A 132583-nucleotide genomic window follows, 5' to 3' on the forward strand; every position below is an offset into this window, starting at 1 on the left:
ACTCAAGAATTTGAGGGTCAAAACAAGTCCATCAAATCTAGAGTACGTTCAACCTTGATGATATGGGATACTTTTGCTGTTGACGGAATAATGAATGTGGTATGGAAAGGTGTCGTGCTGTAGTGATCTGTTTCAGCTCACTGTTGAACCTTCTGCTTCAATCTTTTACATGGCAGAAGTGGTGTGCAACCTTTGCATTTAAATGGTCCTTCAGAACATTCCTTCATAGTGACTCATCAACGCTTGGCAGCTTCAGTGTAAAGAGCCAATATCTGATCAACTGTCATGAGGTATGTGCCGGTGGAATTCATGACCTTGACAGCAGTTGAGGATGAGTTCTCGAGAGCAATGCTAAGTAAGCAACCAGGAAAAGGTCTCAGGCAGTCAGTTCCAGATTGGAGGTTTGATTTCAGGTTCCGACTGACTGCTCTCTTTCTCTTTGTCCTGCAGGTGTGGACAAGGACGAAGACAAGGACAGGGAGAAAGCATGATATGGGATACTCTTGCTTTCGACCCTGATGATATGAGATACTCTTGTTCTTGGTGTGGCTTATTTGCTGAGGTATTATCGGGGGGAAATAAAGCTGAGTATTTCGAGAGGTTATGTTGAGGGTGCATTCTCGAATGCGAGAAAGGGTTGAGCATTTTTGCAGGTTTGCCTGTCCGTTAAGGAGGGAGGTCGATGTATATAGGGATTTCCCAATAACAAGTAGTAATGCTATTCCTTTACCATTCTTGATCACAGCAATGTAGTGGGAGCTGCCAGCTTCACGTGTTTTAACTTTGTCAAAGCACTTTGAAAAAGTGGTATGTGGTATCTGGAAAGCTAATGTTGCGTGTGAAGATTACAGACAAGCTTTATTTAAGGAAATCTGGCTCTCAAAGTTCTGAGAGCTATGCCTCTTCGGTTTTCAAACAAGCAATCCCGTCGGGGATCTGGCTCTCGAGATTCGGAAAGCGGTGCCGCTTCGGTTTTTGAGAAAGTAATTATGTTGGGAGTCTTTTCTCGAATGTGAGTAAAGGTTGGACGTTCTTGCCAGCCTGTCTTGCCACAGAACACGGAGGTCGACACACATAGGGACTTTCCAGTTGTCAAGCAGTGGTGATGTTCCTTTACCCTTGTGGGTAATAGTAGGGTAGCTGGAACTTCGAAATTCTCGCGCCTAAACTTTGTCAGAGATCTTTGGCAAAGTTATATGTGGTACCCGAGGAGTTGATGGTGCGTGTGGAGAGTGGTGATTGAACAGCAAGATTCGCGTGCTTTCTATTTCACCAGAAATCTTCGACAGATTGCCCGTAATTTTCGCAAAGCTGAGTGTGCATGTGATAGGTGCTGACGAGGCTGAAAAAACAGGTGCTTCTTCGATTTCTGAGATCGGCCCTCGTGGTCTCTGAGTAGCCCAGCTTTTGAGAAAGGAAACGCCTCTTCGATTTCTGAAGCTCCGTCGAGTGCGGATTTTTATAGAGGCTGGTATTAAGTTCCACAGCACATTTGAATCTCCACTAGTAGAAGCTCCCTTCTTGCACTTCTAAAATCTTGATTTGTCTGACTTCTTCCTTCTTCAACACCCTTGAAAATGTCTGGCCCCTCCGATCGTCGTTTTGACTTGAACCTTGAAGAAGAGACAGCCACGCCTTCTTCAGACAACATATGGCGCCCATCTTTCATATCCCCTACTGGTCCTCTTACCGTTGGGATTCTGTGATGAAGAATGATATGACCGCTGCGGTGGTGGCCAGGAACATTCTCACTCCCAAAGATAACAGACTACTTTCCAAACGATCTGATGAGTTGGCTGTTAAGGACTCTCTGGCTCTTAGTGTTTAGTGTGCAGGTTCTGTGTCTAATATGGCCCAACGCCTATTTGCTAGAACCCGCCAAGTTGAATCATTGGCTGCTGAAGTGATGAGTCTCAAATAGGAGATTAGAGGGCTCAAGCATGAGAATAAACAGTTGCACCGGCTCGCCCATGACTATGCTACAAACATGAAGAGGAAGCTTGACCAGATGAAGGAATCTGATGGTAAGGTTTTACTTGATCATCAGCGGTTTGTGGGTTTGTTCCAAAGGCATTTATTGCCTTCGTCTTCTGGGGCTGTACCTGGTAACGACGCTTCAAATGATGAACCTCCAATGCCTCATCCTTCTGGGGTTTTGTCAAGTACTGAGGCTCCGGATAACCACCCTCCGGTGCTTTCTCTTTCTGGGGCTCTACCGACTACTGAGACTTCCCCTAAGCAATTTTTATGAAGGCTCCCTCTTGTTTGTTTATTTTGACTCATGTACATGTACATATTTATAGCTTATCGGAAGTATTAATAAATAAGCTTTGCTTCATTTCAACATATTGTGTTAAATACACCAAAGGCTTCTTCAGAAAGTTCTTTGAATTTTTTCTTTTGTTGAAATTTGTATTGTTGAAGCTTTGTGAGTGAAGCATGTAGTTTGAGGTAGTGTTCCCTTAATTTCCTGAGTGAGGAAAACTTCTCGGTTGGAGACTTGAAAAATCCAAGTCACTGAGTGGTTGTGAGACTTCCGAGTATCAAGGTGCAGTAGCATATGGTGGGAGTCCCCCAAGTCTCTGGTCGAGGGAGTTGCCGAATGAGGTGTCTTGCTTGCTACTAATTTGTCAAAGTAACGAAGCCTTGTTTTGATGTCACACCTTCATATATGCCTTATCTAAAAATATTTCAAGCTGGTTTTAGCTTTGCGAGGGCCCAAAATGGCAAGCCCAAAGGGAGTCAGAGTAGAGGAAGCGGTAGCTCTTCAATATAACACCATCCTCTGTAGCTCAAATCGAAAATTTGTCTTCATGAAAATTGTTCCTTAGCGTGTGAACTACAACATACTCAAATTTGAGATCCATCGGAGTAGTACAACTCCAGACATTCAGGTATGATGAGTAACTATTCATCATTTTTCTGTTAACCCGTCAGACTTGTTGTGAGCTTTGAAACTCCATTTTCTCTTATTCAGATCAACATACTTTCTTCATCGAAGTTGTTCCTCATCATCTCTTCCATAACATATCAAAAATTCAGAACAAACTATCGGTTGAATATTTCCAGATCTTCGAAACACCGCAGCAGCTTTGAAGCTTTGCAGAAATCTGACCGTCATGTTTGGAGCTTCAACACTCTAACTTCCGTCGCTCAAATAGAAAAATTTCATTCGTGAAAGTTGTTCATCTGCTCAAGAACTATAAGATGTCCAAAATTCAGCTCCACTGGAATTAGCTTCGCACTATCTTGATGAAGAGTGTGTGAAGCTTTTATATGTTTTGGTGTTGAAATTTTGTATTGTAGGTGAAGCTTTGGGGTTGAAGCTTGATAGGTGAAGCTTTGGTGTTGAAGCTTTATAGGTGAAGCTTTTGTTGGCACCATAAATTAATTTTGCTTCACACTATCTTGATGAAGATAGTGCAAAGCTTTTGAGATTGATATTTGTCCTCCATTGATGAAGCTTTTGTTGGCACCATAAATTGATTTTGCTTCACACTATCTTGATGAAGATAGTGCAAAGCTTTTGAGATTGATATTTGTCCTCCATTGATGAAGCTTTTGTTGGCACCATAAATTGATTTTGCTTCACACTATCTTGATGAAGATAGTGCAAAGCTTTTGAGGATTGTAGTTGTGTTCCATTGATGAAGCTTTGTTGAATTTCCCAATTTCCAATTTCCTTTTTTTTTTTTTTTTTTTTTTGGGAAAACTAGAAATTTGAAAATGTGGGAGAGACAACGTATACAAATTTTGCTTCCATACTGTTAAGCGAGAGATTGTGATGCAAGCCACATCTTGTAGTAGTCGAAGGTTTGGATGAACCATATAAATTGAATTTGCTTCGAACAGTCTTGATCAAGAGCGTGTGAAGCTTTCTATGAGTTGTAGTGTTTGCCTTGTTACAGAGGAGAAATGTCTGAAGCAGATGCAAGAGGGCTGAAGAGCTTGATCTTCGTATACCATGCACTGAAGCCATTGTTGGCTTGCAATAAGACTTTGTTGGTGACTATAGCTCTTGTTAGGCATAAGTGCTCCCCTAGTTGAGTTGTAAAGCTTGATGGTTTTTGATTATTTGTGAATGCTAGGAGTTCACATGTACAAGTTGTACCACTCGTCTTCTGGTTAGTGGAATGAATGGTGGGTTGCTTTCATCACTTGGTTGGTGGTACGAATGTGAATTCCTTAATCACCTTTCATCACATTTCATCACCTGGTTGGTGACATGAAGGAGAGTCCGCGTTGTACATTTCATCACCTGGTTGGTGGCATGAAGGAAAGTACGCGTTGTACATTTCATCACCTGGTTGGTGGCATGAAGATGAATTCCTTCTTCACCTGATTGGTGATAAGGGTGGCAAGTTTCCAAATAATATTAGAGTACGGGTTGTACATTTCATCACCTAGTTGGTGGTACGAAGGTGAGTTCCTTCATCACCTAGTTGGTGAGAATAAGGGCAAGGTGTCGAGGCACATTGTGGCAAATGTCGAATGACACAAAGTGTGTTGAACCCTTTCGAAGCACAGTTGGCTTATGTATGGATGTGTTGGAATGTATGATGTTTATGCATGAATGTGTAGGAATGTATGATGTTTATGTATGAATGTATTGGAATGTATGATGTTTATGTATGAATGTGTTGGAATGTATGATGTTTATGTATGAATGTGTTGGAATGTATGATGTAGATCCTTTGTATAGTCTTGTTGACACATACTTAGATTTTGTTTTGTATTGGAAACATTTGTGTTGAAGCTTCAACACTTGAGTGTTTCATTGCTCAGAATGTAAAAGAGTTTAGGGCCGAGTTGGCTAAATCACCTCTTTATTGAATTCATACCAAATGGTCTTTGTTACATAAGATGCCGAACGACTGTAGCTTAACACTTATACAATGTGAGTCTATTTGTAATAGTACTTCAAGTGGTCAGCATTCCATAGATGGCCAAGGGTCTTGCCGTCGGAGCTTCTGAGCTTGTAGGAGCCAGGGTGGCTGATGCCGACGACCTCGAACGATCTGTCCCAGTTAGGACTGAGTGTTCCTTCACTCGGGACCTTATCACAGAGTAATCTTTTATTCAGTACCCAGTCTCCCACTTTGAAAGAGCGAGGTTTGACCCTTGAGTCGTAGTAGTTGGAAATGCGCTGCTTGTAGGCGACATTCCTCAGGTGAGCCTGATTTCTGTGTTCCTCGACTAGATCCAGGTTGAGGGTGAGTTGCTTGTCGTTCTCACTCTGTATGTAGTTCTGGATTCGGTATGTTGCTTGCTCAAGCTCAACTGGGACAACTGCTTCTGTACCAAAAGCAAGTGAGAATGGAGTTTCTCCTGTGGAAGTCCGATATAAAGTGCGGTATGACCAAAGAACTTGGGGTACGAATTCTGGCCAACAACCTTTAGCTTTGTACAAGCTAGTTTTCAGAGTGCGCTTGATTATTTTGTTAACGGCCTCGACTTGTCCATTAGACTGGGGATGGGCTGGAGAGGCAAAACATAAGTTGATGTTGAACTTAGAGCAGAACATCTTGAACTTCTTGTTGTCGAACTGCCGCCCATTGTCCGTGACTATCGCATTGGGAATGCCGAATCTGCAGAGGATGTTCTTCCATACGAAGTCTTCTATTTTTCCCTCAGTAATGGTTGTCAAGGGTTCTACTTCAACCCACTTTGTGAAGTAGTCAACTGCAACGATTGCATAGCGGACCTTGTCTTTCCCTGCAGGCATTGGGCCGATCAAATCAAGTCCCCATTGGGCGAAGGGCCAAGGGCTGATCATAGGAGTGAGCGGCTCGGGAGGGGAGTGATGGATAGTTGCGTAACGTTGACACTTATCACATGAGCGAGATATTCTGATGGCATCTTAGTGGAGTGTTGGCCAATAGTATCCTTGGCGAAAAGTCTTGTGTGCTAGGGATCGAGACCCAGCATGATCTCCGCAGACTCCTTCATGTATTTCCCGAAGGACAATTTCCGCCTCCGCAGGTGTAAGGCATCTTAGGTATGGCAGGGTGAAACCGCGCTTGTAGAGTTGGTCATTAATGATCAGGTAGCGGGCAGACTTGTATCGAATCTGCTTAGCTTGGACTTTGTCAATTGGGAGGGTGCCATGAGCAAGGAATTTATAAATTGGGGTGATCCAACTATCTTCTTGTTGTAAATTGCACACCTCCGCGACCATGGTGCTTGGTTCTGCCAACAATTCGACATGAATTTTTCTCCCAATCTTGTCTTCCACTGCCGAGGCGAGGCGAGCCAAAGCGTTTGCATGACTGTTTGCCGCTCGAGGAACTTGGGTGATCTGGTAGTGGAAGTGCTTGAGCAAAAGTCGCGTTTGCGCAAGATATGCTGCCATGGAGCTATCCTTAGCATCAAAGTTGTTTGTGACTTGGTTGACCACTAATTGGGAATCACTGAAGATATCAATTCGTTTAACCCCAAGGTGTTTGGCCAAACGTAAACCTGCTAGAAGGGCTTCGTATTCGGCCTCGTTGTTCGATGCCTTGAATTTGAAACGAATAGCGTATTCCATCGCCACTTTATCGGGGGTAGTGAGGACTAATCCTGCTCCGCAACCCTGTTGGTTGGATGAGCCATCAACATACAGACTCCATGCTGGGGTCGTTGATTCTACTTTCTGAGCTTCCGATGGTAATGAAGCTACTGCTTCAGGTGTAGAAGCAATGTCAACATGATATGTGAAGTCGGCAATGAAATCTGCTACTGCTTGACCTTTTTCGGCTGGTTTTGGTTGGTAGGAGATGTCAAACTCACCCAATGCTATCGCCCATTTGATCATTCGTCCAGACGTGTCAGGACTCTGGAGTATCTGTCGAAGAGGGTGATTGGTAAGCACGATGATGGCGTGTGCTTGGAAATAAGGGCGAAGTTTTCGAGCAGACATGACCAATGCTAGAGCTAATTTCTCAATGTTGGAGTATCGTGTCTCCGCATCTTGTAGGGCCTTGCTAGCGTAGTAGACGGGTCGTTCGACACTACTGTCCATTCGAATAAGAACAGAACTGACTGCTGAAGCCGAAACCGATAGATAGATGATGAGAGTGTCACCAACTTCTGGTTTGGAGAGCAGAGGGGCTTTACTCATGTACTCTTTGAGGTTCCTGAATGCCTTGGCACATTCCTCCGTCCATGTAATGTACTTCTTATTTCCCTTGAGTGCTTTGAAGAAAGGAGCACATCTGTCTGTAGCCTTAAAGATGAATCTGGTTAAGGCTGCCACCTTGCCAGTAAGGCTTTGGATGTCTTTTGAAGTTATTGGCTCTTTCATGTCGAGGATTGCTTTGATCTTTTCGGGGTTAGCTTCAATGCCTTGTTGGCTAATCATGAAGCCTAAGAATTTGCCAGAGCCCACGCCGAAGGCACATTTGTTGGGGTTCAACCTCATTCGATACCTCTTTAGAATGGTGAAAGTTTCAGATAGGTTGGTGATGTGTTGGTCAGCATGTTTGCTCTTGACTAGCATATCATCAACGTAAACTTCCATGCTCTTCCTAATTTGTTCGGCGAACATTGAATTGACCAGTCTCTGATAAGTTGCTCCTGCATTCTTTAGGCCGAAAGGCATGACTTTATAGCAATATAGTCCCTTGTCAGTAGTGAAGGCCGTGTGTTCTTGGTCTGAGGGGTTCATGAGGATTTGGTTGTATCCTGAATAAGCGTCCATGAAGCTCAAGAGCTCACACCCTGCCGTAGAGTCTATAAGTCTATCAATGAGAGGAAGGGGGAAACTATCCTTCGGGCATCCTTTGTTTAGGTCAGTGTAGTCGACACACATTCTCCATAAGACCTTTTGAAGCAGGAGACTTTCCTTGGTCGGATTTTTCTTAACTAGGACAACATTTGCTACCCATGTTGGGTAATTGACTTCACGGACGAAGCCTATGTTCTTGAGTTTTTCAACTTCTGCTTTCATCGCCTCGTATCGCTCAACATCATAAGATCTTCGCTTCTGTTTTACTGGTTTGGTCTTGGGATCAATACTCAAGTGGTGACAGATAATATCGGGAGAGATGCCCGGCATATCTTTATATGACCAAGCGAAGACCTCGGCGTTCTCTTGCAAAAAAGAGATCAGCGACAACCGAAGGGGTGGTGACAAAGTGGTGCCAATCTTCACCATGCGATCTGGATGGTCTTTGGAGATAGAGACATTCTCTAACTCTTCAGCGGGTTGTGCTTGTTGGGTGAATGAGTCATCTCGAGGGTCGTCGGGTTGACTGTTGCCATCATGAAGATCCGAGTTGGCTTCATCTGGACTGGTCTTTACTACCTGGTTATGTATAGAGAGGGTCTCCTTGGGGACAGGCAGGTGTTGTTGCTTAACTGAAGTGTTGTAACATGATCGAGCACTAAGTTGATCTCCCCTGATGTATCCATTGCCAAAAGGGGTTGGAAACTTCATCAACAACATATGTGTGGATACCATGGCCTTGAGATCATTGATGCCTGTGCGCCCAAAGATGACATTGTATGCCGTCGGGCAATTGACCACTAGGAAGTTAATGGTAATAGTAGCTGTGTAGGGGCCTGTACCAATGGTGAAGGGTAAGTGTATACTCCTTAAAGGTTGCACGATATCGCCAGAAAAGCTTATCAGAGGAGAAATCGAGCGATCGAGCAAGTGTTCAGCTACATTAAGTGCCTTGAAAGCTTCAGCAAACATGATATTGACTGAAGCACCTGTGTCTATCAGGATTCGTTTCACATCAAAATTTGCTATGTGAGCCTCCACGATCAGCGGGTCGTTGTGAGGGTAGATGATACCTCTTTCTTCCTCAGGGTAGAAACATATTGGATCCCAGTTAGGCTTTTGATACTTGCCTCCTCTGATGTCTTCCACATGAAACACTTGATGGCCAGGTTTCAAAGTTCGTTCACTGCTTTTCATGGCCCTATTGGAAGATTCAGACATGGGTGTGCCGCCGCTTATGGAATATATCACATTCGCCTGGCGTTGGTTACGGTTATCCCTTGGAGGGTGAAGGAGGAACTGATCAATTTTTCCTTCACGTGCCAAAGCTTCAATATGGTCACGGAGGATAATGCACTTCTCACTATCATGGCCATTATACTCGTGGTAGCAGCAAAACATGCCCGTGTTCTTCGTGGACTTGTAATCTGGCTGTCTTGGCTTTGGCTTTGGTATCAGGTGAGCTATACTGGGGTAGATGGCAGCACATGTAGCATTCAAAGAGGTGTATGTCTCATACCTCGGGGTAGGGCCTGTCTTGACACGTGATTGGCCCACTGCGTTGACTGCCTGGGGGCGGGCATTATTGTGACGATATCCTGAGTTATCGCGATAGTGCCCCTTATTCTTTTTATTAAAATGAGATTGGTGAGGATGGAAGTCTTTCCTTTTGCCCTGAGATTGATATGTCTGCTGACTTGGCGAAGCATTAAATGAGGCAGGGGGTGTGCTGCTACCATTTGGAAGGTTGAGGTCTTTTCATTCGGTTGGATCTGGCCTCCACTCCCTACTTGCTGATAAGGGGTGACTGTAGGGGGTTTCCCTTGATATGTCCTTGCCTCGGCGGAGGCATGGTTGTAAGCTTGTGTCATCACCTCAGAGTAAGTCTTCCAAGTGTTGGCATTGATCATGTACTTGAAGAAACAGTCACGTAAGCCTGCCGTGAAAGCCTTGAGGGCGGTCTTGTCATCTGCCTCAGCGCAGCGAGAATACTCATGGCTGAAGCGGCCAACGTACTTTCGTAATGACTCGTCCGGCTTCTGGCGAATAGTGTACAAGTCATCTGCGGAATGCAAGCGATCGGTCTGGAAGATGTGTTGAGAGACAAACAGTTTTCTCAACTCTTCAAATGAGTCTACTGTCTCAGGTGGAAGACAGCAATACCAGTTTAAAGCTCCGCCAGAGAGGGTGGAGGGGAAGAGAAGGCACCGTTCTTCGTCGGTGTGTCCCCGGTATACCATGGTGGACTCAAAGAGGTTAAGGTGTTCAATCGGGTCTTCCCTTCCAGTATAGAGCTGTAAGTCAAGCTTCTACTTTGTCTTCGCTTGGAGGGGAGTGTTGAGGATCCTTCTTGTGAGAGGGCCAGGCTTGGGTTGGTTCCAGTCAAGTATCTCGGCTTGACGTTCAGCCTTCAGCTTGTTTACTTCCTCAAGGAGATGCAGGACAAGGGGGTCCTGAGCGGAGTCGTGCACCACCGAAGTTTTCTTCTTTAAGTCCCCATCGCCTCTTGGAAGTAGGAAAGTTTGATCAAGATAGCGTGATCTTTCTCTGGACTCGCCACACTGACTTCTAGAGTGAGTATGTCGGAATGTTTCCGAGTCCCCAGTACCTTCATATTCTTCTGGGACTTGTTGCCCATTCTCTAGATTGGCGGCTGGCCTGGGTCGTGGAAGAGGACCGAGTCTTTCAGAAACCCTTGGGTCATTGATCTTCGAGCTTATGTGGATGGGATTATCTCGACGTTGCTTTAGGAAGTCTCGACAATCGCGATAGACAGCTTTTGATCCTTCCACTCCCTCTGTGAGGAGGTGTTTTCCTCTACTTCTCCTGCTTCGGGTTGAAGCAGCTGGGTTGAGAGAAGTCTCATGTTGATTATCACATTGATGTGTAGCTCGATCCCTATCAGGGATGTCCGTGTCGGATATCGGCGACCCTCCGTGTTGGGGGGGCATTCAGTTGATTGTTGACCTCAACAGGGGCGACGAGCTTATGTGTTTGAGCCTGCCTAGCCTCGTGAAGCATCTCGAAAAGTTTTTCATATTGTTCCTGGAGGACTTCATTCTTCATCGCTATCTTGTTGTTCTGAACCTCTAGCTCATCGACTTTAGCTTGAAGAGTAACTCTATTTCCTTCCTGCTTTCGTTACTTCATACTAGGTCCAGCGGGGGTGTCATTCTGTGTGCTGTGGCTTCTTTCGCTCCCCATGTCGGAGAGAGATGTTTGGCCAAAAGAGAGTGTACGAGCGGTGGAAACCAGCTTGACAAAGCCGAAGAGAGTGGGAATAAGTGTCGTTTCCCACAGACAGCGCCAAATGTTGATGCACAAAATCAGCGAGGACTTTGGTACAACAGAAAGTGTCAGGTTTGTGACCTTCGCTTGGTTGTTTCGATCACTAGTGAAGATAAGTACGTAAATGAATAGGGACAGGGAAGTAAACACAAGATGTACGTGGTTCACCCAGATCGGCTACGTCCACGGAGTAGAGGAGCTCTCATTAATTGTGAAGGGTTTACACAAATACATAGGTTCAAGCTCTCATTTTGTGAGTTCTAGTGAATAGTTTAGTACAAAATGACATTAGAGATTATTGTGTGAGAATGATCCCTATTTATAGAAGAGAGTTTCTAGTTTTGTTCTAACATTGACACGTGTCGTGTTGTGATTGGCTTCTGATGTTGACACGTGTCGAGCTATGATTGGCTTCTGATGTCGACACGTGTCGCATTGTGATTGGCCTCCTGGTTGAAGGGAAGCTCTTCTGGGTCCTTGACAGTATAACGTTGACCGGTGCTCAGTAGTTTCGGGATTGGTCAAGTATGGTACAAACAGTACTCATGCTCCAAGCTAGGAAATCCTACCTATCACATATTCATTTTAGAATTTGTGTTTGGTAGCATTATTAATCCTTTGACATTACAATATAGTAATCAATATAGTCTAACAACATTAGAATTTGATTATGTAATTTCCTACACTACATGGACAAGTGGTGAACATCTGGAGCGCCAATTGTCGTATTCTTCTTTCAGCTATACCGAACCCTACCTTCTACAGAACAAACAAAAAAAATTAAAAAAAAAAGTAGAAGAAAAGAGATTGAAAAAAGGGAGACATCAATTATGTTGTCCCTTGCTTTGTGATGATGACAATTATGATGTTGGAGAAAATTTGTTTTTTTTTTATTTGGCCTATGAAAAGTCACGGCTCAGGGTTTTAATTAGATGCAATTGCTGCTTTTGATTAAGGGTTGTAAGGCAGCCATAGAGCAGAAAAATGCAGCAAAAAATAGAGAGCAAAAAACAGAGGTGTTGCAGCCCCATTTTGAAGAGAAGAAAGAAAAGTGATTTTCTTTCTTTGTTGGTACTCATTTAATCAAAGTTGTATTTGTGTATTAGCTTTGAACTTTGTATAGAGAGGAAATTATTCACTATATTTCCCTCTCTATTTGTTTCTTTGGTGAGTGAGAGTTATTGGGTGTATTGGGGGTTTTAGGTTGTGAGATTGCTAACACTTTGTAAACTCTCATTTGGTTGATAGTGGATTATTGGGTGAGCTCCTACTGCTCCGAGGACGTACTTCAGTTACACTGACTGTTGAGGAATCTCGTTAAAATCTTGGTGTCTTTTATATTTTGTTCTTGCATTCCATTTGATATATTTCCTATGGGTTAGCTTGAGTTGGTTCCAATTAGTTTGGTGCTGTTATAGCACAACAAGAGAAACCGAAGAAGGAAATAAATACGCCAAATTGCAAAGAAACCGATTGGCTTTTGCATACAGAACTAGGGTTTTCCTTTTTCCATACATGAATAGATGAATGAGCCAACCAGATCTTCAATCACACAGATCCAGCACTACCTCCTAAAAAATGATGAGGAATATTTCCAGAAATCTTCAATCAGATTTCGTAGAGAGGAGAGAGCTGCATGAGGAGACCAAAGGAATATTTCGAGGAATATTTCTAATTAAAATTACCAAGTGACTAATAGAACTTTTCCCATGAATATTATACAGAAAATATAAAGACGCATCAATCCTTGAAATGACAGTTTGAGAAGGAAAACGCAGAATGAAATCAAAGAAGGAAACCGAAGGACATACATAATCGAATTCCTTGGAATAGGAAGCTTAAACAAGTAAGAACAGAGGACGTTACACTATGTTTGGATGAAGGAAATAAACTTGGAATTTGGATAAAAGTCAGAATTTATAAATTGACATGCACCAATTCTTTTGTTTGGATTCATAAACATAGAAATTTAGAATTTCCGCGTGAAAAAAAACTTGTAATTTGGGACCTTCAATTCCCAAGTTTAAATTCCATGTAAATAGATGTCATTTCCCAATTTCTATGATTGAAAGTTCAAAAATAACAAATTCCGTATTCAATTGCATATTCTTTTAGGTTAACCAAACAAGAAAATTCACAAATTCTAGAAAATAAAATCCCGTCATTTCAATTACTGTCATTTTAAAATTATTTAGTAATCTTAAATTTCTTCATCCAAACATAATGTTACGTAATTCTTTATTTTCTTCTAACAAGCTCAATTAAAATCAGAGAAAACATAAAAACGAAAGTGTGAATAGAATTACTACGTTTGGATAAAGAAATTTAAGATTACTAAGGAATTTAAAAATGACGGAAATTAAAATGACGAGATTTTATTTTATAGAATTTGTAAATTTTTTTGTTTGGTTAGCCTAAAAGATCAATGGAATTGAATACAAAATTTGTTATTTTTAAACTTTCAATTATAGAAATTGAGAAATGACACCTATTTACATGAAATTTGAACTTGGGATTTGGAGGTCTCAAATTCCAAGTTTTTTTTTCCATGTGGAAATTCTAAATTTCTATGTTTATGAATCCAAACAAGAGAATTGGTATTTGTCAATTTATAAATTCTGACTTTTACCAAAATTCTATGTTTATTTTCCTCATCCAAATATAGTGTTATGGAGTAGGAATACAGGAAATCTGAAGGCGTAAGTAACCTTTTTTATGTTCTTGGAATAACATGCAGTTGAAAACATATCAGATGAACACACGCAGGCGGGAGGAGCTGTTATCTTTCTTTACAGTAGCTTCAAGCTTGGCTTGGAAATGTCAAGTCAAGTAGTGCTCTAAATAGTCTACTTGTTAAGCATGCAAATTAGAAACAAAGTTTTAATTATTAACACCCCACAAAATATTGAATATATTACATATTAAAATTTAATATTAAATTACTTACATACCCTAAAATGCTATGATAATTTTGACCTCATAGGTTTTAAAAATAAAACAAAATTCCAAATACACACCAATTCACTTTTTTTTTTTTAACAAACTTTCCCAAACCACTTTTAACCCAAAATTATTTATCAAAAGCTACTCAAGTCTTTCACGTCGTTGGAATATACAAAGTTGAACATAAATGAGTCTAACTCACTAGTTTAGGCAAGAAATTAGCAGAGAAAACAAAGCAAAGTAGTCCAGAATTAGAGGTTAAGGTCATATTTTCTTCCAATATGAGTTTCTAAATTTTCCCAGCAACCAAACAAGTCAATCTACGAAATCCTTGTCAAAGGAGCTCAAATTATCCTAATTTTCCACGAGACTAACATCCCAATACCCTAATGAAAATAAAACTCGAGTACAATTCAAAGACCATTGCTACTAGTTTTAACCAATATTTGTCTAAATCCAGACTGGAAATATATGCACTGGTTCTTCGATAGAAATTAAAGATGTGTTGGAGGTTTCTCTGCTAATATGAGTATTTGATCCACCAACAGAAGCTTTTCTCTAATATGGTGTAGAAGAAGAAAGTTGACTGTTAAGTGCATTTGTGCTGTCTAACTCAATTAGTGGAGGACCACACCTTTATTCTCTACAGCCTTGTAAATTAGTGTCGGTTGTTAATAATTCAATTCATATGGGGCCATTGACCCCATTGGTTTCAGTACATTTTTATGGAATGTCATATTCTTGAAGGACGTTTGCTGAAATTTTGAAATGTTGTGGCTTGTAAGAGTGTAAGAATGTGAACTTGAGATTGGATGTTTTGACAGTGAATGATTAAATCCAATTGGAATAGGAAAGCCCTTATGAGGAGTTGAATGCTAATCCTTGTTTATGAAGGATTCTGTTATAACATTTAAACTGATATGGATTGGAAAACATAAGTTGTTTTCTACAAGGATTTTAACAAGGAATCCTCATCAAGTTATAAGAAGGATATATATGTTGTAACCTCTGCTCTCACAGATGTATGTGCTCTATTCGGAACTAAGTCATATTCTTGGTTAGAGCTTGAAACTATCTGATAGAGAGGAGAAGAGTTGCAGTGCGTTGAGATCGGATAGCAGCATCCATGGCATCTTCCCGTTCATCAAGTCAGTGAAGTTGCAATGTTTTATATGAATAAGAACTTGTGCTTTACTTGATTGTGATTACTATAACTTAATCTTGTTCTTGGCTATAAAAGTTTAACAGGACCTGCATTAAGGTGACATGCAAAAATAAAACCTCTCACCAAACCTTATAACTTTTGAGTTCTACTTTTAGAATCCGACAATTTATAAATTCTTGTTTAATCTCTCCTTGCAACTCTCATTTAACTAGGAATTTTGATTCAAACGTCTTGAAATTGCACTGAGTTGCTAAGGAGATTAAAACATTGAAGATCATGTTTTGATCTTTCTTGCACTTGATTCAAACATTTGGGCACTGATTTTTATTTATCAACTTATAAGCCCGTACAAGGCATTCCTTCTTCCTCCTATCACTGTGAAATGCATTCTCAACACACCCCCTTATGTGTGACGAATTCTTAAGCCTAACACATGAACAACACAAATGGAGTGACAAATAAAAATCTTCTTGTATGAGCTTATAAGTTGATTAATAAATTTTTTGATTCAAACATTGAATTTGCAGGACACATTTTCAATACTTGTCCAACAAGTCTCCGATATGATGATGGATCATCAGTGCAACTCTCATCATATTTGCAAAGGGACAAGTTTTGTTCCATAGGAAATGACGTTGGTTTTGCACCAAGATAGCCTGCATCCACTAGGATCTCCAACGAATATTTGTGAAAGAACAACGCCCCTGATCTAGCCACCACATTAACCCCAAAGCCAAAAAGGTCCAAGCAATCATACACAAACATAATATGACTAACTGAGCCAACACAAATATATGGTATAATAACGACTCATCAAATACCTCCAAACTTAGCTCTTTGTTTGTCCTCAAGCAAAACAAAACTCAAAAACAAAAATAAAAACTAACAAACTAAAGACTTAAAACAAAACCTTACTAATACAAAACTTTCATATTCAAGTTGCAATCCATAGGAAACGTTAAAAATTAAAACACCTTTCCAAAAGTTCCAGTCAATTCCACTATAAAGTCTAAACCATTTAGAATCAATTAGAAAAGAATTCATGAATTTCCTTTGGCGTAAAGTGAATCAACATGGTTAAGGAAGCTTGACTAAACCTCTTACCTCTCGTCCTTTTTATTCAATACTTCACACATACTAACTTGAAACGTAACTATTATTTTTCTTTCGATTTCTTCTCCTCTTTTTTTTTCCTTCTTTTTTCATATTTTTTTTCAGTAATAGTAGTGGTCGGGCAATGTCAGTTCACTTACGCTTTCAATCCAACCCATGCAACAAGCTTTAAGTCAATGACTCTCAAACCACTAAGGCTTTAAGGCACTAGGTGTAGAACATCCCTAAGAACTTGGTAACTCAAGTTGAAAATATTATGAAACCAACTAACCATCCTGCCCCATAACAAAACTCTACCGTTTGACGCAAGAATCATTACTGATTAGGTAGGACTGGCCTAGTTATTAAGCAAAGCCTATGGTGGAACAATTATTACTTTATTTAGAACAAAATTGACTCTAATATAGGATTAACCTTCACTATGTCCATTTGTTCTAACGTTTAAAATAATCTATAGATATTAACTTAAAAACAAAAAATTTTAACTGACAGAAAAAAAATTCTAAAAAATTTTCTTATTTCCCACCCTCAAATTTATATCACACATTATCCTCAAGGTGTGGAGAATAAAACAAAGATAAAGATACGACAAAAAAAAATAAACTATAAGTTAAAAACAACCTGAACTAAGATAAATAAACTAAACTATGTAAAAACATGAAAAGAAAACTAAACAGAAAAGGAATTAACAGAAAAACAAAATAATTGAGAAAACAAATAGTAAGGAAAGATATAACCTGGGGGTTCGAACTGAGGACTAGGAAGAACAAGAGGTGCTGCTCACCTCATCTAGTAGCAGCTGCTCATCTTCGAAACCCTCAGCCGTTTTTGGCTCTCGCATTTTTCCTCTCTAAGTCTAAACATTGCACCTCGAGCCCAGCGCCAAATTGCTCTTCCTTTCATAAAAACTTTGGTTGCTGCAATCAAAACCAAAGCTTCCTCTCTAAAACTCTCAGATCCGAGCCACAACCCCCAAAATTAAACTCGACTCCTCCCCAGCCCCTCTTCTCTCATCTTCGTTCATCTCCTCAGCAGATTTCCCGTACCATTCCGACGCCACAGAGGTAGAATGCAGCCATCCTTTTCTCCATTTCTTCTCAATTTCTTCTTCTGGCTTAGAATCATAGTAAAATCGATACTAATCTCTCTTGCATGTTTGTGTCATGTGGTAGGAACCTCGTTTGGTAAATGAAGAGAGCGTGAAAATTGAAGGAATGACGGAAAATCATAGATCCAACGGTCAAAATTGGGAGCGGAGATATCAAAGACCTGCGGATCCATCCGAGATTATAAGGTATATATATATGCCTCTCTTTTGCTTTTTTTTTTCACATTCGAGCAGGAACCAGCTTGATCTGTGAATGTGCTATATGCGTATGTTGGTTTAAAATTGCTGAATATAATGAACTGTGTGATTTGGGCCTGTGTATCCGTGTACGAATATGATCTCTGCATGCTCATAATTGTCCTTTGTGTTTGTGCATGTCTCCTGATGATGAATGTTGAGCAAAATTTTGCATGAAACTTGATCTGCGATATGTGGGCCCTTCTGCACACTTGGATCCCGGATTGTAGAAGCTTCCAAGCAAACCCCACTGTAAGCAATCCTGAATCTCAATTCATTTTATTTTTCGTATCGGCACTGCCTAATCCCATGAATGTAGAAGAATGGATGATGAATGTGCTGGGGTGAATGAATGTTGATTGCAGCTGAATGCAAAATTTAGTCTAATGTGCGTGTGTACTGGATATTTATGGCCAATCAAATCCGAATGCAACCGGCAAAAACACACATTAAAAATCTAATTAGAATAAAACCCAAAATAAAATAATGATTAACCAAATTTTTTTTTATGTTTTTGTGTTTTTCAATTTTCTTTTTATTTTTCATATATGTATTTGTTTTTTTATTTATTTTGATGTGATTTTTGTAATTGAAATAAAAGCAAGAAAACTAAATTGAATGAAATTAAAAAGATAAGAGTTGGAAAAATTGGGTTGCGTTCCACTTAGTGCTTTAGTTCACGTCTATAGCTAGACGTAGAGGAAGTAATTGATGATCACGTCACTTGATTTTTTAGAGTCAACCACTCCTTAATAGCATCATTGGGCAAAAGTAGGTACGGAATGAGATGTTGTTTATCAATTATGCGTTTTAGGTGAGTGTTTGAATCCTCCATATTTGGCCTTCTATGTGAATGAAGCTTTATAATCAAATAGAATCCCTTCCCCGTATAGAATTTACCCTGCTTGGAGGATTTTCCATGAATTTCCTTAGGTTTAATGGGCTGTGCAGGTGCAGTGTTTGTGGAAACAGCTAAAACATTTTTATCAGTGGCTGTCTGTCGTGTATCCAAGTTTAGTCTCCAAGAACTGACCATGTCATTTTCCAGATTATGATTTGTTGTGAACAGCCCTGTCCAACTTGTCAGTTTCAATACATTAATGCAGCTCGGTGAGTTGCTGTGTAGTCTCGGGATTGTGTATGTAAGGAATATGGACTTGAGTTAAAACAGGTTCTGGGGAAATTTCAGGATCATCAAGGGGAGTTTCCTCCTTTGGGCGTGAATAAATGGCAGATTGCTCCTCAATATCTGCACTAATTTCCTCTTGATCATGAAAGCTTTTCTCATAGTTTAATGCTTGAATCTGAAATCCATGATTGGTTATTTCTATGTACAACTCAGTTGATTCCAACAATCTATAGAGTTTGTCCTCTCCCAAAAGCTCTTGTGGCACATTAGACTGCTCAAAATAGTGCTCAAGATGCTTTTGCAAGCTTGGGGTGTAGAACTTTGATAATGAGTTGTTCAAATTTCTTTTTGAGTCGTTTCTCATATTGATATGCTCTTGGACAGACCCTCTGGAAAATATTTCCTTTTGGGACACTGCAAAATATCATGGGTTTTCAAACAGCCAAGTGCACAAATTGTAGGTTTAAATCCTTAAAAACTCCATTATCCAGATTTGACCCATATAGGTGGTCCTCCGGGTTGTATATTGAATTTAGGAGGAACAAATTCCATTGTTGCACAAATTGTAATCTAAAAAAGATAAAAAATAAAATCTAGTAAATAAAAAGATATATACAAAAATAATTAAATAAGAGTTGATAAACACAAACTATTTAAAACAATCTTCGACAACGGTGCTAATTTCTTGTTAGGAATTTTTACCATCTGCAAAAGGATAAAAACACTTCAAATACTTGCAAGAGTACAAAGTAATTGTAGTATAGATGGCTCTAGTAAGGTCGTTATCTACAAGGATTAAATGAATAATTTGTATCAAACCAAATCTTAATTAATTACTTAAAACAAAGTTTTGGAAAGGAAAAAAAATGATTTTGTGATTTCAAATAATAAAAACGAATTTAATAGAAAATAATTAAATAAAGTGACAAAATAAAATAAACTAAAAGAAAACGGTTTTTGAAAATTAAAATGTAAAAGCTTAAGGTTCTGCTGTCATCTTAACAATCCTATATAGTTCTTCCAATTACTTAGGAATTAAACATGCATATTTGAATGTTAGGTTTTCTTAATATATGCCTACTTGGACTCCCAACATAAAACGTATATCAAACATGCAATCTGTGTATGGTATTCAGATCTAATCTAAAAATGCATGACTTATTAAGTTTTGTGAAACCTTTTGAAAAACCATACAATCTTTAAGACGTGATATTCATCTTAGGTGAGCTTGCACATATTAACCATATGAAGCCTTCATCAATTTCAAGAACCGACATTCGACCAAAATTGCATCAAATTAGTTTTCTAAATATCCTAATGGTAGCTTAAGCATTAAGATAATTAGATAGTTTAAATCGATGATTAATAATTCAAACCTACATGCATAATATCATAAGCAAATTGAAAATAAACTACATATTCTTGTTAAGGCTCATGACTTTGCCCTAGCAAACAGAAATTAGTTATGAACAATCATTAACAAAATATTATTAAAAAAAAGATAGCTTGAAAATAAACTTGAATCCAAAAGCTCTCTAAAGTCGTGGGTCATTTCTTCTCCTTTTTCCCCTCCTCCAAAAAAGCCTAATGGTTAAAAAGCCTTATTTATACTACTACATAATTAAAATCCTTACTAGAAAATGTCTTCTAAAAACTAGGAAATATAATAGAATAAGATTACTAGGAAATGCGTTCCTATTCTAACTTTGGCAAATCTGCCTAGCCACAAATCAGCCACGTTTTTGGACTTCCAGGCTTCAACATGACTTGTATTAAATCCAAAAGACATCATCTTGGATGCCAAAAAGCCCAAATAAACCCAAAACGTCACTAATAAACCCAAAACGTCACTTTAACAGCATTGCGCCGTGCTCTTTTATTTCATCGCCTTAAATAAACCTTGGGTAGAAAATTATGAAACTTTGACATGAACAGGTTGAGAGACACGTGAATGTTCTCCAATTTGAATCACTCCAAAATTCATTCGTTTCATCATGTTTTGCCCCGGAGGAAGTCGAATTTTCTACATTGAAAATACATAACAAAGTATCAACGTTCACACAAAATAACCAATAAAGATAAGGGTAAAATATATAGTATAATAACGACTCGTCACTTCCCCCTTAAGGTGGAAGCTTGCAAGCTTAAATCCGATAAGATGGTCGCTGACAATTATAGTGGTGCCCATCTTGTTCTTGGAACTATGACTAGTAATAGTCATAGCCCGACTCCAATTAGCATGGTTGTCTCCATCCAAAATTTTGGACGCACCAATGCGATTTCTAGGGAACGTGTTGGGTGGTCCAGCGGATCAGAGAGCCTTCCAGTCTGCTGTCCAAGCTGATATTTCTTCCTTTAAAAAGGAAAAACAAAAGGAAGAAGAAAATAACATAACACAGAAACACACAGTCGCGCACACAAAGAAAAACTTGCTGTCCAAGCTGATATTTCTTCCTTTAAAAAGGAAAAACAAAAGGAAGAAGAAAATAACACAGAGACACACAATCGCGCGCACACAGAAAAACTTAACACGTCAGACAAAAGATGACTGGATGACGATTCCTTTTTGGTAGAGATTCTTGCAGTTATAGCATCTACATTTGGCAATCATTAGTTGGTCCTGTAGAAATATATATTTAGTTGACGATTACAAATAAACACACAAGCTGTTCAATATGAAATCTGACTGAAGAACTGTGAATAAGATGAATAAATCAAACTTTTAAATTTGACGGTTCAAGACTGGAAAATTGGAGAGTGAAATTAATAGATTCTTAATTAGAGAATGAAGTACATACGGTTTGATCACGATCATTCTCCTTTGAATCACTTAGCATTAGCACATCACCAATTTCCTCTGCAATTTGTAGTGTTTCTAGTCTTGGATCACTTTGGAGTAACCCATCAGGAGAAATCTTTGACCCGATCAGCTGGCAGTCCTCAACAATCAAAGTTTCTAAGGATGGGACTTTGAAAATAAAATTTCCTGTGCAAAATCCTTGCAGACTTGGTAGACCAGAAAGTTTGAAAAGGTTGCAAGCAACTGAAAGTAATCTCATTTTCTGGATCATCTCTGTTGCACACTACTATTTCTACCATTCTTTCACAGGACTTCACTTCCAACTTCTTGAGTTGCAGCAAATTCTTAGCCACGGCATAGGGTATTAAGTATTGCAGTTCGTGACAACCCATATCTCCAAAGTGGTCAGATTCCTAAAGGATATTAAAGCTGAAGTTAGATTCTCTAGTCTATCACAAAGGTTCAGGGATAGAGCTCCCAAGTCTGGAAAAACAGAGACCCCTAGTTGGGAGTTTTCTATTCCTAGATGTATCAGCTCTGGCATATCGATGAGACCCAAAACCTTTACATGTGGGAGAGCCTCAACTTCATGTATTTGCCCGCTACTACTTCCTTGGTGGTCGTGGACAAATAAGTCTTTCCGAAGAGCAGAGAGTACACGGAGAATTTCAAGATTCTGTAAATTCTCAAGGAGTACATATGACTTGGGATGTGAAGTATTATATAATTTTTGCGTATCTTATATGTTGGTTGATTATTGGGAATGATGATTAAACTGTGACATAGGCTTCTGCTTCTGAATTATGTTTGCACGTTCATAAATCCCACTTCAATAGAAAAACGATTATTTGTATTTTTATGTAATTTGTTAATTACCTAAATTCGAGTCTCGTCTTCTTAGTTGTCTCAATGTCACTCACATTTAAATTTGATGTCAAGGGCTGGAGAATGAATTCTTCATCCTTATATCAAATTTAATGGTGAGTGAGCATCCATTTCTTGATGAATTGGTTGGCGGGAGACTTTATTGAATTTGCATAGGTTGTATAAATATGTTTGCAAATTCTTTCCTTTGAAAGGAAATTGATAATAAGATATTCAACTCAGGTAGTTTGTTCTTTAGCAAGGCTAAAAACGCTGTTTACGTTTGATTACAATCCAAATTAGATGCTGTCAATTTAACAAATTCAGATGAAGTGCGAATACTTTGTAAGAAGGTGCGATGAAAAAAATACATTTATCTGGTTTTTGCAGACAGAAACAGTCGTCATTCTATGACGGTTTAATATCTTGAATCTTGATTACTAATCCCTTGCATTCAGTGTTCTAAAATGCCCCGCCTAAGTGCTAGGCCTTTGGGATCATCACGATTAATTCTTAGGCATTTAAAAAATAATTAATAACACATACATATGCCTATGTGCCCACTTAGACCGCTTCGGTCTCGACTTGCACACAAAAAAAAAATTGCTAAAATTTGTTGCGTATTTGGATAAACACTCATTAATATGTTATATTACTTTATAATTTATAGATCATTTTATTTTACAATTTATGTATTTGTTTTAATTATAAGTAAATATGTATTTATATGTTATGTAATAAATTTAATTTAAATTAAAAAACACCTAGGCCCCGTTTGGATACCTAGTCACCAGGCTCTTACTCGCGGCTCACGTCTTATAGAACTTTGCTTGCATTGTTGCCTCAATGGGTCTCTACTATATATGCTTCAATTATCATCGCCAGAGATGCCAACTAGGGTGAGGGTGAAGGTGTTGGTGTTGGTGTTGGTGCACTAGGAGGAATCGCGGAAAATAGCCTCGAGAAGAGTTTGTCTGCGAGAACCTCATTGGCTGCGTCGGATGGGTGGAATGCATCCCAGAATACGTAGTCTTTCCGGTTGGGGCATAGCTTTGAATTAGGCAAGCATAGCCCCCCAATGCTTGTGTCCACATTGCAACACGAAGTGTTCGAAACCTTAAACCCTGAAAAATTGTTACATACATTGTAAATAAAACCTGTCTCAATCGAATTTGAATCTACAGTTGAATAATCGAGTTTGGTTACCATAAGCGGTAGGGTTTTGGATTAAGTCGTAGACGTCTCCATACGTGTCTGCAAATGAGAGATTTGCCTGTGGGAGTTGCCTGTTAAGAGAGGCAATGAGCTTTTGTACTTTGGAGTTGAATTCTAGCACCCACTCGTTCACTCTTTTCAAGCACTGGCCTGTCTTTGATTTCACCCTCTGAGAAGGAATGCAGCCAAGTGGCCCGAGACCATGGAACATCATCTTTCGGGCACCCAGTTGGTAGAGCCTCTAGCACAAACAATTCAAACATGCACTGTTAATTAACTAGGGTTTATGGCTGTAAATTGGCTAGAAAGAGCTTGATCAAGTTTGCACCGGTTTCGGATTGTGTTTGACTCGATGAAGCTCGTGAAAGAAACAAGCAAAACCTACGCTTGGCTCGATGAGAAACAAGCCATACTTGAAGATTGTTATGTTTGGCTTGTAAAGCTTGTATTTTTCACGAGTCTACTCGAACCAGTTTAGATTCAAGAAGTTTATTTGGAATGAAAGATCATGTTCCAGCTTCAATTCCCATCAGTTTAATGGTAATTCTCTTCTCAATACTAGAAGAGGTGTGAGAGGTTTTAAGATTGAATCCTTTATTATCGTTTTCGTTTTTTTATTTAACTAGTAGTGATTACTAACCTTAAGTTGTCCCTCTAAGGTGCCGATCAATAATTCCACAAATTCATCGTAAGTGTACTGCTGACTATCAGCTAAAAAGGGTTGCAGGTAATTGTTGACATAATCATTGCTGCCTGAAAAAGTGCAAAGAAAATGAATAAATACGATATTTATACAAGCAATTGTCTAAACTACTTTAATTACGGGACATGAGAATTTAGACATGGGCCCAAGGAAGTTAATCATTGACTTAACCTACGTTTACGAAAAATAATTAGTTCTTTTCATCTAAAATAAAATTTCATTTGTCTAATAAAAAAGTACCAATTCCAATGAAGTAGATGGCTTCACTGCAAAGCTTGGCTGCAGCCTCTGCCCCAATTTTAGCCTTGATGGCTTCCTTTGTCTTGTTGAATTTTTGTATTTGATCATCAAACGACATTCTCTGAATCTGTCACGAAGAAAAATAACAAAATAATTAAGATTATAAAGCATTTACTCTTGCATCTGAAGTCGTAGGTTCAACGATATGATCATAAACATAAGAGGGATTAGTATTATTGTGATTACAAAATAGAGCCCAGTGTCATTGAGTATTCCTGCTCCACCAGATGCATAATTAACCCCTTTAAGCAGTGCATCATCATTCTGTGCCAAGGATAGATAAGGTGGTGGTGATGGAATCCCAAGCTTTTTGGCTACAAAAGATAAAAAAAAATCAGTAAGTTCCTGAAGACACAAAGGAAAACAAAAATATGGACGTTGGATGAGTAGTATAAGAAGTAAGGGCACTACATATTATGTCGCCAATGGTTCTTCCATTAGTGAACCTCCCAGTAGCTCGACCACCGGCATAATCGACACCATACCAAGGATAATTTGATTTTGCAAGAGAATACGACAGATAGTTGTTGTTCCCTACTTCTGTCAAGGAGTCACCGAAAACGAAGGTCACGGTAGACGCTGCCAATGAAGCGACGGCTAACATGGTTGTGAAAATGGTGGTAGCTAAAGCCATCCACATTGTCACTTCCCTCTTTGAATCTCTCTCACTAGGAAATAAAGTGGCAGTTAGTGAGGCAAAAATTTATAGTAAATTGATCATGAAATTTTGGTCATGTCTAAATCCCAAAGTTTGGACAAATTAGGTGATTGATTAATGAGATAATCTTGAGGAGTTGGCCTACTCAGTTGCCTTAAAGTCAGCACAGTTTGATGTTATTGAAACCGATTACTAGTTGCTTGTATATTTCAGAAGTATGGTTGTAAAGCATAAGTCACAAGTATGGTTGTTAACATCACTCTAGCTAAGTCATGGGTTAAAGTGATTTTCTCAACCATACTCTTGTCTTCCATACCTTGTCACCCACTTAGGTCTTTTGTCGATATTTCTTCCTTGTTTCTAGGAACCACTTTACTTGTTATTAATATTTGTCTTGTCCACTTGTTAGGACTGATTTGGTAGTGAGGTATGGCTCCTTTTACTCTTGTAAAGGATACAATGTGAAATACAACACAAGATTTGAAACCAAACTCAACAGATGTGTTACTTGTTAGGTGGATATTTCTTCAGAGTGTAAAGATTACAAAATCTCGACATTAACAAAAAGCATGCACAATGGTGTTAAAATTCACTTGTTCTGCTCTGAGTTTTCTTATTTGGCTGCCTACTTTGGGTTTATTGGATGCAAACTAACTTAACATCCTTAATAATGACATCATTACGAACTAGGATCCTCTCCTGAGCAATTCCCTAGGGATCCTGCAATCATGTCCGTTCATCGTATATCGTGCGATCAGAAATCATTTAAAATTTAAATTTTAAAATTCAAATATGAATAGTACCTAACGAAAACTGACCGCACGATATAAAATGAAAGGACAAGATTGCGGGATCCCTAGGATCCTTAGGGAATTGCTCAGGAGAGGATCCTGGTTCCATCATTACCACTTAGTACTACAATCTTGTGGTAGGTTTTGGATTTAAATCTCGTAAATAGCGAGTTCCGTACCAAATTATTCCCCCACTATTTCGGTATAATTGACTACTCACAAGCTCAACTTTCAAAATCATACCTAACGTGTTGTCACTTGTTAATTTGCATTCCAAATTATACATCAAATTGTCACGCAGAAATAAAATGAAAACAATCAAAGGAGAAACTGCTCCAACCATATAGTTTAAAACTATGTGAATTTGGAGAAGTTTTGTTTCATATAATGGAGAATATTTGAAAGTTTTGGATTGTAATATTTGAAAGTAGCAGATTGCCCTAGTGATTAGAGTCTTCATTTTCAACCAACTCTATCTAGTCAAAGCTAACATCGCAACATGTAATGAAATGTTAAAAACAATAATCATAAAAGGAGCCATCAAGTTCTTGCACACCAAAACAAAATTCACATTGCATATATATAATGTCTAAAGGGCTACTTTCCGCCCATCTTGTTCTTGTTCTGTCTTCCCCTTGTTTCCGGTGCATTGGGAAGCAGAAGCCGCATCAGCCAACATATTTGACTCATCCCATATGCGATTCTCCTCGCCTATAGTTTGACCGTCCCTGGTCGCACTCGGTACAGAAGCAACATCAGTTTGCGGAGACTTTGGAGACTTGTTGGATTCACAATATAGTGCGACTTTCCCCAGTGTCGCGTGGCTTATCTAATGCAGCGCCAGTCTTCCCCTCCTCAGAATTGGTTGCACAAAGCACACGACTGCAAGATCCAGCTTGCAAAGCTTTTAGGACCGGTGGTTTAGGAAACAATTTTCTCAATATGTCATCCCTAGACTGGTTGGCCTTCATATCAACAAAGACAGCATCTGAACACAACAACCCCGAATTGGTCCCAAAACTTGCTATTACTAACGTGTTACCGACCTTCTTAAGAGCTGCCGCGAGCACATTCACATCTAACCAAACAGATTTGCGGCGGCTCCTGCTTTTGAGGGTGTCATAAAACTCCAGCGGCAGCAGTTCAGTGATATCTTCCCTCTCCACCAACTCACGGAGTAAATTTAGACCACTACCACGATTCACATAAACCAAGCATAACAAGACGACCAATCTCAACATGAGTAGTGAATAGCAGTTCTTCCAATCTTCGATGGACTTTGTAATCCATTCAACCATATCCCCCTTATTGAAAATGCACTCCCGAGCCACATCAATCACAAAACAACAGATGCCATCCAAAGATGGTCGAACATCAGCCCCCCTCAAACTTAAGCTGGTATCTTCCCCTTGGTATATAAGCCACTCGGTAAAACAAGAACTTGTAGTGATAGCATAACCCCGAAAGCAAGTTGCCCATAGCAGAAGGCGCTCTACAAGGTATAAAAAGCAACCAGGTGTTACATAATCCTTCACAGCCCTCCAGTTCACATAATAAGTTTCAGCTAAAGCTTCATGGAACCTCAACATTACATACACCTCTTTCGGTTCTTGACCGGTGTTTCCACGTTCAATATTCCCATAGAGATTCTTGATGAAAGCCTGCCATGGCAGGTTGCAGCTAAGTTTTCTCACAAGCTTCTCATACAGCTCATTAGTAAGCTTACCAGTCCCCAGAATGACCATTACAAGTTTCCCAATTTTCCCAAAAGATAACTCATTCTTCGATCTGGTTAACTCCTGAATTACTTGTTTCAGCATATTCTTTGAAGCATCAGTTCTTCGAAGAGAAATCATATTCTCCCTCAATGAATTCCTCCAATCCAAAGGAAATACCAAAGGAACAATAATTTCGATCGAAAATGTTATAAATTTGTGCAATCTCTTGGCATCATTTAAGTTCAAACATTTTGATTGCAAAAGATACACCGAGACATCATAGATATAGGTAACGCACCTGCTTTGACAGAACACTGACTCAGCATTATTGACGGGAAACTTGTAGAGCACTTTCAGCTTGTCCAAAACCTTCATGCCAACAGAGAGCAATTTTGAACTCCAATAATTTCTAGCGGCTGAAGCAAGCTGGCGAGCATCAACGGAGATCAATTTCCCTTGATTTCCAAAATATCTTTTGTTCAAACCACGAACCCAATCAGCATCAGGAATCAGTAAACCATAAACTGGACTCTGATTAAGATCCATTGTCCAAACTCCTAAGTAATTCAAGCAAAACTCTCCATAACTTTTGTATTTACTAACTTCCTGGGTTTCAAGGCATCTGAGATATTCAAATATGTGAGCAATTTTATCCTTCCAAAAATTCCAGAAGTAAATCAACGAGTCCATGGAAACTTGATTTTCAGGTATTCCACTTGCTGAACACTTTATCAGATCATCAACCAACATTTCTTCCCACACATACCGATCGGCACTTGAAGAAAGATGAGCATCCAGTATTTTTTTAGCTGATAAAATTTCACCTCCAACACTCTTGTGTCTCTGGCAAGCATTCATGTGATTTTTCATCACAACCAAGTCACTCTGCTCATTTAACAAAAACTCAACCTCAGTGCAAACAAACTCATAAAAACTTTCCGTCTCGTTCTTAGCACATGACTTGGCTTTTGATAAAAGCTCCTCCTTTTGTGAAAACTGCTCTACGGGCCATCCCTTGCTGCCATATGACCAAAGAGAGTTGGCAAGCACATAGATTAGAATATGCAACGATGCCTCTCTGAACTTGCCAGCCTTTTCAAGGAAATCAACTTCAAGTATAATATCGCCTTTTAGTTTTGCGATTTCTGCAGCCTCAAGATAGTTTTCAAATCCTTCTTCCAACAATAGAAGCTCATCAAGAATACCGTGCTCCTTCAAAAAGTTTCGCTTTGAAATTATAGAATGAAAAGCTCTAACAAAATTCATCATGGATCTGTTATCTTTCAACTCGTAATAGTGAAGTGCGCAGCTCTCGAGAAATGCCTGCTCAATTTCATCTATTCCTTCCCCACTTCGAGCCGCAGCAGTGTCCTTTATTGGATGCTGCTTCCAATATTTGATGTATCCCAGACCCATTTCAATTAGCTTTCCTTTGGCACATTCAGTAAGACACTTGGAGAAAAATTTGCCCTTAGCATACACTTCCGCAGCATCTTGATAGCATCCTGCTCGAGAAAAACATTCCCCAGCTCTTTCCAGGTCACCACATTTATCCAAATAAATCCTAGCTGCATCAGTAAAAGCTGTACTATGAGAAACTAACTTTATCAACTAGATTAAGTCAAGCAATAAATACGAAGATTCACGTCCAACAAATAGTAAACCCAAAATAGGAAAAATTGATATAGATCCAATTTTGTGAGGCACTGTTAGGAATAATCCAGTTGTATGAAATAGATCCAATGACTAGGATTGCACATCAACATATTTTTATTTTCATACCAATATATCCCTAAAATTATAAATTGTTATAAATATGTAAATGCACATAATCCCTCATGGGATTAATAGTTGAACGAATTCCTTAATGGTAGGATTTAAACAAATCCATTATATGATAACTTCAACTCTCCCGTAAGAATTATAGGTTTATGGCGACTGTTGCTGGGCATCAAGTGGGAGTATCATCCCTTCCCCTTTACAAAAGTTATTGCAGCAAAGATGGCAACCTGTTGTTCCATGAGTTGCAGGTGGCTGCGCTTCGGCTATTATTCAGGGAAACTCAATTGCATTTCAGTCCTCATGTCCGTTTTAGTATGGTTAAAGGGATTGCGACTCATAGGCAAGGTGTGGTGTGGGAAAGTTATCTGGATGCCACACTTGATTTCATTGGTGTTTATCTACCTGTATCATAGATTTTTCTATTTATCTACCTTATATATATACATATACATTACCTCTATTATATATTAATGGTGTTTTATCTACTTCTATCACATTCTTTTTTATAATCTATCTTAGATTAATTGTTAATCCACATATACTATAGGTTTTTGTTCACAGGTATAAAGTATTTGTCTTCGTATATAGTAGATATATCTGGAAGTAGATAATATTTTTGTTTATCTACCTGTACCATAGGTATTTGTTCATAGTCTACCTCACATGTTTTTGTTCTTTATAATCTACCTCTATTACAGATTAATTATAGTAATAACATCACAGGTTTTTACCCTTCACAATTATTTAGTTTTTGATAAACTTATCATATTTATTGTATACGAAATTTAAATTTTTTTTTTATTCGAAAGTGGGTAGATAAAGCATTCAAATATTAAAATTTAATAAATATGAATATATTGTTATTTTTACTCTAAGGGGCAAAATGGACATAATAAAAAATCAAATAAAACTGGACTTGATTTGAAAACAGTGGAATTTTTTGAACTTGGATCAAAATGCCCCATAGAAAAACTGGAAAGCTAAAATTAACAGTTGTTAAAGAGTCATACCTGCTCTTTCATACTCTCCCAAATCGGAAAAACATCTAGCTGCGGAATCTGCCTTGCCTATAGCATCAAATATCTCAGCAGCTTCCTTAAGAATGGTCTTGACCTCCGCAGGATTTGAAGTACGCATTCGATCGGCGTTAGCTTTAAGGCCAGCAGCTTTGGACCTCCTTTCCCAATAAGTATCACCAGCTCTTTCAAAGCACATTGTGGCCATTTCGTAGTTATGTTCATGATAGAGCTGCAAGAAAACAAAGATAAAGGATTCCGTAAATATTCCTGAAAAAAACGGTGTTACATCATAAATAAATTATTTTAGAGGTGGGAATTTATTTAACGATGAGGATGACGAATAACAAATCAAATAAATTCAGGAATATTACATGTCTAATACAACAATTCTCTGTTCCTCTTGAATATTATAGAGTAAATAATGCAAACCTTAATGCCTCGTGATTTCCACTCCTCAGGACTACTAGCAACTTGCATTGCCTGCGCAAGGGAATCGTCCAGTTGTCTAACCTGTACAAGACATTTCTTCTTCCAATAGTCAAACATGGGCTTGGAGAACTCTTCTCCATTCTCGCAAAACCATAATCTTTGTCTGGTCCGAGTAACAGCAACATATAATTGCTTCAGTTCAGAGCATAAGATGTTGTGCCCTTCACGGAAACTTGGAGGTCGAGGCAATGTTGAGTCAAGTAGATCTTTCTTCTTCATGTAATCATATATCACTCTCCATTGCTGTTTTAGTGGCGATGATCCAAAAAAGTTGTACAAGAGTACATCCTGCAGACACGAATCAAAAGCAAACATAAATTTAAAAAACATAAAAAAGATCCAATGCACTGAATATCGTAATTAATAAAAGCCCCTTGCTTTGTTAAGTGTAGCCACAAAAAAAAGAGATGAAAAGTGCTATCAGTCACCTTGAATTCAAGCCCCTTGCATTCCACTATGGTCAGGACAAGAGCATGCTTCCCAACGATTTTGAAAACTTCTTTTTGAGCACCAACATCACGAACCAAAATAACTTGCTCTGCTCCAAAGCCAACTATGTTAGAATTATCAGTTCCACTATTTCCAAAAATTTTTATGATTGCATTTTCATCTCTGGATTCAAGCAGTACTGGAGCTTCCCCATATATTAGACTGGTTTCAGGTTTCAAAACATCAATAGATTGAGGGAAAAAATGATAAAGTAGTTCAACAATGCTCTGTGATAATTTCAGAACGCCAGCATGCGTACGGAAGTTTTGAGTCAAGTGAAATATTTCTGAGATTTGTCCCTTTTCTTTTCTTTCCTGCTTATTACCTCTTGATTCCAATAAAAACTTCTCGTGGAACAGATGTCGCATATCTTCAAACCTAAAATCAATTCCCCTGGCAATGGTCTGTGCCGTATCACCAGAAAAAACAAAACCCTCTTCGACATTGTTGCACATATGCTTAAACAGAGCAATTTGGCTCATGGTGAGATCTTGAACTTCATCAATATAAACAAAATCCATTTGATCGCCTACAAATTTTTCATGCCTGATCCGACGGTGTAGATCAATGACAAAATCAGCCAAATCCAATTCACCTTTTTCCGACTTCATTTTTTCATAAGCCTGACATATTTCGTATATTACTTCTCTCTTTTGCCTGCTTAAATTGGAAACCCGGCCCTCTGACAGTTGAACATAATCCTCCCTACTGAGTCTGCCATCACCTGCTTCTATGGCTCCTAAACCACCTTTAATATGGGATATAATCTCGGTAAAGACTCTTGAAGCATCAAGCTTCTTTGTTAACTGCTTATTAAAATGGGGCCAGTAAGATGAACTGAACCTCTCATAATCAACCTCCTTTGTCCAGATGGTCTGCAATGCAACTGATCTTGAGCTTCTCAAATGACCATGAGGGAGTGTTGTTGCTTCAGGGAATCTTTCAAAGTATGAGTTAGTCAGTGTTCCATCAACCATCATCAAGAACTTATGAAATGTTATTACAAGAGGGTAAGAATCGGGGGGAATATCCTGAAATGAATCCTTGATATCCTTGAATTGAAATTCCTCCTCATCAAAATCAGCCATATCAATAAAAAATTTCTTGGTCGAATCACTTCCACCACATGCAAATCTGTAGACATACGTAAGTTAGTTTTGTAACTTTATAGGTTTTATTTTAATCCTATAATCCTATTTCATCTTAGCCAGAAATCCACACATAACGCCTAACAAAAACTCGAGCAGAAAAAAATTGCAGAACACTTGAAACAGAGGATCAGATATTATCAGCCACAGAAAGTACTAAACTTAATCAATCAGGCCAATCAGCTACAGCCAACAAAAACATGAACAAAAGTTACGTAAACACTAGCACCCGTTTTGACAAGTAAACATCATTTAGCTGATCAGAAAATGTGGCCCATACGACGTTTTACTCTTTTTTTTTTTATTCATATAGGATTTCTCTAAACATGTTGCAAGAGATAAAGAGTTCGATTTCTTGAAATGCCGTTGATATCACACATACGGACTTAAATCAACTCACGACACCTAGTAATCCGAAGACGCTGTTTCCAACACCAGTTTTGATGCTAACTGAACTAAATATTAGTAAGAAACCATTAGATCTGCACCCTAGCTAGAGAACCCTACTTTACAATTGTACCACACAAAGCATCGGTATGTTTGAAATTTACAAACATTTCAAGTAACGAATCAAGAACAAGAAAGAAACTTTTGTTTGAGAGAAAGAAATCAAGATTCCAAAATAAACCATAGCAGAAATTTCGTCGGAACATTGTATATGCGATCCATAGAGTTAACCATGAATAATGAATTAATGATGCATCCAAACAACAGTCTTAACCCTATCACTCCATCACTATTTCATGTTACGACTCAAGAATCAAGAATAATGAGGTCATTTGATTGACTTATAATGATAAACCAACACAAGGAAAAGAAAAAAGAAAAAAAACAGCGGTATCATTTTTTTTTGGTTCAATAATACACGCACCTTTTCAAGTGTAGAACATGTTGTTTTATGGCAAAACATAGCTTAGGACTCACGGTAACAAAAAGCTGGTGTAGAGTTCTCCCCCGAATAGCCGAAGCACTCGGCTCAACCATGCTATTTGGACTACTAACGCATCCTTGCTCTGCCAAATGGTAACATTGTTCATTTTGAAATAATTTCATGGTTAAAACTGTTGTCTTCCCCGTTCCTGACCGTCCAACTATAAAGGTACTCTTATGATAAAGAATAATCTCCATTTCCTGGTCAGTTACTTCAAATGGAAGATCCAACTCTTTACCCTCACGGTCAGACAGCAAGTGATTCACTACACCAGATGACAAGGCATAAAACTTCATGAGCAACAAACTCTCGCTGACCTGTGAATTCTCAACATAACTTCTACCATCAGAAGCATCACCAACAAAATCACTATCGGTTTCAGTGGCACTAAGATCTTTAAACCGAGGCACATCCAAAGACGTCGGCCAGCACTTCGGAACTTCCAAATCACTGTTCACAAATGACAGAGAAAAATAAAAATTACTTCAACAGTTCATAAGATTTAGAAAAGTTTGTATCTTCCATAAGGAAAGTAATAACAAGTAACAATTCAGGTCCGCAAAAAAAAAAAAAAAAAAAAAAAAAAAACTAGAAGAACATACCCCTCAAGACATTTCTCATTGCAGCGATTGATAAAATCATCTGTATATCTCTTGAAAATACTATCCAAACGATTTATCAATTTTGGGATGCCCTCTAGAGGCAATATGTTCCAAATCTTCAACACTTGAATGTATTTCAACTCCTTTGCAATGTCAATTGTGCAAACAATATATAGACCTCTAACTTTATATTGCCTCAAGATTGATGAGCCAGAACTAGTCGGAATATATTCCTTTTTAGGTCTCCATCCACAGGAAAGCTTCAGTAGAAGATTTAGCACGGACTTCTTCAACTGAATCGACCTAAGCTTTCTGAATGACTTCAGAAAATTATCACTGAAAAGCACCTAAAGATAATAGATTGGGGAAGAGAAGAACATAAAAATGAACATAGAAAATATTTAAGTAACCAGAAAGTCCAATATGAGAATACATATTTTTTACTATAGAGATATCTTGGAAATAAACAGGGGATGTTAGCCTTATAAGGTTATACAATTAAAACACAAACGAAGGAGTGACTGACCTGATTCCAATGGTAGTTATCGAAGATGCAACAGCCATGCAAGCAAGACGTGATCGATAAAACTCCAATACTTTATGTTTGCCGTGACAAACAGAAAACACCAACTCTTCTGTAAACTCCTAGCTTTATGACAATGCTCTATGGGAAGCCTTAGTTGTCGTGTCTAGGGTTAGCAGGGACCGGTGTTTATATACTAGCCAAAAAGTCTTAGATTCCGTCCATAAGGGAAAACTAAAACTCTCCTTTCTTGGCTCTCAAGTAAAATATCATAATCATATATTATTAAGGATTCCATCAATCCTATTTCCAATATAAGACACCTTATATAGAATTAATATCTTTAAGAGATTAAATCACAATTAACATTATTCTCCAATATTACATTCCTATTACATGTAGTAGACCACTTAAGGTTGATTTATATTGGATAAATCCAACATTCTCCCACTTGGTCTACAAAATGTAATATTCACGTTTATACTTGAGATTGGAGACTAATGTCACTTTAGTGGCCATGTAACAGTGATTACATCTCGTCCTTAATGCAGCTTCTGTCAAATGCATTTCTTAACATGGAACTAACAAGGTTGTAGGATTAACACAACCCAAAACCTTCATAATCACACATGCTAAGATCCTCATTCACATGAAACACAAATTATGATCAAGAGATGAAACTTTAAATTAACCAAAATGTCTTACTTTATATCATCTCAGGTCCACCTTATTGTAACTCACAAGTTACACTTTATGCTTCTTCGAAGCCTTAAATCTGCCAATGCAGATATCCTTCATCTAATGAAACCACCATAACCTGCAGGTCTGAATACATCTCCAAAACAATCATGCATCACTTTCATTAGATCAGTAATAATACAAACAATGTTTGTAGCCAACGGACACAACTGAAAATACCAAATAGGTACATGTCCAAGTAAAATATCCCAAAAACTTCATAAAACAAATTAATTCAACACTTGTGAGCAAGATGAATTAATATGTTTTTGACACTGATCTATGCACCATAGCAGTTACTTTCATAATGATTTCCAACACCTGCGGGCAAGATGGAAATCCTCACAACTGAGGTAGTGCACAAACCATGCCATGACATTTAATATGCAATTTGATAACAACTTGATATCTGATATATATTTCATCAGATGATTGGCTAGTACACAAAAAATGTGACTTAATGAATCCAACTGGAGATTAATATGAATACATAGATTCTATACATACTTTATAGGTCATCTGCAAATGTAAGGCATTACTAACACGAAATTCAAACTCCCACTGATTTGCAACATCGTTACTTAATTTGCAAATCAATACTTAAATCATACTTTTGAAAATATGCCTTTGGGAATAGCCTTACTTAGTCAATGAATGCATATTACCTCAATGAAAGGTACAACTAAGCATGAAAGCATTCACTGCTGTTTACACAAAAAACGTGCATCCACCAACCATCTTATATATATTAATAAGTCCACATTTATGCTAAGTCCTTATGAGCCCCAAAACAAATGATCAACCGAGAAATCCAAATGATTGCAAGTAATAGAAAATGTACGCATATACCAAGTATCCATTCGTGCAACTTAAACATATTATAGACATTCAAGTAACACAAATTCATGGAAGATAGAATAATGCTTTAATAGATTCATGCAAGGCCACTTAATGTTCACAATTCATGCAAGGCCACTTAATGCTCACAATTTTAGAATAACTCCCACTAAGTTTTCAGAGTTTATACTTGCAAATAAGTTAATGAGAGTGAAGCCCAATTTTCGTTCACTAATTCTCCCACTTGGGTAAACACTCTTTCAAAAATGTACCTAAATAAAATTGCTTTATATTTTAGACACAATAAAATAGACATTACAACCAACACAAAGTTGTCAACCAGGATTTCAGTAGCAAGGTACACTCACTTTATAATTAATCATAATTAATTTACAAACTTGATTGCTACCAAATTTATACTGATCAAAATAGACATACTAATCTTCATAAAATAAAAATATGGAGCTATTTTGGGTCAAAATAGTAGTCTAAAGTAACGTCTCAAAAAGACCAACACAATCTGTCAGTAAAAACTGTCTATACGAGTATGGGTTACTAGTAAATTCACCATAATTAATATAGATGGCAGAAAATTACGAAAATTTGCAGAAACATAGTAGACATCTATATGTTGAACATAGCCAAAATTCAGGTCATTTGGTGACCATTAGACGTGTCATTCACCCGATTTAATTCAAGACACGCAATCTGCCAGAAACAATTATGTGCATCTATCATGAATTTATGCATCCATAACAAATTCAATTTCATATCATTTCAATTTCGATGTCCAAAAGAAACTTTAGTAGTCAAAATTCATCCTCTAAACCGACATCATAGTTTCAATTGAAAAGATTTACAAGCATAAGACTTAAACAAATGCGTACCTTAGCAATCCTTGATTAACTTTCATGGGTCCAATACTTTGCATCAACAAGTCTCATGAAGAGACACAAAATACATCATGATGCAACCGATTTCCATGCCTTCAAACCACAACCTTTTATGGGGCTCATTGTGGAAATATTTGTCACTAATGGCATGAAACTTTATCCCAATAAACTTCATGAAACTAAATTAATTTACACCTGTAGGCAAGAAAATTAACTAGTTTCTAGTACTAGATTTTATGTCACAAAAGTTCCTTCATGAAAAACTTCAACACCTGTAGGCAAGATGAAGGTTTTCATAACTTCTGTGAAATAAAACTCATACTATGCCATCTTAATTAAACTAAAAGAAGTAATCCACACCTGTAGGCAAGAAGATTATCTCTTTTATTCTAATTAAGATGCAAAGTTGACCGAAGTAACTCAAAAACACAGTCTCATCGTCAACTAAGCCATTGCAGCTTGCTTAGTTGAAATGGCATTGATCAACTCCGCCCTGAAACGATACAAGATGTCACATGAATTAATTAACTGTAAGTGACAAAATTATGATAACCTGATTCGAGCTTCAAGTCTAGCCAACAAATGGCACTAATTCCTTCATGACTCCCTTTGACATTAAATTAATCTCAAAAACCTGACAACATACTTGAAGGAGATTAATCACATATAGAGCAAGTTTTCACCACAAGAATGTCAATACTTATCATTACAGAGTCAATTACTTAATAGAAATACTTTATGTAATGGGAAAGAACAATACATTCCTTTAATTTAAAAACTAAATTGCTCAAATGTTTTCTTAAGTCAAACGGGTTCCTTTTCTTTTGTACATTTCTTTCCGTAGTACAAAACTACTAAACATAGCATTAAAATCATGCATTAGCTTTGTAAATACCAAATTAAATAAAAGGAACAACCAAAATTCTTTTCTTCCATAGAAAACATCTCCAATATATGCCCTACATTAGCCTTGAAAAGTTTATTTTCTTCTTCCCTTATGACACATAAAAATTTACTAATCAAAGCACTGTTTAAATTCTTTAGGCATAGGAAAAACCACAAACAATAATACATGTTTGAAAATTCATGCTTATCAATTAAGCCACATACTTTGAATGGATTACATACCTCATGCCTTCATATGTTCACCACTTCTTTGTAAACATATGTATAATCACATGACCAATCAAAATTCTCATATAAGAATAGATAAAAATACAAATGAGAATTGTCACATAATTACTACAAACCTTATTCATTTGTATAATACCCTTGTTCTTGTCACTGGATGCTTTCTGTCATTCTCAGTCAATTCACAAATTATACATCAAGTTTTCACAAGTAACTAGTCATGTATAATTTAAATGACTTTTGAGATAAGAAAGCAAATTGTAGACAAACTTTATTGATTAATCATGCATATTTCTTGTGCTATTAATGGCATAAAGTTCATTCACATCTCGTGAAAATTAGTGAAAACGACACTACAATTCACTATAGTCCAAAACCCATGGCAATATTAAAAATATGTTATCTCATGCTTGAACCAAATTAGCAATACAAGCAACACTATACACGCCATTTGCTTAACAATATTAAAATTTGGTTCAAGCAAATTAGTTACAATTTATCATATGCTACGGTCATGGAAGAAATTGTGTCACCTTACACATCTTTAAAACATATCCGTGATGTTATAGATGCAATAACAAAAATTGCCAAAATTTATATTGACCTGCTTTCAAATATAGACATATATAAACTTAGCATATGCATTCATGCAACACAACTTTAACATATGTTATCACAATCATAGGCACAACATATCCTAATAGTATTGATAAATTATAGAATATGACTAATTTCGTCTCCTACAATTAGTAAGACGTCACGACATGGTTGGATTGTGGGAACAATATAACACTTTATGAATCCAACATAACCATTCCTTATATAATTTATCACGAAGACCAAAAGGAAAGATCATACCAGAATTTCATATACCGATGTATACGAACCTTTTCATTGAGCTTGTTCGACTGAGGGATACTTTTGCCGAGTTCAGTCACGTGAACTTGTGATCTTAGGCATTGACCCGTGTGTGGCCATTGTGATGTCCACCTTGGACGCACCTAACATAGGAGGTCTATCACGAGGTAAAATAATAGAGTCCACCTTGAAGCCCTTGAAGCGGCAGGCTGCAGCCGCTGAATGTGTAAAAAGGAACCCTAACCTTCATGGCTTCAACTTATACAATAGTAGTACATGGTCAACCAAAATATTAGCATTAAAATTGAAATAAAAACTCTTAAATATTCCATGGTTAGAGACTTGAAGCAATTGACATGAATATTCATGTAGAATAAAAAATGATATGGCAATCAAACCACCATGTAATCACAGGTACACAATGCAGGCTCAAATGGCATGAAACTTTATGCCCCATATACATAAAAACCAACTATTACAATAAATTTATTGCATACTTGCAATGGGCTGCAAACGTCTTTTAGTGCAAAAGAAATACGCATGAGCATAACCCACTTTCCTTCTTTAAAATTGAATGACTCAAACTGCATAATTTCTTAGAGTTGTCGCATGCACAAAAGATCCCAATTTCGTAGAATATTATAGGACTATAACTGATTTGGAGCATATATACAAGTCTGATTCCAATTATACAATTCCATAAAATAATGAATCAACTATATCAATCTTCCTTTATTATAGTTAATTTGATATCATCATTAGGTGCTTCAATTAGAAAAGCCTACGTTTGGAATAAGGTTACCGACCAATACACGGACGGTTCTCACGTGAACGTCCTTGAACCAATGCAGGGCGTAGATCTCGTCCATGACCGCAGATGTGTCTTCATGCAAGAAGTCCTCATCGACCCGGAACACAATTTGAATTTTAAGATCAAAACCGCAATCCAAAAAGGAAAATATTATATAATCAAACTTCAAACTTAATAGGTTTTAATCATATAACCAGTGGTTCTGATACCAATTGTTAGCCTTATAAGGTTATACAATTAAAACACAAACGAAGGAGTGACTGACCTGATTCCAATGGTAGTTATCGAAGATGCAACAGCCATGCAAGCAAGACGTGATCGATAAAACTCCAATACTTTATGTTTGCCGTGACAAACAGAAAACACCAACTCTTCTGTAAACTCCTAGCTTTATGACAATGCTCTATGGGAAGCCTTAGTTGTCGTGTCTAGGGTTAGCAGGGACCGGTGTTTATATACTAGCCAAAAAGTCTTAGATTCCGTCCATAAGGGAAAACTAAAACTCTCCTTTCTTGGCTCTCAAGTAAAATATCATAATCATATATTATTAAGGATTCCATCAATCCTATTTCCAATATAAGACACCTTATATAGAATTAATATCTTTAAGAGATTAAATCACAATTAACATTATTCTCCAATATTACATTCCTATTACATGTAGTAGACCACTTAAGGTTGATTTATATTGGATAAATCCAACAGGGGAAACTAGAAAGTAACCCAATAATAAATGAATGCCCAGAGCTTTACCTACCATCTAGAACTTCTGAAAAGTCCGCTGTTAGCATTAAGCAAATCATCAAACTGGTCTAACTCTTTCTTTGCCTTTAATATAGCCTTGGCCATATCCTTGTCTTCATCAGCTTTAAAGAAACACCGCCGATTCTTGGCATCAAGGACCAAATCCTCCCAAACAGATTCGCTACCACAAAGAGTTCTTTCATTTCCCAAAATCCAAAGGCAGTGCCTGAATTCATTAGACAACCAGTAGTTATTTTCACCCTGACCAACAAGTAAAAACGATGCAAAAGCGTACAAGTTTACATAGAACCATACCGAGCCCTAGTAAGAGCAACATTTACTCTTTGTGGATTCGATATAAAACCGAGTGAGTGATGTTGATTGGATCGCACAGTGGACATGATAATTATGTCCTCTTCCCCACCCTGGAACCCATCAACTGTCTTCACCTTCACTTTAAAGCCATCTAGCTTATTGTACTTCTGTCCAAGTTTGTCCTGAAGTGCAGCTACTTGAGCTGCATAAGGAGATATTACACCGATACTAAGCTTCTCTTTTGAAACAACCCATTCTGTATACAAAGAGAGACAAAAGAAAATTTTCAGTTTTATCCAAACCAAGAAGTATTTAGCCATTACACAAAGTAATAATAAAAAATAAGAACAAAAAAAATATTACAAGCATATAATAGAACATCTAGAAAATAACATAACCGAAAATATTGAATTTAGAACATGAGCATGGCTCCCTGGCTAGACATACTTTTGTGCAAATTCTGCAGTATTTTCAAAACAATTGCAACCTCTACCATATTCTTTAGACTATGTCCATCCTCGTCCTTCTCCTCTCTTCCATCAATTACATTAATAAAAGAATAAGGACCGAACATTGACCCTGGAAGATAGTGTTTCTCATGGCTTCTTCTTTTAACATTCGGAGCGTCCAGGATCTGGTTATAGTAGAAACTTGAATTTGGGAAGGAACTTATTGACGGATGCATTCTGTATTGCATGTTTAGAAGATGTTTAGAGTGACCCATCGAGCTCAACCTCTCAAACAAGCTTCTTCCAAAACCAGCTTCATAGGACACCTAAGGAAGAAAGAATAAGTCGAAAGGAAAATTGCAATGAGAGAAATGATTAAATAAATATAACCAAGTAAGCATCAACATACATTGCTTTTCACCATAGCTGGTAACTGACATTCATCACCAACAAGAACGGCATGCTTCACACCTGGAAGTTGCAGGGGTATCGCTGACTCACACTCTTTCAATTGTGCAGCCTCATCGATAAAAACAATAGTCAGTGGCTCCATTTTCACTCTATGCAGCTTAAACGAACTGGATGCAGTGCAAAATATTAAGGAAGCTCTTTGAAAACAAAACTTCATTACAGATTTTTTGTCCGTAACATCTGGAAGGTAAAGTCTTCTAATTGAATCCTGAAGAGTAAGTAATACTGAAAGGCACTCTCTTCTCTTCATGTACAGATAAAATGTGTTGTCTACTGGCTCAGGCACATCTTCAACTTCTGAACAAGAGAAAAGTTCTTCCAATGCTTCAGAATCAACATTACCTTGCAACAATTGTATTTCAATGGAATCAACTAACCTTAAAAGCGAAATCATGTCTTGGAAATTTTGTGCCGAAATGTAATCTTGGCTTATATGGGTACAGAAGGTAGAAATAAAACATTTTAAGGGTAATGCAGTAGAAACAAATCTCTCTCTGAAAAATTCAAGAAACGATTTGCACTTCCCCTTGCCAACTTCGGTCCCACTTCCGCATCCTTTCTCTATCATTTCACCATCACCATTTTGTTCTTCCTCTTTGGCTAACTCATTTTCCAAGAAAATATGGTAATGTGAAACACAATCCTCAAGAAGTCCAATCATGGAAGACGAGCAACTACTCCAACCTGTCACCGGCCCCAGGCACTCGAAAAGATTTTCAATACGGTGATCCAAAAATATATCTTCAATATCAGAACCAACTTTGAGTCCCTCTTTATTCCCAAATAAAAGAATTTTTCCCAGAGGACAAAACAAAGCATTGGACTCTGCTTCAGTCACCATCTCTACAAGATGAGAAGCTACTTCAGTTACTGCAACATTTGTTGGGGCACAAACAAGAGTCCTACAATTCATCCTTAACAGGGTCAATAGCAGAGTAGCAGTTGATTTAGTTTTCCCAGTCCCAGGTGGACCCCAAATGAGTTGCAATGTAGACTTGGAATCACAAAACAGCATTTCAAGACAGGCCAAAACTGCCCCAGTTTGTGACTCATTCAATCCAGAACATGAATTCTCAACTAACAATTTATCCCTAATGTCAGCATTCACTTCATACGAGGGAGGATAGTTTTTCTGAGCCTGTTACCAAGCATAAGATATTTAGCCAATCCCAACAATAAATAACAGTGTTGAATATAGTACCAGAAATTATTCAATCAAAGTGAATCGAATAGTTAGATTGGAGAAAGAGAGAGACTGTAGAATCCAGAGTACAGAATTGGAGTAGTACACGTAGAGATGACAGAAACTTTGATCTAAAGATAAAAATGAAAGAAAATCATCATGCTTGTATCAAAATTATTAGAGTACTATACACAGCGTAAGTAACGAAAAAGGTAATTCACTGAGTATTTTGTATAGAGTGTAGAGAGTATTACATTACACCTTGCATTATGTATTGTTGACATACCAAGAATGGGTCCTATTTCAGTGAATGCAATGCACAGAACTTAAGATCTTACCACAGAATCAGTGCACAGAACCTCTTTGATTATCTTCAGATTTCCGAACATGTGCAATGCTTTCCATATTCTGCCATTTGTGATCAAATTCACAAGGAAAACAACAAATTGTGATGCCGGAGTGCTCTTGTTATCTGTGACTTTAAACCTTTTTGATGCCTTGACTTCAAACTCTTTTATTTCAGTCTCTATTATCTCATCATTAAATTCATCTTCTCTCTTATTTTCTGAGATTTTATTTTCCGTGATGTTAGTGACCGATACAAAAGTCCATGACCTCCCTACCCTTTGTAAATCAGAAACAGTTTCGGGTTTCGCATCAGCTAAGACAAAAAGATCCCCAGGCAAAGTTTTGTATGGTTCCTTTCCACGTTCGCTGAACCTGTTTCGCCACTCATCAACCTTGATATTATATATCCATGTTTCATCTAACTTGGACTTGGATTCTTTAAAAGCAACTGCTACAGCAAATGGTGCTCTGTCAATAGTTTCCATACTCGACTGCACTTGTGCACGAGTTTCCTCTAATAAAGGAAATGAATAGGACCCAAAATAATGCCGAACTGAATTGAATGATTCAGGAATCTTCTCCACCTAGAAAAGTAAAAAGTTCAGAATAAGTTTGTTGATAAATCTACAGATGATATATATACAATGGTACTGGGGGAAGTGAGAACCGAACGTGGGAGGTGCAGATGATTGTTCTTAACCAATTGAGCTACAAATATAGACACGGAAGAATTAGAAGACTGAAATGGGGTTCCCTGTCTGAGTCAAGGCCTATAAAGAAAAAACTACTACCTTGAAAAAGCAATCCAGGCTTCAAAGATTTAAAACCAAAACCTTACTTACTGAATAGTTTATCAAGGTAGCAGAAAAGATTCTAAAAGAGTTTACAAATTCAAGGGTATTCAGATTTTGAATGAATCCATCGAACTCCACGGTATTCAAACAAAAATTTCAAAGGAGTTCATAAAACTCCATAGAATCTGGATGTATTAAATCATGATTTAAAAGTAGTCCTAAAAACTCCATGTGTATTCAATTAGGAATTGATTTTAAATTATTTTAAAAAGATTAAGGATTTAGAAAAAATTTATCATGTATTTTAGGCTTTAGGAATCAGGGTCTTCCCCTAAGTTTATGAAACTCCATTAGAACTCTATCAACTTCACAGATTTATAACTCTTTTAAAAACCTTCAAAATCTCAATTGAATACACCCCTAAAGTTTAAATTTTTTGGGTCTTAACATCTAAGCAGTCCCGAAAACACAAAACAAAACCAAAGTTGCAGCATCAATCTCATCAAAATTTGAAGAAAAACAAGATAAAGCTAAAAAAAAAACCAAGAGAGAATTTATTAGTAAAAGTAGAAGAAAAAAAACCTGGTTTTTGTACAGATTGTCATTGAAAATGTCTTCAAGTGACCAAGAAAACACAGTATCCATGAAACTGTCGGAAGCAGACATTGTCTCGCTCACTCATTCACTTCCAAAACCTACTTCAATGGAGAGAAAAGTATGAAATGATAAGTTTCAGAAAAAAGAGAAAAAGGAAGTAAGACTGCCATACATTACAAGAAAGAGATGGAAATTATATGGTAACGCACAAAAGTATTCCCTTTTAACCGGAAAAACAAGAGAAATTCGTATTCGTTGTCCACAGTTTTTTTTTTTTTAGCAAACCACTGTTCACAGTTTTGCTTACAGGGGAAGTTCCTTGAAGACTCGTGACCATATTCACCTTTAAAGGTTCCTTTACACGTCCAATTTATAAAATAATAAAAATAAAGAGCAAAGTATTCCCTTTTCTTTTATATAAAAAAATTATGGAAAATAGTAAACATGGTTGTAAAATGTGGTGTGAATACTACACATGTGTTTGTGTAAGAAAGCTAACCAAAGTGAATTTTGGTGAAAGTCATTAAATGCATCATATGAAAATGTCCTAGGGAGGTGAAATATTTTCTTCTTGTTTGTAAGATGTTGTCAGATCAAAATCCCATAAATAAAGATATGTCTGTAACCTCATTACAACACACAAAGAAAAGAGAAAAAGTAATAATATAAATATCTCTTCCTCCCTGATGCAGGAGGTAGACTTGGAGAAAACAATTTGAAACCATTAGTATGATTTGGAATAACAAAAGTTATGTATTTTAATTACTTAGGAATTTGTTAAGTTATTTTGGGAGTTGTAAGAGTGTCATGTGTGAAATCTCGTTCCTTTTATAATCTACGTATTTGTATTATTGAGATTTTATATTATTTTTTTGAGAATTTATATTACTTTATTTGAAATTAGATTTCAATTAAACTAGTTACAAAGAGTGAAGTCTGGAAAATTAGTATTTACTCGTTGACCTTTCAAGGTCACAAGTAACATTTTCGAATAGGTCTCGAAGCCACGAGCGCATAGGCAAAAACCGTTTGCGAGTCAAGGTTCTAACAGTATAGTTACGGACGTTTGAAGTTGTGAAACTTTAGATTGTGGAAATTATTTAATTTCCACTAGAGGGTAAAAGGCCCAAATATATAATTGGGTTAAGGGAACAGGCTATTAAGAGTGAAAAAGGGGGGGGAGGGGGGGGGCCAATGGATGGATGAGGAGGATTAGAAAGGACAACATTTTCTTTCCCCCATTTCTTGAAACCGTGTATTCCACTAGCCATTTTTCAAAACCGGCCAACTTCAGGCCAATTTCTACCATTTCTCAACTGATTTTCTTATCTCCTTTACCTGCAACCTACTCAACTACCTTCCTCCTTCCATCTCCACCAAAAAAATCAAGAGTTTTTAAGGTCTAATTCGGGTAGAACTCCACCGGAGAATCCGGGGGTTCTCAACGGCGATTTGTCATTCCGGTGAGTATCACCATTCACCATCACCCTTAATCAACTTCCCTTGAACTCAGGGACAAGACCCAACTGGTGGTTGGGGCGTTGGAACACCAAGGAAGCCGAATTGAAGAACACTCACCTTAGGGTTTCGAAGGGTGCGAGCCAATTTGAGGGCCTTCCCAGCCAAATTGGACTCGGCCACAGATATAAAGATTACTCTACTTGTTGAGATCTTCATTCTTGTAAAATTTGAGAATTTTTGGGAAAAATCGAATTTTCCGATGTGTGACGTTCGATTTATGAAATGTTGTTGGTTGAGTATATTTTCGATAAGGCCCGCCACTAGAATATTCTAACAATTGACGATCTTACCATTGAATTGACACCAAATTTTAGTATGCTATTGTAGTTATTGTTTATGGACCTTAGGGAATTACTAGTGAAAATCTAGTGGGCCTACATTGGTTAGATAGCGACTTGAATATATGAAATATGATTATTATCTTAATTTCTTATATTAGTATCATTTGTGAATATGAATTGGTCTTATAATTATGATTTCTATTGAAATGTGAATTTTATATATTTAGCCATAGACCTATGCTAATTATATATGATTTGGCTTGTGTATTGATGATGTTTGTGATATATATGTGTTTAATTAACTTTTTAATAATGTGAATAATAATTATGATGAATGTTATGACAATTATGGGATCTAAATATTGTTTGACAATTATTTGGATATGCTTGCCAACTAAATACCTATTTGAACTTTGTTTATATCATACTTAGGGCCTCCGTATTTAGATCTCTTATAAATACTCGGGGGACTCGAATGTAATTATGTAATAAAAGAATGGGCAAATATGTAATAAGTGAGGAGTCCTTAATCTATAAAAGGACTCATCACTCTCCTCATTAGGAAAGGCCAATTCTTAAGCCTGACCCCTCACCTTCTAAAAGCCTCTCATAATCTGAGATTCAGAGCTCTCATCCTCACAGAGAAGCTCTCTCTATCCTCTTCAACATCTCAGAGAAATACAATAATCAGTGTGGACGTAGCCCAAACATTGGGGTGAACCACAATACATCTTGTGTTATTTACTTTCTTGCAGATTCACGGTCGGATTTACGTTGTTCTAAGACCCCTCCGGTTTTGTGCATCAATATTTGGCGCCGTCTGTGGGAATCAACACAAAAAGCTATGTCAGTTCTCTTTCATTTTTTTCATCTCACCACCGTGAGACCTCACCACACTCCACCTTGAATCTGCAAAAACCGAAGAACCAAACACATGCACAGTCACTGCAAGACCCATGTCTCATACTCCAGCTTCTGGTCACGGTGGCAGCGATGGAAACACAATCACAACCTCTCTCTCTCTCTTACTCTATGCTTATGTAATGTAGGTGGTCTCTCATTGCAAGACGACTACCAGGAAGAACAGACAATGATGTCAAAAAACTAATGGAACATCAAGCTCAAAAAAAAGCTTTCCAAGATGGGAATTGACCCAGTCACCCACAAACCCTACTCTCAGATCCTCTCCGACTACGGAAACATCAGCGGCCTCCCAAGCACTGCCGGGAATCATCCGTTCTCGTCCCTTTTCAAGCAATCGAAAAGTGCATTCGCATCGAAATTAAACTCTTCCTGCATCAGAGATCGTGCAACCCACTCTCCTTCAGCTAGGCGTCGTGGTATACGATGGAGTCTACCAATAAAGGCGTTGACTCCGGCATTTGGCTAAAGCTTCACCCACTCCTCAAGTTTTACTCTAATTGATTCGCATACCCGAGCTTCAGCTACCACTACACCTCTCCATTTTTTCAACTCTAAATTGACCATGTGGGGGAAGGAAATCTCAGAATTATCACTGCAACCCCAATTGAACCTACGATCCAATGCTGCCGGTTTGGATGGTGAAAAAGGTGCAAGTACCCCAAATAACGGTCATCAAGGTCAGCATGCATCAACCAAAACTGTTCATAATGAGCAAGCTCTCTCTTTCTCTCTCTTTTTCTCTCCTCTTTCTCAGCCCTCGAACCCCAATCTGTTTCTTGGCTTTGTTTTTACTCATATCCCTTCTTTCCTACAATTCACGCTTTGAGTTCGTTCCTCCATCAGTTTTCACTCCCCAAGTTCTTTTTTTTTTCCTCTTCTGGGATAATCCAGAAATCTCTCATTTTTTTCAACTTTTTCTGTGAATTTTGACATCTGGGTTCTGCCTGATTTCATGCTTCCCTTTCTGGGTTGTTATCAACTAACTGGTTCAGCTTTTGGAAAGCCTGGTTTCTGCTTCTGGGTTCTTTGGAATTTGATATGTTTTAAGAAAGGTGAAGGCTTTTCAGCTATCTACCTGTAGATTTTTTCAGATCCTTTAACAAAAGAGCTTTTTTTTTCGAGTAATTTTCAAGTGGGTTTTTGAAACTGAATGTAAAAATCGGTTTTTCGCACTTGGGTTTGGAGTGTTGGTGTTGAAAAATGAAGAGAGAGAACGAGGAAAAGGTTATGGGACCTATGTTCCCAAGGCTCTATGTGAATGATGTAGATAAAAGAGGGCCGAGAGCTCATTCAAGGAACAAGATGACCTTCTATAAGCAGCTAAGCATCCCATCTCAGAGGTTCAATCCTGGGGTGCTGCCTCTTAATTCAAATAACCAGGGGAGTCGTTTATGGAATCAAGGCCAAGTGGAGGCCGGAGTTCTTCTAAGAGAAGCAGAGCTGCAGAAGTTCATAATTTGTCTGAAAATAGGATGAGGAGTAGGATCAATGAGAAAATAAAGGCATTGCAAAATCTCATCCCAAATTCTAACAAGACGGACAAGGCTTCGATGCTTGATGAAGCCATTGAGTACCTCAAGCAGTTTCAGCTTCAAGTTCAGATTCATACCAGGAAAGACGTTTCCAGTATGGGGGATCCCGCATGTAGGTGAAGTTTGGCAGGAATTTGGCAGGGATCTCTTAATGATAACACTATCAACTACTTGAAGCTACTTTTTCTTTTGTCGACCACGTGGAAAAAGTCATACTTATACTGCCAAGGTGCAGGCTTGTGGTGCTGCAATCAGGATGGGTTATCTTCAACAACCCACTTGGACGAAGGGAATAACGTTTCCCAACAAATGACTTAGCTTTACTAGATATTCACATGTGCTAGCATGCTTTGTCACACTTATCCACCAAAAGAAAAAGAAAGGCCCTCAGACAGCTCAACCACTCCCACAAAAGTGAAAAGAAAAAAGCAAAAGCAGAAAGCAAAAGAAGATAAAAAGAAGCAGACATAATTACGGTGGTGATGGCATGCAGAAAAGAGAATGACGGGCGTGACCCATTAAGCAGAGGGTCAAATTTATTTTTGAATGATGTAATTTATTTTTCTTATCTTTCGGAGACATTTGTATAAACATCGTCAGAGGGTAATTAAAAAAAACGGCAAGCCCAAAATAATGGGTTGCAATGTCATGTGGAGGGCCAAGGCCCATATGCCCAAAAAAGTCAGGCCATATGGCTCCAAAATTATTCGACAGCCTTCCGCTATTATCACCAACCAGGTGATCAAAAGTACACCCAGTACTTCAAAATTATTCAGCAAGCCTGCCGCTATTATCACCCACTAGGTGATTAAAAGTACGTCCAGTACTCCAAAATTATACATGAGCATCACTCATGTCATTCATACATAAACATTCATGAGCATCACTCATGACAATCATACATAAACATTCATGACCATCATTCATGTCAACATTCATGATCATCACTCATGTCAACATTCATGAGCATCACTCATGTCAACATCCATGAGCATCACTCATGTCAATCAACATAAACATTCATGAGCATCACTCATGTCAATCTAGCTTCAAAAGCTTCATTTACAGAGCTCTAGCTTCAAAGCTTCACTTGCAAAGCTTCACCTACAAAGCTTCAGTGCAGGGTATACAAATACCGCCTCCGAACAACCGCCACTTCGGCCCGTACATGGATTCAATTTGAAGTCTCCAGCCAACAGACTCTATTGACTGAAGACTTGGGAAACTACATTATGTACCATATATTGGGCCTCAACTGGGCCTCATGAAAAATACTTGGGGGACTTAGCCCATCACTTATGTATTGAGGAGCGAGCCCTTATTTTATAAAAGGGACTCCCTCACTTTCATTAGAGAGCATCGCCGCCTGCTGAGCAACCGCCTCACCGCGAACACCAACTCTAGCTCATCATTTATGTATTGAGGAACGAGCCCTTATTCTATAAAAGGGACTCCCTCACCATCATTAGAGAGCATCGCCGTCTGCTGATTAACCGCCTCGCCGCTAGCACCAACTCTAGCCCATCATTTATGTATTGAGGAGCGAGTCTTTATTCTATAAAAGGGGCTCCCTCACCATCATTAGAGAGCATCGCCGTCTACTGAGCAACCGCCTCGCCGGGAGCATCAACTCTAGCCCATATTTATGTATTGAGGAGCGAGCCCTTATTCTATAAAATGGACTCCCTCACCTTCAAACACCACAAGATGAGCCAACTAAGGCAACATAAGTCAAGCAGAGCAGCCTCGCAACATGTGCTACTTCGGGTTGAGCATCATTTCAGATTGGGCACCGCCTCATATTGAGTATCAATTCTAGACGACATCTAGTTACTTCGGCCCACACATGGACTGAATTTCAAGTCTCCAGCCAAAAGACTCTCTTGACTAAAGACTTGGGGGACTACTGTTTATACCATACTTAGGGCCTTCGTATTTAGATCTCGTATAAATACTCGGGGGACTCGAATGTAATTATGTAATAAAGGAATGGGCAAATATGTAATAAGTGAGGAGCCCTTATTCTATAAAAAGACTCTTCACTCTCCTCATTATGAGAAGCCAATTCTTAGGCCTGACCCCTCACCCTCTAAAAGCCTCTCATACTCTGAGATTCAAAGCTCTCATCCTCACAGAGAAGCTTTCTCTATCATCTTCAACATCTCAGAGAAATACAATAATCAGTGTGGACGTAGCCCAAACATTGGGGTGAACCACGATACATCTTGTGTTATTTACTTTCTTGTAGATTCACGGTCGGATTTACGTTGTTCCAAGACCCCTTCGGTTTTGTGCATCAACAAACTTGGCACTATTACCTAGCATAAGGTGGAGGTGAAAGTCAGGAGATGAGTTAGGTACATTATTAGATTTTTAGTAAATATAGTAATTGAGGGAATTCCTTGGGTTGTGCTCCATATGACTAGATGTTGGTTGATATGTGGAATCGATAGCATGCATACGTATAATTATGTATAATGTGTAATGATGAGACTGCACCATGTAACTGTGGTGCATGAGTGGTCCTGCTTGGTTAATTCGCATTGGGGGACCATACTATATATGGATCGTGCTTGGTTAATCTGCGTTGGGCGATCCTTATGGCCATTTATACTTAGGTGATTATGCTTGGTTAATCCGCGTTGGGTGATCACTGCCTGACAGTTCTATAGGTGTGACTCTGCTTGGTTAATCCGCATTATGGGGTCACTACCTACCTGATTATCTTAACCTTGCTTGGTTAATCTGCATTAGGGGGGTCACTAGTGGTCCTGCTTGGTTAATCAGCATTTGGGGACCATACTACATATGGATCGAGCTGGTTAATCCGCGTTGAACGATCCTTATGGCCATGTATGCTTAGGAGTGATCATGCTTGGTTAATCCGCATTGGGTGATCACTTCCTAATAGTTGTAGGAGTGACTCTGCTTGGTTAATCCACATTGGGGGGGTCACTGTCTACTTGGTTACTTTCTTAGGGGTGGCTCTACTTGGTTAGTCTGCTTTGGGGGGGCACTTCCTGTTTGATTACTTATGTAGACTTCGGCCGAACTGCGTCCCTCTAGCCCTAGTTTGTAATGCACATATGAACGATGGTTTTTTGAGAATCTTGGTGGTATGAATGGAAAAAGTCGTTGGATGTCTAAGTGACTCCTTTGGAGTTGTTAGAGATTAGGCTATGTTTTTATAATTACGAACTTATCTTTGAGGTTTATAAATTGTGATCAATGGTCTTTCTTTTTAATGAATATCACATACTTGTATTATTTTCACTCACCTGAGCCTCGCAGCTTATCTAAGTGCCTGATTTGCCTAGTGAACCATTCCCATAATGTGGGCATTGATTTTACATGTGACAAGTTTGGGTAGATTACGAGAAACCGCTTGATATTTTGGGTTCCGTTGAGTGGTTAGGAACCCGATGTTGTTGGATTCTGTTAAGTGGTCCAGAACCCTTGCTCTTGCTCATTTCCATAAGGTTATCTTAGAATCCTATATTTGAGTGAATGGAAATTTTCCACAATAGACCTTGTGAATATAAAATAGAGTTACCATGTTATTGCTCATAATCCAAGTAGGAATTTACATAGAGTTCCTTGGTTAAATTTGTGAAATGATATGGTACTGCGTTCATTGATTAACATAATTAAAGGCTAAGTTCATGTATCTTTGATTCATGAATTGATTGATTGACGGGATTGTAGAATGACCTTGGTTATAGTTGTTATTATTTTGATTGTTTTAGTTGATCAATGTGGCTTGAGAATAATATGAGCTTCATTAGTTATTTGATATGTTACATGATGTGGATGGAAGTATCGTGTTGAAAACATGGAATTTATATGAATGATGGAATGAGAATCTTAAACAGCATGTTGGTTTGTTTTGTAGCCCTGAACTTGGTAATGTCATGCATGTCAAGTTCTAATAATTGAGTATAGTATGCTATGTATTCATGTTAGAACGCACTGGAATAAATGTCTAGATTGGTGAAAGATGAACTACGAATGACTTGATCCCTAATAAGGGTACGTAGGCAGTCTGACGAGGAGACAGGGTAGATTGAGATACGGGTATTTGGTGACGCTAGATGGCGATCCGGGACGTAGGTCGGTATCGAGGCGTGGCATCATGGATACTTGAGGTCTATTAATCTGTAAACGCTTATAAATGTTGTACTAGAAAGCCTTGAATGGCATACTTGAATGAATTAAAATTGTATCTGCCTTGTGCATTTGAAGAGAGTGATTTCTCCTTCGTGTGAGCGAATCCACGATTAGCGACGTGAGCGATCTCCATTACCCTTGGTTGAGCGAATCCTAGGTTATCACCCCTGTCTCCCCGAGACTCCCTTGGCTTTTCTTGCGTCAAGTGGCATCAAAGCTGGTTTTTGGATTTTTATCTGAAATCCTGGTGGTAGTGCTGCGCACATCATCTGTGTTTGTCCTCAAAACCAACTCAGTTCCCTTGACTTTTATCTAGAAATTCATACATCATTGGAAAGTTGTGGAAGTCTAGTTTCCTACGCAACAAACCGTGCATCAAACCGAATTTTGTGTGTGCAGATATAGGCAAAACACCACAGAGCATCAGTGCTGTCGCGAAAACAAAATCAATTCATTTGCGGGTCCGTTTTCGATTTGGTTAAGTATTTCTCAATGCCATATATCATTTGAAAGCCCTTTCTAAATTCTCGAGCGATTCCTCAATTTGTTATTTCTACAAAACAATATCTTCAATTTACTAAAGCATGTTGCTGCCTCCAGTAAATGAGGTTAGATGGGTTCTAGAAATGGTTGTCTTTGATTTTTCAGGTGACGGTTTTCTAAATCTCAATCTTCCTCCAAATTTTGATCGTTGTCCAAATGGTTCATGTGAGATTTGTTGTGCATGTGATGAGGTTGAAAAACGTTCCAACATGGAGTTTGGCACGAAAGGGAAACATACAGAAAACAGTGATGTAATCGATAACTTTGCCGAATGGGATTCCACCCCAGTTTATGATCAATATGAAGGCGATGAAGATGTGGTTGAAGAGTTCCATGGACAATTATATAATGGAGTACAAGCTCTTAATATCTGTAGCAATGATTATCCTTTTTGGGACAGTTTTGTTGCTCAAGATATGAGAGGAGAGCTATTTGATAGAAGAACTTTTCAACACGATTTGAATTCTCTCGGCTCATTTGAAGAAGTGATTTGGAAGCACTATTCCAAGGTGATTATTTTCATGAAGAAAATATTAACATGTGCATGGTCTATAGAAACTTGGAAAATTTTGGTGCTAAATTGGGTATTGTGGAATATCTTGGTTGGACATCCAAAAGATCGAGGGGAAAAAAAAAAGAAAAAAGAGGTCAACTGAAACTCAAGGACGAGTTTTTTTTTTCGAGTAAAGGAGAATGATGTGGGAGGTAGACATGGAGAAAACAATTTGAAACCATTAATATGCTTTGGAATAACAAAGGTTCTGTATTTTAATTACTTAGGAATTTGTTAAGTTATTTTGGGAATTGTAAGGGTGTCATGGAAACTTAAAGTCTATTAATTTGTAAACGCTTATAAATATTGTACTAGAAAGCCTTAAATGGAGCGAATCCACGATTAGCGACTTGAGCGAGCTCCATTGCCCCTGGTTGAGCGAATCCCAAGTTATCATCCCCTGTCTCCCCGAGACTTCCTTGGCTTTTCATGCGTCACTCCCCCTTTTTACTTGCATTTTTTATGATACAATTACGAAAAACAAATAGTGTGATACATGATACCCATTTCGCTTGCCGAAAAATGCTTCCTTCTCTACCTCACCTGCTTGGTGTTTTCTCGCCAATAGCAATTAACACCATGTCTTTTCCTAGTCCTCAATTTAATAATTACTTATATTTTTATTTCTTGTTTAGTGTAGCTCCTGATTATTAACGCAGTGTTTATTTATGTTAATTTTATTGCAATTTTAGATGGTGTAGTACAATCGCCCATCTTGAACTGCATATTTAATTTTATTGCAATTATGCAATTTTAGGTGGTGCAGTATAATCGCCCATTATGCACTGCATATTTAGTTTCATGCTGCTTGAGTGGTGTCGTATAATCATCCATTCTACACTATATTATTTCAATAAGAGTGGTGCGGTACAATCGTCTTCCTCATTAATTTTCTTTCTTTTTGGTAGTAATACTTAATATTGATAGCAATGCTTGTGTATTGAGTATTAAAAACTACCTAATATTCTAAATTATGTAAATCTCGAGCCTAAAGTTTCGAGTGCTTATCATTTTGGCATGAAGTTCAAAAATGAAAAATTTGTAAGAACCAAAAGTTCTAACACTACATTTCTCTATAATCCATGTTAGTGCAAGTTCTTACACATCTCATTTTTCTTTTTGAAAAAGAAAATGGTGAACTTGACAAAACTTGATTTTGTTGACTTAAATATCACTAGAAAAAACTAACTTACCTGGTAGTGGATGCCAAGATCCAAATGGAGACAGGAAATCTTGAATATGGGTGGACATAAAAACCGAGAAACCGTGAAACCGAACATAATTAAATGAAAATAAATTGTAAAAAACCGGATTGATCAAAACCATTCAAACTTGGATTGGAACCAAATCGAATCAGTTTAAAACAGTTCCGGTTCTGATTTCTAATTCTCAAGAGTCGTTGGAATCGCACCGGACTGTCTACATTAATTTTCTTTTAAATCTAATTATTTAGCCCTTGTTTTATATAAATACTAAGCCGAAACTAAAAACCTATATAAAAAATTCTCAACCTCAAAAGCCGAACTCTTGGTAATTACTTCACCTCGTTCATTCAATTATAGCCGCAAGTTCACATTCCAACTTTCATCCCTCTCTTTCCTATCTTCTTTTCCTCATTTATCTTTATGGATTTTATATACTTTAGTTTGATTCCAAAACGTACACTTTGGCCTTGATATGAGGTTTTCTATCTTTTGATTTATATAGGTAAACTTTATATCTTCTGGTCACACATGTTGTAGATCTGAGGTTTTCTATCTTTTGAATTTGTGATGGAAATATCTGTTTGGTATTGGAAGTAGAAGATTCAAAAAAAAAAAAATATGTATAATTTTGGTTAGAACCATAAACCGGCATAAACCAAACCAGAATCAGCGTAAACCGAATTGTATGATTTTAGTAATAAATTTAAGTGAAACCTCACCTCACCGAAACGTTGATAATTTTGGGTTCCCCAGTTCTGATTTTAGGGTGAAACCGGGCTAAATTGGACTGTGCCCACTCTTAATCTTAGAGACACCATCAAGGAGGGAAACAATGTATCATCTCAAGATTAGGCGAAAGCCATGATCTTTATTCGTCGCCATCTCGATGAAGGATTAAAGAACGACTATTGAACGGTTGAAGATCCACTAGCTCTTTGCAATACATTAAGAAACTGATATAATCACCAAACAATGGTGATTCCCCCAAAAGATGAGTGGACACACTTGAAAATCTAGGATTTTAGGAAGGTTGCTAAGTATAACTCTGCAATGTTCAAAATTAGCTCCCAAATGAAACTTTGTGGGGGAGACTATCACTAAGGAAGATATGCTGGAAAAGACTTTCAGTATTTTTCATGGCTCCAACGTGCTCCTGCAGCATAGAGAGCAAGACTTTACTAAGTACAACCAGTTGATATCAGTGCTCTTGGTGGCAGAATAGAACAATGAGCTCTTGATGATGCTTCCCTTGAAGCAAACACCACCCCCTCAGTGAAATAGTTAACTTTAGACGTTTCAAGGGCGATATTTTACCATTACTTTTTTTTAACAGAGACAATATTGTATTTCATTCAACTTCTCAAATAGTTACAAAGGTTGCCAATTGGGTACATAATCTTCAGTGACCAAGAAATTGATTTGAAGTGAATTTGCGCAGTAAAACAAACAATAGTAAACCCCCTATACGGCAACCACAAACACTATCCTAGCCCCATAAACCGTCATCAATACAAAGCTGTTACAAAAACACGATAAACGCAACAAACTTATATCGACAACCGCATAAGTCATCACATAAATGTGAGGCCACCAAAAATCACCACCAAGCGAGACCACAAAAAGTTCATCTTTAAAAACGAGACCACAAACTCAACGCAAAAAGCGAAGACAACATCAACCATCGTAAGCACACGACCACCACATACATAAGGCGAATAAAATAAATCCGACATGTCCACATTGGAGAAACAGGTGTAGAATTGGCAAGAGACATTGGAGCAGAGTCGACAGAGGCGTGGGACGCCCGCTGAAGTTGGAGCGAAACCCAAGACACCAAAGACCGTCAGAAGTTCCGTCGCCCAGTGTGGGTCGTAACGGTAGGAAGGGTATCGATGATCGATAAGGATGGCAAAGGGAACCGTCCACGCCACCGCCTCACCAGCCTTACCACCATAACGAACCCAAATAGATTGAAATGATATTGCCAAAGGTAAACCCTCGAGGAGCCCAAAACACTGGGAACAACGGATCTGCACTTCAAACAGTGAGCAATCAGGAAGTCGTCGCCAGGAACACCTAAAATAGACTCCACCCAGGATAAAAACACTTTAGATTCAAAAACACACGGCACCAAAGTGAATGAGGGACCCTACGAAACCTATTTCTGGAACGCGTAACACCAAACCCTAAGCCACTAAAACCATCCAAAGCCATCCAATGGAACACCAGAGGAACCCTTGGGACAAAGCCCGTCCGTGGGACGATGGAAAACCATGGGGGAGAAGGAAAGGATAGGAGCTCGGGATGAGGGAGATGGAGAAGAGATACCCAGGGGGGACAACAGGGAGTGAGAAGATGAGAGGCTGAGAAAGGTAGAAATGGGGAAAGGGAAGAATGACGTAAGAAAAAAACAGAGAGGGTATGACGAGGCAATAGAAAGTGGGGTGGAAGGAGGGAGGTGGAGAGGAATGAAGGGACGAGAGAGAAGGGAAGGAGGTTAGGAGGATGATGAAGGGAGTCGGCCATCGACCCCCAGCCTTAGCCAGAGGCCGACGGCCATGGAGGAAGGGAAAGTTGTGCTCTGTGGTTTTTAAGGTTTCTGAGTCTATGACAAATAAAATTCATTGATTATTGTTGTTTGAACTCATAATTTTATGGCACAGGCAGGCATGCACGTAACTTTTGATCTCAAATTTTGATATGTGGCACTTGTTACCATTACTTTATTTTAGTCTAAAGTAATGTTTTCAATTGCATTATTTGCTCGGGCAAAGATTTCTCTTGGAGAAGGATCCTCGGACTTCAGCACAGCTCCTCAAGGGATTGACACTTTGGATGTGTAGTCGGGCTCTTGTTTGTTAATATGCTACAAGAAGATGACAAAATTAGTTCTGAAATGTGTCATTGTGGGGCCTTAGGTGTAGGCTTTAAGAATCGTAATCAAAACTAACTGAGTGCTAGGCTTGCCATTGCTATCTCAGTATAACAGATGTAGAACAAGTGTGTTTTAAGTTGATTATTTGCGCCCCAAGTTACTCAGACTTCTTGTTATCAAAGGATTGTCGTGGATGAGTTAAGTCTACATTGAATTCGTTTTCTTGCCTTGTGACCAAAGACTTTTAGTTCATAGTCTTGTATGTTCAAACGAAGGGAGTTCATAGCACTTTAAGTTATTTACTTGGTTCTTGATTGATTTTAATGATAACATATCCATTAAACTAACCAAATCCAACTACAAATGAGATTCTTAAGATAGGAAAAATGATGGAAATTATTTGAATACACATTGGAGAATGCATTAAGCAATAGATCTACTAATTTAGAAAACAAACAAAGAGTTTCAGGCAAGATTTCACCTTGTCTGTCAAGGTTGAACTTCTTGCAGTCACTTCTCTTTGTATTTACAAGGTTTGTATGCTGAAAATGATAGATGGTAAACAAGTTTACACAAGGAAATCAATACCACACCACTAAGGGAGGTAGTAGAGCTTTTAAACTAGACAAAAGATGTCTTCTGTAGGGAATTATCCTAAAATGATTGGGATCAGGGTTGATTACAGCTTTTAGATACAAATCTGGCTTGAGAGCAGAGTTTATATGTTGTTTGTTTGATTGGTTGAGTGTCCTTATCTCTGAGACTTCTTCCTCCTTTTATAGGCAAATTTTCCCGACTGCTGTAACCTTTATCCTTATCCGAAAGCACTTGGAGGGTAATGAGTCATCAGCTTTTTACTAGAACTGCCACTAGAAAGTGCTTTTTGGCTAGTAGTAGGTTAGTCTCCATCTTTTGTCACTTCAATGGTAAGCACATGACTTGTATTTGGCTGGAGACTTCAATTTGCCTCTGGGCTCGATGCTAAGCTTCGGGGAAGTCTTCTTTTAATTGGCATCTTTGGACTTTCCTTCATTTAAATTCAATGTTCAAATATTAACCCAAACACTATAGTGTTTTGGGATGAATTTTGAGTTATTTACAAAATTGCCACCGCATGTTCAGATTAAAAGTTAAGATTTATTTACAAAATTGCCACCGCTTTTTCACAGTAATGGGCGCCCTCGCGTCAATCATCGATTGCTCTGTTCCGCACGTTTCCATTCCCTTCTCTTTTCCTTTCTTCTCTTCCACTCTCTCTGTAACCATCCATCAAATCCCTCATCCCTCCCTTTTCTCACTCTGTAATTTCCCTCAAAGCCCTCACCGATTCTCTTTAGCCATTCTCAGTCTCGCCAGCCGTGAGGCGTTGGAGGTCGATGAGGCGATTGATATGGAGTCGCAGACCATCAAGCAGATATTGGAGTTTTTGTTTGCTTGCGTAGCCGTCACCGTCACCGTCACGGGGGGCTTTGAGTTTTCTTTAAGTGGTTGCAGTGGGTTCGGGTAATCAAGTAGATGACACAAATGGCAAAACACGAAGAACTCCCGATCCCAATTCACAACACCCTCGACGCCGTCTACGGCGACTCCTCCCAACTCGACGAGGCCCAGCTCCGATTCCACCGGCTGAAGTCCAAGTTCCAGCAGGTGGGTCACCCTCCCCATCTCTTTGCTCGCTCTTCAGGTGGGTCCCTCTTTCTCTCTCTCTCGTGGATTTTTCAGTTTTCGGTTTTGTGCACGTGTTTGAATTTGTGATCGGACGGTGAATTCAGGGAGAGTAAACTTGATCGGAGAGCACATAGACTACGAGCGCTACTCGATGCTGCCGATGGCCATACGACAGGACACCGTTGTCGCAATCCGGAAGCACGAGGACGGAGATGCCGCGAAAGTTCTCAGAATCGCCAACGTCAACGACAAGTACCAAATTTGTACTTATCCCGCCGACCCGACCCAGGTACCAAATTGTTTGACTTGATCATCCCCGTTGATATCGGTGTGCAATTTTAGTCAAAGTTTTTGACTTTTAACTTTTTTTGGTGGTTGAAGGAAATTGACTTGAAGAATCACATATAGGGGCACTATTTCATTTGTGGGTAAGACATAAAGATCCATGCTTTGATCTGTGTGTTTGGATAATTTAGTTTTTTTTCCTTTTTCTTTTGTTTGACGATGAAAACATTTGGATGGTCAAACGTTAAAACTATCAATTTCTGAATGTACGGCAGAAAGTGATGGTTTATGTTGTTGTTCATGTACAAATGTTTTTACGAATTTGCCAAATCGAAGGGAGAAAATGTTGGACCAGTACTATTGAAATTCTGTTGGAGTTTGGGTTGCGTATATATCGGTATTTACTTGACTTCAATCTTTTTCCTGGTTACTCCTTTTTATGTTCTTTTGAAACTCCAATTGTTGTTTTTGAGACTGAGACCTGTGAGTCGTTATAATGCTACTCTGTTCTTTCTGTCTCAGCTTGCTAAGCCATATGCAGCTGATTCAACACCTGGGCAAGATGACTGTGCAGATGAGAAACCTTCCGTTAAAATCCCGGAAATTGCGGGGAAGGTAGAGAGTGGTATAAGAAGTCCGGGCTTGCGGTGTATGTCGCCTGATTATGACACAAAGGAAATAAAAAACATATATGTGGATTGTAAGCTTTCTTCTTTTCCTATTTTGTTATCGTTTTATTTAAGTTTGGGGTTCTCCTTCCATCCTTACTTTTGAATTTTTTTGTTCCCAATGCTTGTCATATGGCTTCTACTTTTGATAAAGTTGTGTAAATGAATTTATTCACATTGTTTTTACCTTGATAAAAAAAATTGATTTTGTTTTTATTGCTGTTAATACTATTGAACATTGGCCTGGTCTTGCTTAAGCCACGTCGAGACTGGAGATGAGTACTTTGTGATATTTAGTCGAGCATAAACTTTGCCAAAACCATTTTGTCCCTGCACTCATGATAATGCACTGTTGTGGGGCATGAACCAATGAGGGGATCTCAGTTCTCCCACCACCAGACTCTAGAAACATATATATTTGCTAGATATGTAACTTTTATTCAGCGTTATTGTTCCTTATAACTTCTGTTTGTCCTATAGTTACTCTTATTTTATGTTTTATAATCTTTGTAAAGGTAGTGGAGGAAAGCCAGTTGCCTCATGGAAAGTGGATTCTCCAAATCATCTTTTCACTATCATCTCTCTCAGTCATGACTCATGACTTAGGTACTACATAATAGGTTTTTGTGCATCTGTTTATTTGTAATTGTCCAAATAGCAATGTAGCTGTTGAATAGGTTTTTGTGTATCTTTGCTGCTCCGTATGAATTAGCTTGAGGTTGCTTGACAGTGACGGTGAATTTACCTTGAGGTTCTGTAGTACCTTACAAATAGACCTCTCTCAGTCATGACATATAATTTGATTTTTTTTTTCTTCTAACTGTTTCTTGATATAATCCTTTAGGTAAAGCATGTTATGATGTTTCCTATTTGATAAATAACGTTAAGTCATAATGAATTCAACCATTGTATGATTTGTATTTATTTAGGTTCATATATGTAGGAGAAGATACATAGGAACTTAAAAAATCTAGAACAATGAAAAACTATGCATATATTGTGTAGCTGCGTAGCTTTGTTCTAATAGGCAGCTACATCCAGCAGGGATCAAGCAAGCGTTTCACTTGCCAGGAGTGATTGTCACCATCTTTGTGACATAAGTCATTTCTCTAAGAAGCATCTTTTCCTTTGTGAAAGTCAATTCCAGAGGAGGAGCTGTTCTGATGTTGACGACTTCAATTAACAAGCCTGTGCTGTTGACATTTTCCCGTGTCCAATATAGAAGTCTTCAAACGTTTCTCAGGATCAATGCCACTTGGTACATGAGTTACAAATTACAATTTATATTTCCATTGACATTGGGTAAGTTCATTTACTTTCAGTTGTATTCTTAAATTCTTATTGTACTGAATGCATGAAGGTGAGAGTGCTTGATTGAGACCAAATTTGGGCGAGAACCGCCAAACTCTAATCCTAATTTTTTCCTCTTTTCTATACCCTTTCTGTTGTGAACCATGCAAATTAAGTGTCTTTGGAGATACTGTTTGTATTTTCTCTGAATTTCAGTATAGGGTTTATGATTTTTGTATTATTAAACTTGGTCGTCACTTCTTTTCCATTGTTGCTGTCATTTTAAAGTTCAGTGGCAAATTGACAAAGAAGTATTTTGAATTGATTAACCATCTACTTAGAGATGCATTAACAAACATCTACATGCACATGCATTTAGGTTGAAGCAAATTATGTTATCACATGATTGAAATCATCTATTTACATCGATAAACTTTTAATAGCACATGATTGATATGGGTAAAAATTGAATGTATCAGTTTTAAATCTTTCAACCATGTTATTCAACTGAGGCCATAAATTGCCATATTTTTCAAACTCTGTGGAAAGGAATTTACATGCAACGTGATCAAAATGACTCCATAAACTGCTATTAAAATATCTTTTCAAATACATAAGCAAAAAGAGAGATGGCTTGTCACCATGTCTTTACTGTTGTCCAATTTTTTGCTTTTATAAAAGCTATGAATTGCTAATGGGTTTACCTTTTTTTTTTTTTGGAGTTTTCAGAATTTTGGGTCGTTGGGGGAAGAATTTGGTTGCTTGACATTTTGAGGTATATAATTTGCTATGCTTTTGTTTTAATTTCTTCAGTTGGATGGTTAATTTACACCAAAGCTTTTGTTTCTATTGGTTTTTTGAAAGTTTAGGGATGTTGCTGAATCATGATAATATTATGCAAATAGAGGTTAAGTCACTTTGATAATATCATGATAATTGATGGTTATGAAACGTTAATATAATGAATTGATGTTTTGGTTGGTCTAGAATAGTGGATCACCTGAGACACTCATGGTAATATGTGGAAATGCGTTTGCATAAAGATAGAAAATTATATGAACGTTCAGATAGTTGCTTTATTCAATATGATTGCCCTTCATTTTCAAGTTTTTTGAAGTGAAAAAAAAAAACTACATTGACCAAGAAAAAGAATTTGTAAGACTATAATTGTTTGAAACCGATAAGTACATTAATTTATATTCTTATTTGAGCAATGGAGTTCTCAACTAAGTGATTCTTGACAAGGATCTTAGAAATATGATTAGTTTGTCAAGAGCTTCATAGAGAGCTCTTTTGTTTCTGTTTGCAAGATGATTGCATTATTAAATAAACTGCATATAATTTGGGTTGGGTTAGATCTATATGTTGGTTTAGAATGTAGACAGTTTTGATTACAGTGCTTGGAGAAATTGACACTATCCAACTTTCCTTGGGATAAGTTCTTACCCCTTCAGGCAAGTACTTAAGTTAATTAAACTAATTAGGGGAGTATGAAGTCGAGTTCGTTTTTCTGTTTCTTTAGTTCTTGCCATGATAATTTATTATTTTACTTTTTCACTCTATTTTACAGATTTGTTCGAAATCTTGCAGGAAGGAAGAATGAGGCTGTTGAAGCGCAAAATGAAAGTTTACTTTTATGCTGCTTGGCTGGATCACCATGTGAAATTTTCATTTCAAGATGTATATATATATGTTCGCAACTTTTTTATACTTAGGACAGAAATTTGAGTTTTAGCATTACAACTAAATGTCCATGGACACATGATACGAATTGGGCATGCAGGAATGTCAAATTTAAAATGGCATGAGTTAAGGTTCACTTATACAGTTGAATGTTCTCTTTGGGCGCGCACAATTTTTCTTAAACTTGGTTTGGTTTTCTACTTTTGTTTAGAGATGGAGTGACGGAGTCACAGTTCGACCGATTCTTAAACGATGAATTGAGCTAGATCATTGAGGTCTCTCTTAGTCAAGTTAAATTTTCTTTCTAATTCTTTTAAGGTCGTAGTGGAAGCTATCGGCCATGTTCACCGTAAGCAATATCTTTCATTGCTTTTCGATTAAGCCCACTGATTCACCTGAAATTCCCAAAATCATAGGCAGCGCTTCAACTTCCTTAGATTCTCCTCCAGTTCAAGTAAATTTACTATTCCTCAAATTTTTAGGCTAATTTTCAATCTTTCTGCTTTTGGATTAGGGAGTTTCTACTTCCTTATTTGTGCTAATTTGTAATCTCTTGGTAGATCTTTACCTCTATTTTTACTTCCTCTCTTGATTATTTTTTCTGGCTGTGTTTTTTATGAAATGTTCATGGTAAATAAGTTTCACTCCTGAAAGCTTATTAGTATTCGCTTTGCGGCAATATATTTTGTATCAAAAATTTGTTCTTTAAGCTAAAAAATTCAAGGATGTCCTGGATTAAATGCGTTTTCTTTGTTTGCTATCAGGGTTTTGTGTGATTGTTTATTTTTGGCTATGGAGTTGCGTAGTTTAAGTTTGCGTATCAAAAAGGCGATGTTTTAATCTTTCTTAATACTTCCCATTTGCATTTGTGGACAAGCACAATTGAGGGAGGTGACATTGCAGGAAGAGAATGTTGTATATGAAAGGGCAATATCGTGTGAAAACAAAATACATGAGAAAATTCAAGAGCAGATTTGCTGAAGAGGAAGCTTAATGGTGAGACTTGAGTATATCGTATTTTTGTTAATGGGAGACCAACACTCTTTCCGAAAATTTATGATTTTTGTTATTAGGAGATGGAAGAGAATGAAAGGAATTTGAGATGTGAACTCTGTTTGGATCAAATCTTGAACTTTGGGCTCAAGGAAGGAGCTGGCCCGAAAGGAGGTCCAAAGGGAAAAATAGCCAGAGCCCAGTCAAAGCCCAGAAGGCAGGAAAAGGCCTTTTTTGACTTGGTGCAGCTCATGAAGACCACTTGCTTACCTACCCAAAGGCCAAGTGGTGTAGACTGATCAGCTACACAGCCCATAAAGCACTTTATGGTGGCATTACATGTAAAATAGCTGATGAGTCATCACCCTCAAACCGCATTCGGGCAAAGCTGCTGCTACAGAAGGCCAAGCCGAGTTGTCTATATAAGAAGAAAGAAAATCCAGGAATAAGGACACTCAATCAAACAAACAAATGCAAGCACAAACTCTGCTCAAAGTCAAATTTGCCTTCAAAACAAAGCTGTAGTCAGCCTTCATCCCTCTCGGGACAAGCCTTCATCCCTCGCGGGATAACTCTCCCTCCAAACCTTTGTAATAGCTCTGCTACCCTGTTCAACCTTGCTGTAGTATCGATTCATCTTTTGTAATCTCTTTCTCTATCCCTCTAAAGCTTTCAGACCCTTGACAAAACTACAAAGATAGGAACTTACAAGACGAGCAGCCTTACCCGATAAGGTTTAACCTTGCCCGACCTTCTTTGCTTTGTTTTTGTCTTTTCAATATGTTGTATACATCCAGTTATATGCAAGTTATTTCTAGCAATATGACTATTAAAAGGCTTTCTCAATACTTGAATCCGATTTGAATATATCTTAAGTGTTCAAACCAGATCCAAGTCCTAAGCCCTCGGACATGTAAATCTGATCAGTGAAAAGTCCTTGGCCTCAAGGCATAAAAAAGAACTTTATGTGGACTTAACCCATCCACGACAGTCCTTGATAAACGAGAAGTCCGAAGTTACTTGGGGCGCAAGTAATCGACCTACCCTCTAGTTTTATTTCTATTATATTATGATTACCATAGAACGCTTTAGCATGGAATGGATTCTGATGGAAAGCCTCAAGGCCTACACCTAAGGCCCCACAAAGGCATCCATTTGGATTCATTCCGTTCTGCAATCTAGAGAGTTTAAGTATAAGAATGAACTCTGATGGGAAGCCTCAAGGCCTATACCTAAGGCCCCACAAAGGCACCTATTTGGGTTCATTCTACTTAGACTCGGGTAATCAGAGGTATAATAGTTAGAAAACTCCGGCAATCATGAGAACAAATATGATGTGTTCGGGCACTGGTTTAGTTATTTATGGGAAGCCTCAAGGCCTACACCTAAGGCCCCACGAAGGTACCTGTGATAACTAACACGGTTTCTCGAATATATACATATATACAACTAAAACTCGACATCCATTTCACATCTGTCATGCTGAAGATGGCAGTGGCACGCCTGAGCACCTAAAAGTTAACCTTGATTGTGAGCCTCAAGGCCTACACCTAAGGCCCTACAAAGGCACCTCTCAAAGTTAACTCTGTCATTCTTTTTCAGCCTTGCCCGACAATCTTTGCCCGAAGAGTCTTGCCCGACGAGACTTGCCCGACGAGGTTTGCCCGACAAAGCTCGACAGCGAAGCAGAAGCCCGACAGCAGCCCTCAACCGGCGCCAACCTCCAGGGGAGCTATGTGCTTGTCGGCCAGGAAACATCCCCGACGGAAATTCCTGACGCGAACAAACTCAAAAATGTACAAACCGCATTGGATGCCAGTCGATCTGGTCAATCAGATGAATCCATTTCTGATCCGAAGACGACAGTTGAAACCGAAAATGACGTAGAAGCTTTAAAGAAGGCTATACTTGAAAAATTAGAGGAGAGGAAAAATGAACTGGTCGGTTTCATTTTTGCTTTCGATCTTACAGTTGTTTCGTCTTCGTTCATTGCAAATGTGTTTGTATTTTGAATTTATTTTATCCCGATTACTGAAAAGATGTTGTGATCTCTTAGAGTTCAATGGAAGCACTCGAATCGATTGTGCGAATTTTATGATAAATTATGCATTTTTGGGTTTGAATCTTTGCTTGGTGAATGGAGATTGATTTCTCTGTTTCTTCGTTGCCGATTGAGGTGCTCTCATGGCTTCATCGGAGAAGGTTGTGCATGCTGCTGGTATGCTTGCTGTCGTTTCTCACACTGTTAATTGTTTTTTTTTTTTTGTTGATTTGATTAACTGTACAAGCATATATTTTCTGTGTTTATTATTTCTTTGGTGTTTAATTTTGTTTGAATTTCTTAATTTGTTCAAAGGATGCTTTGGTTAGTAGCCACTTTCTATGTTTTTTATTAACTGCTAAAATAGATGTCTGCCCTACAGGGCATATATTTTGCCATCTTAACTACAAGGGAAAAATATATGTGAACTGCATGTTGCTTCTGTTTCTTATGGAAACAAAACATTTTTGGTGACCACGTCTTTGTGATCAAGAATGTTTAGTTTCATTCTACTAATTGTACAATGTTTTTACATGTTAGCTCAGTTGAATGTATATAAAAGCCAAGCTGCTTATCTTATCGACCTCATTCACTCATGTGTCCCTATGTTCATTCATGATTGTGTTGAATTTATTCAAGTTAAATGTGTCTTATTCATGCAATTACGCCTGATGCATTCAGTTCCCGCAGCTACGCGCGGGCGTATTTTATAGTTTAAATCTATTTGAGAGGTGAGATGAAGTGATTTGAGTTGATTCTGATTTAGTCTTTTGGATGTGGGTGTAAGATGAAATTGAGTTAATTTAGGCAGTGTTTTTTGCTTTGGTAAAACAAGATATTAGGCTTATCAGTTCTTCATGAATATCCTTCCATTTGAAGGGGAATTTTGTATAATTATCTTGTACATTTATAAGGGAATAAGTGTATGCCAAAATATTTCACTCTCGCTTTATTTATTTACTATTTACATTTTTTTTTACAGGAAACGATAATGTATTTCATTAATCAACATGAACCATTACAAAGGTGTCATTGGGTACATAGCTTCAATGACCAATAAATTGATCTAACGTGAATTCCACAAATAGACAAATAAGAGGAAACCCCTAAACGATAACCACAAGAGCTAACATACAACCGCCAAGCGCATAAGAGCTACTAGTACAGATCTGTTACAATAAACGATAGCAGCAACAGAGAAATAGAGACAGCCACAACGGACATCGCTGAAAAGCAAGGCCATAAAAAATCATCGCGAAAAAGTGAGATCACATCAAGTCATTGTTTTGTTAGCTAACGAGAGTACCAAACCGCATCGCACAAAAGCGAAGACCAATTTGACCAAAACAAACAGCGACACCACGGTGCACAAAGGCGAATGGACAATGAGACAACACCGGAAAGGGGTTCGCTGTACACCTTAGTAGTTAACAAAATATTCCGAGAAGGAAGCCACAAGGCAGCACCTTCCGATGGAAGAATGCGCCATTCCTGATAAAGACCACTGCACAGATTTGGATAGCCCCATCAACAAGTCGAACCAAGGCAGCTGGCTGCACAACGAGAAGCCACATTTGGAAAAGCCCAGGTGATGCAACCCCAGCAAAAGCACGACCCAGACGGAGCAAACAGAGGGTAGGCGTAGGAAGCGGTGTGTCCAAATCAAGAGGAAGAAACATCACACCACCGGCAGAGGAGTGTCTTCGACCTACCAAACGACCTCAATCCAAACCCAAGCTCCGAATCAGACCTAAATCAAGAGAATAACTTGAAAATGGCAAAACCTAGATATCGGAAAGAGACCCAAAATCACGGTACAACCATGCAAAAGATAGGGAGAAGAACAAGGATGAAGCAAGCTAAAAAATGCGGAGGGGGAGGGTTGGCATAGTGAATGAAAGAAAAGAAATGGAAAAAACAGAGGCGCGGGGCAGGGGGGACACGGGGAGGGAGAGAGAATGAAACGCGGGGGAAGAGAGCGACACAAGGGAGGGGTGACGTGAGAAGAAAGGGAAAAAAATCGAAATTGGCAAGAGGTGGGGAAGATGGGGAAAAAGGAAGGGAGAAAGAGCTAGAGAAAGAAAGGGAGAGGGTGCCACCAGCCCCCAACCGTAGCCAGAGGCCAGCGACAAGGGGGGTTTGTTGACGGCTAGGGTTTGGTTGAGGGAGAAAGAGCTTTTAGGGAGAGAGAGAAGAGAGCTTTTGTTGTAGTTTGGATTTAGGTACTATTTTGCTGTTTACCTAAATCCATATTGCATACTTTATATCCTAGCGCCTTTTAGTTGCTTGCATTATTGCCTTAATGGGTTTCTACCATGTATCCTTCAATTATCATTGTAGAAATGCCAACTAGGGTGAAGGTGTTGGTGCACTAGAAGGAGTCGCAGAAAATACCCTCGAGAAGAGTTTGTCTGCGAGAACTGCATTTGCTGCGTCGGAAGGGTGGAATGCATCTCATAATACGCCGTCTTTCCGGCTGGGGCATATCTTTGAATTTGGCAAGCATAGCCCTCCAATGTTTCTGTCCACATTGCAACACGAAGTGTTCAAAACCTTAAACCCTGAAAAATTGGTACATTGTAAATAAAACCTATATTAATCGAATTTGAATATACAGTTAAATAATCGAGCTTGATTACCGTAAGTTGTAGGGTTTTGGATTAAGTCGTAGACGTATCTGTACGTGCCTGCAAATGAGAGCTTTACCTGTGAGAGTTGCATGTTAAGAAAGGCAATGAGCTTTTGTACTTTGGAGTTGAATTCTAGCACTCACTCATTCACTCTTTTTAAGCACTGGCCTGTCTTTGATTTCACCCTATGAGAAGGAATGCAGCCAAGTGGTCCGAGACCATAGAACATCATCTTTCGAGCACCCAGTTGGTAGAGCCTTTAGCACACACAGTTTGAACATGCATTGTTAATTAACCTAGGGTAAGGGATGTAAATTGGCTTTCACCGATTTCGGCTTGTGTTTGACTTGTTGAAGCTCGTGAAAGAAACAAGTGAAACCTACGTTTGGCTCGATGAGAAACAAGCCATACTTGAAGATTGTTATGTTCGGCTTGAAAATCTTGTATTTTTTCACAAGTCTACGAAAACCAGTTTGTATCAAGAAGTTTGTTTGGATGAAAGATTACGTTCAAGCTTCAGTTCCCATTAGTTTAATGGTGTTGACTTTGTATTTTAGGTAGGATTCCTAATTGATATCAATTTCGTGTGATCTCCTATAATTTCGTGTAATTAGTTTTCTTCCTATTACATTAGGGTTGTACACATTGTATAAATACCTCTCATTGAGAAGAATAAAATTATTCAAATCATTCTCTTTTTGGTATCAGAGCCAATCCCTGGCCAGAAGTGTGCCGACGAAGACATCGGGCCCCTAAGAGGGGGTGGATTGTAACATCCTACATCGCCCAGGGGAGTGGATCCTCTAAGCCTTATATGTATATTCCCATCTCTACCTAGCATGAGGCCTTTTGGGAGTTCATTGGCTTCGTGTTCCATCGGAACTCCGAAGTTAAGCGAGTTCGTGCGAGAGCAATCCCATGATAGGTGACCCACTGGGAAGTTCTCGTGTGAGTTCCCAGAAACAAAACCGTGAGGGCGTGGTCGGGGCCCAAAGTGGACAATATCGTGCTGCGGCAGAGTTGAACACGGGATGTGATGGGGGCCTAGGTCGGGATGTGACAGTTTGGTATCAGAGCCCAGGTTAAAAAAAATAAAAAGAGGAATCAAAAGGGGAAATCATGTTTGACTGAAGAAAAGAAAAAAAAAGGAAAAAAAGTTGTTGTTAAGGAAAGGAAAAAAGGAAGAAGGGTTACTTTATTTATTTATTTATTTTTGGCCAGTATTTGTTTTTTGGGCCTCATAGTTGCTGCTAAATTTGGTTCCTGTACACACGTTGCACCCAATTCACAATGGCTGCCCGTGCTCGTTCTTTTTCAAATGGATCTGACCTAATCGGACATGAGAGTTGGACTAATCGAGACCAATTCAAGACTTGTGATCCCCACTGTAACAAGTCGTGTACCTCGATTGTCAAATCGAAAATAGATTCTAATACAGGTAACAAAGGTAAGGCTTTAAAGGTTTCTACATCTGTTATAAATAATACATGGACAATTGATTCAGGTGCTACTGAACATATGACTTGTGATTCTAGACAGGTACAAACCCTAAAACCATCACCCAAAACTGTCGTGAATGTTGCCAATGGTAATGTTGCCCCCATTATCGGAGAAGGCGATGTCTCACTTTTTGAAACCCTGAATCTTGATTCTGTACTCGTTATTCATTCTCTTGACTATAATTTATTATATGTTGCTCAAATAAATGTCGCCCTACATTTTCTTGTGATTTTTTGTGTTTTTAAGACATTCGGACTCGCAAGACGATTGGTTATGGTATTAGGAAGGGGAAGCTCTACTACTTGGAGCTGACATCGAACAGTTCCCGCATGCTGACTCAAGCTCTTGCAGTGGAAGGAAATCACAGGGATAAGAATAAAGCTTCAGAGATTGTGGCATCGTTGACTTGGACATGCTTCTTTCGGCTATTTACGGAGGTTGTTTCCTAGCCTATTTGTTAAGCATGATGTTTCTGGCTTTAAATGTGGTGTTTGTGAACTAGCTAAAAGTCATCGTGCTTCGTTTCCATCCAGTTTGAATAAAAGTTATGTTCCATTTATGATAATTCATTCTGATGTTTGGGGTCCATCTAAAACTGCTACATTTGGTGGTGCTCATTGGTTCGTTACTTTTATTGATGACTGCACACGTATGACTTGGGTTTGTTTGATGAAATCCAAAAGTGAAGTTACTTCTTTATTTCAACAGTTTTACAAAATGGTACAAGTACAATATAAGTCACAAATACAGGTTCTCAGGAGTGATAATGGTGGTGAATATGTTAACTCTGAACTTCGTGCCTTTCTTGATCATCATGGGATTGTTCATCAAACTACATGTCCATATACTCCACAATAAAATGGAGTTGCCGAACGCAAGAACCGCCAGCTTCTGGAGGTTGTTCGTGTTTCTTTACTCAAGGCGCGTCTCCTGTTATCCTATTGGGGAGAAGCTCTCACCTCAGCTGCGTATCTCATTAATCGTGTTCCATCCCGATCGGTTGATTTTCAGACACCTCTTCAGGCACTTTCTTCCCATGTTGATGCTCCTGCAGTCACTAGTCTTCCACCTCATGTGTTTGGTTGTGTGGCCTTCGTTCATCTTCACAAACAACAACGAAATAAGCTTGAACCTCGGGCCTTACGATGTGTGTTTGTGGGGTATGCATCAAGGCAAAAAGGATACCGTTGTTATCATCCTCCGACGAATAAGTTGTTTGTCACTATGGATGTTGCGTTTCATGAGAATAATATGTACTTTGCCAATCCCGAGCCTTCACTTCAGGGGGAGAGTCAGAAAGAAGTTCAAACCCTTGATTATACTATTCCAAATATAGATAGAGTGAATGATTTGGATTTAAGTGGTGATGTCTTGGAAATAAGTGGTGATCATTCACATGAAAACAATGATGTGAATGAATTAGAATTAAGTGGTAATGTCTTGGAAACAAGTGGTGATCATTACATGGAAACAATGTTGAAAACCTTGAAATGGACGAGTCGACATTGCCAGATAACTCACTGCCAATTTCTTCACCAAAGGACAGCCCTATGTCGCCAGCTACCTCACAGTCGATCTTGAGTCCTAATAACCATAATTAATCGTCTTCGATCCCGGATGCACCACCACCACGTCGTCTCCCTGATCACGTCAACCGAGGTATTCCTAAACTTACTTATGAAGTCGACCCTAAATGCAAAACTAGGTATCCAGTGAGTAAGCCCAACCCTGAGTCTAATGTGTTATACCGGTTAAGTAATTATGTGTCTACCAGTCACCTGTCAGAATCAAATAAGTCGTTTGTGCATCAATTATCTACTGTATCTGTTCCTAACAGTGTGCATGAGGCTTTAGCTGATCCACGTTGGCAAGCAGCAATGAATGAAGAGTTGAAGTCTTTGAAGAAGAATGCTACCTAAAAGATCATAGATTTGTCAGCTGGCAAGAAACCTGTGGGATGCAAATGAGTTTATACTATGAAATACAAAACAGATGGGATGATGGATCGTTTCAAGGCAAGACTGGTAGCAAAAAGATACACTAAAAAATATGGAATCAACTACACATATACATTTGCACCTGTAGCCAAGATCAACACAGTTCGTGTTTTGTTGTCCTTGGTCGCAAATCTTAATTGGCCCTTACAACAGTTTGATGTGAAGAACGCCTTCTTGCATGGAGACTTGACATAAGAGATTTATATGGATCTTCCACCAGGATGTAATGCTCTAGATAAATACAAAAGAAAAGTGTGCAGGTTGAAGAAATCCTTATATGGTTTGAAGCAGTTCTCTCGGGCATGGTTTGGAAGATTCACAAAATCTATGAGAGCATTTGGATACAAACAAAGTAACTCCGATCATACTCTGTTCCTGAAAAGACTAAATGAGAAACTTACTGCACTTATTGTGTATGTAGATGATATGGTGGTAACCGGTAATGACCCAAAAGAACGTGCAGCCTTGCAAAGATATTTGTCTACAGAATTTGAGATGAAGGACCTTGGATCATTGAAATATTTTTTAGGGATTGAGGTATCGAGAAGCAGTTTGGGAATTTTCTTATCACAGAGGAAGTATATTATTGATTTGTTGCACGAAACCGACATGTTAGCTTGTCAACCAGTAGCTACACCATTAAAGGAAGGATTGAAGCTTAGTGTTGATCCTAATCAAGTACCAGTTGACAAAGGGAGATACCAAAGGTTAGTAAGTCGTTTAATGTACTTGGCACACACAAGACCGGACCTTGCTTATGCCTTAAGTGTAGTAAGTCAATACATGCATGATCCCGGAGAACAACATATGAATGCAGTGATGAGAATTTTGAGATGTTTGAAAGGAAGTCCCGGCAAAGGAATTTTGTTTAAAGGGAATAATCATCTTAGAGTTGAAGGTTATACTGATGCAGATTGGGCGGGTTCGATTGACGATAGGCACACAACATCAGGTTACTTTACATTCGTTGGGGGTAACTTGGTTACATGGAGAAGTAAGAAATAGAATGTGGTTGCCCGTTCTAGTGCAGAAGTTGAATATAGAGGTATGGCTTTGGGGATTTGTGAAATTCTGTGGCTTAGGCTCCTGCTTCACGATTTGGGTATACCACATGATCAACCTATGAAATTATTTTGTGATAATAAAGCTGCCCGTGACATTGCACATAATCCGGTACAACATGATAGAACAAAGCATGTTGAAGTTGATCGATTCTTCATCAAAGAAAAATTAGAAGAAAAAATAATTGAGCTACCGACAATAAGAACAGAGGATCAGTTGGCAGATATCCTCACGAAAGCTGTTTCAAGTCATAAGTTTTCATGTTTCTTACACAAGTTGGGCATGAGTAACATATATGCACCAACTTGAGGGAGAGTGTTGACTTTGTATTTTAGGTAGGATTCCTAATTGATATCAATTCCATGTAATCTCCTATAATTTCGTGTAATTAGTTTTCTTCCTATTACATTAGGGTTGTACACATTGTATAAATACCTCTCATTGAGAAGAATAAAATTATTCAAAGCATTCTCTTTTAATGGTACTTCTCTTCTCAATACTAGAAAAAGTGTGAGAGGTTTTAAGACGAATCCAAAATATCCGTTTTCCCTAATCTAACTAATAGTGTTTACTGCCACTAGTACTACGGTCTAGTGGTATTCCTCCTCACTGATTAGTGAGAGGTCTTAGGTTCAACTCTCGCCAAAGGCGACACCCCCTCCCCTTAGTATAGATAATATCGATTTGTTCAAAAAAAAAAAAAAAAAAAAAAAACTAATAGTGTTTACTAACCTTAAATTGTCTCTCTAATGTACCAATCAATAATTCCACAAATTCATCATAAGTGTACTGCTGACAATCAGCTGAAAAGGGTTGCAGGTAATTGTTGACATAATCATTGCTGCATGAAAATATGCAAAGGGATTCAATCAATAAATTGACTACTTCCTTTGTCCCAATCTTAGCCTTGATGGCTTCCTTTGTCTTGTTGAAATTTTGTATTTGATCATCAAACAACATTCTCTGAATCTGTCATGAAGAAAAATAACAAAATAATTTAATATTATAGAGCATTTATTCCTGCCTCCGATGTTGTAGGTTCAACGATGTGATCATAAACATAAGAGGGATTAATATTTTTGGAAGAAATGTGATTACAAAATAGAGTCCAGTGTCATTCAGTATTCCTGCACCACCAGATACATAATTAACCCCTTTAAGCAGTGCATCATCATTCTGTGCCAAGGATAGATAAGGTGGTGGTGATGTAATCCCAAGCTTTTGGGCTACAAAAGATCACAAAAAAAATTCAGTAAGTTCCTGGAGGTACAAAGGAAAAGAAAAATATCGACGTCGGATAAGTAGTATAAGAAGTAAGAACACTACATATAATGTCGCCAATGGTTCTTCCATTAGTGAACCTCCCAGTAGCTTGAGTTCCGGCATAATCGACACCATACCAAGGATAATTTTTACTTTGCAAGAGAATACGACAGATAGTTGTTGTTCCCTACTTCTGTCAAGGAGTCACCGAAGACAAAGGTCACGGTAGACACTGCCGATGAAGCGACTGCTACCATGGTTGTGAAAATGGTGGTAGCTAAAGCCATCCACATTGTCACTTCCATCTTTGAATCTCTCTCACATGGGAAATAAGTGGCAGTTAGTGAGACAAGAATTTATAACAAATTGATCATGAAAATTTTGATGATGTCTAAATCCCAAAGTCTGGACATATTAGGTGATTGATTAATTATATAATCTTGAGAAGTTGGCCAACTCAGCTGCCTTAAGTCAGCACAGTTTGATATGTTACTTGTTAGGTGGTTATTGCTTCAGAGTGTAAAGAATACAAAATTTTGAAATTAACAAAAAGCATGCACAATGGTGTCAAAATTCACTTGTTCTGCTCTAAGTTCTCTTATTTGGCTGCCTACTTTGGGTTAGTTGGATGCCTGCTAAACTTAACAACCTTTACAATGTCGTAATTACCACTTAGTACCAGTCTTGTAGTAGGTTTTCGGTTCAAATCTCGCAAATGGCAAGTTTGAAATCAAATTATTCCCTCACCCCTTTAGTGTAACATATTGTTCTGTCAAAAACAATGTTGTAATTGGTCATTAGTTCCCCACACACAAGCTCAAACGTTGTTCAAAATCATCCCTAACGTGCGGTCACTTGTTAATTTTTCATTTCCAAACTATATGCGAAATTGTCACGCAGAATTAAAATGGAAACAATTAAAAGAGAAACTGCTCCAACTATAAAGTAAAAAAGTACATGAATTTGAAGAAGTTTTATTACATCAAATGGAGAATATTTGCAAGTGACGGATTGCCCTTATGGTTAGGGTCTTCGTCTTCACAACCAACCAGTTAAAAACAATACTCATCAAAGGAACCATCAAGTTCTTGCACAGAAAAACAAAATTCACATAGCATATATAGAGTGTCTAGAGGGCTACTTTCTGCCCTTCTTGTTCTTGCCTCTCTTGTTCTTGTTCTTGTTCTTTGTCTTCCCCTTGTTTCCGGTACATTGGGAACCAGACGCAGCATCAGCCAACAGATCTGACTCATTGCGTATGCGATTCTCCTCGCCAATATTGTGACTGTCCCTGGTCTCACTCGGTACAGAAGCAACATCAGTTTGCTGAGACTTTGGAGACTTGTTGGATTCGCAATTTCCCTCACCTATAGTGTGACTTTCCCCGGCATCGCATGGCTTATCTAATGCGGCACCAGTCTTCCCCTCCTCAGAATTGGTTGCACAAAGCACACGACTGGAAGATCCAGCTTCCGAAGCTTTTAGGACGGGTGGTTTAGGAAACAATTTTCTAAATATGTCATCCCTAGACTGGTTGGGCATCATGTCAACAAAGACAGCATCTGAACACAACCACCTTGAACAATTGGTCCCAAAACTTGCTATTACCAAAGTATTACCGACCTTCTTAAGAGCTGCTGCGAGCACATTCACATCTAACCTAACAGATTTGCCGCTCCTGCTTTTGAGGGCGTTATAAAACTCTGACGGCAGCTGTTCAGTGATATAGTTCCTCCCCAGCAAATCATGGAGTAAATCTAGACCAATACCAAAATTCACATAAACCAAGCATAACACAACGACCAATCTCACCATAAGTAGTGAATAGTAGTTCATCCAATCTTTGATGGACTTTTTAATCCATTCAACCATATCCACCTTATTGAAAATGCAATCCCGAACCACATCAATCACAAAACGAAGAACGCCATCCAAAGATGGTCGAACATCAGCCCCCCTCAAACTTAAGCTGGTATCTTCCCCTTGGTATATAAGCCACTCAATAAAACAAGAACTTGTAGTGATAGCATAACCCTGAAAGCAAGTTGCCCATATCAGAAGGCGCTCTAGAAGGTATAGAAAGCAACCTGGTGTTATGTAATCCTTCACAGCCCTCCAGTTCACATTATAAGTTCCAGCTAAAGCTTCATGGAACCTCAACATTACAGACACCTCTTTTGGTTCTTGACCTGTGTTTCCACGTTCAATATTCCCACAGAGATTCTCGATGAACACCTGCCATGGCGGGTTGCAGTCGAGTTTTCTCACAAGCTTCTCATACAGTTGATTATTAAGCTTACCAGTCCCGAGAATGACCATTACAAGCTTACCAATTTGCCCCCAAGATAGCTCATTCTTCGATCTGGTAAACTCCTGTATTACTTGTTTCAGCACATTCTTTGAAGCATCAGTTCGTCGTAGAGAAATCAATTTCTCCCTCAATGAATTCCTCCAATCCAAAGGAAATACGAGAGGAACAATACTTTCGATCGAAAATGTTACACATTTGTGCAATCTCTCAGCATCATGATACCTTAAGGTCAAACATTTTGATTGCAAAAGATATACTGAGACCTCATAGATATAGGTAAGACACCTGCTTCGACAGAACACTGACTCAGCATTCTTGATGGGAAACTTGTAGAGCTTTTCGAGCTTGTCCAAAACCTTCATGCCAACAGAGAGCAATTCTGAACTCCAATAATTCCTGGCGGCTGAAGCAAGCTGGTGAGCATCAACGGAGACCAATTTCCCTTGATTTCTAAAATAACTTTTGTTCAAACCACGAACCCAATCAGCATCAGGAATCAGCAAAACATAGACTGGACTCAGATTATGATACATTCTCCAAACTCCCAAGTAATTCAAACAAAACTCTCCATAACTTTTGTATTCACTAACTTCCTGGGTTTCGAGGCATCTGAGATATTCAAATATGTGAGCAATTTTATCCTTCCAAAAATTCCAGAAGTAAATCAACGAGTCCATGGAAACTTGATTTTCAGATATTCCGTTTGCTGAACACTTTATCAGATCATCAACCAACATTTCTTCCCACACATACTTATCAGCGCTTGAAGAAAGATGAGCATCCAGTATTTTTTGAGAAGATAAAATTTCACCTCCAACACTACTGTGTCTCTGGCAAGCATTCATGTGATTTTTAAACACAAACAAGTTACTCTGCTCATTTAACAAAACTTCAACCTCAGTGCAAACAAACTCATAAAAGCTTTCTGTCTCGTTCTTAGCACATGACTTGGCTTTTGATAAAAGCTCTTCCTTTTGTGAAAACTGCTTTACGGGCCATCCCTTACCGCCATATGACCAAAGAGAGTTGGCAAGCACATAGAATAGAATATGCAATGATGCCTCTCTGAACTTGCCAGCCTTTTCAAGGAAATCAGCTTCGAGTATAATATCACCTTTTAGTTTTGCGATTTCAGCTGCCTCAAGATAGTTTCCAAATCCTTCTTCCAACAAAAGAAGCTCATCAAGACCAGCGTGCTCCTTCAAAAAGTTTCGCATTGAAATTATAGAATGAAAAGCTCTAACAAAATTCATCATGGATCTGTTATCCTTCAACTTGTGATAGTGAAGTGCACAGCTCTCGAGAAATGCCTGCTCAATTTCATCCATTCCTTCTCCCCTTCGAGCCACAGCAGAGTCTTTTATTGGATGCTGCTTCCAATATTTTATGTATTTCAGACCCATTTCAAATAGCTTTCCCTTGGCACAAACAGATAGACACTCGGAGAAAAAATTGCCCTTAGCATACACATCCGCAGCATCTTGATAGCATCCTGCTAGAGAAAAACATTCCCCAGCTCTTTCCAAATCACCACATTTATCCAAATAAATCCTAGCTGCATCAGTAAAAGCTATACTATGAGAAATTAACTTTATCAACTAGATTTGAGTCGGAGCAATAAACACGAAGATTCATGTCCAACAAATAACAAACCAAATTGTATCAGAGTGCTATCGCAATATCACTATAATATAAATGCTGGAAAGCTAAACTAACAGTTGTTAAAGAATCATACCTGCTCTTTCATACTCTCCCAAATCAGAAAAACATCTAGCTGCGGAATCTGCCTTGCCTATAGCATCAAATATCTCGGCAGCTTCCTTAAGAATGGTATTGGCCTCTGAAGGATTTGAAGTCCGCATTCGATCAGCGATAGCTTTAAGGCCAGCAGCTTTGGACCTCCTTTCCCAATAAGTATCACCAGCTCTTTCAAAGCACATTGTGGCCATTTCGTAGTTATGTTCATGATAGAGCTGCAAGAAAACAAAGATAAAGGATTTCGTAAATATTACTGAAAATAACGGTGTTACATCATAAATAAATTATTTTTGCGGTGGGAACTAACGATGAGGATGATGAATAAGAAATCAAATAAATTCAGGACTATTACATGTCTACTACAACAATTCTTTGTTACTATTGACTATTATAGAGTAAAGAATGCAAACCTTAATGCCTCGTGATTTCCACTCCTCAGGACTACTAGCAACTTGCATTGCCTGTGCAAGGGAATCGTCCAGTTGTCTAACCTGTACAAGACATTTCTTCTTCCAGTAGTCAAACATGGGCTTGGAGAGCTCTTCTACATTCTCGCAAAACCATAATCTTTGTCTCGTCCGAGTAACAGCAACATATAATTGCTTCAGTTCAGAGCATAAGATGTTGTGTTTAGCTTCGCTGAAACTTGGAAATCGTTGAGGCAATGTTGAGTCAAGTAAATCTTGCTCCTTCATGTAATCATATATCACCCTCCATTGATTTTTAAGTGGCGATGATCCAAAAAAGTTGTACAAGAGTACATCCTGCAGACAAGACATAAACGATACGAATCAAAAGCAAATATAAATTTAAAAACATATACAAGATTCAATGCACTAAAAATATCATAATTAATAAAAGCCCCTTACTTTGTTAAGCGTAGCTGCAAAAAATTTCGCAAGGAAAAAAAAAAAAAAAAAGAGTGATTAGAAGTGCTATCAATCACCTGGAATTCAAGCCCCTTGCATTCCACTATGGTCAGGACAAGAGCCTGCTTCCCAACGATTTTGAAAATTTCTTTCTGAGCACCAACATCACGGACCAAAATAACTTGCTCTGCTCCGAAGCCAACTATGTTAGAATTATCAATTCCACTATTTCCAAAAATTCTGATGATTGCATTTTCATCTTCTCCGGATTCAAGCAGTACCGGAGCTTCCCCATATATCAGACTGGTTTCAGGTTTTAAAATATCTATAGATAGAGGGAAAAAACGATAAAGTAGTTCGACAATGCTCTGTGATAATTTCAGAACGCCAGCATGCGTACGGAAGTTCTGAGTCAAGTGAAATATTTCTGAGATTTGCCCTTTTTCTTTTCTTTCCTGATGCTTATTGCCTCTTGATTCCAATACAAACTTCTTGTAGAACAGATGTCGTATATCTTGGAACCGAAAATCAATTCCCCTGGCAATGGTCTGTGCCGTATCACCAGAAAAAACAAAACCGTCTTCGACATTGTTGCACATATGCTTGAACAAAGCAATTTGGCTCATGGTGAGATCTTGAACTTCATCAATATAGACAAAATCCATTTGATCACCCACACATTTTTCGTGCCTGATCCGACGGTGTAGATCAATGACAAAATCAGCCAAATCAAATTCACGACTTTCCAGCTTCATTTTTTCGTAAGCCTGAAATATGTCGTAGATTACTTCTCTCTTTTGCTTGCTTAAATTGGAAACCCTGCCCTCTGACAGTTCAACATAATCCTCCCTCCCGAGTCGGCCATCACCTGCTTCTATGGCTCCTAAACCACCTTTAATATGAGATATAATCTCCGTAAAGACTCTTGAAGCATCAAGCTGCTTTGTTAACTGCATATTAAAATGGGGCCAGTAAGATGAACTGAACCTCTCATAATTAACCTCCTTTGTCCTGATGAAGGTCTGCAATGCAACTGATCTTGAGCTTCTCAATTGACCGTGAGTGAGTGTTGTTGGATCGAGGAATCTTTCAAAGTATGAGTTAGTCAGTGTTCCATCAAGCATCATCAAGAACTTATGAAATGTTATTACAAGAGGGTAAGAATCGGGAGGAATATCCTGAAATGAATCCTTGATATCCTTGAATTGAAATTCCTCCTCATCAAAATCAGCCATATCAATCAAAACTTTCTCGGTCGAATCACTTCCACCACATGCAAATCTGTAGACATACAAAAGTTAGTAACTTAAGGTGGCTGATGTGATGTTTGAAATTTACAAAACATTTCAAGTAACGAATCAAGAACAAGAAAGAAATTTTTGTTTGAGAGAAGGAAATCAAGATTCCAAATAAACCAAAGCAGAAATTTCTTCCGAACATTGTATATGCAATCCACAGAGTAAACTATGAATAATGAATTGATGATGCTTCAAGAATCAAGAATAATGAGGTCACATGATTGACTTATAATGATCTACAAAGAATGTCTCTTGGGACCCTATCCTGTATAGTCTTTGCTCCTTCATACATATCCTGTATAGCTTGGATATATGCTACTCGTACTCCTTTCTTCTCTAAAATCCTCCAAAGAATGTCTCTTGGGACCCTATCATACGCTTTTTCCAAATCTATAAAGACCATGTGTAAATCCTTTTTCCCATCTCTATATCTTTCCATCAATCTTCGTAAGAGATAGATTGCCTCCATGGTTGAGCGCCCTGACATGAACCCGAATTGGTTGTCCGAAACCCGTGTCTCTTGCCTCAATCTATGCTCAATGACTCTCTCCCAGAGCTTCATTGTATGACCCATTAGCTTAATACCCCTATAGTTCATGCAATTTTGTACATCGCCCTTATTCTTGTAGATAGGCACCAAAGTGCTCATTCGCCACTCATTTGGCATCTTCTTCGTTTTCAAAATCCTATTGAAAAGGTCAGTGAGCCATGTTATACCTGTCTCTCCCAAAACTTTCCACACTTCAATTGGTATATTGTCTGGGCCTACTGCTTTTCTATGTTTCATCTTCTTCAAAGCTACAACCACTTCTTCCTTCCGGATTCTACGATAAAAAGAGTAGTTTCTACACTCTTCTGAGTTTCTCAACTCCCCTAAAGAAGCACTCCTTTCATGTCCTTCATTGAAAAGATTATGAAAATAACTTTTCCATCTGTCTTTAACCGCGTTCTCTGTAGCAAGAACCTTTCCATCCTCATCCTTGATGCACCTCACTTGGTTTAGGTCCCTTGTCTTCTTTTCCCTTGCTCTAGCTAGTTTATAGATATCCAACTCTCCTTCTTTGGTATCTAGTCGCTTACATATCGTCATAAGCCACTAACTTAGCTTCTCTCACAGCTTTCTTCGCCTCTTGCTTCGCTTTTCTATACCTTTCACCATTTTCATCGGTCCTATCCTTGTATAAGGCTTTACAACATTCCTTCTTAGCCTTCACCTTTGTTTGTACCTCCTCATTCCACCACCAAGATTCCTTTTGGTGTGGGGCAAAGCCCTTGGACTCTCCTAATACCTCTTTTGCTACTTTTCGGATACAACTAGCCATGGAATCCCACATTTGGTTAGCTTCCCCCTCTCTATCCCACACACACTGGGTGATTACTTTCTCTTTGAAAATGGCTTGTTTTTCTTCTTTTTGATTCCACCATCTAGTCCTTGGGCACTTCCAAGTCTTGTTCTTTTTTCTCACTCTTTTGATATGTACATCCATCACCAACAAGCGATGTTGATTAGCCACGCTCTCTCCTGGTATAACTTTGCAATCCTTACAAGTTATACGATCCCCTTTCCTCATTAGAAGAAAATCTATTTGTGTTTTTGACGACCCACTCTTGTAGGTGATCACATGTTCTTCTCTCTTCTTAAAGAAGGTGTTGGCTAAGAAGAGATCATATGCCATTGCAAAATCCAAGATAGCTTCCCCATCCTCATTTCTCTCCCCAAAACCATGGCCACCATGAAAACCTCCATAGTTGCCTGTCTCCCTGCCCACGTGTCCATTTAAATCTCCTCCTATAAATAACTTCTCCGTCTGAGCAATTCCTTGCACCAAGTCTCCAAGGTCTTCCCAAAATTTCTCCTTCGAACTCGTATCCAACCATACTTGAGGTGCGTACGCACTAATCACATTGATAAGTTCTTGTCCTATTACAATCTTGATTGCCATGATTCTATCTCCTACCCTCTTGACATCTACAACATCTTGTGTCAAGGTCTTGTCCACGATGATGCCAACACCGTTTCTCGTTCTATTTGTGCCCGAATACCATAGTTTAAACCCTGAGTTTTCTAGATCCTTTGCCTTACGACCAACCCACTTAGTTTCTTGTAGGCACATAATATTTATCCTTCTCCTCACCATAACTTCTACTACTTCCATAGATTTTCCCGTCAAGGTTCCTATATTCCACGTTCCTAAACGCATTTTGCTCTCTTGAACTCTACCCTTCTGTCCTAGCTTCTTCACCCTTCCCCGTCTAATAGGATCAAAGTACTTCTTTTGTGTGTCCCGTGTAAAGTTGATAGGAGCATATGCTCCCAAACAACTTTGAGTGGAGTCGTTCGAAAAGAAGTTTCTATAGCCCCCTTGCTCATTTAACACTGCATCCGGGTGCCGATGGAGATACAGCGACCCTTGCTCACTTATCACTGTGCTCGGGCCACACAGCGCGCCACTTACGGGTGACGCCCTAGCTTTAGCGCAATTTCGTTCTGGATTCATTTTCATAAGGATTCGACGTGATCATGGAGTGCCGGCTGTCGACTACCTGACGCCCTCCCCCTCCTCCTTTATCCGGGCTTGGGACCGGCAATGTAAGATAAACTTACACGGCGGAGTTTATAATGATCTACAAACACGAGAAAAAAATAAAAAGAAGTATTAACTTTTTTTTGTTGAATAATACACGCACCTTTTCAAGTGTAGAACATGTTGTTTTATGGCAAAACATAGCTTAGGACTCACGGTAACAAAAAGCTGGTGTAGAGTTCTCCCCTGAGTAGCCGAAGAACTCGGCTCAACCATGCTATTTGAACTACTACCGCATCCTTTCTCTGCCAAATGGTGACATTGTTCATTTTGAAATAATTTCATGGTTAAAACTGTTGTCTTCCCTGTTCCTGACCGTCCAACTATAAAGGTACTTTTATGATAAAGGATAATCTCCATTTCCTGGTCAGTTACTTCAAAAGGAAGATCCAACTCTTTACCCTCACGGTCAGACAGCAAGTGATTCACTACACCAGATGACAAGGCATAAAACTTCATGAGCAACAAACTCTCGCTGACCTGTGAATTCTCAACATAACTTCTACCATCCGAAGCATCACCAACAAAATCACTATCAGTTTCAGTGGCACTAAGATCTTTAAACCGAGGCACATCCAAAGAGGTTGGCCAGCACTTCGGAACTTCCAAGTTACTGGTCACAAATGACAAAGAAAATTAAAAATTACTTCAGAAGTTCAAAAGATTTAGAAAAGTTCGTACCTTCCATAAAGAAAGCAATCATAATTAACAATTCAGGCACGTTAAGCCAAAAAATAAAAATAAAACTAGAATGCAGAAGAACATACCCCTCAAGACATTTCTCATTGCAGCGATTGATAAAATCATCTGTATATCTCTTGAAAATACTAGCCAAACGATTTACCAATTTTGGGATGTCCTCTAGGGGCAATATGTCCCAAACCTTTAATACTTGAATGTATTTCAACTCCTTTGCAATGTCAATTGTGCAAACAATATATAGACCTCCAACTTTATATTGCCTCAAGATTGATGATGAGCCAGAACTAGTCTGGACATTTTTCTTTTTAGGTCTCCATCCACCGGAAAGCTTCAGTAGAAGATTTAGCACGGACTTCTTCAACTGAATTGACTTAAGTTTTCTGAACGACTTCAGAAAATTATCACTGAAAAGTACCTGAAGATAATAGATTGGGGGAAGAGGAACATAAAAATGAACATAGAAAATATTTAAGAAACCAGAAAGTCCAATATGAGAAAACATAATTTCGACTATAGAGATTTCATGAAAATAGACAAGGGAAAACTAGAAAGTAACCCAATCATAAATAAAAGCCCAGAGCTTTACCTTCCATCTAGAACTTCTGAAAAGTAAGCTGTCAGCATTAAGCAAATCATCAAACTGGTCTAACTCTTTCTTCGCCTCTAATATGGCCCTGGCCATATCCTTGTCTTCATCAGCATTAAAGAAACACCGCCGATTCCTGGCATCATGGACCAAATCCTCCCAAACAGATTCGCTACCACAAAGAGTTCTTTCATTTCCCAAAATCCAAAGGCAGTGCCTGAATTCATTAGACGACCAGTAGTTATTTTCACCCTTACCAACAAGTAAAAACGATGCAAAAGCGTACAAGTTTACATAGAACCATACCGAGCCCTAGTAAGAGCAACATTAACTCTTTGTGGATTCGATATAAAACCAAGTGAGTGATGTTGATTGGATCGCACAGTAGACATGATAATTATGTCCTCTTCCCCACCCTGGAACCCATCAACTGTCTTCACCTTCACTTTAAAGCCATCAAGCTTATCGTACTTCTGTCCAAGTTTGTCCTGAAGTGCAGCTACTTGAGCTGCATAAGGAGAAATTACACCGATACTGAGCTTCTCTTTTGAAACATCCCATTCTGTATACAAAGAGAGAAAAAAGAAAACTATCAGTTTTATCCAAACTAAGAAGTATTTAGCCATTACAAAAAATAATAATAATAATAAATAAGAACAAATAAATATTACAAGCATATAATAGAAACGTAATGGAAAATATTGAATTTGGAACATGAGCATGGCACCCTGGCTAGACATACTTTTGTACAAATTCTGCAGTATTTTCAAAGCAATTGCAACCTCTACCATATTCTTTGGACTATGTCCATCCTCGTCCTTCTCCTCTCTTCCATCAATTACATTAATAAAAGAATAAGGACCGAACATTGACCCTGGAAGAAAGTGTTTCTCATGGCTTCTCCTTTTAACATTAGGAGCATCCAGGATCTGGTTATAGTAGAAACTTGAATTTGGGAAGGAACTTATTGATGGATGCATTCTGTATTGCATGTTTAGAAGGTGTTTAGAGTGACCCATTGAGCTCAGCCTCTCAAACAAGCTTCTACCAAAACCAGCTTCATAGGACACCTAAGGAAGAAAGAATAAGTCAGAAAGAAAAATTGCAATCAGACAAATGATTAAATAAATATAACCAAGTAAGCATCAACATACATTGCTTTTCACCGTAGCTGGTAACTGACATTCATCACCAACAAGAACGGCATGCTTCACACCTGGAAGTTGCAGTGGTATAGTTGACTCGCACTCCTTCAATTGTGCAGCCTCGTCGATAACAACAACGGTCAGTGGCTCCATTTTCACTCTATGCAGTTTAAACGAACTGGATGCAGTGCAAAATATTAAGGAAGCTCTTTGAAAACAGAACTCCATTACAGATTTTTCGTTCCTAACATCTGGAAGGTCAAGTCCTCTAATCGAATTCTGAAGAGTACGTAATACTGAAAGGCACTTTCGTCTCTTCATGTACAGATGAAATGTGTCGCCTACTGGCTCTGGCACATCTTCAACTTCTGAATGAGAGAAAAGCTCTTCCAATACTTCAGAATCAACATTACCTTGCAACAATAGTAGTCCAAAGGAATCAACTAACCCTAAAAGCGAAATCATGTCTTGGAAATTTTGTGCCGAAATGTAATCTTGGCTTATATGGGTACAGAAGGTAGCAATACAACATTTTAAGGGTAATGCAGTAGGAACAAATCTCTCTCTGAAAAATTCAAGAAACGATTTGCACTTCCCCTTGCTAACTTCGGTCTCACTTCCGCAACCTTTCCTCACCAGTTCACCATCACCGTTTTGTTTTTTCTCTTTGGCTAACTCATTTTCCAAGAAAATATGGTAATGTGAAACACAATCCTCAAGAAGCCCAATCATGGAAGAAGAGCAACTACTCCAACCTGTCACCGGCCCCAGGCATTCGAAAAGACTTTCAACACGGTGATCCAAATATATATCTTCAATATCAGAACCAACTTTGAGTCCCTCTTTTTTCCCAAATAAAATAATTTTTCCCAGAGGACAAAACAAAGCACTGGACTCTGCTTCAGTCACCATCTCTACAAGATGAGAAGCTACTTCAGTTACTGCAACATTTGTTGGGGCACAAACAAGAGTCCTACAATTCATCCTTAACAGGGTCAATAGCAGAGTAGCGGTGGATTTAGTTTTCCCTGTCCCAGGTGGACCCCATATAAGTTGCAAAGTAGACTTGGAATCACAAAACAGCATTTCAAGACAGGCCAAAACTGCCCCAGTTTGTGACTCATTCAATCCAGAAGATGAACACTCAAATAACAGCTTATCCCGAATGTCAGCATTCATTTCATACGAGGGAGGATAGTTTTCCTGAGCCTGTTACCAAGCATAACATATATAATCAACCCCAACGATAAATGACAGTGTTGAAATATAGTAACAGAAATTATTCGATCAAACTGAATGGAATAGTTAAATGGGAGAAAGAAAGAGACCGTAGAATCCAGAGTACACAATTGGAGTAGTACACATATACACACGACAGAAACTTTGATCGAAAGATAAAAATGAAAGAAAATCATCACGCTTGTATCAAAATTATTAGAGTACCATACACAGCGTAAACTAACAAAAAAGGTAATTTGCTGCGTATTTTGTATAGTGTGTACATTACATATTACATCATGTATTATTGTCCACATACCATGAATAGGCCCCATTTCAGTGAATGCAATGCACAGAACTTAAGGTCTTACCACAGAATGAGTGCACAAAACATCCTTGATAATCTTCAGGTTTCCAAACATGTGCAATGCTGCCCATATTCTGCTATTAGTGATCAAATTCACAAGGAAAACAACAAATACTGATGCCGGAGTGCTCTTGTTATCGTTGACTTGAAACCTTTTTGATGCCTCGACTTTAAACTCTTTTATTTCAGTCTCTATTATCTCATCATTAAATTCATCTTCTCTCTTATTTTCTGAGATTTTATTTTCCGTGATGTTAGTGACCGATACAAAAGTCCATGACCTCCCTACCCTTTGTAAATCAGAAACAGTTTCGGGTTTCGCATCAGCTAAGACAAAAAGATCCCCAGGCAAAGTTTTGTATGGTTCCTTTCCACGTTCGCTGAACCTGTTTCGCCACTCATCAACCTTGATATTATATATCCATGTTTCATCAAACTTGGACTTGGATTCATTAAAAGCAACCACTTCAGCAAATGGTGCTCTGTCAATGGTTTCCATACTCGACTGCACCTTTGCACGAGTTTCCTCTAATAAAGGAAATGAATAGGACCCAAAATAATGCAGAGCTGAATCGAATGATTCAGGAATCTTCTTCACCTAGAAAAGTAAAAGTTCAGACAAGTTAGTTGATAAATCTATAGATGATGACATTGCATGAAGAAATTATAGAAGCTCAAATATATTGCATTCACAGACGTTGAAAGCGAGTTCTCTAGCCACAGCATAAATCTTTACTTTAACCAACTCTAATGGTTGAGTATAACTAGCTTAAGACTGCACATTACAAGTAAACTTATAAGATAAATTAGGTTCTCATCCCTCATTTTTCATTTTCATTAATTAAAACCTTATTTCTTTTTCATTTTTGATCAAGGTCCCTTGACTAATCTCAGGTCCAATGCTGGCAGGGCGACCGTCCGGGGCCCAAAATAATTGGGGGCACCAAAATTATTAGGGTGGTATATTTATATATGTTTTCATAAGAGTATAAATTTATAAAATGCGGTTTAATGACAAAGAAATTTAATTTGAACTGCTGGTTTTGTTGTTTGAAATTAATGAGGAGGTATTGGGTTCAAAACACCATGTATGCTTATTTACCTTTCAATTTTTACAAATTTCTTTTCATAAGAGTATAAATATATAAAATTTGGTTAAACAATTAAGAAGTTTAATTAGAATCAATGGTTTTTGTTGTTTAAAATTAACGAGAGGTCCTAAGTTCGAAATGCTAAGTGCATGTTTATTCTTTTTAATTTTTACGAATTTTTGTTTGGTTGTTAATTTATTTTTAATTAGTAGCTAGTAGCTAGTAGCTATGTGGATTGTTATTTTTAAACATTTGTTCCAATTCCAGTCTAATCTTCAACAAAGAGTAATGCGTTGACCAAATTCTTAGATCAAATTTGCAAACATATGACATGTCCTCAAAAAAATTAATTTAGTACCCATTTATTACTTATACATATCAATTAAAGACTCAAAAACATCAATATTTTTTAATCCCATATTGACAAGGTTAGTAAATAAGAAAAAACACCACACGATTTATACAAAAACACTTTAAAAGTTCAGATGGAAAACAAAACTCATATCTGACACACCCTAACCCGAAGACTAGGACGTGCTGGCCATCACGCGAGCGTGACGTAACCATAACGCAAGCGGAAACGATTTAATAATAAAATACGAGTTAACGAAAACCACTAAGTACAGTTATTTACAACCTAGCATTCTATGTGCATAAGAGTGTACTAAACACACATAAACAGAGCATAAGCGTCTAGGTGCAGTCAAGTAGGACCATAACTAATTTACAACACCCTCGGGTGAAATCCTACATTTATTTAGTCTGTCAGAACGTCGAAGCAGTCCTCGTAGGCCACCAACGCCTCAACTATCAACTAGAACCTGGAGGGGCGAAAAACAGAAAACGTGAGTGGGCGAAAATAAAGCTTTTCCAAATCATTTCATAAATCCACAATTATAACCCCTTTTTGGAAAACCTGTATACTTTCCCAGAAAAATAGTATATAGCATATATATCTCAATTGTCTCGATCATCAATCTTATAACAGATTCAATAAAGAATGTACCATGCCAATTTCAACAGTTTAGTATGAATGCATTGACATAATATAAATCAGGTAAAAGAAATAATCAATCGGAGGCCCTCTAATAGCCCTGAACGATTGAACCTAGAGCTCAACATCTATCAATCTCACTCTGCCGGAGTCACTCCGCGTAACCTGTCCGGCCTCTGCACATAAGTCGGAACCACCTAATGTAGTCTGAACGACTCATGGTAATATTCGCTCTAGTGCTTCTCTCATCAATCATCTGTATACAATAACCTAAGGTCACCCACCAGTCATAATCTCACTAACACTCTACGACTGGCCCGTCGTACCCACTCCGCGTGGACTGTACGACCAGCATCTACTTGGATCCAAGGCGAGCGTGCGATGCGGTGAATACTATAAGCACTAAACCATGGTGCAGGATATGAGCTCAATATATCTCATCATCATCATAATATTAATTAAATACTTACCTGTGCTTCCACAGCACCATCATACATATATGCATCATACGACAGTTCATAATATCCATAACATTCTATGCATGGCAATCACATCATATTTCATTTCATTTCAATATACTTTTCATTTAAATTTGATTTCTGGGGAAATCGAGTATATAGGTATATATATATAGAAAGCAATGCCCACTCACTGGTATGTCGCCGGGTCGTAACCCCCTTGACGCCCCTGGATGTGTTCGTCCTCGTTATAAGTTCCACCTAGAAGTGAAATAACTTAAAACAATCATTTAACGCACATTTAACGCACCTAAACCAAACTAGGTAATAAATTCTTCATACGATGCTCAAATTGGGTATATGAATATACCACAGTGACCTACACAACCTCAGGATCATCCCCAAATTTTTAAAATAATTTTTGGAGGTCTCACGCGCCCCCACGCGCCAAATAGGGCACGGGTCTACGCGCCCCCCACGCGCGGCCCACGTGCTGTGCACACTGACGGCACAGTAACTGCCGTCAGGAATATTCTCGGAATATTCCGTTAAATACCCAACGGTAACGGTAACGGCGTTGGAATATTCCGTCAGTTTTGACGGAATATTCCCTGTCTTCTCCGGCGAGTCGCCGGTCGCCGGCGAGTCGCCGGTCGCCGGCGACTGTTCGCCGGTTTCTGGAAAAATTTCAAATTGACTTTTCTCCTTCGTTTTTCGTCCATTTTTCACGTATTTTATACCAAAATGAAGCATTTCACATCCTCTATCACGTTATACTAATTTAAAACACTAAAAACAACGGGATTAAACCTTTTCAAATCTTCCAAATTCGGCCAAACGTCGAACTGGGTCACTTCGACGTCCAAACTTCCCAAACTTCACACTCCGAGCTTCGTGGGAACCTCCTAGAGCTCCCTATGATCTTAGTTTGGCCTAAAAATCAACGAGATCAAAGTTCGTAAATAGTACATAATCTGGGCAATTTTAGAAACTAAGGTTTTTGAAATGAAACTTACTTGAAAATGGTATCCTTGAGTTCGTGAAGTTCCCTAGATCACGATGGTGATCTTAGATTGGACGTTCGTATAGAATTGTGGTTGTTCTTGGTGTTTGTCCGAGAGTTTGAGAGAGTTCGAGAGTAAAAGAGAGAGAGAGAGTGTTTTCTGAAGAATAAGAGAGATAGAGGGTGACGGGAGATGAGAGAGACAACCCACGGGTTTTGGGGAGGGATTTAGGGGGTAGGACCCCACCCTAAGTCCAGATATAATTTAACACATACAATAATAATTCTAACCCTAGTTTAGGATCTTAGTGTAAAACAAATACCAAATTTACGCACCTTAATCCCGTTTAAGGGCGTTTCAGTAATTTCACGTCCTCGGTATTTAGTAATTCTGGGACGGGCTGTGACAATCTCCCCTCCTTATAGAATTTCGTCCCCGAAATTCCAATCACCAACCAGAACATCAAAAGTCATAGAATAACCTCGGATACATATCTCTCATCCGTTCTTCTGTCTCCCAAGTAGCTTCTTCAGCTGAATGGTTTCTCCACAATACTTTTACCAAGCTCACGGTCTTATTCCTCAAGGTCTTATCTTTCCAATCCAGAATAGTCACTGGTTCCTCATCGTACGTCAAATCTGGATTAATTTCCAATGGTTGAGGAGGAATCACATGTGAAGGATCTGAAACATAATGCCGAAGCATCGACACATGGAATACATTATGTACCTTAGACAACTCTGGAGGTAGCTCCAACCTGTAAGCAACTTCACCAATCCTCTCAGTGATCTCATAAGGTCCAATGTACCTGGGACTTAGCTTTCCTTTCTTCCCAAAGCGAACCACACCTCTCCAAGGCGATAATTTCAGAAATACATAGTCGCCCACATTATACATTCTATCCGTGGTATGTCGATCCGCTAGGCTCTTTTGCCTATCCTGGGCCACTTTCAGGTTAGACTTAATTACCTGAATATTCTGAGTAGTCTCATCCACAATCTCTGGGCCCTCAAGTATTCTTTCACCGACCTCTGACCAACATAATGGCGTACGGCAAGCTTTTCCATAAAGTGCTTCAAATGGAGACATTCCAATACTCGAATGAAAACTATTATTATAGGCAAACTCCATCAAATCCAAGCGATCATGCCAAGAATCACCAAATTGCATCACAGAGGATCTCAACATATCCTCGAGTGTCTGAATAGTTCTCTCTGACTGACCATCTGTCTGTGGATGATAAGCTGTACTGTAAAGCAATCTAGTACCCAAAGCTTCTTGAAAAGCTGTCCAAAACTTAGAAGTAAATCTTGGATCTCGATCAGAAATAATATTCACTGGGACACCATGATACTTTACAACCTTCGATATGAATAACTGAGCCAACTTATTTAAAGAGTACTTCTCCCTTACTGGAATAAAATGTGCTGATTTGGTAAGTCGATCTACAACCACCCAAATGCCATCAAAACCATTTTGTGTACGTGGCATCTTATACACAAAATCCATCGTTATATTCTCCCATTTCCACTGGGGAACGGGAAGTGGTTGCAATCTTCCAAACGGCTTCTTTCTTTCAGCCTTAACCTGCTGGCAGACAATACACCTACTAACATACTCCGCAATCTCCCTCTTCATACCCGGCCAATAGTAGAATGGTCGAATGGTATGATACATTTTAGTTCCTCCTGGGTGCATAGCATAAGCCGAACAATGTGCTTCATCCAAGATTTCCTTCTTCAGTTCCTCATTATTAGGCACATACATCCTGTTCTCTTGCATAAGCATACCATCTGATCCTCGGATCTTGAGATCTTTCTTCTTCCCTTCATTTCTTAAACTGATCAACTCTTGAATTTCTTCATCCAACGATTGAGCTGTAAGCACACGATCAATTAAGACTGGCTTGACTTGAAAATTGGCAAGAAAAGCTTCACTTTGTTCTTCCAATTCTAACTCTACTCCAGTAGATCTCAACTCTGCAAGAAGAGGAACACGACTGGCATACAAAGCATTGAGTCGCCCTTGAGGTTTTCTACTCAGAGCATCAGCTACCACATTTGCACGACCCGGATGGTACTCAATCGTGCAATCATAATCACTTAACAATTCCAACCATCTTCTCTGACGAAGATTAAGATCATGCTGAGTGAAAAGGTACTGAAGGCTTTTATGATCTGTAAAGATCTTACATTTCTCGCCATAGAGATAATGTCTCCAAATCTTCAAAGCAAACACAATAGCTGCCAACTCAAGATCGTGAGTCGGATAGTTTCTTTCATGAGTCTTCAACTGCCTAGAAGCATAGGCAATCACTCTACTATGCTGCATCAAAACACAACCCAAACCATTCAAAGAAGCATCACTGTAGATCTCGAAGTTACCATTATCATCAGGAAGTACCAACACAGGTGCATGAGTAAGACAATACTTCAACTGCTGGAAACTTTGCTCACAACTTTCATCCCATTCAAACTTAACATCCTTCCTGGTTAACTTCGTTAATGGCAAGGCAATCATAGAAAAGTCTTGAACAAACCGTCTATAATAACCTGCCAAACCAAGAAAACTCCGCACCTCAGTGACGGTTCGAGGTTGTTCCCAACTCTCCACTGCTACTATCTTTTGAGGATCCACTTGAATTCCCTGAGCTGATACCACATGTCCCAAAAATGCCACTTGATTTAGCCAAAACTGACATTTACTAAATTTGGCATATAACCGGTGTTCCCTCAATTTCCTTAACACCAAGTTAAGATGTCGAATATGGTCTGATTTCGACTTAGAATATACCAGGATATCATCAATAAAAACAATGACAAACCTGTCAAGATATTCCTGGAATACTTCATTCATCAATCTCATGAAAGCTGCAGGAGCATTAGTCAATCCAAATGGCATCACCAAAAACTCATAATGCCCATAACGAGTCCTGAAAGCTGTTTTATGAACATCCTCATCTTTAATCTTTAATTGATAATACCCAGACCTCAAATCGATCTTAGAAAACACACAGGCACCTTTGAGCTGATCAAATAAATCATCTATACGAGGCAAGGGATAATGGTTTTTAATCGTCACCCGATTCAATTGCCTGTAGTCAATACACAATCTTAAAGTTCCATCTTTCTTTCTTACAAACAACACCGGAGCTCCCCAAGGTGAAGAATTAGGTTGAATGAAACCTTTATCAATTAACTCTTGCAATTGAATTTTCAACTCTCTTAATTCTGCTGGTGCCATTCTATAAGGAGTCAAAGAGATAGGATTCGTACCTGGAAGCAATTCAATCGAAAACTCCACATCTCTATCTGGAGGCAATCCAGGCAAATCATCTGGAAATACATCAGGATAGTGTCTGACTACTCCGACTTCCTCCACACTACTGGGATCAACATCATTCAAAACCACATGTGCCAAGTATCCCTGACAACCCTTGGATAACAACTTCTTTGCCCTTATGGCTGAAATAACACCATGCCTCACTCCACTTCTTTCACCCACAAAAGTAACCTCAGGTAGTCCAGGACGAAGAAAAGTAACTGATTTCCCGTAACAATCTATATGGGCGCGATTATAATGCAACCAATCCGCCCCTAAAATCACATCAAAATCCACGATGTCTAACGGAATAAGATTAGCAGGCATAATGACATTATCTACCATCACTGGACACCCAGAGTAAAAACTATCAACATAACATTTATCCCCTCTAGGCATAGCAACTCTAAATCAAACCCTAGAGGTGAAGGATGAGGTTGCGTCATTTGAGCAAATGTATGAGAAATCACAGAGTGTGTAGCACCACAATCAATCAAAACTCTAGCAAAATGACCAAGAACATTCAACATACCCATAATCAAGTCTGGATGGTTCTGAGCATCTTGCAGTGATATGTGGTTAACACGTCCCTGAGCTGGCTGTCGTCCTCCACGACCTCTGCCACTCTGATTACCTCGTCCCTGATGAGTACGTCCTTGACCTGCCTGGGCAGGCGGCCTAAACGACCCTGCACTACTAGCAGCAACTCCGCTCTGTTGGGGCTGACCCCCCTGATACCACTGAGATCCGCTAGCTGGCATAGACGGATATGAAGTATAACCTCCCTGATCCTGAGAATATCCACTCTGAAAATAAGGATCCTCGGAATAGTGATACTGTCCCGGAGCATAAGGAGCAACATCACCTTGATAGTGATAAGCACCACCACGACCACCTTGGCCATAACTGCCTGAATTAAAGTTCTGTTGAGTCGGTGCTGGTGTTGGCATAACAGGCTGTTGGGGTCTCTGCTGATTCTGGGGACAATTCATAGCTCTATGTCCTGTCTGACCACATGTAAAGCATGCACCACTGAGTCTCCTACATTCTCCATGATGTCGAAAATTACAATGGCGACATAACGGAGGACCCGAACTACCAGTACCACCAAAGCCTCTCTGACCAGAAAATCTAGGTCCATTACCAAACCTACCACCTCCTCTCCTCGGACCTGTGGCACTAAATCCACCACTGGAAGAACTCGAACTCATTCCACTTTTCTTGAAATTCTGCATCTGACGAGGTCCTGGAATGGAAATACCCTTACCTTTATCATTTTTCTTCTGACCATTACCCTTATCCTCTTCGTCCTCACTGTCCGGAAGATTATCAGAGTCTTCCATCCGAACCAGAATCTCAAAATACTCATGATAATCGGCACAGGGAAGTGCATTGGCAAACGTTCTGTACCTCTTCTTAGATCCCAACTTGAAACGACGAAGCATTTCTGATTGATTACTCGCTAAATCAGAATCATAACGGGATAAATCAGTAAACTTCCTGTAGTACTCATGTGCAGACATATTTCTCTGCTTCAGCCTGGTGAATTCCTGTTTCTTGCGATCTATATATTCCGGAGGAACAAATCTCTTCATAAAATTTTCCTTAAATACCTCTCATTCGGCTGCCCTTTCAGGTGCCATGTGCCTCGACTGATTTATCCACCACGCAGCTGGCTCACGGCCCAAAAACCAGGTGGTGGTCTCCACCCATCTATTAGCTGGCAGGTTTCCTTGACTTTGCATCACTTGAAAGGTCTGCTCAATCCGATCCAACCACCTTTCTGCCCCTTCATAACCTTCATTTCCCTCAAAGGTTTCCAATTTCAGATTATACATCGTCTCTACGGGCGTTCTTTGAGGAGGACGGATATTAGCCTGAAAAGCTTGAGCCATTGCTGCCCCTAACTGAGTTATATCGGGGAAATTAGGCTCAGCAGCACGGCGATGATCTCTACGAGGCGGCATAATTCTGACAGAAAACATCCAAAAATCAATAGAAGAACTCATTAGTTCTACAGGACTGCAACCTATGCTCTGATACCAAACTGACACACCCTAACCCGAAGACTAGGACGTGCTGGCCGTCACGCGAGCGTGACGTAACCATAACGCAAGCGGAAACGATTTAATAATAAAATACGAGTTAACGAAAACCACTAAGTACAGTTATTTACAACCTAGCATTCTATGTGCATAAGAGTGTACTAAACACACATAAACAGAGCATAAGCGTCTAGGTGCAGTCAAGTAGGACCATAACTAATTTACAACACCCTCGGGTGAAATCCTACATTTATTTAGTCTGTCAGAACGCCGAAGCAGTCCTCGTAGGCCACCAACGCCTCAACTATCAACTAAAACCTGGAGGGGCGAAAAACAGAAAACGTGAGTGGGCGAAAATAAAGCTTTTCCAAATCATTTCATAAATCCACAATTATAACCCCTTTTTGGAAAACCTGTATACTTTCCCAGAAAAATAGTATATAGCATATATATCTCAATTGTCTCGATCATCAATCTTATAACAGATTCAATAAAGAATGTACCATGCCAATTTCAACAGTTTAGTATGAATGCATTGACATAATATAAATCAGGTAAAAGAAATAATCAATCGGAGGCCCTCTAATAGCCCTGAACGATTGAACCTAGAGCTCAACATCTATCAATCTCACTCTGCCAGAGTCACTCCGCGTAACCTGTCCGGCCTCTGCACATAAGTCGGAACCACCTAATGTAGTCTGAACGACTCATGGTAATATTCGCTCTAGTGCTTCTCTCATCAATCATCTGTATACAATAACCTAAGGTCACCCACCAGTCATAATCTCACTAACACTCTACGACTGGCCCGTCGTACCCACTCCGCGTGGACTGTACGACCAGCATCTACTTGGATCCAAGGCGAGCGTGCGATGCGGTGAATACTATAAGCACTAAACCATGGTGCAGGATATGAGCTCAATATATCTCATCATCATCATAATATTAATTAAATACTTACCTGTGCTTCCACAGCACCATCATACATATATGCATCATACGACAGTTCATAATATCCATAACATTCTATGCATGGCAATCACATCATATTTCATTTCATTTCAATATACTTTTCATTTAAATTTGATTTCTGGGGAAATCGAGTATATAGGTATATATATATAGAAAGCAATGCCCACTCACTGGTATGTCGCCGGGTCGTAACCCCCTTGACGCCCCTGGATGTGTTCGTCCTCATTATAAGTTCCACCTAGAAGTGAAATAACTTAAAACAATCATTTAACGCACATTTAACGCACCTAAACCAAACTAGGTAATAAATTCTTCATACGATGCTCAAATTGGGTATATGAATATACCACAGTGACCTACACAACCTCAGGATCATCCCCAAATTTTTAAAATAATTTTTGGAGGTCTCACGCACCCCCACGCGCCAAATAGGGCACGGGTCTACGCGCCCCCCACGCGCGGCCCACGTGCTGTGCACACTGACGGCACAGTAACTGCCGTCAGGAATATTCTCGGAATATTCCGTTAAATACCCAACGGTAACGGTAACGGCGTTGGAATATTCCGTCAGTTTTGACGGAATATTCCCTGTCTTCTCCGGCGAGTCGCCGGTCGCCGGCGACTGTTCGCCGGTTTCTGGAAAAATTTCAAATTGACTTTTCTCCTTCGTTTTTCGTCCATTTTTCACGTATTTTATACCAAAATGAAGCATTTCACATCCTCTATCACGTTATACTAATTTAAAACACTAAAAACAACGGGATTAAACCTTTTCAAATCTTCCAAATTCGGCCAAACGTCGAACTGGGTCACTTCGACGTCCAAACTTCCCAAACTTCACACTCCGAGCTTCGTGGGAACCTCCTAGAGCTCCCTATGATCTTAGTTTGGCCTAAAAATCAACGAGATCAAAGTTCGTAAATAGTACATAATCTGGGCAATTTTAGAAACTAAGGTTTTTGAAATGAAACTTACTTGAAAATGGTATCCCTGAGTTCGTGAAGTTCCCTAGATCACGATGGTGATCTTAGATTGGACGTTCGTATAGAATTGTGGTTGTTCTTGGTGTTTGTCCGAGAGTTTGAGAGAGTTCGAGAGTAAGAGAGAGAGAGAGTGTTTTCTGAAGAATAAGAGAGAGAGAGGGTGATGGGAGATGAGAGAGACAACCCACGGGTTTTGGGGAGGGATTTAGGGGGTAGGACCCCACCCTAAGTCCAGATATAATTTAACACATACAATAATAATTCTAACCCTAGTTTAGGATCTTAGTGTAAAACAAATACCAAATTTACGCACCTTAATCCCGTTTAAGGGCGTTTCAGTAATTTCACGTCCTCGGTATTTAGTAATTCTGGGACGGGCTGTGACAATATCTATCTACTAGTAAACCTAGAGTTTTTTCTTATATAAAGTGAGGGCATATTTTTTGGCATCGTCTCGGGCCTCAAAAATCTCTATACCGGCCTTGAATCTCCATGTCATGGTTTTACTAAAATTATTTACAAGTCATCATTTGTCAATTTTAAAAATGAAAAACTTATTAATTATTTCCAAACATATCTATTTTTTTTTCATATGTTTCTCTTTATAATTTGTACCTTTTTTAAAATTTGTACCAATATTCTTTTTAGTTTTAATTTGTACCCATAATTTTGAATTTTGATATGTACCCATATTTTTTATTTATTTGTACCCATATTTTTTTTGTGAATGTACCCATGTTGATTATATGTATTTATTGTATGTTTTAAATATGTTAATAGTTATTTCTTAAAATATATCAATAGTTACATGGGTGCATTATCTTTTTGCTAGAACTATGTGAAGCATAATATTACTCTATTATTGATTTTTAAGGAGTTGTTAAATTGTAAAAATATTATTAAAATTTGTTTAAATTTTATAATTTGTGGGATATTGAATGCATAAATGTAGAAGTTAAATCTATATTGGCTAAATAGCCAAAATGGTCTCTGAGATATGCATAACACATCATTTTGGTCCCTGAGATTGAAAATCAATAATGGTCCATGAGATTGTCCACCATCCATCATTTTGGTCCTTCCATTAAAAACTCTTTGGGCAATTTTCAAAGCTTTGTAACTCAATCGTTTCTTAACTAAATTCGACCAATAATATATCAAAATGAAGATAGGAATGTGTAGAACAAGATTATACCTATTTGGAAGCCCAATGGTTGCCGGAGATAGCCGAAAAATAGCCTCAAAGTTGACTGGTCCGCAGAAAAACTGGAAAACTCGCCGGAAACTGGGTAAACTTTAAACGTTCATAACTTCTTCAATACTCAACGAAATCCAGTGATTCAAAAACGAAAATCATACTTCTCGATGAGAAAAATAGAATGGTACCTTTCTCAATGGCTAACTCGTCATGATTTGGCCGGAAAACGGCTCGAAAGTGGCTAACTCGAAAATGGTTAGCCACTTTTGAGCTGTTTTCCGGCCAAACTACGGTGACTTAGCCATCGAGCAAGATATCATTCTCTTCCTCTCATCAATAAGTATGATTTTCATTTTGAATCACTGGATTTCATTGAGTATTGAAGAAGTTATGAACATTTAAAATTTACTCAGTTTTCGGCGAGTTTTCCAGTTTTTCTGCAGACCAGTCAACTTTGAGGCCATTTTCCGGCTATCTCCGGCTCAAATAGGTATAATCTTGTTCTACACTTTCCTATCTTCATTTTGATATATTATAGGTCGAATTTGGTTAAGAAACAATTGAGTTATGAGGCTTTGAAAATTGCCCAAAGAGTTTTTAATAGAATGACCAAAATGATGAATGGTAGACAATCTCAGCGACCATTTCTATTGATTTTCAATCTCAGGGACCAAAATGATGTGTTATGCATATCTCAGTGACCATTTTGGCTATTTAGCCATTAAATAATGCTAGAGACCTTGATCAAATTATTTAAACAAATAAAGTTTAATTCTAAAAATTAGGTTGACTAGAGACCGGAAACAAAGTAACCCAAACTTATATGATAATAAAGGCTGAAGAAATTATATATATATATATATATATATATATATATATATAGACACACAGATATATTGGGGGAAGTGAGAACCAAATGCGGGAGGTGCATGGTGAATGCTCTTAACCAATTAAGCTACAAAATTCTTGTATAGACGTGGATTTATTAGAAAACTGAGATGGGCTTTCCCTGTCTGAGTCAAGGCCAATAAATAAAAAACTACTACCTTGAAAAGGCAAGCCAGACTTCAAAGATTTAAAACCAAATATCAAGGTAGTATAAAAGATTTTTAAAGAGTTTACAAATTCAAGGGTTTTCAATCAATATTTTAAATGAATCCATCGAAGTTCAGGATATTTAATCAAAATTTTAAAGGAAAACTCCATATAAATTTAGATGTATTCAATCATGATTTTAAAGCAGTCATTAAAACTTCATGGGTATTCAATTAAGAATTGATTTTGAGTAGTGTTATTCACACACCATTTTTACTCCTCATATACCATTGTTAAATTTTGTCTATTGAATTTCTTCAATTCATTTTATTCGACGACCAGAAATTGAGAGGATATGTGATAGGTAAAAATGAGTGTGTGGATCGCACCATGCTTGATTTGATAGAATTTTAAAAAGTTAAGAATTTTGATAGATTTAGAAGAATTTTATAGTGTATTTTAGGCTTTAGGAAATAAAACCTCTTTCTCTAAGATTTTGAATGAGTTCAGAGTCTGTGAAACTCCATTAAAACTCCAGCAAAACTTCACGAATTTATAACTCTTTTTAGGGTCTTAAAACTCCATCAACCTTCAGAATCTCAATTGAATACACCTACTAAAATTTTTATTTCTGGAGTCTTAATATCTAAGCAGTCCCGAAAATACAAAACAAAACAAAAGCTACAGTAACGATCTCATCCAAATTTGAAGAAAAAACAAGATAAAGCTAAAAAAAATGAGAATTTATTAGTAGAAGTGATAGCAAAAACCTGGTTTTTGTACAGATTGTCATTGAAAATGTCTTCAAGTGACCAAGAAAACACAGTATCCATGAAACGGTCGGAAGCAGACATTGTCTCACACACTCATTCTCTTCCAAAACCTACTTCAATGGAGAGAAAAGTATGAAATGATAAGTTTCAGAAAAAGAGAAAAAGAAGTAAGACTGCCATGTACATTACAAGAAAGAGATGGAAATTATATGGTAATGCACAAAAGTATTCCCTTTTAACAGGAAAAACAAGAGAAATTCGTTTTCACTGTTCACAATTTTGCTTACAGGGGAAGTTCTTTGAAGACTCGGTGACCATTTTCACCTTTAATAAAATATAATACTAAAGCAAAAGTAAAAAGCAAAACTATTCCCTTTTCTTTTATATAAAAATTATGGAGTTGTTGTGCTTGTGAAATGTGATGTAAATGGTACGGTAACACACAAAAGTATACCCTTTTAACCCGAAACCAAAAAAATAAAGAGATTCACATTCATTTTTCACAGAATCAGAGTTTAGCTTACAGGGGACGCGGGGAAGTTCTTTAAAGACTCGCTGACCATATTGACCCATAAAGGTTCAACCTTTACACGTCCAATTATAAAATAAAAAATAAAATAAAATACTCCCTTTCCTTTTATCAAGAAAATTATGGAAAATAGTAAGCACTATTTTGAAATTGCTTAAGTGTGCAGTAAAATATAGAGTAAATAAGATACAATATTTACGAGGTTCGATAATTGTGTCTATATCCTCGGGGTAGTAGTAGTACTTTCTTTTATTATCTGAAATAATAGAAGTATCATGATAACTCTTATTATTTTCTCTCTTCTCTCTAACCTAGCTCACTGGTATTTTCTTCTGTATCTCTCTTCTTTCTTTCCTCTCCCTTTTTTTTTTCTCTCTTTCCTCCTTACTTTTCTCCGTATGTCTCCCTCTGTTTCTTTCTTCATTTGTTCCTTTGATTAATAGGTAAAACTAGTGATAGACAAAACTTAGTGGGATAAGTGGTCATCCACATTATCTAAAGTAGTAGGGGGCAGGCACTGTTCATTTTTTATTTATTTTTGCTTTATTTACAAGAATGTCATCCGGGTTGGGAGTAGACCTGTAAACGGGTCGGGTTTATTGGGTTTGGGTCGGGTTGAACCCGACCCGTTAAGTTAACGGGTCACCCGAACCAAACTCTTTAAGCTAACGGGTCACCCCGACTCGTTAAGCTAACGGGTTATCCGTTTCACCCGTTAACAATTATTATTATTTTTTTTTTGCATAAAGTTTATTTTTTGTTATTAAGACTTTACTAAAATTACTAAATTATCCTCAACTAACGGGTGTTAACGGGTCCTAACGGGTCTAACGGGTCCTAACGGGTCTAACGGGTTGACCCAAAGTGACCCGTTATTTAATGGGTTCACCCGTTAGCGACCCGATTCGTTAAGCATCCACTCAAATACAAATATTAACGGGTTGAGTCGGGTCGGGTTAACGGGTTGGGTCCAAAATGCCAGGCCTAGTTTGGGAGGGTAATTCTCAAAAGTTTAGAGGGTGATTTTGTCCCAGTGGTTTAGCGCCACTCGATTTCACGTTATTTACAACAAAGCCATCAGGTTTGGGCTGATATTGGGGTTGGGTTGGAAGGGCAATTTTGTCCTGTTTGTTTGAGACGGATTGGGGTGGGTTTAGGTTTGTTGTCATTCAGTGAGGGTTTCGGGGATGGGAGGCCATGCCTAGATAGAGAGAAGAGAGACAGAGTGAGAGAGAGAGGGAGAGGGAGGAGTGGGGATCTCATCTCTCACCCTTCCTCTTTCTCTCCTACTCAAACCCTAGCAGCCACAACACCATCTCTGGAATAGCATCAGCTCCTGCTTCCTAAAACCAAAACCACACAAACTGACCTCCATTTCTGTAACTTGAGAGCTTCGGTGAGATGAAGGAAAGGAGCAGGGAGATGGGCTCGAGTCCGCCAACGGCGGAAGAGATCTTCAGGGATTACTGTGCTCCGAGAACCGACGCCGTTCACTCTTTAACTAACGGTACTTCGATCTCTCTCTTCTCCCGTTCACTCTTAATTTCCTTTTTGTTTTGTTTGAATTTCATTTTTTATTTATTTTGGATTTACAAATGGATTTTGTGTTCAAATTTCGATTTTGTGATTTTGGGGATTTTGTTTGTAGAGTGTTCATCATCGTTGAAGATGCCTCTTCTCGAGTCTTCTGTTTCATTCCGTTTCTCTCATCCAAAAAATTAATCATTGATTCTCAAACTCTCTCTCTGTCTCGCACTGCCACACCAGGCGCCGCAGCCGCTCAAAGACTGGGTCTCCAAAGGCGGCGTTTTGTAAAACCCTCCCTACTCTCAAGGCAAGTAATCTCATGCCCAATTTGGAATTTAAATCTATTTATTTTTTTTAAATTGATTTGGGTTTACTGAAATCAGCTATGGAAAATCTGCTACTGTCTGAGAAAACTCAAGATTACAGTATTCAAGTTTTGGGTTCTCCTCAGACTTCACAATTGTGAACTGGGCAGCCAGTGCAACTGGTTACAGAGCTTCCTGTGAGTTAAAGTTTTAAAATTTTGTTTAAATTTTTTAGAGTTTTTATCGTTTTAGTTATCTCTGCTGATGTTTTGCATCCAGTTTTGTCTGAATACCGTGTTACAAAATCAGATCTGGAGCTTGCCCTTATTCAGTTTGCCAATGACATAAGCTCTGAAGCTCATGTTGAGGTAATCTTTTATGAAAACGTTTGATTGCACAAATGTGTTTCATATATACATCATATGCGTCTTTAACAAATAAATGTCCATTTAACACTTACTTCTGCATAACTTCGTTGTAAGTATATCTGTGAGTACTTGCCCGTTACGTACTTCTAATAGCAAGAAGCAGCTTAGGAATGGACGGTTATTTCACTTCTGCATGAACTTTGTGCACTTTGAAATCTTGATTTTGGGCTCATTCTTATAACATCTTCAGAAATATTTCAAAACTTGACTCCCTTTTTCTTAGTCATTATTGCTATTTTCTTTTTAACCTAGTCATGAGAAAAGTTAGGGTAGGCATGTATGAGTATCAGCTGGAAAGCATGTTTCTTCACCACATGAGGCGGATAATTGTTCAGCTGTATATGGATTTTCATTTGTTGGACTGTGCTGCTTTAAAGTTCTGTATTGGTGCTATCAGTGAAGATGCCCCCTGTGCTATGTTGGGGACTTTCTTGATTCAAGTATTCACTTGGTTTTTTATTTTCTTACAAGTTTTCATTTGAAAAAAAAAAATGCTTCATTCGTATGCATTCTATGTTGCTACTGAGGTTTACAATTTTTTTACTTTTTGCTTTTTATTTTTCCTCCTCATGTAATATTTTCCTTTTACTGCATATTGTATCTTCTGTTTGGGAATGCCTATGTTTTTTTAACTTGCTGAGAATGCCTCTGTCAAAATTTTAAGGGCATTTCTTTGTTTCATCCTATCATTTTCTTCATTTTCTATGTCCAACTATGAAGCATTTTTTTTTATTGATATAAAGACCTTTTCTTTCTCCAATTATGCCTCTGTCAACTCTTTTTAATTTAAATGCACTCATTTAGCACTCACATTTATCTGATAGAGTAGATAAAGAGGGAAACATGGATTATGTATGCACCTTCATTTTGTTTTCTTATACGTCCTACTGTTATGAGATTAAATTTAACAGACATTCATACTAACAGCTTCGGATTTCAAAATTTGTAGAAACCAGCTGTGATCTGTTGCAGGAAATATTTAGAAAAGAAAACACCTCTACATACCGAAGATTATGTCTAACTTTAGCATACTTGAAGCCGGTATGCTATGCCATCAGCTGCTTCTAATTTTGTAAACAGTTAATACTATCTTAAAATTGAAATTATGAATCCTTAAAATTGAAATTATGAATCCTTATGTTCATGACTGAATTATTATAGTTCTTTAAGATTTATTGAATACATATTTTCAAAATGTCTCTCACAGCGGAATCACCGCCACCAACAGCTATGGCTGCGCACTTCGTTGTCGTCCAGTATTCCTCCAAAATTCCATTATCTCTCTTTGCTCTCTCCGACTCATTGCGTCTCTATTCTTCTAGGTACACCCATATCTATATCCCAAACGACTCTTTATATGTATCTATTAGTTATGTGCTTATATACTGTAAGGATGCTTGGGCTGGTATATATATTTCCACATATTGTATTGGTAACCACAAGCATTTGTGTTTTATCTGGCAGTGTGATGCCATTTTTATCCCAACAGGTTCTGGAAGTGATCTCTGTTTCTGTTATCAAATGTGTGTAGCCTCCTTTTTTTTTTTTTCTTCTTTTGGCTGGAAATAATGGAGAAGATAAAATTTGAAGGACACAGTTGTGGTAATCCTTGAGATAAAAGTAGATGATCCAAGGATTAAAACATATATTTCAAGGAATTAATGTTGGATGCAAAGAACAATGTTATAGTTTCACTATCATATATCCAAATATCGTAAGTTTGTGACTTAACGTAAGCTGTAGTTTGCAAGACCACTTACAAGTAAATGTTTTTTTTTTGGGGGGGGGGGGAGGGAGGAAGCAGTTGAAAAACTTGATATCACCTTTGCATTTGTATGTTATCAATGTAAAGATTATTCTTTTGATCAGTTAGATGTCACAGTTTTTATAATCAATGATTTGGTTAACTATAAATCCACACACCATTTTCATAAGATTTGTTTTTCTGCCAACATATTAATTTTGCTCAATGATAATGCCGTAATTGGAATTTTTTTTTATAGAAATGATGTAATGGGTTAATCTAAAATTCCGAACTGAACTTTTACATGACTGCTATTGCACATGCTCCTCTTTTTTGGTTATTGGGTTTTATTTTTATTTCATTTTTTGGTAAATGCAATTGTTGGTTTTGCAAAGAACTGACTTTTGTCTTATTTATAGTTCTCTATGCATGTAGTTTCACCTTTTTTGATCTCGAGTATCTGGTTGGCTTTATTTATCAGGCCCAGGGTTGTGATTCTGGATGCTGACATGATTAACCACAGGTTGGTGTTCCTTAGGAACTTGGTGCGGAGAAATGCAAGCATGTTGCAGCGTATTATGGGTATATTACTACAACTTTTTTTTCCCTTTCTGTATATGATACTAGATTTTAACTGAGACCAGATTGTATTAATCAAACAAAAGCATTGTTTTCCAACTGGTATAAAACAAGATTCTTTTCCACCAAAAAAAGACTAGGTATCCATACTGTATGGTTATTTTCTTTATAGTATAAACCTGTTGAATCAACCATTGAATTGGTTTTGGAGTTTTCGTTTGATCAGAGAGATAGTATTTTTTTGGGTGAAAGTTTTAATCAGTGAGACTTGGAAGAAAATGGAAGAATTTTCCTTTTCTATGCTCTAAGAATCAGACCCTATGCATTCTTACTATTTAATGCTGAGAGTTTCTATTCTGTTATATTATAATGGAACCAATGCCAGTTTACTTCGACTACATGAGGAGCTTCAGAGTTGAATTTGATGAGTTTTTTTAGGAAGGAATAATATCAGAAATTGAAGTTGGATTAGGTCCGTGTGGAGAGCTACGGTATCCTTATCCTGAACGGCATGGTTGGAAATATCCTAGTATTGGTGAATTCAAGGTACCTTAATAAATGATGATCCCTCATTTCATTAGTGGCATGCATAATAGCTAGGGACTGACGGTTATTTCTAAATGTTAAGTTAATAGCCCTTCATTCATTTGTGGTGTGGTTATGACCTTAAGCCTGTAGCTCATTTGATTTTTACTTTTTTCTGAACTTTGAAGTATCTCTTATTCAACCTGGTTTGGTGCAGTGTTATGACCGGTACTTGATGAAGAATCTGATGCAGGCTGCAAAAGCAAGGGCCACTCCTTCTAGGCCAGAGTACCAGATAATGCAAGTTCTTATAATTCCCAACCACATGAGACAGGGTTTTTCCGTGACAGAGGTGATTATGATAGCTACTATTGCAGATTCTTTCGTAATTGGTACTCTTGTGTGTTGATTGATCATGGTGATCGGGTATATGAATCCTAGAGCACCATTACGCTTGGTAGATATAGGATCCTTATTGAATGATACAAAAAAACTCAAATCTTTTCTATCTATTGGTTACTGGTAATTTGGATTGGTGTCTGAGATTTTGAGAATGGCTCGCATCTTTAATTTCTTTTTCCCTCATTATTACTGTTTTCAAAATTTTTACTGCTGTGTATTGATGATTTGTAGTCTGAGGGCTTCAATCTGTTGGAATTTTGAATGGTTATTGCTTCATCGGAATTTGGGTGGTCCAAATTTTGAATTAGAAGAAAACCCATTTGATTAATATTTTAGATGGATTTGGCTCTCTATGTTTCGTCTGTTATTTCTTCCCCACTTGGAAAGTGGAAGGCCCAACTTTGAGCTCAGAGCTTGAATTTCTCAATATTCGTTTCTCTGCACTCTCATCAGTCACTCTTGATCCTCTCTATGAGGAACTGGGTACTTTTCCAGCTCTAACAAGTAATACTCCATTTAATTGCTTAATTGAGGTTTTTTGTTTCTCTTTTACGCTCTTTCATCAGTTCATTGGGTTTTTTGTTTCTCTTGATCCTTCTTAATTATCATCTATTAATGTTTCCATTCATAATGAAGCTTAATTGTCAACTTGTTTTGAGGTAGCCACGTGAACCATTGTAGGAATCGTGCTGCCGACTCGGGATTTGACATTGCAGGTTTCATTGACTTCCTATCTTGTGCTTGCTTATTTTTTATTATCTGATTTTAAACTTTTAACAGCATAAAGCTTATGAAAATTCAAATGTATTTGACCACGATATAATTTTAGAGGATTTCAAAAGTGAAGATTTTTTGTGGATGTAGAAGAATGTTTTAAGTCTTTTAACATATTTTAATGTGGACTATCCTTTTATTTGGGTCAATTTACATTGTCGATCATTGATAATATTAATGTTGCAATCCTTGACTCCCAATGAAGAATGGCGAGAGAAATATTAGCTGTGTAATAGTTTTACTAAACAAACAGAATTGTATCACACATTTTGTATCCTATAGCTAATCACAGTAATCATAGTTAGTCAGTTTAATTATTAGCAGCTGATAAGTGTTTGTAAAGAAGTGTAGCCATCGGAATTTAAACAAATTCAAATTTATAGATTCAAATTTAAACAAAATCGAAGTGTAGCCATTGGAATACAAATACCTTCACCAATGCACTAATTTTTTGGTTAATACGAGAGATTTTTCCATGTATTTGAAACATGAATTGGTACATCACGTGTCTTAAAGTAGAGGGATACTAAAAATATATATATATTTTCCATTTATTTTATGACATTGACATGTGATGTATCGGTTTGTTGTGAATACATGAAAAAAAACTGTCAAGAGGGCTACAAATTGTGAATTTTTGTTGTGCGACTACTTCTCTTGAGGGTATTGTTCTATCCATTCTATGGAAAAAAAAATCAGTACAATTCGATTTTGTTTTGGGCCACAACAGATTTTATCTTAAAAATGTTCCCAAATTTTCATTCACAATAAAATTTCCATGCCATTCAGTTACAGAATGAATATGCAAAGCATGCAACTTGCCTTATTTGCATATCTCGCACAATTACAGCATATTGTAATGTTAACACTAGCATAAGGGCAAACAGTTTAGGAATAATATGTAACCTAGAAAGGAACCAAATTTTAAAAGACAAGGACGAGAATGTTACTAAACCGGAGAGGTACAATGTGTAATGAGCCCATATATACATAATTACATATATTCACAAGAAAAGATAAAGTGGTATTCTATAAATCAACACAAGCAAATATAGAGATTTTAAATCACTACATTGGTCTAGTGATCAAGAAATTGATTTGAAGTGAATTTGCAAAATCAAACAAATTATGGTAAACTCTTATGTGGCTACCATAAGCACAAACGCCACTAGTTTAGATTTGTCACAAAAAAGATAGACACAACAAACTTTTACCGACGACCACGCCAGTGATTGTTGCAGAGAAAGGCCACATAAAATCATCACAGATAAGCAAGATCACATCAAGTCATTGTTGGAAGACAATACCACATAATACAAATATACAATAATCACAGAAGCACGACCACAACACTTACAAAAGTGAAACTACAAGACACTTATACTACTACGAGAAACCATCGGTGGGCTCATCTAATGAGAGAAATAATGGGAAATTTTTTTTTAACAAACGATATTGTCTACACTAAGGGGGTGGGCAATAACGTGGTTCTAATTCGTCTTTGATGAGAATCGAACCTAAGACCTCTCACTTACAAGTGAAGAAGAATATTATTAGACCGTGGTACTAAGTGACATATTTTAGAAAAAGACCTTTAGACTCCTATTTATAAATTCAATATAACGTTCTTATAACCCAAACTAACATTTGCCTATACACTTTGTGTGTATGAACACGTTTTTTTAGAAAATGAGAAGGAGAGAACGTGGGGGGGGGGGAGTGAGAGGTTTTAGTTTTTAGTTTTTTTTTTTAAATATTGTAGGTATTTTAACATAACATGTAGGTGAGGCTTCACTAAAAAATAGTAAAATTTGAACCTATGCAATTACATTATAGCCCATCAAATATTTTTTTTATATGATAGAAGATTAATTTGTCTTTTCATAATCTTTTAGTTGACAATGAGAGTTTCACTAATTAATAGAAATATAAAAAAAAAACCCAACAACGTTTCCCCTACCGCCACCCACGCCGTTTCTCTCCCCCACCCTCTCTTTCTTTGAAAGCTGAAAAAAAACTGAAAAATGGCCAGCTCTCTTCGTCCCTCGTTTTTCTCCCTCACCACGTGCTTCTCTCTCTTCCTCGACCAACACTCACCCCACGACCGACCATCCCTATCCTCACTGAGAATGTGACCGGAATTCGAAACCATACCCGAAACACTACCTGATTAAGGATTCTCGCCCATTCGAACAATGGAAGGCGGATTTCGAGATAAAACCACAAGAAGACTACTCAATACCTTAATTCTAAGCAACGACATAAACGGTAAAGAATAGAAAAGCTTGAGGAGTTACCATACCCATGGTTGACCTAGGAAGTTCTAGTAGATGAGAATTGGAGAATTTGCAGAGAGTACTTTTATGAGAAATAACCATAAGGGAGAAGGGGGGAGAGAGGAGGAGGAAGAGGAGAGGGATGGTGATGAGGTGCGATAGTGGTGATCGGTGTTGGGTGGGTGGGGACGTTTGGGTTCTTAGTTGTCTGCGTTGTTACAGTTAAATACCTTTTTAATTTTTTATGATGCGTGAGATTATAATATATATGAAAAAAATTAAACAACGCGTGAATCCTTATTTATTTATTTTGGTAATGTTCTCTTTACATTACCTTTTTTCTTAGATCGTAAAATATGCTAAATGTAAATCACGGCTTTTTTTTTTGTCAAAAGTAATTAGTTTGCTGGTAAAGCCCTTTCAAATAAAAATTAAAATAACAAAAAAAGAAGAAGAAAAAAAAAGGCAAATAAAATCCCATGTTACCGATAGCCTCAAGATTAAGACAAGCACTCGTGTTTTCAGTGTCTGACTGTCTCTCCCGCGTGAAGCTCCGCCGTCCAAAATCGTGAGCACCTCACAAATTTAACAAAAACAAAACCCCATTTCCTCAGAATTCTCAATCCTTAAAATCTCACCAAATAAACAAACAGTAATGTCGGTGGCGTGTGGCATGGAGTGCGTGGTCGTGTTGGGCTGTATGCGCTGGGTGTGGCGGCGCTGCACCTACATCGGCTCCAACGACAGCGCCACCTGGTCCTCCGCCACCCCCGACGAGTTCGACCCCGTCCCCCGCATCTGCCGCCTAATCCTCGCCGTCTACGAGCCCGATCTTCACAACCCCCACTTCATCCCCACCGTCGGATTCCGCCCCAACCCCGACTGGGTCGTCAAGCGCGTCACTTACGAACAAACCCTTGGACACGCGCCGCCCTACCTCATCTACGTCGACCACGACCACAAGGAGCTCGTCCTCGCCATTCGCGGCCTCAATTTGGTCAAAGAGAGCGACTACAAGCTCCTGCTCGATAACAAGCTCGGAATGCAGATGTTCGACGGAGGCTATGTCCACCACGGCCTCTTGAAGTCGGCGATTTGGCTGCTCAAAGAAGAGGGCGAGACATTGAAGCGGCTCTGGCTGGAAAACGGGTCCAATTACGATATGGTGTTTGCGGGTCACTCTTTGGGGTCTGGTGTGGCGACGCTGCTGACTGTGATTGTTGTCAACCACCGGGACTGGCTTGGCGGGATCCCTCGGAGCAAGGTGAGGTGCTACGCGCTTGCTCCGGCGCGTTGTATGTCGTTAAATTTGGCCGTCAAGTATGCCGATGTTATATACTCGGTGGTTCTGCAGGTGGGTTTGGCTGAGTTTAATATTGTTATTTGTGTTTCTTGAATGTGTTTGTTTGGTTTCGAACTGTTTTCGTGACTTGTGGATTGGTGATTGTGTTCGTAGGATGATTTCTTGCCAAGAACTGCAACCCCCTTGGAAGATATTTTCAAGTCAATCTTTTGGTTGGTTTTCTTTGAAACTATTAATTTTATTATATCACAAAAAAGAAAACAAATTTATTTGGCATTGTTGATTTTATAGTGAAGTGAATTACTAAGAATTTTGGTGGTTTTGGACAGCTTGCCCTGCTTGATGTTTTTGGTTTGTTTGAGGGATACTTTCATACCAGAAGGTAGGAAGCTTAGGGATCCTAGAAGGCTTTATGCACCCGGGCGGATGTATCATATCGTAGAGCGCAAATTTTGCAGGTACCCCCCATGATCCTTACAACAATCTTGTCATTTTATTTTTGTGGATCTTAAAAGTGGTTTAATTTCCATTGACAATGAAAGATGCCATTCGGTACTTACGGAGTCAAGTGTAATGAATTCCTGAATGAATGCAACTTGCCTTTTTTACAGCTCTTGCACATTTACGTCATATCATTAATTTTCACATCCACACGAATCCAGTGCTTTGGATTTTGAATTTGTGACAGTAATGTGAAATTGGTGTCCTTGGCAATTGTTGCACAATGGCTACAAATTGTTTAGCTTTGTGATTCACATATTCTTAGTGGCTTTTCATGTGAAAGTACTATGTACATCTGACGAGAACATTAGTCTTTAGAATCCATAGGTTCCTACCCACTAGAATCTCCTTTCTCCCTAGAGAGCTCATAGAAGAATCCCTACCTCAGGAGGTGGGCAGGGAGTATGATTTTTTTATTGACAAATGATAACGTTAGTGGGTTAAATTGGTAGTTGTTAGGGCGGCCCGGGGGGAGGGGAGGGGGGCTTCGGTGTGGATCAAACCTGCACTAGGTTGCATAGGCATCATTGATGTCCACCATTGAGGTAGAGCACCATCGGCACAGGGACTATGGTTGAAGGTTATTTTTTTTAACTCCTCCCTAAAGTTTAGCTATGGAGCTCATTTAGGGAGCACATTGGAGATACTCTAACTCGTAACATGAAAAAATTTATGCTCGTTTGGATGAGAGACTTTCAAAGCCCAAAGAACTTTAAAATCTATTCTTTAAAAAGCACTAAGCCTACCAATGAACTACTCAAACTGTCAAACATTACAAAGCTGCTCTAAAACACTACAAATGCACTACAAAGACACTAAGCAAGGGACTTTCAAAATGACCTTGGAAGGTGTCATTTGAAAGTTCTCTCAAAGTTATAGCATAGTCATATTCAAAGTCCATCCACATAATTTTTTTTTTTTTTTTTTTTTGTTGTATTCCTAGCTTAGTTAGAGAGGTCGCACTTGGTGCGATGGCAAGTGCCTTCGCCCATGAGCGGTAGGTCTCGGGTTCAAGACTTGGGAGCAGCCTCTCCATAAATGGGGGTAAGGCTAGCCGACATTCACCTCTCCCAGACCCTGCGTAAAGCGGGAGCCTTGTGCACTGGGTACGACCTTTATTCCTAGCTTAGTTAGCCTAAGTTCCATGGAACTTTAAATTAGCATCTAGTCCTTTTGAAAGTCCCTCAACGTAACTTTTATGGTCCTTTCCTAACTAATTTAGCCTAAGTTCCATGGGACTTAAAAGTCCCTCATCCAAACGCACACCAGTTATAACTTTTGCCTTCATTTTCTTTGGAATAAGTTTGAATCTTGTCTAATGTGTTTTGCTAGATTTTTACCAGGGTATGATGCAATCTGGAATAGATAAAAAATTAATGTGGGGTTTACAACAAGGAATATTACCAGTTAGAATGCTGCCCTGTTAGCTTTGAAATGATGCAAACCCCTTCTTTGTATCCTACAGGAAATAAGGAAGACGAAAAGGAATAAAAATGCCTATAATTGTACATTGATTGGTCATAGTGCCGCAAAAAAATTGGATATAAAAAATATTACCATTTTCGAAGTTCTCTGTTAGTTAGGTATTAAGTGTAGGAGTATCTCTTGGTAAATACATCTTTTTTTATGTCAGGTTATGGTCTACTGATTGTGATAAACTGTTGGCGTATCTATAACAATGCTTGCATTTTTAAAGAAATCCATTATAAGCATTCAGCTATGGAGCTGGAAGTTTATTTATACCATACTTTGGCATCAAGTAAAATTTCCTGGTACCGGTTTACGAAGTTCTAAAATTGGATCAAATCTGTTTGTTTTGATGGGCTTCTCTTTGCGGGTTTGTGTCTGTTGAACTAGTATAAAGTTTTACTTTCTAGAAGACATTAGTGTTATGTTGGAACCTAAACTGTTGTGTTCATGCGATGATTGAATTCCTCGTTGCTTGGTATAACAGATGTGGGAGGTTTCCTCCAGAGGTCCGAACTGCCATTCCTGTTGATGGGAGATTTGAACATATTGTCTTGTCATGTAATGCCACATCTGATCATGGAATTATCTGGATAGAAAGGGAAGCAGAGAAGGCTTTATTAGTAAGTGGAACATAACTTACAACCATAACCATTATCATTTCATTTCCCTACTCCCATGGTTATCATTTCATACATTTTATTTTTGTTATGTAAAACTAAATTAAATATGTTTTTAGCTCAATGGCAATTCTTCAATTTCCACAGGAATGCAAAGAATATCAGCATTGTGTTTATTCTCCTGCTCAAATCCCGAAACTATCATAATTGCTTAGCTGTCTAGTAGTGTTCATAAACTACCAGAAGGGTCTTAATGCCCCCATGTAACTTGTGTCTTAAGTTATCTTTGGTTGTTGGAAAGGGAAAAGAAGTAAAGGGAAAAGAGAGGAGAGAGAAAGAGGGGGGGGGGGGGGGGGGGGGGGTTTAAATTGGTGTAAGGCACAAACGTGTCCTTGACCTCTTTTTCTTAGTTTGAGCAGAGGTAACAGGAGGGACAAGATCAGAAGGAACAGGGCTTGTCTTCAATACACCATATTGACAATTTGATTTCCATTTGATAAGCTTTCCCTTACTCCCCCCCCCCCCCCCCCCCCCCCAACTCCAAAAAAAAAAAAAAAAAAAAAAAAACTCGCATTAGTGGACATTCTTCAAGTACCAAGCATGTGTGAATTAGTATGATTACCAGAATGTGTTAATTACAGTTGTTTATGATTGCTAATTCTGGATCCGTTTTGCTAAGCATATTAGTGTATGTGAACCGTAATTTAAAGTAAAATAATGATTTGGGAGTTTTGTTGTTTGCTATTGAATTGTAAGTGCTTATCTTACATATGTTGAATAACTACTGATCAGTGATGTAATTACTCTTCAGCGAATGAAGGAAGAAAGTAGTTCTGAGACTGTAACAACTGCTCCAAAAATACAAAAACTTGAGAGGTTGCAGACCATTGAAAAAGAACACAAAGATGCATTGGAAAGAGCTGTCAGTTTGAATGTGCCTCATGCTGTAACATCCAACGAGGAAGCCCCCGAAGACCAAAAACCGGAGAAGGCTCCAGAGATTGAAAATCAGAGCGAAGATGCTGCAGATACAAAGTTGAAGTCCACTGGTGGAAGGGCAAGGTGGGATGATTTGGTTGAAAAGCTTTTCAAGAAAGATTCTGGGGATGTACTGCTAACACGAGATTCAAATCCCCCAGAATAGCAACATTCTTTGTTGGTGTAAAGTTTGCTCGATACAAGGCAAGAAGGAGATGAAGATACAAGCCAGCAGTAATCTAGGGTTTAAAAATAGGTGATCCACTCCTAATTGCACCAAGATCTTTTAAGATAAAGCCCTACACTTAAGAGCCATTCGGCTTAATACCACCCAAGGTATTGGGCTTAGGTGGTTAATTTGGGACACTATCAGTGCATTGCTGGACTTAAGAGCGGACACTAGCGGACACTAGCGGACAATAGCCACGTCTCTTTGAGGTTTAGGTACTTGTGAATGGTCCATGATTCATTTCCCACCCGCTTTAGAATATGTTAGAATTTGTTCATTCTATAGGTAAAGGAGTTGTGCATTACATAAAACTACTGGTCCATTACCCGTGGGACCATGGGAGAGAATTGTCAATACAAAAGAATACTGAAATTCAGTTCCTCAAGCTCCTATCTGTGCGTCGAGTTCCATATATGTTTTAATATAACCTCTTCAACTTGCAACCAAACATCAACTTTCGTTTTTACTTTTGTGAATCCAACAACCAAAAGCCAAAGATATATTTATGGGAAATGACATTGCACTTCTAATTTCTCCTCATTCATCCTTCCCATTTTTTTTGTCTGGGACCAAAGGAGAATCAAGGGACAAACACAAGAGGAGGGCAAACCAATAGTGTGAAGCTCACAAACCAAATTAAAATCAAGGATATATTCAAGTATTGATGACATTAGATAAATACTTGCACCAATGTCTTTTGTGATAAAATCTCACATCTATCGTATTGTGTACAAGATAATATGTAAGCTTGGAAACAAGATCGGTATGATTAGTAGTGAGTTGCTCTTAACAACTTCCACATATATACATCGTCTTACCCGATGAGCTAATTTCACATAGTCCCCTATTATTAATAACAAAAAATAACACAAAACGAATGGCATTGGATGCAAGGATGAGATTGAGAGGGATAAAAAATGGATTGGTTTGGTCGGTTGATCAGTTTGATAGTACTTCAATTAAGGTAAAAGAAGGATCGGTAAAATAGGCGATCTTGTGCTTTTCACAGTATATTTTGGTACGTAACTGCAATGCTAATTTGAATGTTTAGAGTATTTTTTTTGTAGGTATCCATCCTTCATTTTTTACGACAATTTCAATGTAGTTGAATATCAGAGTGCGCAACGAACAAGACTAACAAATAATAAGAATATTATTAAACAAACTAAGAATGCCGAAACGGCTACAAAACCCTAAGAAACTACATTGTGGCTAAATTACTCTCAAACTAAATTACAAGCTCTATTTATAGAGCAATAAACCTAAGAAACCCTAATGCGTAAATGCCAAAAATACCCTACTACAAAATCAAATCAAATCTCTAATTAATTTCCTAAATAAACCTAATAAATTCCAACAGTTAATTAATTAAAGAATTATGAATCTTCAGTCAGATGAGGTAAATAAACGTTGGACATGTTGCCTATACTCGGGTCCATAAGTAGTATGTAAGAAGCTAATTAATCATGGAAGCTCTAAACTTGAACTTTAAGCATGGATGGGATTCGTGGTATAAATTTGGTGGATTGATGGATGGATGGATGGATCCATGACCTAACTAACTTAATGACATGCTACTTAACCACTCACTGCTGATAATTCAAAAGCTCTAATTGGGGTTTAACTTACTAATGCAATCAGATTAGGTCTTCTGTCTTTTGTTGGTTAACGGCTGTAACAAGAAATACCTGAACGTGTTAACAACCTTCTGGCCATCTAAGTGCTTTTGCTTTTTGAGAAAACAGTCGCATAAAGCAACACTGCACTGACTCTTGATTTTGTTACTGTGGAACGGTAATAACTGTGCATGCAAACGGTGCAACTGAGCGATTAGTCAACTGGAGAAATCTACCAACGTTTTACATAATGACCTATATATTATACACTAATTATTATTAAATGAGGGTTGTCATGCGTAATAACTTTCTAACTAGTTGGTTTGAGCAGTGGACAGTAAGTACGACAACACGATTTAGATATTAACCATAATCTAACAAAAAAAATTAACCATCAGATATTCACCATAATCAAACACACCAAATAATTGATTCTCCATCAATTAGTGAGTTTATACATTTCACTAATAAAACAAAATTATTTTTTGGTAATTAATGAAAATACATTTTGATCACATGATGTAAGCAACCTGTAAAAAAATCCATGATTAGAAAAATGAAAGTACAATAAAATCAAGAATCTAACCAAAAACATTAACACCCAAAACTACAACTTTCGGCTAGAGAAAAAATAATGACTAGAAAAAACTTTAAAATTTATAAATGCATATAACATTTTAGAAAATATAAAAGGGGACTGTAATAGGAGGATCTTGTTATGTGTATATCAATCAAAGATCATCTTTGAGAAAATTCACTCAAATTGAAAATCTCATTTAAATATCAAATTGCGATGAAATAAATAGATGAACATAGTATTGTTGAAGAAACAATAAATGCTCACGACAAAAATCAAATAGCTAAACGACTTCTAATTTAGATGAATTTATGTAACAATGATTTTGAATGATGACCTAAAAAACTATCAGCTTGGATTATAATATAAAATTGTGAACTGGATCCCTTCCTTTGAGGCGCCCCCCAAACATTTAATTTGATGGACACCTTATAGCACTTATTCCGTAATTTTTTTTTCAACAATCTAAATCATCTACATTTTAGTACATCATTTATAGAACGTATTTGTAAAAACTTAGACAAATTTAAGGCCATTATGACATTCAATTGTAATGAAGAAAATAAGCAAATACAGTTTTTTAAAGAAACACTAAAATGGCTACCATTTAATCCAATGGTAAAATGGTTTCGTATTTGGATGATTTTTAGTATAGATGATTTTTTAGGAAAGACCTAAAAATAGAAAGTTAGATCGTTGAAATACGATGTAAAGTGCTCAATCGAGTAAAAACTTTTTTAAAAGAGATGTGCTATCCACACACCCCTTTTTACTTCTCACATAGCCCTTGTTAATTTCTGTCTGTTGATCTTCTTCATTTCATCCGATCCGATGGCCAAAAATTAGAAGGGTGTGTGAAAAGAAAAAATGAGTGTGTGGATATCACACCCTTTTTAAAAAATGGGTGTCTCCCGATTTTTTTTTTTTTTTTTGGGGAAAAAAAATGCTAACACGTTGACCTACCCCAACAATGCAACTTAAGGATTGTAATGGTTTTTATTTTAGGTCTTCTTTAATAGTAATCTCTAAAAAAATAATGTGATCAATTATAAAATTCACTGGCAACATAAGCAAGAGTCCTTTTCTCTCAATAAATGTAAGCACATGTAATTTACATATTTTATAAGTTTTTTAACACTTGGTCACTATTCAGTTAAGTTAGAGTTTAGACGTAAAGGTTTGATCAATTGAGTTGATGTTTCACTATAAAACTAATCAACAATATGGAGAGTATTCCAATTCCTTATAAGCTCATGTAAGGTCCTTTCTCCTATCAATGCAGGACTCATTCTCAATATGCCCTCTCATGTGTGGCGAATTTTTAATCCGAACATGTAAGCAACACAAACGGAGTGAAGTGGAGCATGTGTGGCCATTGAGCTTCAAACGTGGGACAACCTCTCTAATACCATGAAGAAAGTTGAGGGTCTACTATAAAACTAATTGACAATATGGGGAATAGGCCAGCTCTCTATAATCTCATGCAAGGTCCATTATCTCATCAATACGGACCCATTCTCCACAGTAGACATGTAGTATATGAGTTTTCAATCACTGAGTCCTATATAATTAATATCAGGTTCGTCTCTCTACTGCTAACTAATTATCTCAAACCTTGAGAATAAGATTAAGCTGTAGCCGCAATACTTAGACAATACAACCGGCACTGATAAAGAATGAGGTTTTACAGCATGCCTAAACCCAAACTGACTACTTGGCCACCCTTGAAGCAGTAGTACTCGTTACTCATACACTTCATATATAATAACATCAAATAATCGATTTATAATTATGAATATTCACCTGAGAATTAATTTAAACTTTTTAGTTTTAGCACATAATGATGTGAGGCGAGAGCAGACTTTTTGGATTTATATATGTTTAGTTAAAATTAACCAGGAGGAGATCTGAAGGAACTTAAACTTATTATAGGGTTTGACAATAATTAGCATGAGAGGGAGATTTAATCAGAAAGTTTGGTACCTGAGACTGGTGATAAAACATGCAAAATCTTGATGTAGCAACCGAAACAAAGTACTCAAGACAAGTACCAATCTCCAACCAATATTCTATCCAACCCTTATATATACTCATCTCACTTGGAGCATTTAGCACCCACAATTTATTCATTGGAGAGCTATAATATCATATCATATATTTATATTTATGGAGAAGACACACTCCAAATCTACTCTTAAGGTCGTGCATGGTTCTTAATTATGTGATTGACTTGTTAAATTATTTTGTTCTTCTTTAATTTCGATGCTGATGAGTATAATGATAGCTTGAAAGTGTCTCTTATATATCTTTCTTATTTCTTAACTTGGCCTTCTTCTCTTTTTTCCAATGAAGTTTGTGAAGAGTGCTTCACAGTTCACAACGGGTTTATGGAGCACAAATTCTGAAGGAATGGTGAGATCAGACATATATACCACCTCAATATATGAAAACCATATATATTCGCTGCCAAGTTAGCATTTCAACATAGTATTAATGTAGTTAATGGGGTTAATCAAGTGTTAAGCGGCTATATATTGTTGTAATTATTCTAGAGAGGTGATGAACATACCTTGGTTCGATTAAGGTGATGAACATCTCTGTATATTTACGGTACTGGGACTTGTTCATAAAGTTATACCACTTGATTTATAGCTCTTTTATATGTTTGTTAATTTATTTTGGATGTGTTATCCACATACTTCTTTTTACCTTTCACATACCTTTTGTAAATTTATGTTCTTTTATTTTATTTTTTCCAATTTATTTAATCTAATGACCGAAATTTGAGAGCTATATGTGAATATTTAAAAGGAGTGTGTGAAAAACATTATCCTTTATTTTATGAAAATGTGCATTGTATCATGACGTCATAAAGGTGATTCCATACAATAAATCACTTTGCCATACTTTGTGTCCTTTCTTATAAAGGTTAAGGCAGAGTTACACCGTACATGATCAGGTCTAGAGAATTATATCCTTTTATGGAAATTATTAAGTCGCAAATGAGAGTGTAATAGCTAAAAAGGTACTTTCTTAATGATTTAAATCTAATTATTCGAGTGAAGTGACATGAAGATAGAAAGTGCTTTCCTTATATAGTTAAGATCCCACAAGGTCACATCCTCAACAGAAATGAGTGATATACACTCTATCTTAATTTACTAGTGAGCATAAGCTACATCTGTTTTCAGTAAAATTATGCCTTCTTGGATTCTTGCATCACTTATAATTTACCATAGCATTGCCACTAAAATCATATTTTTCTTAATTTACAGCCAAAAGATGAATTCAAGGACAAATCAAAGGTAAATAATTAACTTATCAGGTTGTGTAATCTTACTACTACGCACTGGACCATGGTAAGCACATGAATTTTAGACTTTTGAATTATTTGGACTTTTTTATTAAATAAAAAAAAAATCTTGATCGTCCTTAATTAGCCTGATACGTATCATACACTGAAGCATGAGAATTTTAGTCAATCTCACTCTCTTGTGCCCCTCTTGCATGTTAACTACTGAACCTTGTTTATATATATAATAACTAGTCTTGTCAGAAGTCTCCTACAATGGAAAATACCAAAGCTCAAGAAGTGAAACTTCACACTCAACAAAGAGCAACCAAACGAGCAATGTTCAACTACATGGTGAGTCGTCAGTTTTCCTTTTCGTGAAAATATTGACCGTAACTCTTAAATTTAGCCTTTCTCGGAACTCTTTATTTTCAGTTTTGTCAATTAATGGATATATAAATAACAGGTTGCGACCAAGCTGAGCATCTTGGAGCAGCAGAGAAAACAAGAAGAGATGTTGCAGAAGGTAGAGGCATATATATATGTATATATACATGTATACATATAAAAATATTTGAGAAGCAAAAACATGATTCTGATGGAAGAGTGCTGTAATAAATTAATTGAGCAGATGATAGAAGAGGAAGAGATTCGCTTGCTGAGAAAGGAGATGGTTCCAAGGGCTCAATTGATGCCATTTTTCGATAGACCTTTCATTCCGCAAAGGTAAAATAAATTTATTAATCCTCTCAGTGCAAGCATTTTGCTCCAGCCAAACGTAATTTTGTGTGTAGTTGGGATACTTTTAGTATGTTATAATATAGGTGTACAACATAATTGATATCTCATATTTTTGAGGTATATAGTAATAATAATAAAAAGTAAATACGTGCTATAATTTAAACAAAATTGTGACATTACGTAATAGAGTTCTGAATATACTGAAAATTTACCATATTCCTGTGCTGTTTTCTTCTTCTTCTTTTGATCTTCTTGCATGCAGATCGAGCAGGCCTTTAACAATTCCTAGAGAACCAAGTTTCCGAATGATGAGCAGCAAGGGCTTCAGCTGCAACTCTGGCAGTGAACTCTACAATTTCCAACCCACAACTCAAGCTATGAATCCCATCAAGTAGACCATTTCAATAAGTACCGCCAACAGATTATTCCTTAAAACATAAACCCAATATGGTGCTTCATGCATACTGTGAGAAACGCCTTTTTTTTTTCAGATCCTTAATTTTCTTGCGTAGTTACTAAAATCCCAAAATTGGATAGTTGTAATTTAGTTGACCCTCAAGGGGGAATTGCTAGTGACGATTCTCCACAGTTTAGAAAATAAAGACACTGCATTTCCTTTGCTTTTCTATCTTAGTCTATTTTGTCACACTCACTGTGGCACATTCGTGAGTCCGTGGCGCATGGTTTATATATAACAACAATAAAATTGTGGCTTAATTAATTGACATGATAAAATTAACATGGATGCAAAAGATGGTTGATATGGAATGTTAAAGAGACAGATCAATGAACTTGAAATCTCAAGGCTTTTTCTAGCTAGAGGACGTGTTTTCTGAAAGTGAAAAAGAAAACCCAATTGGAATCGATGGATATGAGTTAGGGGCAGACCTGCTACAAGCTATATGGGGTCTAGCTGAACCAACTTGTGTGTTTTGCTAGACAACACTAGCAATCGGATACATGCTATGCACAACATGAAAGCGAAAGGTGGAAGAAAAGATAGAAGAATTTTACTTTATTCTAATTTTTAATCAGTACAATTATTTTTATGTGGTTTTTAGTTCAAATACCATTGTTAAGAAACTTTTTCTAGCGAAAAAGTCAACCAAAATTATGCTATATTTTTAGTTTACTTAATTACTAAAGATACAAGGCAACCAAAATTACACTATAATTCAAAATAGTTTACTTGATTGTCACACAATCCCCACCAACTTTTCTAGTGACTGTTGACTAGCTGGCTGACCAACTTTTCCGGCGATCAGCCACTTCATTTTGTAGAAAAAATGATATAAAAAATGTCTTCAAGAGTTTGACCCAAATCTCAAAGTGAAAAGTAACAACTTGTATCACTACACCAAACAAACACTTGTAAAATGTATTACCTTCATTAAGATTAACGAAGGATGATATAAATATTATAAAACGTAATAATTTACGTCAAATTAATGTTGATAAGTTGGTAAGTTGATATTGTTTCACTTGATGACGTAGTTAGAAATTACAAAGCTAAAATTATTACTACGAAATTAATTTTTAATGGTAAATCTAAAAGTAATAATTTAAAGCAAGAAATTTATATAAAGTAAGGAACCATATTATTATTACGAAATTAATTTTTTAATAGTAAATCTAAAAGTAATAATTTAAAGCAAGAAATTTATACAAAGTAAGGAACCATGTGGTATGGAAGTTTCAATTTATTACTATTCAGAATATATTGGTTAAAGTAATGAGTTTATTTAACATGTATTAGCTGCTAAGATTTAAAATTTCATTTGCTAAGTGGAATGTGACAATTAAAAATCATAAAATAGCCTAAAAGATTAATACTTTTAAGCTTAAAGAACCAAAACTCTCCCTATGCTTTAACATAGGCGAGACTTGTACTTGACTCCAACAGTGGCTTTACTTGTGAGGTCATGGGTTCAAACAGCCTGGCAAATCTTGACACGACTCGATAACCTAACACGACACGAAATTCACAGGTGTTCGGGTCGACACGATAACGAATCGGATAATTATCGAGTAACTCGATAAGTACCTGTTAAGATAACGGGTTGGTTCGGGTATACATGTGGTTAACACGATAAGTAAAATATTAATTTTATAATTTTATAACCCTAAAAAAATACTATAATAATTATATATATTAATTTAACAATTTTATACCCCTAAAAACTATAATAATTATATATATATATATATTTATTTATTAAATTAAATATTAAAAATTGGTGACCATTGAATCGGCTTAAATATACATACCATTCAATTTCTTAAGTGTTATATGTACAAAAATAAATAAATTTAAATCTACTTAATATATATATATATACACACACACCATTCAACTTGATGGGATACAAATTCTACGAAACTAATTTCAACGATCCAACCGTCAAACTTGTTTTTATATGCTTTGAGATCGCATCAGCAAAAAATCGCAAACAACAAACATTCAAAGATCAAGTAACGGGACAAAACTTTTTTACGGTTATCAATGAAAAATCACGATTTAACGATTATTTTAACTCTGATTTTGATGATTTTTTACAGCTACACTCTTTGATCCTATATGAATACAATGAATGAGCTTGATCTTTAATTTAAAATATTTACACTAGTGGATACCACAAAATCTTATGTTATACTTAATGAAAGTATGAATAAACTCTTAAATGTAAGTGAATCTATTGTTTTGATGGGATACGCATTCTACGAAACTAGTTTCAACGATCCAACCGTCAAACATGTTTGTATATACTTCGAGATCGCATACGCCTAAAATTGCAAAAAACAAACATTTAGAGATCAAGTAACGGGACAAAACTTTTCAACGGTTATAAATGAAAAATCATGATTTAACGGTTATTTTCACTCCGATTTTGATGATTTTTTACAGCTACACTCCTTGACCCTATATGAATACAATGAATGAACTCGATCTTCAATTTAAAATATTTACATTAGTGGATACCACAAATCTTATGTTATACTTAATGAAAGTATGAATAAACTTTTAAGTATTAGAGAATCTATTGTTTTGATGGGATAAGCGTTCTACGAAACTAATTTCAACGATCCAACTGTCCAACATGTTTGTATATGCTTCAAGATCGCATACGCCAAAAATTGCAAAAAACAAACATTCAAAGATTAAGTAACGGGACAAAACTTTTTTACAGTTATAAACGAAAAATGACGATTTAAATGTTATTTTAACTCCGATTTTGATGATTTTTTTTACAGCTACACTCCTTGACCCTATATGAATACAATGAATGAACTCGATCTTCAATTTAAAATATTTACACTAGTGGATACTACAAAATCTTATGTTATACTTAATGAAAGTATGAATAAACTCTTAAGTGTTAGTGAATCTATTGTTTTGATGGGATACGCATTCTATGAAACTAATTTCAACGATCCAACCGTCAAACTTGTTTTTATATGCTTTGAGATCGCATACGCTAACAATCGTAAAAAAAAAACATTTAGAGATCAAGTAATGGGACAAAGCTTTTCGACGGTTATAAACGAAAATCACGATTTAACGGTTATTTTAACTCTGATTTTGATGAGTTTTTACAGGTACACTCCTTGACCCTATATGAATACAATGAATGAACTCGATCTTCAATTTAAAATATTTTGCACTAGTGGATACCACAAAATCTTATGTTATACTTAATGAAATTATGAATAAACTCTTAAGTGTTAGTGAAACTATTATTTTGATGGGATACGCATTCTACGAAACTAATTTCAACGATCCAACTGTCAAACATGTTTGTATATACTTCGAGATAGCATACGCAAAACATTGCAAAAAACAAACATTCAGAGATTATGTAACGGGACAAAACTTTTCGACGGTTATAAACGAAAAATCACAATTTAACAATTATTTTAACTCCGATTTTGATGATTTTTTACAACTACACTCCTTGACCCTATATGTAACATCCACATCGCCCAGGGTAGTGGATCATGTAAGCCTTATATGTATATTCCCAGTTTTACCTAGCACAAGGCCTTTTGAGAGCTCACTAGCTTCGGATTCCGCAGGAACTCCGAAGTTAAGTGAGTTCGCACGAGAGCAATCTTAGGATGGGTGACCCACTGGGAAGTTCTCATGTGAGTTCCCAGAAACAAAACCTTGAGGGCGTGGTAGGGGCCCAAAGCGAACAATATAGTGCTACGGCGGAGTTGAGCCCGGATGTGGTAGGGGTCTGGGCCGGGATGTGACACTATATGAATACAATGAATGAATTCGATCTTCAATTTAAAATATTTACACTACTGGAAACTACAAAATCTTATGTTATACTTAATGAAAGTATAAATAAACTCTTAAGTGTTAGTGAATCTATCGTTTTGATGGAATACGCATTCTACAAAACTAATTTCAACGATCCAACCGTCAAACTTATTTGTATATGCTTCAAGATCTCATACTCCAAAAATTGCAACAAAAAAAAAACATTCAGAGATCAAGTAACGAGACAAAACTTTTTAACGGTTATCAACAAAAAATCACTATTTAACAATTATTTTAGCTCCGATTTTGATGATTTTTTACAGCTACACTCCTTAACCCTATATGAATACAATGAATATATTCGATCTTCAATTTAAAATATTTACACTAGTGATACCACAAAATCTTATGTCATGATGATTGATGAAAATTGACGATTTTGTAAGAGGAATAGCATGCAAGCTTTGAGTTCCATTGGTAAGGTTTAAACTTTTGAGAAAGGCTTCACAACCATGAAAACAAAAACTCTTTCAGTTTGCATATCCTTGCACATTTAATATTTTGTAATAGACTAGTAGTGTATGAATGTTTGTTTATTAGGCTCTTATTTTTTAGTGTAGATGTAGTACTTAAACGACAAATGTGTTTTAATGTTTTGAAGTAATATTTATGTGGCAATGTGTGGTATGTACAAATTTAAGAAAAAAATATATATTTTTCTTAACGAGTCATAACAGGTCAGGTCACTTTACCCACAGGTAAAGTGACCCGACCTGTTAAGGACCCGTTAAGATAAATGGTGTGACACGACACGACCCGTTAAGATAACAAGTGTTACACGAAAACGACATGAACACGAACACGACAGACACGACAGACACGACTAGTTTTCCAGCCCTAGGTAGTCTCCCTCCGAACTGCTTGACGAGGTAGTCTCCATCCATTCCAGCATTGTTGCAGGTTTCAATGAAATGGGCAACATGTTGCTTTGGGTTTCCCTTTCCATCGAACTGCATGAACTTTGGCGGCTGATAATCTCTCAGCATCTTCAAAGAGTCAATCTTCTTGGAGTAGGGCTTTGAGTATAGTACGGAGTCATGCGAGCTTCCTTCGTACTGCGCCTTGATGGTGTTGGCGATCATCTTCTGTAACTGCTGGATAGAGAAAAATCCCATGAATGCCATTGCTTGGTCTGGCTCCGGTTTCTCTTCTACATCGACTTCTTTCTTTAATGGATTAACCATTAGGTCGACTTTCACGTCGGGCTTTGCATCTAGTTGGTTGACAAGTGCGGCGATTTGCAAGTCTTTTTCCTCCATAGTCCGTGTGAGTTTTGCGATCGCTTCATTCATTTGAGCCAGCTGCCCCTCAATTGAAGTTGATCTGGCAGCCATGACTTGTATGGTTGTGTTGTCGCTCGAGTCGGCATCGGAAAGCAAGGACTCGGAGTACTTCCTCGGGCTTTCCTCCCTTGATTCCCTTAGCGAAGCCAAGGTAATGACGGGCTCGTGCCTCGGGTGCTTTTGTTCATTCGGCAGAGTTGATGCAGGGGTGGAAGAGACGGCAGAAAGAGCTATTGCCTTGCTTCAAGTTGTGATGCCTGAAGTGACATCGCCTATGGTAAGGACGCTTTTGTTCTTCGCGTTGGTTGCGGGAACAACTTGAGCCTTCCTTGATGCCATTTGTGCTTTTTACGGATTTGCAAATAGAGATGAAAGGTAGAGATTGTCCCACTGGGCATGCCAAATTTATAAACACGAATATTCCTGCAATGAATGAGACAAGAACACGTGTAAAAAATAATATTTGTATTAATGATTTAGGGGTTACAATCGCTTCTATAAATTTAACCTCTGATTCGATCTTCATAATGCGTAGATTTGTGGATTGTGCTATTGATCCAAGAGTCGTTGGGGCTTGATCTTGAAGGTTGACGAATGGATCTTCAAAGGGCTTTTGGGCTTGATTTTGAAGAACGGTTGTGCGGATTTCTTCAAGTGCTTTTGGGCTTAATCTTGAAGGTTGATGGGTGAACGGATCTTCAAGGGCTTTTAGACTTGATCTTGAAGAACGGTTGGATGTGTGGATTTGTTAATGTTGTTGATCCAAAGGGCCGTTGGGGCTTGATCTTAGGATGACCGGACGATGAACGATGAACACTCTCTTCAAGGACCGTCGAGGCTTGATCTTGAACTGGTGGAAGTTCTTCAAAGGCCGTTGGGGCTTGATCTTGAAGGAGGATTTGATGAAGAACAAAGAGAGCTTTCTTAATCTTTCGGGATTGGCTTGGGAGCTTTAGAGTTTCAAAGCTTCAAGGTTTTGGTGTGATGTGAATTGTTTATGAATTGGTGTCCTCAAATGAATGAAATGGCCTTGTATTTATAGAATTTTTTCAAAGCCTAATTTTGAATATAATATTCAAATGAAATAAATAATTTCTGCCAGGTGTTGACACGTGTTCTTATTTGATGACTTTTCCGATTTATTTTGATTTTTCGTTTAGTCACATGATACGTGTAAAACTTTATGTGACATGTGAGCGTTGAAATTGTAATTATTGATCAACATTTATTTCATTGAAATTTCAATGTCTACAAAAAGTATTTGCAAATTGGGTATCAAGTAATTAAGTATTTTACCTAAATAATAAATGGAGTATTTTTGTTTATCACCATTTAGTGTGGTGTATGCTTACCATTTGAATTTCGAGATTCGTGTATTGGATAAGCACAAATCTCAAAATTCAAATTCATCTAAATATGATAAATAGGATAGTAATCATACACTATACTAAATAGTGGGGAGCAAAAATGCACCCAATAATAAAAGAAAGAATCCATGCGTGTTAATGCAAAAATCAGTGGGCGCACACTGACTAAATGGTGTTTATAATGTACGTAAGACCAACTGGCAGGAGAATTTATGCTAATTTCTTTTTTCTGTCTATTTTCCTATTAATATTGTAAACCTTTGGAAGGACGCCAAATGGCTACTGGCTAGAGCCTTCAAGAACCTACTCCTCCTGCTGTAGCATCCACAGGAAAGGACCAATACCTAAGTATTTATAGATAAGCCGGATTAACCCAGAAAAATAAAAAGAAAAGTTAATCATTGAGAGCGAGAGAGGAGGCGAGATCGATGGGGAAGGAACGCAGTGTAGGAATAGGCATGGATTATTCAGCAACAAGCAAATTGGCCCTAAGATGGGCAGTCGATAATCTCATCGAAGAAGGAGATCGCATCGTATTAATCCACGTTGAGTCACCCAAAGCTGCAACAAGCAGGAAGCAGCTGTTTGAGAACTCTGGATCACGTACGCAGTCTCTCCCTCTATATATACACTTGTTAATTGTCATTAGTTACCTTAATGATTTATTATTAATTCATGACTTATCTATTAATTCATGACTTAATAATTTCTTTAGGTTTTTGGTGTTTTTGATTGCAGCTTTGATTCCTTTGGAAGAACTTGTACTGGAGACTAACGTCTCAAAGCAGTATGGACTTACTAATGATCCAGAGGTGCTTGATATTCTTGATAAAGTTTCAAGAAGTAAAGGGGTATGTTACTTTGTTACATATTAATCTCATTTTTCATATTCCTTTGGATACTTTCTCATATTCTTTTGCATATGCTAGTTATTTATATAGCAATTGGCGTACCAATCTACAGTAATTTGTATATACTATCCTTACGGTCGATATGATAAGCGTCGACATTAATTATTAGATAAGAAACTAGAGTATGATTAATTTGTATGTGGATTGTGATTAGGCCAAGGTTGTGGCCAAGGTGTACTGGGGAGATGCAGGGGAGAAGTTGTGTGATGCTGTGCTAGATCTCAAGCTTGATTCGCTTGTTGTTGGAAGCAGGGGATTAGGCCTTATCAAAAGGTAACCATTATTTGACTAATTATCTCCACTAAATTAATTCACCTTCTCATAAAAACACAAAATTAAAGAGAGAAAATGAAGGTTTTGTGTTGGATTAATTTTTTGTTCCTACAAAATGGATGATTAATATGTGGTGAATTTGCAGGGTGCTGCTGGGCAGTGTTAGCAACTACGTGGTGACCAATGCTTCATGTCCAGTTACAGTTGTCAAGGGGGTGCAATCATCCAAACCATAAATCTCAAAGGAACTCCTTCAAATAATAACAAGTAGTTGTGAATTATAATGTGTTGAAATTCAAAGAAATTAGGGCTTGGGGGTATTTTGTGGGTTTTTTCTTCTTTCCTTTTCTTAATTATGCAATGTTTTTATTCTGTCAGCTATGGATTGATGGGTATTTGTTATGATATGATATATGCTCTTTGGCAAAGATGTTCATTTTTTCTTGTAAAAGCAAATATATTCAATTTAATATCTTCCATTTTACTTTATGCATTCTATTAGAAAATCTAAGGACACATTTTTATTAATTTTTAACACATCTCTGTTAATTATGACCGTTGTTTTCATGATTTATTCAACCTAACCAAAAAAAAAAAAGTAAAGACGTGTGAGAAGCCTGAAGAAAAGTATGAAAATCACCCCTGTATTATTGTTTCATAGAATCTTAACTACTTGAAGGATTCGGCCCAGTCTTAAACGCTAGGGTGGGCCGGGTATAGGGAGTGGAAATCTAATTATGATGAGTTGTTCTCGTATGGAAGTGGAGGGAAGAAATCTAATTGTGTTATTTGGTGGAATTACTAAGTAGATTCTCACTCCCTCTATGAGAGGGTAGATGTCTCGCACACAATCATTAAGGAAAATCTAATCTCGTTTAATCTTTATTTATTAAAAAAAAAAAAAAAAAAGGTAGATTGTTAAGTTGGTCTGAATCGTCCTTCTTGTTTTTTAATGTTAAATATTGATGATTCCAGGTAATTGTTGTTGGCGTGAGTCAACAATAATACAATAGAAATGTAATTGTGTTTCCTAGTTTGGGTATAACTTTCTTTTTATGTCTTTAATATTCCTTGTAGTACAAGGATTAAGTATGTATATATATCATATATGTGTCGCCCCCTATGAGAGAAGTATATAGAAAAATATATTGAAACCTTAAAATTAATTTTATCTTGGTATCAGAGCAGGTTCTGACTTGTCTCTTTCTCTAAATCCTATCCCCGTTCACTACTGTTTTCAATGCTTCTCTTTGTTGGTTGTGTAACAGCCATTGAAACCAAGCTCAGGTCTCGAAACAAGAGACCACCAGACCTGTTACAACCCAAACCCCCAAAACATATAAACCTAAACTACCAAACTGTGTGTCTCGAAGCAAGAGACACACCTATTAGAAAAACCAAAAACTTGAAATCTAAAGCAAAGATTGCTTCCATGGCTGACAACCAAATATTGGTTCCAATCTCTAGCGAAAAGGAGCACGAGCTGGCTAATTATGAAGCCCACAAGATAATTGGACAACAAGGTCCATCTGGAATCCACAACCCAATTGGGCAGCAAGAGATTGAAGATGTCTGCAGCAACTTGGGCATAGGCCCGCCTAGCCCACTAGCGAAGACTCATCAAGATTGGAACCCGGACCCAGACAATCCGAGCCCACAACTGTCTCTATTGAATATGATTGCTTATCAAGGGCAATCTGATGATCCAGGTAACTCTGGCACA

The 132583-nt window shown here is 37.9% G+C and overlaps 7 protein-coding genes, 1 long non-coding RNA gene and 3 pseudogenes across 8 annotated transcripts; 6 read left to right on the forward strand and 5 right to left on the reverse strand.

Annotated features, from left to right (window-relative positions):
• The first annotated feature begins 16989 nt into the window (after positions 1-16989).
• On the forward strand, positions 16990-19054 carry LOC126634506 (uncharacterized). The gene is made up of 3 exons (XR_007627358.1): positions 16990-17281; positions 17390-17814; positions 18514-19054. It is a non-coding gene; the product is annotated as an uncharacterized LOC126634506 (long non-coding RNA).
• A 2400-nt stretch (positions 19055-21454) lies between these two features.
• LOC126634504 (uncharacterized) lies at positions 21455-22230 on the reverse strand (annotated as a pseudogene).
• A 748-nt stretch (positions 22231-22978) lies between these two features.
• LOC126634496 (GDSL esterase/lipase At5g37690-like) lies at positions 22979-25236 on the reverse strand. Its single transcript, XM_050305022.1, has 6 exons — positions 24985-25236; positions 24760-24887; positions 24514-24640; positions 24211-24323; positions 23562-23811; positions 22979-23479 (listed from the first exon to the last, which is right to left on the reverse strand). Exons 1-6 carry the CDS (start codon positions 25211-25213, stop codon positions 23250-23252), a joined length of 1077 nt encoding a protein of 358 aa, XP_050160979.1. The 5' UTR covers positions 25214-25236; the 3' UTR covers positions 22979-23249.
• Positions 25237-26343: 1107 nt separating this feature from the next.
• LOC126634487 (uncharacterized) lies at positions 26344-45145 on the reverse strand. Its single transcript, XM_050305016.1, is given in 12 exon segments — positions 26344-29308; positions 30533-30770; positions 30971-31318; positions 31459-32653; positions 33539-34048; positions 34201-34547; positions 40745-40961; positions 41051-41306; positions 41498-41825; positions 41909-43108; positions 43492-44085; positions 44878-45145. Coding segments are annotated over 12 exon segments (7815 nt in total). The 5' UTR covers positions 44962-45145; the 3' UTR covers positions 26344-26810.
• Positions 45146-59672: 14527 nt separating this feature from the next.
• Positions 59673-64395, forward strand: LOC126634500 (galactokinase-like; annotated as a pseudogene).
• Positions 64396-67057: 2662 nt separating this feature from the next.
• Positions 67058-75918, reverse strand: LOC126634505 (GDSL esterase/lipase At5g37690-like; annotated as a pseudogene).
• A 572-nt stretch (positions 75919-76490) lies between these two features.
• LOC126634486 (uncharacterized) lies at positions 76491-102564 on the reverse strand. Its single transcript, XM_050305015.1, has 12 exons — positions 102284-102564; positions 88417-89010; positions 86837-88036; positions 86425-86752; positions 85989-86244; positions 85683-85899; positions 85162-85511; positions 84498-85007; positions 80589-81792; positions 80053-80406; positions 79620-79857; positions 76491-79439 (listed from the first exon to the last, which is right to left on the reverse strand). The coding sequence occupies exons 1-12, from the start codon at positions 102365-102367 to the stop codon at positions 76711-76713; spliced, it is 8064 nt and encodes a 2687-aa protein (XP_050160972.1). The 5' UTR covers positions 102368-102564; the 3' UTR covers positions 76491-76710.
• A 1846-nt stretch (positions 102565-104410) lies between these two features.
• On the forward strand, positions 104411-109248 carry LOC126633983 (uncharacterized). The gene is made up of 10 exons (XM_050304481.1): positions 104411-104649; positions 104762-104844; positions 104927-105015; positions 106003-106116; positions 106283-106397; positions 107343-107401; positions 107837-107944; positions 108141-108275; positions 108712-108829; positions 109007-109248. Exons 1-10 carry the CDS (start codon positions 104411-104413, stop codon positions 109108-109110), a joined length of 1164 nt encoding a protein of 387 aa, XP_050160438.1. The 3' UTR covers positions 109111-109248.
• A 2626-nt stretch (positions 109249-111874) lies between these two features.
• LOC126583155 (uncharacterized) lies at positions 111875-116921 on the forward strand. Its single transcript, XM_050247453.1, has 5 exons — positions 111875-112729; positions 112832-112890; positions 113008-113136; positions 115134-115269; positions 116078-116921. Exons 1-5 carry the CDS (start codon positions 112031-112033, stop codon positions 116408-116410), a joined length of 1356 nt encoding a protein of 451 aa, XP_050103410.1. The 5' UTR covers positions 111875-112030; the 3' UTR covers positions 116411-116921.
• Positions 116922-120782: 3861 nt separating this feature from the next.
• LOC126634395 (microtubule-destabilizing protein 60-like) lies at positions 120783-123327 on the forward strand. Its single transcript, XM_050304904.1, has 7 exons — positions 120783-120865; positions 121019-121078; positions 121942-121971; positions 122214-122312; positions 122425-122484; positions 122590-122684; positions 122962-123327. The coding sequence occupies exons 1-7, from the start codon at positions 120833-120835 to the stop codon at positions 123092-123094; spliced, it is 510 nt and encodes a 169-aa protein (XP_050160861.1). The 5' UTR covers positions 120783-120832; the 3' UTR covers positions 123095-123327.
• Positions 123328-129954: 6627 nt separating this feature from the next.
• On the forward strand, positions 129955-131349 carry LOC126634072 (universal stress protein PHOS32-like). Its single transcript, XM_050304554.1, has 4 exons — positions 129955-130279; positions 130415-130527; positions 130742-130860; positions 131006-131349. Exons 1-4 carry the CDS (start codon positions 130105-130107, stop codon positions 131094-131096), a joined length of 498 nt encoding a protein of 165 aa, XP_050160511.1. The 5' UTR covers positions 129955-130104; the 3' UTR covers positions 131097-131349.
• Positions 131350-132583: the final 1234 nt, after the last annotated feature.

This window comes from Malus sylvestris, chromosome 9 (assembly GCF_916048215.2).
Source record: "Malus sylvestris chromosome 9, drMalSylv7.2, whole genome shotgun sequence".
Lineage (NCBI taxonomy): Eukaryota > Viridiplantae > Streptophyta > Magnoliopsida > Rosales > Rosaceae > Malus > Malus sylvestris.

Bases quoted from the DNA above. Each gene is read 5' to 3' on its own strand.
- LOC126634486 (XM_050305015.1), bottom strand. From the start codon at position 102,367: ATGTCTGCTTCCGACCGTTTCATGGATACTGTGTTTTCTTGGTCACTT. The intron at 88,037-88,416 runs GTAAGACCTTAA...GCTTGGTAACAG, and splicing joins TTTTGTGCACTCATTCTGTG to GCTCAGGAAAACTATCCTCC. The intron at 86,753-86,836 runs GTATGTTGATGC...TTTCTTCCTTAG, and splicing joins CAGCTACGGTGAAAAGCAAT to GTGTCCTATGAAGCTGGTTT.
- LOC126634395 (XM_050304904.1), top strand. From the start codon at position 120,833: ATGGAGAAGACACACTCCAAATCTACTCTTAAG. The intron at 120,866-121,018 runs GTCGTGCATGGT...TTTCCAATGAAG, and splicing joins ACTCCAAATCTACTCTTAAG to TTTGTGAAGAGTGCTTCACA. The intron at 121,972-122,213 runs GTAAATAATTAA...TATAATAACTAG, and splicing joins AATTCAAGGACAAATCAAAG to TCTTGTCAGAAGTCTCCTAC.
- LOC126633983 (XM_050304481.1), top strand. From the start codon at position 104,411: ATGGATTTTGTGTTCAAATTTCGATTTTGTGATTTTGGGGATTTTGTT. The intron at 104,845-104,926 runs GTGAGTTAAAGT...TTTTGCATCCAG, and splicing joins AACTGGTTACAGAGCTTCCT to TTTTGTCTGAATACCGTGTT. The intron at 106,117-106,282 runs GTATGCTATGCC...TGTCTCTCACAG, and splicing joins CTTTAGCATACTTGAAGCCG to CGGAATCACCGCCACCAACA.
- LOC126634496 (XM_050305022.1), bottom strand. From the start codon at position 25,213: ATGTGGATGGCTTTAGCTACCACCATTTTCACAACCATGTTAGCCGTC. The intron at 24,641-24,759 runs GTAATCACAATA...TCTTCGTGACAG, and splicing joins ATGACACTGGGCTCTATTTT to ATTCAGAGAATGTCGTTTGA. The intron at 24,324-24,513 runs GTACTTTTTTAT...GCACTTTTTCAG, and splicing joins CATCTACTTCATTGGAATTG to GCAGCAATGATTATGTCAAC.
- LOC126634072 (XM_050304554.1), top strand. From the start codon at position 130,105: ATGGGGAAGGAACGCAGTGTAGGAATAGGCATGGATTATTCAGCAACA. The intron at 130,528-130,741 runs GTATGTTACTTT...GATTGTGATTAG, and splicing joins AAGTTTCAAGAAGTAAAGGG to GCCAAGGTTGTGGCCAAGGT. The intron at 130,861-131,005 runs GTAACCATTATT...GTGAATTTGCAG, and splicing joins GGATTAGGCCTTATCAAAAG to GGTGCTGCTGGGCAGTGTTA.
- LOC126583155 (XM_050247453.1), top strand. From the start codon at position 112,031: ATGTCGGTGGCGTGTGGCATGGAGTGCGTGGTCGTGTTGGGCTGTATG. The intron at 112,730-112,831 runs GTGGGTTTGGCT...TTGTGTTCGTAG, and splicing joins TATACTCGGTGGTTCTGCAG to GATGATTTCTTGCCAAGAAC. The intron at 112,891-113,007 runs GTTGGTTTTCTT...GGTTTTGGACAG, and splicing joins ATTTTCAAGTCAATCTTTTG to CTTGCCCTGCTTGATGTTTT.